Consider the following 131,469-nt stretch of genomic DNA (forward strand, 5'->3'; position numbering starts at 1 on the left):
AGTATGTATTGCCATGTAGATAGTGACTCATATCTCACATAAGCATATGTGACATATTCTAATTTGGATATTTCCTCTAATAAAATGGATCTATTGAGCCTTAAAATGTTTGTTACTAATTAATATTTATTTTTCTGTAAAATTTTACTACTGATTAATCTTTGTACAAATTAATATTCCACTACAGACATGAGGCAGAGCTCCACCTAGTTCACCTCACAGAAGATAACACTGGCATAGCAGTTATAGCAGCCCTCTACAATTTGGGTGATCCTGATCCTATAATCTCCAAGGTATAGTATAGTTATTGAATTCACATTCACATTTATCATGTAATGACACATACTATTATAAAGATTAATAGAATTAGAGTGTACTAATAATTTATTATTTTGAATGTTAATAGTAGTGTGTACTAATATGTATGTGTGGTTTGTGGATTGTAGATTGAAGACAATTTGAATGGTCTATACTTTCAGAACCGTGAAGGCATTAAAAATGGTAAAATTGCTCTTGGCACTTTTGATGTAGAGGAATTAAATAAAAGAATACATAGGTATTATAGATATGTTGGCTCTCTCACTACTCCTCCATGCACAGAAGGTGTCATTTGGAACATAATTGGAAAGGTACTAATTAACTTAATATAGTATATAGATCATCCACGGCTGCTGCACAATTCAGCGTGTAGAATCGTTAGAATTAGAGAAAACTAATTTCTCTTCTAAAATCAAACGACTCTACATATTACTGTATTGTGTTGCGGTCGTAAATGATCCAATTTTCTCCAATCTATGTGTGAAGAATATTTATGTTTTTTTATTTATTAATATCTTGACTGTTGTGCATGCAGGTGAGGACACTCTCCAAAGAACAACTTAAACTTCTAAAGGCACCATTGGGTTTAGAGTTCCAGCACAACGCAAGGCCACTTCAGCCATTGAATGGTCGCAAAATTGAGAAGTACTATTGCCACCACAACAAGAGGCAGGGGACTAAAACATCATCAACCAAATATCATTAACAAATTTTCTGATTATGTACTACTACCACCCCAAATAGTAATAGTAATAAATCTAGTATATATATTCCTAAGCTAATACTCTCTTCTGTCTCAATATTAAATTTCAAATTTTTAAATTTGGTTTCTCTCAAAGTATTTGTCATTTTATAATATCAATAAAATTATTAATTACTTTCTTTTTTGTTAATATATTATTATTTATCGTGGGAGTTATAATTAAGATGGTTTCGTGGCTGAGGTGGATGAGATAAAAATTGAAGTGATAAATTAAAGAGGTTGGTGGCTTAATTATCACCTACATAAAAAAACTAACAATACTAATTTAATAACTATTAAACATAAAAAACTAACAATACTAATTTAATAACTATTAATATTGTCTGTTTCAAAAAATAAATAAATTATTTATTATATTTTAACCAACGTAACTATTCCACTTAGGAGTGAACATGGGTTGGGCCAATGTGAGCATTTTTTTATGCTAAATCGACCCACAAAAACTTAGTTTTTTTTGTTTTCACCACTAGTTTAATCTGGTTCGATGATTAGTTCTGACATCAAGTGGTTTCAGTCTCCTCTCAATTGCAGTTGCGGAAATCAACCCACAAAAACAAAGTTGAGATAGATGATCGGGTAAATTCAGTTTAAAAATAAACAAAAATTGAAGTGCTATACTTTTTTTTTAATGAAAAAGAAGAGTTATCCTTGATACTGAGTAAACTCAGTTCCAACTTAAAGAAATCAATTTCACCCAATGAGAAGAGTAAAATTTATTTTTCTTTTGGCACCCTTTTAGTTTTCTCACGCGTCCTGCTAAATTTTCAAAATATTTTGTCCACTACTTAAGTAATGAATGGAACCTGCTACATAAGTAGCAGATAAAAATATTCAAATTCACTAACATTTTAAGATTGCACGCCTCTCAGAAAACCCCTACAAAATTTTAATTTTTTTTCCATTTATTACTTAAATAGCGAAATGGGTGAAATTGTGCGCTAACTAAGTCTCTCGCTCAAGAGCATGTAGATTCTCATCAAATCGGTAGCACATGCTATACTTCCTTACTGTATAGGAGCATTCCTTTTGCTGTCAACATTGGGGGGAAGAAATTGAGAGAAATGTTAAACTCATTTTATTGGGGATTAAAAAAGAATGGAGCCAAAAGTATTAATTGGATTAGATGGGATAAACTTACCGAAAGGAAAGAACATGACGGCCTAGCCATCAAAGATATCAAAGGATTCAATATTCCAATGCTAGTAAAACAAAGATGGAAGCTTCTAACCATTAAAAGAGTCCTCAAAGCTAAATACTTCCCCGCGAAGGGCTTCTTGGAGGCTAATCTAGGCCATAATCCAAGTTACAAACGAAGGAGCATTTGCAGCACTATATCATTGTTATCTCTCGGTTGTTGGCAGGAGCGAACAACCGATTATTTCATATTTTCCTTAGTTGCGATTGCGAACATGCTGTGAAATGTTGGCAGGAGGTTGACCTTTGAAATGAAATTCAACCAATTATTTCACAACTCACAAAGTGACTGATTGTGCGGTGTTTGAAGCATAGTCACATGGTTCGCAATTCGCTTCGGTACGTGGTACGCATTCGGGTACGCGGTACGCAACCCTCAAAGTATTTGGTACGTTAGGGATATACATAGTTGGTACTCTATTTGGGTTCGTGGTACGTTATGAATAAAAAATATTATTTAGTTAAAAACAACAAAATACATGATGAAAATATCATATTCTAACAAAAGTCACATTAAAGATTAAAGGAATTTGATTCCGTGAGTATTTCATTCATATCAGAATAGTTATATACAAATGAATCAACACCTTTCAAGGCTGTAAATCATGCTAGGAATATTTACTAGCCTAATATAAAATATATGCATTCATGTACAAAGATATTTCCATATTCTATCTATCAAATGTTTCCATATTCTATCACACCCCCGCAGTTGAAGCGGGAGGTTCACGTACGCTGAGACTGGTACGAAAATCATCAAAGAGAATGCGCGGAAGACCTTTAGTGAAAATGTCAGCAATTTGATAGCGAGAGGGAACATGAAGGACACGAACTTGGCCACGAGCAACTTTTTCTCGAACAAAGTGTATATCCATCTCAATATGTTTAGTGCGCTGATGTTGAACAGGATTGCCGGAGAGATATATAGCACTAACATTGTCGCAGTACACCAGTGTAGCTTTGCGTATCGGATAATGAAGCTCCAAAAGTAAATTACGGATCCAACATGACTCAGAAACAACATTGGCTACTCCTCTATACTCGGCTTCAGCACTGGATCGAGATAAGGTGGGTTGCCGTTTAGAGGACCAAGAAATCAAATTGTCTCCAAGAAAGACGCAATAGCCAGAAGTGGAGCGTCGAGTATCGGGACATCCACCCCAATCAGCATCAGTGTAAGAGATGAGACCACTTATGGAGGATGTGTACAAATGTAGACCAAGATGAAGTGTGCCTTGTACATAACGCACAACACGTTTAAGAGCATTCATATGTTCAGTTTTGGGATCATGCATGTGTAGACATATTTGTTGAACAGCATATGATATGTCAGGTCTCGTAAAGGTAAGATATTGCAATGCTCCTGCTAAACTGCGATAATGAGTGGGATCCTCATATGTAGAGCCTGAGGATGCACTAAGTTTCACATTCGTATCTACTGGTGTTGACACCGGTTTGCAAGAAGTCATGCCAGCTCTTTCTATGATTTCCTCAGCATATTTTCGCTGGCATAGAAATAAACCACCTGCATGTCTGGTCATTGAGATGCCTAAGAAATAACTGAGAGGCCCCAAATCTTTCATAGCAAACTCTGAAGCAAGAAGTGACATAATAGACTTACGAAGGTCATCAGAAGAGGTAGTAAGAATAATGTCATCAACATATAGTAGGATATATGCCATATGGTTACCGTTGTGATAAATGAACAATGAATGATCAGATTTACTATGGTGGAAACCAATGGTAGAGACAAAATCAGCAAAACGTTGATACCATGTGCGGGGAGCTTGCTTCAAACCGTAAAGAGACTTCTTCAAGAGGCATACATAATCTGGATGAGATGGATCCCTAAAACCCATGGGTTGATGCATATAAACAGTCTCATGTAGATTTCCATGGAGAAATGCATTTTGGACATCCAACTGATGAATGGGCCATGATTTTGATAAGGCGATGCTGAGAACAATGCGAATTGTTGCTGGTTTCACCACTGGACTGAAAGTTTCATCACAGTCGACTCCAGCCTTTTGAGACCTGCCATCACCAACAAGACGAGCCTTATACCGCTCAAAGGAACCATCAGATTTTTTTTTATGTTTAAAAATCCACATGCAACGAATAATATTAACATCACGGGGGCGTGGTACTAAATCCCACGTCTGATTTTTAATAAGAGCGTCGTATTCCTCTTGCATAGCAGATTTCCAATTCGGGTCGGACAAGGCTAGTTTTGGATTTGTAGGAAGAGGCGAGGGGATTGGTTGGGTAATTGTGGAAGCTAGATTGAACAGACGTTTTGGTTTTACAATGCCATGCATGCTTCTAGTTGTCATGGTACGTGCGGGTGTTTGTGTAGGTTGAGGTTGGTGTTGGTTGAGTGATGGTAAGTCTGGTGGATGGTGAGGGGGGGGGGGGGGGGGGGGGGGGGGGAAGCTGTATTTCGGGAGAGTTAGGTTGGAGTGGAGGAATTTGATTCCGTGAGTATTTCATTCATATCAGAATAGTTATATACAAATGAATCAACACCTTTCAAGGCTGTAAATCATACTAGGAATATTTACTAGCCTAATATAAAATATATGCATTCATGTACAAAGATATTTCCATATTCTATCTATCAAATGTTTCCATATTCTATCAAAGATTATACTTCAACGGTCATCGTGTTCACTCTCACATCTAGAGTTTTGCAAACACAAAATGGCATATTCACTATAAATATAATTAGTGTCGGAGTAGATTTCAATAAACAAGCATGGTGATTAACCTTATCTTACTTTATTAAAGTGATGAGCGCTTCCCTATGTGGGTGCAATAGTTAAATATTTTTTTATTGAGCTATTATTATGCTCAAATATAGAAATGGTCATTCCTTCTTTGGTTCACCCTGGTTCGCTGTTTTCTGCGAATTTCCCTACGAATTATGGTGAACCAATTCGCGCTTCATAGTGTATTGAGCGAATTACGTGACTATGGTTTGAAGCAGAGAAGTATCAAATGCAACATGGATTGTTCAGTGTTTGAAGCAGAGAACAAAATGGGTTAGAAATGATGCAGGAGGATTCATCATGGCACATACATCTTAGTCTCACAATCATGGCTCTGTGAAAGAAGGGGAAAGCACATGCTATATTTGTTTACTTTGCAACTAGCTCAAAGTTTGGGACTCCACAATGTAATATTTGAACCGGATAGCAAAGTTATAGTGGATGCTATAAATACTTTAAGGATCTATGTCAATGAGCTAGGCAATATAATTTCTCAAGTGTCACTCTTTGTTATCATCTCATCTCATGCTGATTATCAGCTTCATTTTGGTAGAAGGCAACTTAATAGGGTTGCTCATAAATTGCTAGATCATCGATATTAGAATCTAGCCCCCACTTTTATTACTATATTCCCTCTTTATTGCAACTTTTTTTTTTTGGTTACAACTTTATTGCAACTTTTATTGACGATGAAATGAAATAAGTTACTTTTGCCTAAGAAAAAAATCAAATAGCCTTTTGCTGTATTAAAAGAGTTATAGAATCTATAAAATTGTGGTGCAAAATTTGAAACATGACTAAATTAATTGATATAAGGGACTAAATTACTATTTTGTAAGTTTGATGGACTAAATTGACCGTATCTACAAATTTTAATGACTAAAATACATATTTACTCATTTATTTATCGTTGAATACACTTTCCCACATATTTAAAGACCAAAAAAACCAAAAACATAACTGTAGAATTGTGGCGACAAGATCCTCTGAACATATACCTCAGTTGATAAGAACATTGCAACGAATCCAAAATTACACACTTATTTACCTTAAAATATAAAATTATGCCCAATAAATTATTTGACCAAAAATTAAATTTTGGCCAACTATAGATTTTGAGGCGGTGCTCACTCTAATTCTCTTTTTCTAACGCTAAACTTTTATTGGATGAAATAAATATGGGTCGCACCATTTTGACATTGAGCTATACATAAAATCGTAAGAATTGCATTGCATCACATATATATTTCATTCAACAAAAGAATAAGTGTTAAAAAATGTTAGAGTAAATGTTCTCCGTACCGTTGATTAGAAATTGTTTAATCAACGCCACATGCTCACGACTTGATATTGATGACGTGACGTTGGTAATGTTCGAGGTCCAATTTCTTAGTTTCAAATATAAAGAGTCGTTCTACATGAATTATATAATTATTATTATTATTACGTACATAGATCAAAATGGAACTTGACTAGTATTTGATTTCAAACCCAAATTACTAAAAAGAACATAATTTTATTTTTGTTGAGAACTGTTTGGTAGACTTTAAACTTAGTTGATTAGAACTGTTCTATTGCATATAAACCCATATAAATTCTATTATCTCCAAAGTGTAATTAACAATTCAATGAAACAGAGTTTCTATCACTAATTATCCAGAGTATTTTAATGTAAACACCCCGTGCTTAATTCTCCCAATATATATATGGATAAGAGTTCAACTATTATACACGTAAGTATGTGTGAGTTTACATAGGATTGATTTTGAAAATTTTGTAAGTGTGTTCAAGCCAGCTGGCACGGCACCAATATTCCCTGATTCTCAAATTATCTACTAATTATAATTTTGATGCGTGTAAGTTCTAGACATACTATGATATTGCATAATACTGTATAGAAGTACGTACGAATACAACGCTAACCAATTGGGACGCCCAAATAGACACTAAACTTCACAGGTAGTAAAACGTCGTCATCAGAAGCCAATATGACTTTGAAAGCAACTATGCTGAATAAAGCTCATACTGAATACGGCTAATGGACTTTGCTTGTAAAGGTATGAAGCATGGACATAGATTTGAAGACTAGATAGATATGATCCGAATACGAAAACGTTGTATCAATTATGTTAGTTGGTGTTGAGAAGTCTCTGTACATCATATATGTAGACTGTAGTACATCTAAGACATTGAACTGTTGAATGCTAGAATATCTTCTAATCAACAATAATCACTCACAAGATGATCAATATAAACACGGCGATTGGTGAATCATATCAAAAATCCTCTAAATTTTCTGCTGTTAACAAAATTTCATGTAAAATTTTGTATTAAACTTGATACATGATGCATCAATACTTATTGGATGTGATAATCACAAAAAAAAAGTATTGAATGAGCCCTAATTATTTTAGTTAGCCCTTGGTATGATAAAAGTTTGATTCCGGGCCTCTGGTTCACCGGCACACAGTCATACTCCGATTATCACTTTAATCCACTCTAGATCAAGTACAATTAAATTCCTTGTAACAAAATTGTTGCAATAATCTAATTGGATCGTACAATTGCCATTAATAATAAGATGAAATTAAGGTGTATTATCACTTTTAATTTTTGCATTAAAAACTCCTTAATTAAGATAGCCCTCCAAATATTGAACCTTGACCCAAATGTTGAACTTTGAAACTCAAAAGTGCTAAAAAATTTACAGCTGCTCATTACAGCAAAAAGCACACGAATCATATTTACAAATTATTAAAACACCGTGGTCACTACTCACTACCTAAAACAGATAAGTTCAAAAACCAAAAGCAAATTGAAACACGGCTTCAAAGTTCAAAGCAACTAGAAAAAAAAGAGTACAGTGGTAAGGAACAGTTACAAACAGTTATTCTACGTGCCACGTCATCAACATTCTAACAACTATTCAAAACTTCGAGTCCAACGAACACACGCTAAGATTGGACCCCACACGTGGCAGCCACCAAATTCGTACGAACGAAAACAAATCTTAACTAATGAGAATGGTGGTTGATTTCAGTTTCACCTACTCTCCATGACTCGGGCCGCCTCCCAGACGCAAACCGGTTCATTGAACCCAGACCGAGCGGTCCACTGTAAACCGGTTCTTCAAACGAAACTTCGGTTCGGCTCACCGTACTTCCATCTCCTTCCCGCGCTTTTCTCCCCCGGCTCTTCTTCTTCGTTAATGAACTATCTCCCGCCGGTGCAAGATCCGATTTCTGACCCGATTTTTCTCTCCGGTGACTCCGGAAAATCGCGCAAACGCTTTCGATGAAACCGGTTTTCTTCTTCCTTTGATTACGTAAAGATTTCTGTCTAACGACGGAGCCGGAGGTTGTTGTAGAGGAAATCGATCTCTGACGAGTTCTCAACCGGCGGTTATGGTTATGTCCGCGTTTCGATCTAACTCTTCCTATACATGAAACCTTCGGCGACGAAGGTTCGAAAACGCTTGAATCAGATTTTCCTCCGATTGAAGCGCTTCGTTTTGGAAACAAAGACCTAGTGTTGTTCCCCGGCCGGTGATTACGTCGGCATCTAGCTTCAGCAAACGAAGCTTTCTGAGATTTCGGTAAGCCAATGATTGTAGCCTTTGATTTCTTCAAATTCTTGGAAAATCGCTGAGAATTTGAGGCTGAATTAGGGTTTAGGTTTGTGGAAATTGAACTTCCTTTCGTTGATTCGTTTCTTTCGTAAACAGCGTTTCTATCCCACCAGTCGTGTTCGGCGTCGTTGGAGAGCCAAAACGATTCCGGCGGCGAGTCGTCGGCGTCTTGTTCCGTTGGTTCGCATGCGACTTTCTGATCGGTGGAAGCGCCGGATAAAGCGGAAACAAGAGATTCAAAATCTAGCTGTGGCATATCTTGTTGTTGGAATGGAATGAACAGAGAGAGGGAATTGAAAAATAAAGTGTGTGTTGAAGTTTGAAGGTTTCGTTGAGTCTTCGTGCTCTTGGTGTGTGGTTTTGGTGTTGTATTTATATGAGGGAAGGAATGAATGAATATTCGGTTAATTACAAACCTATCTTTATTCTTCTAGAAAAAGAGAAAAAGTTTCTTTGTTATTTGTTGTTGTTCGTCAAAAGAAGACGAAAGCAATGTCAAAGCAAAACATATAATAATAACAATAATAGAGATGATCGATGAACGATCAGGTGTGACGTGGGCCGTTGGTTTGCAATTTCTATGTTTTTAAATCAGTTGGTTTTAAGGTTTTTTCTTAAGGTGAAGGAAGTTTAGTAATTAGGAGTTAGGTCAATAATTTGTTTGAGACTTTGATTAGTAAACAAAAAATAATAGTATCTTAACTAAGTTGAATATACCTAAATATCAGTTGAAGATTTTAATTTTATTTATTTTTTTGAATATTTGAATATTTATTTGTTAAAAATTATTGTTTATATTTATAAAAATATATCGTAAAAAGTTGCATTCTATAAATCAATGAACATTGAAGTTACAATAAAAAAAACTGGAAGGTATAATTTTATATTTTGAGAAATATAGAAATGAAGATTTTAGATTTATCATGAATGTTGGTAAAAGTCTTGCATTTGATATATGAGTATATATATAGAGAGCCAACACTTCCAATAAAGTGTCGTATCTTTAGAAAAAGATAATATGACAAGAATGATAATGATGAATAAATACAATCATCCGAGAAATCTTTAAGTCAATTATTTTTTTGTGCTCTTTGCATGTTGCTTGCTCAGGGGGTTGTTGGCACGTGGATCTGGTTCCATGTTGGCGGTTGATCCATTCGCTAAGCTTTGAACTTTTTTTTATCTTGGTGATGCTCTCACTCTTCATATTTTTTTGTAACATGGTTTCGCGCCCGTACGCGGGTTCGCTGGGTTGCGCTCGTGATGAGTATTGTATTGCTATATGATTGATTAGGTTTGTTTGATCACGATGTATTCGTTGTAATGAGTCAGGTTTAATGTCCCTTCAGTCTTTGTATCTCTTTATTTTATTTATTATATTTACCCTTTTGCTTAAAAAAAAATTAACATCATTAAAAAATATATTTGAGCAGTTAGAAGTATATTTAAATGTATTTTTGCATTTCTATTTGCTGCAAAAAATGTTGAAATCATTAGATAATGATGAATTAAAAAAATCTTGCACAATTTTTAAGACTCTGTCAGATTTCCAATTTATGGGGCCTCAAAATTTTAATTATATAGTACTAGCGGCCAAACGAAAAAAGAAAAAAAAAAGACATGTCATGTTATGGTGAGTTTGTTAATAAAAGATTTTTGCTGCAAAAAACAAAAGTCAGGAGTATTATTAGTATTATGAAAAATCCACACAAAAAATTAGACCTACAAATAGCATAAATAAAAGAAGAAAAAAGAAAAGTTGAAGTCTCATATACTTGATCCACCCTCTTGATCCACCCTCAGTTCACTTTTATTTTGTAATTGCTATTTTCTTCTTTACTAAACGAAAATTGGCGAATACAACCAACTATCATTAATAATCTCATCCTTAGACCAAATTGTTAATTTGTTCATTAGAATATACCTTTTTTTAAGGTTAGTTACAAAGGATGATTATTTTTTACTATGTTATTATAATGTTATTTATAGTGGATAATTTTTTTTATCAATGGCCTATTTTTAACATGGAGAAAATTTAGGTCAAGTACCATACATGGTTTTGGTCATGTTCTTCACTTAAAATTTGACACATCAACAATTTTTTTCATGTCAGTTTTTAACAAATTAACATTAAAAATTGAAAAAATTAACACTAAAAATGGAAACATAGGATGTATGGTAAACAATTGTTGATGTGTCAAATTTTATGTGGAGAACATAACCAAAAGGATGTATGGAAATTCTTAACCCAAGTTTTCTCCTTTCATATTCGAGCAGAGTCTCTAAATAGTCAAGAGACGGGTCCTGAAACTATGATGATGTGTCCACGTTTATTTGACTTTTTTTTGTTACCATGATATAGATACAAAGTTTCTATCACCGTTAGTGATGACTAATCTTTGTTGAAGAACTTGTGGGACACTTTTTTTTCTTCTTCATACGCATGAGCTTGAAATCGAATCCTAACCACTAATTAGTTAATAGACTTAAAGCCTTATCACTTAAACAAATTTATAGTTTATTATTAGACCTTTTTACTTATATGAATATTTAATGTGACCTAATAAAAACTATACTCTCATTGTCCCAAATATTTGGTCAATTTAGAGTTTTACACATTGAATTAGAAATAATAAATATTGATAAATCAGGTTATTTTTACTCTTACTTTATTAAGAAAGTCATTTAGCCCACGGACCACTTGCGAGCCCCATTTAAAGCCAGAGTTTTTTTCTCCTTTGTATGGACTTAACCCACCGAAATTGGCACCGGGGGGAATCGAACCTGTGACCTTGAGATGAGCATACTCCAAGGACCCAAACCAACATCATTAGACCAATCCCAAGTGGGTTAATTATTTAGTGGATGCTTTTGATTTTCTATAAGGATGTAAATGGTAAATATTCAACAATTATTCTTTGATTTCGTACAAATATCAAAATTTTAGAATAAAAGTAAAAAGGTAAGCCTAAAAAATTCACGACCAATGAATTATAATAGTATCTCATTTGCATGTGAGAAACGTACGTACATGGCATAATTAAAAGAAATAAATATCTATAAAATATTTAAACACCCAATCATATGAAGAGGAAGTAACCTGGCATTCTTAATTTCTTATAATTTATTTTTGTTTCTAGAAAGAAGTCGATAGGAGCAACCTAAATAAAAACAAAGAGAAGTTTCCTTTTAAAAAAGAACATGGTAACTTAGTTGCAATAGATAAGACCTTAATTTGCTAAGGTTGAAATATGAAAGGGACATGGTAAAGTGTATGCTAGTGCTACTTCTGGATGTGTAGAAGTCAAAGCACGCTTATATAGTACTACTACTAATTTATGCATATTATTATAGTACTCTTTAGTCTTTACTCAGTACTATCATTTTTTTGTAAAAGATTCTAAATTTCTATACTATACTCACCGTCTAACGCAAAGAAGGAAATAACTTAACAGGGGCACAATACGAGCCGCCAACACTATCCAGTCACGTGTCTTATCCTGAAGACTACTCGGTTGTTACGTTCACACGTTGAAGCTTCATCAACCTGCAGCTTTTTTAAATAGAAAATATTAAACAGTGTCTCGAGGATACTATTTAAGGAAATAAATATAGTAATATGATATCGAAATTTGTAGAGTAAACTCCTCGAAAGTTTAAAAAGCTTTATTTTCAACAAAGCTTTCTTTCTTTGGTTCTCTTAATCAGTGCACCAAGGACACCGATTAACATGACAGATAAATTAACATTTGAGAGGAAAGAAAATAAGAAAGAAAAGTGAGTGGAAATGAAAGTGGGATAATTATATGGTGAACACTCCGGTACACATATTATGTGGACATGTACCGAAATAATGCTTTTAGGAATTTTCTTTTTTTTGTCTCTCTTCTTTGCTCTTTAATCTTTTATTTTTAGGTTTTATCTTTCACCGACGAAATCATGTTTTTTAGGGTTTTTCTTGTCTCTCTTCTCTGTTCTTTAATCTTCTATTTTTAGGGTTTTTCAATATTTGGGGAAATTGGACTTTTCTCTCTTTTTGTTTTTATTTTTGATGATCACTTTTCTCTCTTCTTAGTTTCACTTGGTTTTGTAAAGGGAAGCTTTGTTGCATCACATGCTGTCACCGAAATCACATGTGTTTAACGTAGAACCACACTCGTGTTGCCGCTATAACCTGACTTCTCGTTGTGATCTGCTTCCTCTCACTCGCGTACATCCATCGTCACGCCGCTGCCGCCACCGACCTTGCGTGAGTATTCAAAATTACGTGTAGAATTAAGTGGGTTATGACTATGAGATAGCTTATCAAATTTGTAACGGTTGAATCAATGAATCTGTTTACTATTTTGTTGCAGAAAGTTATGATACGATGCAAATGTCATCTTTGATTCTTCTTTTATCTTTGTCATGCTTTTTAATGTTTTGGGACATCCTATAGTTTTTCATTGAATCACTGATCCCCTTTTCCGCTGCTTGATGGACTGTGAAATTCACATCTTTCACAATTTGAATGATACAAAAATAGGGTAGCAGATAAAAATTAATATGAAATGCAAAGAAGCAAATATTTATCTATAACAATATATAAAAAGGATAGGTGAGTTTGGGATGTACTTTTCAATATACCTATTTTACTCTTGACTTAGTTTCACAACTTCCATTAACTAATCAATTTAAAAAAATAAAAAATAAATTCAAATCATAAAAATGTGAATAAGTGGCAAATGAGTTGCCTATACATGAATGATTACCAACTTAATATTACATCTATACTATATAAAAAGATAATACAAATATTTTTGGTGTCGATTTCTCATAATACCAACAATATCCTTATTTTTTTAGCAATAAAAATCTTTTATTAACAAATTCATCATAACATAAAACATTTTTTTGGACATAAGTTAGACACAGGCAGGCGCGGAACGCGCCTGTCTGGCCCGCTAGTGTTAATAACGATGATTCTGGACGGTTTCAATTTTAATTATTTTTTTTATAAATTGACAGTTTCAACTTATTGTTGTCTTGAATGTTCCTAATAGATCCTTATGTCATAAACATGTTTAGAAGGCTAGTATTTTGAAGAAAATCAAATTGAAAGATGTTAATTTTTGTTTAGAAAGGTATAGTATTTTTGAAGAAAATCGAAGTTGAAAGATCTTTTAGTTTTTTGCTTACCGTGTGCGACGGCGGAATGAAGTTAAGGATGTTGTTTTAGGTTTAAGGTCTTTCAATTTCTATTTTTTATTTTAACAATATAAAATAAAAGATTACTATAAAATAATAACAAACAGGTTTATTTTATTTTTATGGCAACAAACACGGTTTATTTTAAAAAATAATGATTTGTCTTGTTGGCATGTATTATGGTTTGTTAATATATGATCAATGGGGCAACCCAAAAAAAAAAAAAAAATGATCAATGGTTTAAATCTGTCGGGTTAATTTTTATTTAACTTTTTTTTAAAGAATAAATTTTTAATCTTTACAAAATTACGACCTTTTAAGGGCATGTTTGAAATAACTTATTTTTGAAAGGACAATTAAGTCTCAATAAATCACTAGTACAAATATAACATATTACACAGCATGTTTACATCTGACGAGCATATGTCAGATGTAAAAGGCTATGTGGAGTAACCTTTTCATCTGGCTTCAATATCCACAGATGTAAAAAATAAATAGACAAGACTTTTTACATCTGACTTCAATGTACCAGAAGCATAACTAAACGCGGTGGCAATCTTGTAATTATGGTGAAAATTATCTAAAATATGTATGTATCTGGCCATATTTAGGCACAGATGTAAAATGTCAGGTTAAATACAAAAAAAAAAAAAAAATTTTTGGAACAAAGGTAAAGGTAGTGTATCTGTCTCTCTCCCAAAAGAACTAAACCCTCACCTTCACCTTCATCAATTCGCGTACGAGCACTCTTCACCTTCATCAATTCGCGTCCTCACCTTCAAATCGCAGCAACCCACAGCGCCGTCCTCACCTTCAATTCGTAGCAACCCAGCAACACCCACCCTCTTCATCTTCACGAACGAAGCAAAACCCGTCTCACCTTCACGAACGAACGAAGAAGCAAAACCGTCCTCACCTTCGATTCGCACCCAAAACGCATCAACCCAGCGCCGTCCTCACCTTCGCAAGAACCAGCGCCGTCCTCTCTCTCAACTCACCACCAGCGCCGTCCTCTCTCTCACGAACCCTAACTCCAAATCGATTCAGGTACTCTTCTTTCTATTTTAATCCTTTTTAAATATTTTCCTTTTCGTGATTTCTGTCGTGATTTTCCTTTTTAATACTGGTGTTAAGCTAAATCTAAGTGCTTATAAATTTCTATCGTGATTTTTGTCGCTTATCCGTAATCTCTCGCTCTCTCTCTGATTTGATGTTATTTAACGCTAATACTGGTGTTAATCTCTTTCTGGAAAATTAGCTTATTGCATTGTGATTACTTACTAATAATTAGTTTATGCTATTAGTTTGTGATTGAATTGATTCATGGTTTGTGGTTTGTTACTTGGTTTTAGCTCTTAGAATTGTTTCTACTGCAATTGATTTATGTTTTTTTCATCTGCAATTGATTCATTTAAGTGATTGGTTTCCCATCGGGTACGAAACCAATACTTTAGTTGGTGTTACGATGTTTTAACTTAATTTCACAACATAGGTATGGATCGTAGTTGGATGAAAGCTAGTAGATTAAGTGCCGAGTTTGAACGGGGAGTGATTGAATTTATTCGATTTGCTGAAATCAATCTTCCATCTCCCGAAAATAATGATGAAAAAAATCTTCCTCCTAAAGGCAAAGAACATTTTCGATGTCCATGTGTTCTTTGTGGAAATAAAAAACTAGAAATTCATAAGGATAAAATCATTAGTCATCTGATTTGCAATGGGATTTGTCAAAATTATACAAAATGGATATGGCACGGTGAAGTAGTAACAAACCGTAGTGTGTCCCAAAGCGAAAACATTAGTGTAGATATGGATGATCGTCTTGAAGACATGATGCGTGATATCGGAGAAGACTCGTTTAAGACGGCTCATGTGCATGATACGTTGTGCAGCGACAAGGATACACCTTTGTACCCGGGATGCACAAATTTTACACGTTTGTCAGCGGTGTTAAAGTTGTTTAACCTGAAGGCAAAGAATGGGTGGACTGACAAAAGTTTTAGCGAATTGCTTGAATTGTTGACACAGATGCTTCCTGAAGGTAACGTAATACCAAACCGGTGTTACGAGGCGAAGAAAGTATTATGTCCGATGGGATTGGAGTATGAAAGGATACATGCGTGCCCAAATGATTGCATATTATACAGAAAAGAGTTTGCAAACTCTGATCATTGTCCGAAGTGCATGGCGTCACGCTACAAAAAGAAAGATGGTGATTCTAGTGATGATGTGGTGACGAAAAAGGGTTCTCCCGTGAAAGTTGTATGGTACCTACCAATAATTCCAAGGTTCAAGAGATTGTTCGCTAATGCAAATGACGCAAAGAATCTTAGATGGCATGTAGAAGAGAGAAAATGTGATGGACAAATTCGCCATGTAGCTGATTCTTTGCAATGGAAGAAAATCGATTCTTTGTTTCCAAATTTTGGCAAGGAGTCGAGAAACCTTAGACTTGGACTTGCTACCGATGGAATGAATCCGTTTGGCAATCAAAGTACTAACCATAGTTCATGGCCTGTTCTGCTCATGATTTACAACCTATCTCCTTGGTTGTGCATGAAGCGTAAATATATTATGTTATCGATGATGATTTCGGGCCCAAGACAACCCGGAAATGACATAGATGTTTATCTAAGTCCCCTAATTGATGATTTAAGAGTGTTGTGGGAGCAAGGAGTTGATGTTTTTGATGCGTATTCTGGTGAACAATTCAATATGCGTGCCATGTTGTTTTGCACCATCAACGACTTTCCGGCATATGGCAATTTGTCTGGGTATAGCGTTAAAGGGCACTTAGCGTGTCCTATATGTGCAAAAGACACAAATTTCAAACAATTGAAAAAGGGAAAGAAAACTGTGTATCTTGGGCATCGGAGATTTCTAAACCGTTATCATCCATATCGTAGATTGCGGAAAGCTTTCAATGATCAGCCGGAGGATGGTGTTGCTCCTGAGCCCTTAACCGGAGAGCAAGTTTATAAACTACAACGAGATATTAATGTTGTCTTTGGAAAGGACGTTGGAAAGGGGAAAAAAAAGGGCAAAAAAAAGTCTGATGTGGAAGAAAAAAAGTCTGATGTGAAAATTTCATGGAAAAAGAGGTCGGTGTTCTTTGATCTTCCATATTGGTCCAGTCTTGATGTAAGACATTGTATTGATGTGATGCATGTGGAGAAAAATGTATGTGATAGTGTAATCGGAACACTTCTCAACATTGCAGGCAAGACAAAGGATGGTATAAATGCTCGTCTGGATATGGATTTGATGGGTATAAGAAAAGAGTTATTACCACAACAAATAAATAACAGGACATATTTGCCACCAGCATGTTACACTTTGTCTAAAAAAGAGAAAACAAGTTTTTGTGAGTGTTTAAAAAGTATCAAAGTGCCGCATGGTTACTCATCAAATGTCAATAAGCTTGTATCAATGAATGATCTCAAATTAATTGGCTTAAAGTCCCATGACTGTCATGTGTTGATGCAACAACTCCTACCCGTGGCTATTCGTGGGATATTGCCCGACAATGTTCGGAAAACTATAAGTAGGTTGTGCTTATTCTTCAATGCAATATGTTGTAAAGCCATTGATCCATTGAAGTTAGACGAGTTGGAAAACGAGGCTGCGGTTATCTTGTGTCAATTGGAGATGTATTTCCCTCCTTCATTTTTTGACATTATGGTTCACTTAATTGTTCATCTAGTACGAGAGATCAGATTGTGCGGACCCATTTATTTAAGGTGGATGTATCCAATAGAGCGATATATGAAGATAATAAAAGGGTATACAAAAAATCCGCACCGTCCGGAAGCATCGATCGTTGAGAGGTACATTGCAGAAGAAGCTATTGAGTTTTGTTCAAACTATTTGTCAGAAGTGGATGCTATAGGGGTTCCCAAGTCTCGTCACGATGGAAGATGTGAAGGTATGGGTATACAAGGTTTAAATGTCAAGAGCATGAGTGGTCAGATAATCCTTCAGGCACATTTGTATATATTGAATAACACGGCTGAGGTTGAACCTTACTTATCTGATCACAAAAGCATCGTGAAGAAAAAGTACCCAAGAATTAATGAAAAAGGGTTGTTAAAAGAACATAATAAGAGTTTTCCTGATTGGTTTAGAGAAAAGGTTGCTAATGATGGTAGTGTTTCTGATACAATAAAGTGGTTGTCTTATGAGCCTAAACGTAACATAATAACTTGGAGTGCATATGATATCAATAAAACTTGCTTTTATACAAAACTAAAGGATGATCATAGTACCATGCAAAATAGTGGGGTTATGGTTGTGGCCGAGTCCATGCATTTCTCTAGTTCCAAGGATAAAAACCCGGTTATGGCATCTACACCCTACTATGGGGTGATCGAAGAGATTTGGGAGGTTGATTATGTTTTGTTTAAAGTGCCTCTATTTAAATGCAAGTGGATTAATATTAACAGTGGTGTACGAATCGATGAATTAGGATTTACATTGGTTGATCTTTCTAACTCAGCTTATACCGACGAACCTTTCATCATGGCATCCCAAGCAAAACAAGTGTTTTATGTTAAAGATCCTTCGCCTAACAGCAGGTGGTCGGTGGTTTTACAAGGAAAAAATGTGCAAGGTAGTGATGAAAATCAAGATGTGATTCTTGATATTTCCGAAACTCTTCCTTTCTCAACAAATGTGCCTACCTTCGTTGAAGAAAATGTAGAGGATGATGTGCAAGCTATTCGTTCGGATCATCAAGAAGGGATATGGCAGGACTAGTACGTTTTTTATGGAGTTGTAATGTTGAATTATAATTATATTAATGCTATTATATTATGTATAATCTTGACTGGTTCATGCATTTCGTTAAAAATGGTTCTTACTATATAAAATCACTCTTTTATATTAATTCATTTAAGTTTATAATTTTTGTGCTTAATTTAATCCTAATTAATCAACGTTTTCATTTTGTGTAAGCAGATACATGGCTGATTCAACCGTCACCGCTTCTTCAAGCCAGAAACATGTAGGCAGAGGTGCTACTATGATGAGAAAACTTACCAAAGTTCATCAATCGGGTCAACGCCTAACCGTGAAATTTGATCCAGTAACTTGGAATGTTTCTGGTGCTCATGCAACAACGTTTAAGAGTTATTTGGCATATCTTGCTCGAAGTTGTTGTAGTATTTTGAAACATGAGTGGAAGGAAGTAGACGAAGAAGAAAAAACAAAATTGTGGACTGATCTTGAGGTATTTTAAAATTATCATTTATCTTTTAATCTATGTATCATGTGATATTATTTGTATTATGTGGAAAAAAAATACTAACACAAATTTTAATCTATATATGTAGAGTTATTTTGACATTCCGGTAATTAATAAAGATCGTGATAAAGATCCTTTGAGGAATGCATGGTTATCTTATGCGGGAGACCGATGGAGAGGTTTTAAGACACAACTCACGAGAGAATATGTTTCAAGGCCCAAAGAGGATCGCAAACCTCCATATGTGAGGTATACTTTTATTAAACCAGATGTATGGAAACAGTTTTTGGCGTCCCGTGATACCCCTGAATTTAAGGTTAGTAGTAGTGTTCTTAAATTTAGTAATTTTAAGATTGGTAGTAAGGTATTATGGTTTAGTAGTAATGTTCTTTGTTCTGGTGTTAGGAAAAAAGTCAAAAGGGTAAGGAAAAAGTGGCCAACAATTGCCACCCCCATAGATTATCACGTGGAGGGTATGATTTGCTTACGGAGACTATGATTGCTGAAAAGAAGTTGTTGGCAGAGAGCGTTGATCGTAGTCCATCTCCACCCACCCGTCATGAAAGCTGGAAGAGGGCGCGACAAACAAAAGATGGTTCGTACACATCAACGGCTACACAAGTTGTTGTCGATAAAATTGTAAGTAATAAACTTTTGTGTTACTGCTTACTGCATCACTGCATTTTGTGTTATGCTATCTTACTGCAAGCTATTACAGTTCATCCAATTCAGTTCACTGCATTATGCTATCTTACTGCAAGCTATTACAGTTCATCACTGCATTATGCTATCTTACATGCATCCAGTTCAGTGTTTGATATGCTATATGTTCTGCTTTTGTAAGCATTATGTTCAAAAAAGATACCTTGACTTTTGTAAGCATTATGTTCTGCTTTTGATATCAGGTTTTGCATTTAACAAGTAACATATAGTAATTTAATAAAAATGATAAGATTGGTTCCAGCTGCACAATATACTTAGTAATTTATCCCTTTACATTTATGCTTACTGCATTATGCTTACTTGCTTCCAACTGCATTATGTTTTACATTGGTTTGCTATTTTACTGCATTATGCTTACTGCTTCCAGCTGCACACATGTCACTGCATATAAATGATAAGATTGGTTCCAGCTGCACACTGCACATTGGTTTGCTATATACTGCATTATGCTTACTGCTTACTGCTTCCAGCTGCACACATGTCACTGCATACTGCTTACTGCATTATGCTTACTTTTTTTGTAGGACTCTCTAGTTGAAGAGACGAAAAAGGGCAACTTTGTTCCAATCGGACGTGATGATATTCTAACAAGTGCCCTTGGAACAGCTGAGCATGGTGGCCAAGTTCGTGGTGTTGGACGAGGTGCTACATTTAGCAATTATTTTGGAAGGGCTTCAAGGTCATCATCGAATACAAATGTCACTGAGCAGCTCTCACAACTAGAAGAAAAACTTAGAGCTGAATTTGAAGAGAAGATGGCTGAAGAGCGTCAATTGATGCAAAAGACAATGATGGAGACTCTTAAATCTGTCGGTTTCTCTCAAAACGCCTCCCCTACAAAGCAAGTGGTTGACGATTCTTCTCCAAAACATGTTGCAGGGAACTATGACAGTATGAAAGCTAGTTGTTCTGCTGCACCAACAAACATTAAAGAGGACTTAGATAATGGTGTAGACTCGGTTCAAAAATTGTTATGCATGATTGTCAAAAGGAAAAAATATTTGCCCATACAGCTGGAACATGATAAGATTGTCAAGAATTTTAAGATGTCGCCAAAGTATATGAAAGACTTGTTGGTGGGTGATAATTGGCTTGACTTATCAATTCTACAGCTTTGGTGCACGTAAGTACATTTTCGTTGATGCTATCTAATATGGTATATATATATATCTATACTAAAAAGTCTTTTTTTCTTTCTCTCTTGACTATTCAGGTATATGCAACGTGTTTCCATAGACACAAAAAAATCAGATTTGTTTGCATTTTTGGACCCGGTTCAATTGAGTTTTGCATCAAAGCCAGTTTCACTTCAAAAGGCGGGTAAACAATACATTCAAAATAATTTGCGTGATCTAAACAAAGTGTGCTACTTAGCACCACATCTTTTTGAGTAAGTTCTTATTTAATCCTTTAGTTTTTGATTTACTTCACTTGCTATTCATTCTTTCATCACCTCATTACAATGTTTTGATTCACCTCATTCTTTCACGTGTACAGCGGGCATTGGCAATTAATAATTATGTGTCCTACGGACAATGTTATAGTTTGTCTTTGTTCATTACACCGTAAGATACCTGAGGCAGCGAGGAATTTTTTTACAGAGTAAGTTATTATTTTAATTAGTTTGCCTTTGGTTTGCCTCTGTTCGTCCACTTACTGCCTATTAAAACTTTGTTGATTTTTAAATTTTTCTAGTGCTTTTAAAGTTCATCAATTGGCAACTTTTGGTAATAGAAAGAAGGCTACATGGATTTTTCCCAAAGTAAGTGTGGTGTAAATTTTAATATTTATTTACGTTCATAACACATGATTGATATTTATTTATGTATTAACTATATGTCGTTTATATGTAGACAAGGCGACAACCTAACGGTAATGACTGTGGATATTATGTAATGAAGAACATGCTTGACATTGTCACCGCTAGTATTACAAAGAATTGGATGGAGGTATTTTTTTTTCCTTGATTGGCAAATTGGATGCAGTTTCCTGCATTATGCATTAGAAATTCCTAGCTGTGTTTTGGATGCAGTTTCCTGCATTCTTGTTCTTTCCAATGTTATAGAAATTGGATGCAGTTTCCTAGCTGTGTGCATTCTGCATTAGAAATTCTTAGCTGTGTTTTGGATGCAGTTTCCTGCATTATTGTTCTTTCCTGCATTAGAAATTGGATGCAGTTTCCTAGCTGTGTGCATTCTGCATTAGAAATTCTTAGCTGTGTTTTGGATGCAGTTTCCTGCATTATTGTTCTTTCCTGCATTAGAAATTGGATGCAGTTTCCTAGCTGTGTGCATTCTGCATTAGAAATTCTTAGCTGTGTTTTGGATGCAGTTTCCTGCATTCTTGTTCTTTCCTGCATTAGAAATTGGATGCAGTTTCCTAGATGTGTGCATTCTGCATTAGATATGTTTGGCTGTGTTTTGGATGCAGTTTCCTGCATTCTTGTTCTTTCCTGCATTAGAAATTGGATGCAGTTTCCTAGCTGTGTAGGACTTCCTTCCACATCTTAGCTGTGTTTTGGATGCAGTTTTGTATTTGGAATTATAATGGCATCATTTTAATCCTAGCCTTCTCACTTCTCATATGCTTCATTCTTGATCATGTATATGTATTGTAGGTGTTCGATGATCCCACGTCATTAACCGAGGAGGAGATGTATGAATTGCGAAACAACTGGGCTACTTGTTTTCTTGACCTGTACAATCCCGAGGTAGATTATGTTGTTTCCGATGATGAGGTTTAGGAGCTAGCTAGTTACAATAGATTGACATTAACTAGGATGTTTTGAATTGTAATGACTTGTATTTTGCTTGAATGTTATAACATTTTGGATTGTTTTGGTATTTTGCTTGACTTGTAAGACTTGGTATTTTATTTGAATTGTAATGACTTTGGTACGTAATTGTATTTTGGTTGAATGTTGAATTTTAATGACTTGGTTGAATGTAATTGTATTTTGGTTGAATGTTGAATTGTAATGCTATTTTGGTTTTTTTTAATTACAAAATAGGATTTAAAAATATAAAAAAAAAAAAAAAACGCAGGATTTTGAAAAAAAAAAAAAATTAAATATAGTTACTATTTCACATCTGGTGACTTGGTCAGATGTAAAAGGTCCAATTTAATTAAAAAAAAAAAATTGGTCAGCTGAAACTTGAGAACAGAGGTAAAAGGGGACACTTTTACATCTGGCGAATGTCAGATGTAAAAAGCATAAACTTACTACTTCTCGTACGTCTACCTCTGACTTGGGCCAGATGTAAAAGGGGGTTTTGGCCAGATGTAAAAAGTGTTTTCTGTACTAGTGAATTCTACTGATTGTGATTTTTCAAAAAAATAATTCTACCAATGGTGAATAAGAAAATCAAATTTTATCTCAAATAATTCAATTCCACCTAATTGGAATGAGAATTCAAAATTTTGGCAATATAAAGGCTCGATATTAACTAGTTTGATTAACGGTTACTCAAAAAACCTAATTACCAGGAGCAAAAATATTAAGTCTCTACCAATTCTATCGATAAGAACCAAGGAACTAAATTGACCAAACTAAATTGGCGCGCCCGCTTAGTCTTCTTGAAATATCTTTGATGCATGGCTCGAAACTTGTTTTATTCACGTAATGTACATATTTTCGAAGCCTTCAATGACTTTTGAAATTATAAGTAAAATTTTACATATAACAACAACCAACTAGATTGAAAGGGACTAGCCGGCCCTATTTTCTTTTTCTCTGAGTTTCTTCTTCCTCTACTAGTTAGGGGTGATTTTAGGTCATATTTGGCCTAAAATCACCCCTCTTCACATTTTTTCTTGTTGTTTTCAATCTAAATAAGTGATTTTTCACATAGATTAAGTTTTTTAGTTGTTTTTCTTTTTTATTTGTGTGATATCGTCGTCTGAGTGCGGCGTTTGTGTTGATCGTCGTCTTGGTACGACGTTGTTGAATTCTCCGTCTTGTTACGGTGTTCGTTTAGTTCATATTGAAAGATCATCTTCTATCAATTGCAGATTCAATCAATTATTTGGGCATCAACGTTGCAAATCCGGAAGCATGGATATTTCGGTGACTTTAGTTTTATCATATTATTATTTGTAGGCATTTTGCCGTTGTATGCTATTAACACGGATGTTGTGAGTTTGTTCGCAGATTCATCCTTTTTGTTTTTAGCGATGTTGAATGTGTATTTGGATCTGATGTACTATATCAATTATTGGAATGAATGAATATCGTTATCTTTTTAGTAAAAAAAAACTAGATTGAAAGGGACTAAGGACCGAGAAACACTTAAGAATTCAAATTTCGACAATCAAGCATTTAAGAATTAGAAACACTTAAGAATTCAAACATTTAAGAATGAGAAAGATTTAAGAATTTAAATTTTGACAATTAAACATTTAATCCTTAACTAGTTAGATTAACTATAACTTAAGAAATATTTAGTTCATATGAAAAGACCGTTAAGTCTCAACTATGAATAAGGGAATGAATTCATCTCTGTCAATCTGTTCAACTTAAGAAGTTGAATTTGAACAATCCGAGGGTTCAATTTCATATCGTTGGACTAATTATTACTCAAGAAATCTAGTTATTATGAAAGAATTGTTAAGTCACAACCAACTAGAGTGAAAGAGACCAAGGAGATAAAATATTCTCAATTTTACTGTTCAACTTGACCAAATTGGAACGGAAACAGTTAAGAATTCAAATTTTGACAGTCAAACAATTAAGCCTCAACTAGTTAGATTAACTATGACTTAAGAAAGTCAATTCATATGAAATCATTGCTAAGTCTCAACTAATAATGTTGATTATGACATAAGAAATACAAATTTCTAGGTCAAACCCTTCAACTTGAAACATAGTTCATATGTAAACCTAGCTAATTATACTTACTTTCATTAAGAAATTCAAATTTTCTCAATCAAGTCATTCAATATTACCTAATTAGACCTACAATAACTCGTGAATTTAAATTTCAATAATCAAGCATGTCTAGAATAGAACAATATAAAAAGTTCATTCGCAAAACTTTAGCATTTTTCAAAATGACTATGAATTAAATATGACATTTTACATCAAAATATCAAGATAAAAGTAATGAATATTTTGACATAAAATTCAAATTTTGAGCTCCTTATTTTTGGACAACTTTTTATAATGCTCTATACATATTTGCAAAAGAATGATAATCAACTTAACATCACTAAAATTGCATGCATAAAAATTTAGTAGGGATGAAAATATGATATTTTTTTATGAAGCTGAAAATTAAATTTAATAATTTTGCAGAGACTAAAAAATTATATAATCCAATAAAATATTACGAATCACTAAAAATTAACCGTATTACAATAAAATAGATATACATTAAAAATTATAAGTTTTTTTTTGTACAAAAAAAAAGTAAATGTATGGTTAAACGATAAATAAATAATAAATTTTATAAACTAATAAATAAATAAAAAATTGAAAGATACATAAGGATACACATTTTAATGACCCATGAATTAAAATATTTGAAGGATACATAAGGATGCACATTTTAATCAAACGGTAAAAAAATTGAAGGAAACACATTTAATTTTGATAATTTATGAATAAAAATATTTGAATCTTGTGAAAGAAAAACTAGGTTCAAAGATTTGATGCATGTCTTGATTTATTGTGGAACATGATTGATGATTATATTTATGTGAAGGATATATTTACAAATATTAAAATATAGTGCTTAAAATAGAAAATTTAATATAGAAATAAAATCTGCATTAAATGTTTGCCACTTGTTAACCACCTCAGCGATGTACCGGTACATATCCACGTAATATGTGTACCGAAGAATTCACCTAATTGTATTGGTAATTTTTTTATTTTTTTTTAGCCAAAAGATATTATTTTTTAACATTGATGATAATTTTTTTTTTACTCGACATCAATGATAATTGATTATATTGAACTCGGTAAATCTTATCCTACTCAAAATTTTATTTTATTCTTATAATTAATCAATTTATATTTTTTAATTTACAAAGAAACATAATTTGATAGTTTTTGTTATTCATTTATATACATATAGTTGAATAAAATTTTAGCCTACAAGTTTAATGTCACTTACAGGTTTATAGCTTGAAACATGATATGTGTAAAACATGATTTGTTTAGTAATCTCAATATTTTTAATTATAACATATATGTTTAGTATCGCAGCTATGCACTCTATAAATTTTTTTTATTTGAACTATGAAAATTTTAAACCGAGGGTTGAAATGATAAGGTGTGGAAGGAGAAAAATATTCTCCACTTAGAGTTGATAAATTATGCAATTTAGAAAGAGGAACCACACCCCCTATTACTATTGAACACTGTCTCCTGATCACTATACAATATGGAATCGATCTAATCGTCTCGGTTTGATGTTCATAAAGACCAATATAACACCCTGATTTTCAAAATTCAAAACTAGACTCTTTTCTTTTACAACAATATTAACAACAAAGATTTTGAAATAAACCATTCACGATCGTCTTTAAATTAAAATAAAGTAAAGCTTTTCTGAAACATCAATCGGAATGCTTGCAATATCTCTTTATAAATTATTTTTTCAATAAAAAGTTTAAGAATATAACTCAAACAGGTCTGAAGAAACATAGTGTCAACCTTTATTCCAAAAATATATATAGAATTTACTACAATACAAATTCAAAAGGAAACAAATAAAGAAGAATAACGAAACTCTTAAGCAACATCCCCTAAGCTGATATTTGAACTCTAACTGAAGATGTCTTGGTAACAAAAACCCGCAGACAACATCAAGTCTACCCAATTATCAACGCTGAACTGGTTACCTTATGGATACAACTCCAAAGTTGCCGCAATACATGCGAAGCTCACAATCTAAAAGAACCTCGACACCCAACACCAGGTCATGGGTAACGCAAAGGGGCACCATCTAAATACAACATATAAATCAAGAACACGATATACAAGCGTAAATATCAAATGTACATATATCTTATCAATGTAGACTTTATATGTGTGACACCCGCTAACCAGATCGCCGCATACACGATTCCAGAAGTTACCTCTCCGCAGAGAGTCGTGCTTCTCTCTATGATATTGCATTATGGATACTTAGATCCGACTTTGGGTGTACTTCTCTCTTTGATACTGCACCGTGTAAAATTCTCTATATGATATTATATTACACTCGCTATGATACTTTATCATAGTTAACCCTAATGAGACAAGTACATCTCTCTATAATATTGTACTATGATCTCCATGTATGCATGATCATATAGTTTTTCGTTAAAACAAAAGTATGGGTGCACTTCTCTCTAAGATACTACACAATATTGTCGCTTCTCTCTATGATACTGTACCACGATCTCTATATACGCATATAATTGCACTTTAAATTAAGCAAATATTACATATAATTTCGCATATGTACAATAATTAAACATGTCAACACATATTCACAATCACATGTTAGACATAAACATGTATTTAACAAGGTTCTCCCGACCATACATTACAAGCATACATATACATGTAAGCACCTCACAGTTTCACATAAAAGAAAAATTACACATGCATACAAGTAATCAGCATTTCTGGTGCTATATGAGATAGTTAGAGAGTGCCCTTACCTTTGGCAAGCTTCCAACACAAAGAAATTTAAGCTAAACAACCATGATCTGTCTCTTTGGTTCATATATCTGATGTTCATTGTAAGAACGATATTTTATGAAACTCATGTATGGTATTTTCTCATATTTTAGTTCCTAATGTGTGCACCTTTGATTTTAAAAAATATCGTTTAAGTTTGGAACCAAATAAATGTATATGATATGAATTTATTCATAGAGTTATACAATTTGGTTTGAGATATAGTACATTGTTATGCATAGAAGATAATTCTCGATTATAGAGGACATACCACTATGATCCATGTGTTTTCTCTCATATTATTGTGAGTGATAAAATATATCGACAAAGTGAGAGAATGTGGTATTTTTCATATTTATTTATTTATTTAAAATATGTATTAATTACCTACTAAATGGACGTCGTAGTAATTTTCCATTAAGCAGAAAATGGTCTTTGTTCTTTTTCTCAATTCTAGTAAATGCCATTGAGGAAGTGGCGTTAAAAGGTAAAATCCTAAAATATGTTTTAAAGATAATAAACTTTGATGATTAAAGGAATAAATGACTTAAATCTTTTTGGTTATCCAAGAATCATGCAAGACATTGATGAAATAAGAGTTCAATCAAAGTTAGAAGGTTCACAACAAAGTTCAGAAGATTATTAACAAACTTCAAAAGGTTCGTACAAATTTCAAAAGATTCAACCCAAAAACTCATAAGAAGTTTGAACATCAGGACAGAATTCAGAAGGTTCAACAAAAAATTCAAGAATTGTTGAACATGCATCATACGGTTAAACCCAAATGAAGATGAACATCATAGTTCAACAAGAAAAAGGTGTACCTCAAACTATTCAACCCAAAAAATGATGAACCACAAAATATTTAACCTAGAAAAAATCACACTACTGCTGCAATACCTGTGCTACTAAGGACTAAAATTAAGAAAGAAAAAAAAAGTATTGGGGTTAGATCACATGATGGTCACATGCATTATGGTTAGAGACGGCAAAATTGCTTTTAAAGTCCTAAAATTAATTTTAACATGAATTTTTTAAAGTAAAATTGATTGTATGTAATATGTAAAAATTGTAGTATGAACTATTTACTACAATCACTTATTCAGTTAAAAAAATTGAAAAATTAGCCGATAGCCTTGAAAATAAATATAATCTTTGGAAATGATTAATTTTTTTTTTTACGCTAAAATTGTGTCAAAATATTAGAAGGGGCCGTCTACGGTACGCGAGGCAAATAGGTCTAGTACCGTGCGCAATGAAAAAACCGGAATATTTGTTTGACACATATTAATTAATAATTTTCACAGTTCCACTAGTTGAGGGTCGTCGTTGGTATTTCACATGTACATTGATTCGTCTTCTTCATTTGTTGTTTGTGAAAAGCAGTTTGTTGTGTTTGGGTTTCATCTACACATGTTCAAATCGAAGACGTACCAAAATCATGGAAGAGTGTCGAATATGGAATTTAAGTTAACATCTTCAAATGTTTTTGCGCCTCATCTGAAAGATAAATTATAGTGAATGATATTGAATTAGGTGAACATTGTTGCTTATGATTATATGATTGATTCAAGTCACTTTTTTTTTCTTTTTCAATTCACTCAAAGTCAATTTTTTCCACCAACCAAAATATATACTTATCACTTAAATTCAACTCACTTTTAACTAAAAGCAATTAATTTAAAGGTCGGTTAGTCTTTTTCTGGGCCTCCTGATTCATGATTGACAAAAAATAATGTACCAATTTCAAGTGAGGCTATTCGGAGATCTGAGTTGAGTCTCGATTTCATATATAATTTGATTTTGAATTATCAACTTATACTTTTTTCCGTGAATGAAAAAAAAAAAAAAAACCAATTATTTTAACCATGAAACCAAACATGTATTAAGTGTGTAACTAAGGCATAGCCACCTCGCACGTGCAAATGCCGTAACTCAACTTGATTCATTCATTTTCATTGATATATATACACGTGCTTTCTTCGCTTTCTCTTCTTGTTGACACACTTTTCATTTCACTTCCTCTCTCTACAACTTGAACAACAACGCAACTTCATCACAGCACAGAGTCAATTTCGATTAATGTCGGGGAGAAAGAGGAGGAAGTTGAAATTGTAAGTTACTTCTCTGTTTAATCTAATTGCCAATTTTCATCATCAATTCATAATTCACTTTTTATTTTCAGTTAATTAATTAATTAATTAAAGCTAATATGTGACAATTGGTTTGTTATGTTGGATCTCTATGTAGAATGATGGATTTTAGTTTTTTCATGTCTAATTATTCAATCTGAACTCTCAATTTCACAAAATTGAAGAAGTTTGTGGGTAGTTTATAAGATTGATTGCATTAGGGTTTATGGATCAAATTAGAGTTAGATGTTTTAGTAATTTGTTCAATACTGTGATGTGATGCATTTTTTTTTTTGTAAATTTAATCATCTATTAGTTATGTGTTTAATTTTATTCATCTGCATCTATTAGTTATGTGTTTAATTTTATTCATCTGCAACAATCCTGCTTAATTTTAAAGAGTTAAACTGCATTAATTAATGTGTGCTCTTTTTTTGTATTTACACTACTTGGGTGGTTGAAGAATTGGTGCCGGTGGAAGAATTAAACTGGATTAACTAATGTGTCCTCTTTTTTTGTACATTAATAAAGGAGTAAACCATTAATTTGGTCCTTCTACTGTCAATCTCTCTCCAGTTTGGTCCCTAAACTATAAAAATATATTAAGACTCGGTTTGGTAAAAAATAGCGGATAGCTGATAGCTATCTTATAGTGGATGAGCTTTAGCGAATAAGTTAGCTAAGTGAATTTGTAGTGTTTGGTAAAATTAGCGGTTGAACTAGCTTATAAGTATGAAATGACATAAAAAAGATATGTTTAATTAATATTTACTACTCCCTCCGTCCCAAAAAGAATGACCCATTTTGAATATATGCACTATTCATATATATTGTTTTGACCATATTTTTCTACTAATAAATAAAAATAAATATTAACATATAAGATGTTGTTAGATTCGTCTCGATGAGTATTTTCAAAATATAAATTTTTTATAATTTTTACTATTATACAATTAAAGATATTAGTCGCCAAAGTTATGCATTGGCATGCGTGTTTCGGTCAACTGGGTCATTCTTTTTGGGACGGAGGGAGTACCTCCGTCCCTAATTATAAGAACCTATTTGACCACTGCACGTATGCCAATGCACAATTTTGATCACAAATATTTTTAATTGTCTATTAGTAAAAATTATAAAAATTTAATATTTTGAAAATACTCATCAAAACAAATTGAACAAGATCTTACATGCTAATATTTACATATATATATTATTAAAAAAATACGGTCAAAACAAGGTAAATGAATAGTACATTTTTGTCAAACAGGGTGACAGGGTCTTATAATTAGGGACGGATGTAGTAACTTTTTTCATGTTTTTAATGGGTCTGATGGACTAAATTGATGAACTGTACGATTTTACGAAATGGATCGCGATTTTGACAACCTTGGGAATAATAATAGTTTATGGACTATTTAGTATATATCTATAGTTCAGGGACTAAATTGGAGAGAGATTGATAGTTCATAGACCAAATTGATGGTTTATTCTTAATGAAGACTTGATAAAGTCACAGAGATCTAATAATTTTTATCCTTGCTGTTGCATTTTAAGATAATTCAAGCGGATTTGTTTGGCAGAACTCTTACATGCATGTCTAATTGTTTAGGTTGAGTGATACAATTGCTAACAGCAGAAGAGGAGCAACAGAGGTGAAAAATGATAATTTGGAGCTGCAAACATGGTCTGATCTCCCCGCTGAACTCTTACAAATAATCATGTCTCAATTACCCCTAGACGACAATGTCCGTGCTTCTGTTGTTTGCAAGAGTTGGTATTCTGTTGCTAATGCTGTACGCGTGGTGAATCAATCACCATGGTTAATGTATTTTCCAAAATTTGGTCAGTGGTATGAGTTCTATGACCCTGTGCAGCGGAAGACATATTCTATTGAGTTTCCAGAGTTGAATGGATCTAGAGTTTGTTATACAAAAGATGGTTGGTTACTGCTATACCGGCCAAGAACTGACCGGGTGTTCTTCTTTAACCCCTTCACTCGGGAGACCATCAAAATGCCAAGATTTGAGATGACATACCAGATAGTTGCTTTTTCTTGTGCTCCAACATCACCTAACTGTGTTCTGTTCACTGTTAAGCATGTTAGTCCTACTGTTGTGGCCATTAGCACATGTCACCCTGGGGCAACCGAGTGGACCACTGTTAATTACCAAAACCGCTTGCCCTTTGTCAGTAGCATATGGAATAAACTTGTGTTTTGTAATGGACTCTTTTATTGCCTGAGTTTAACAGGTTGGCTAGGGGTGTTTGATCCATCTGAACGCACTTGGAGTGTTCTATCGGTACCTCCACCCAAATGCCCTGAGAATTTTTTCGCCAAAAATTGGTGGAAGGGGAAATTTATGACCGAGCAAGAGGGAGATGTAATAGTAATATATACTTGTTCTAGTGAAAACCCTATTATTTTCAAGTTAGACCAGGCATTAATGGAATGGGAAGAGCTAAAAACACTAGATGGAGCAACTCTTTTTGCTAGTTTCTTGTCTTCCCATTCAAGGATCGACCTCCCTGGAATGATGAGGAACAGTATCTACTTCTCTAAAGTTCGTTTTTATGGAAAGCGTTGCATATCATTCTCTCTTGATGACTATCGATACTATCCTCGTAAGCAGTGGCATGACTGGGGTGAACAAGACCCTTTCGAAAGCATATGGATTGAACCACCAAAGGACTTCTCCGGATTCACTTGAAGAATTTTTGTGAAACAGATGATTATTTCCAAATCAGTAATGTGTAGAGGTATTTGTTTTCACTTGGTTTTTAGCTTTGTTTTATAACTTCTGGTTATATGCTTTGATACTAATGCATAATAAGCTAGTTTGTGGTTTGCTTTGCTAAATTTTATGTATATTTGTAACAGTTCATCAACATCATTGATGTTTTATTATTTCATTTGACTATCAATGCTTACTACCTGCAATGTAATCTAGGATTCATCGTTCATTTGTTCTTATCTACATTAACTTATAGGTTTTGAATTTGATCCACTCACATTGTAAAAAAAATAAATTAGTACACTATCATCTAGTAATTATTTATTGACATCTCACTAAAATAGTTGGACTGTAATAATAGCTATCTAAAAAGTCAAACATGATTGAATTGAGAATATAAAAAACTGTGAATGTCAAAAAAAATTAAATTCAGCCATATGTTTCATTTACAATTCTAAAAAATGTTTACATTTGCAAAAATGTTTTGTAGCATCTCCCATTTCAGTTCTGGTCGTAACTCATAAATAATACTTTGCATTTACTGCACCTTTTTACATAAAAGCTCTTGTAAATGCTAATCAATATTTTTAAAGTGGGATGGATACTGTCAATGTTTAATTGAAAGTAGCCATGGTCATATCATTGGCTTTGGAAAACAGAAAAGGGATTGCAGTTCTGCAATACATAATGTTTTCTGTACATTTGTGCATTATACATACTAGTGTACTACATTGATTTAAGCAAGAGAGGTCACTTGTTTATTGGGATTTCTGGCTTGTGTGAACTTTATATGAATAATCACAATTACAATATTACTTCATGTGTGTTTGTGTTGAATTGTTTGTTAATATCTTATTTAGTTCATCTATTTTTATTTAACAATCAGCTTTTATAAAACTTCTGCCTACATTCCATATAATGCCTAATTTGTTTACAAACTTTACATAGTTTGTCAAGGTAGTAAGGCGTAAGTTTGCTCTGTAACTTTCTTAGTAGGGAGGGGAAGGAAAGAAGGAAGAATAACTATTAGGGTAAAATTTTATTAAGCCAAGAATATCTTATTATTGGTTTCCTTCATGTTGTAGAAAAGATGGTTGATCTCAATTTAGGTGGTTTGGACATGTGTGGAGAAGACATAGATTTTGTAGTAAGGAGACATAGAGAGTATATCAGATGGAGGGTGAAAAGCCAAGAAAAACTAAGAGAAACTATTAGGAAAGACCTGAAGGTTAATGGTTTTGTTGCAGATATGATTTATGATAGAATGTTATATTGGTATAGCCGTATAGCTTACTAGAGCTCAGGCTTTGGTTGTTGTTAAGAAACATGGCATCCATGGATAAAGTTGAGAGAAAGCTAGAAAAACTCTTTGAATTGATCAAAATAGAATATTACAAAGGAGAAAGATGAGTACAAATGACTAGAGCAAAGTCTATTCATAGGCTAACTGACTGACTAACTAACTAGTAACTATAAAAACTAATTTGATCTCAATTGCCTCCTGCAAGCTGGAAGGTGTTCACAACACTTCTAGTTCGGGGTGACTAATACAAAATACATCAAAATGGAAGAATATACTGTCAAGAATTATGGCTTGATACCTTTCTCATTGTTATTTCTTGTATATATAGAGGTTACAAGGTTATACAGGTAATTACACTAAATAATTACATTTAATGAGAACAAATCAATGTCTGATTTGTTTTCCTTATTCTAGGAACAAACTAATAAATATAATTAAGAGGACAAGTCAACTTCTTATTCACATCCCCCCTCAAATTGATGCGGTTGGTCAATGAACATCAATTTTGCTAACAAGAAACTGATGGCGTGGGCGTGGAACAACTTTAGTAAGAATATCTGCAACTTGAAACTGAGTACTGACATGAGGAAGTGCTATAAGTCGGTCATCATATGCATCACAGATTGAATGACAATCGATTTCGATATGTTTGGTGCGTTCATGAAAGACAGGATTTGCAACAATCTGGATGACACTTGTATTGTCGGCATAAAGTGACGTAGGCTCAGTTTGAGGAAGTCCAAGTTCAGCCAAAAGACCACGTAACCAAATAATTTCCGAGCAAGCAACAGACATGGCGCGATACTCAGATTCAGTAGAGGATTTAGAGACTCTTGCTTGCTTCTTACTTTTCCATGAGATCAACGAAGAACCAAGAAACATGCACCAACCAGTTACAGATCGACGAGTGTCAGGACACCCTGCCCAATCAACATCACTATAAGCACGCAATTTAGGAGCTATTCCGGTGGGGCAATAAGAGATAATATGGTCCCGCTGCTTGCAATAGTTACAAAACTTCTTACCACCGCAACTATGAGCATAATGTCCAAATTGGTTGCAAGAGAAGCATTGAATTTGTCGAACATCACGACCTTTACCTCTACTCTGAGCAGCATATGCAATCGTAACAGGCTAAAAAATGACAGCATCAAGAGACATGGCTCCTTGAGTAGCAAGACGTTGTTCCTCTCGGAGAAGTTCACCAACACATGTATTTAAAGAAGGAACAGGGTTCCTATTCAGCAAAACACCTCTAACAACCTCAAATTCTGGACGGAGCTTCATGAGAAATTGATCTCGCCTACTAGTATTGTAGACCTCTTGGACAACCGCAAGAGAACTCTCAGGGACCTTAGCATGGATTATTGCAGAGTGTTCTGTCCACAAATTCAGAAATCCAGAATAATACTCTTGAACAAATAAATTACCGTGTTTGTAATTGGCTATCTCTTGCTCCAACTGAAAACGTCTGACATCATTATCTTGGTCATAAATACGCTTCAAGTAATTCCACATTTCTTGAGCAGTAGAAAAAGCTCGCAAATTATTAATCATCTGAGGATCAATAGTACTAAGAATCCAAGTGATAATTTTTGTATCTTTGGTTTCCCATTCATTTAAATCAGTTGTCTCTAATGGTGTCAGAGACATCATCTAAGTGACTCCATAATCCCTCCACTTTAACATAATGCCTAAACTGAAATTCCCAAGCAGGATAATTTTTACCGGTAAAACGGACACAAGAAATTGCTTTTTCTGAAGCCATTATAGCGAAGCAAAGGGAACAAGACAGTAACAACGATGGGCAGTGAACAAAGGCTTGTGAATGGAAATTTGGACAAGTGAATAAAATAAAATGAAGTGGCTGGAAAGGTTGTTGACAAGTATCAAGTAAAAAACCAATACGCAAACTACAAGCAGTGACCTCCTTTATATATAATTTTTTTTTTAACCCCGTACAGCCAGAAAAAAAAAAACAAATATGATAAAAGGCAAGTACCAATTTGCAATACGACAATCAGATCAGGAACCGCGAACACTGTCACGATATGAACAACCAAGGAGCGGCAGCAATCAGAATCTGATTGCAAAAGAACGACCAGGAACCGAGAAGACCAAATCAAGAGACGGCGAGGAACCGCGGACAGCAAAAATCAGGGTTTCGAAAATGATGAAACCGACGGAAACAATTTCAAGAGCGAGACCTGGTGGGGTGTCACTGAACCAAACCAAGATGAGCAAAGATGTTACAGGTTTGATCGAACCTTATGATACATGTCAAGAATTATGGCTTGATACCTTTCTCATTGTTATTTCTTGTATATATAGAGGTTACAGGGTTATATAGGTAATTACACTAAATAATTACATTTAATGAGAACAAATCAATATCTAATTTGTTTTCCTTATCCTAGGAACAAACTAATAAATATAATTAAGAGGACAAGTCAACTTCTTATTCACATATACAACTAGAGATGCTGGTAATACATCGGCAGAGATCAAAGCCATAAGGCAAAACGCTTAAGACTATGTTTGGTTCATGAGAGAAGATGTGAAGAGAGAAATAGGTAAGAGAGAGTAAGAGAGAAAGAGGTGAGAAATATGTGAGAAATAAAGCAGATTTGTGGTATTGATTGATATAAGAGAGAGAGAGAGAAGAAATAGAAGAGAGAGAAGTGTTAATAATTTCAAAAGTACTAAAATGCCCTTAAATAGATACATTTCATCAAAATTACTATGCAACATCCTCCTAGCATTGTTTTATTAATTGGATTAATTTAAGCTATTATTTATTTAGATTATTTAAAATGTTTAAAATGTTACGAATAAAAAAATAATATTTAAAATGTTAGTATTAATTTTTGTTGTTGAAGGATAGTATTAAATTGATTAATTTAATTTTAAGTTTAATAAATCAACGCACATACACCGATTTAAGAAAAGATAAAACAAAACAAACACAATTTTTTGAAGAAACCAATTCTTACACTCCCACTGTTCAAACCAATTCATCCCCAATTTTTTTACAATTAATCCCTAATTATCCATATCACACTTCCCACCTCTCCACGTAGTCTTCTTCTTCTCCTCCCTCAACCCACTCGCTGATACATAACATGGCAATGGCAAGGCAGTCTCATTTGACCAAATCTGGCTCTTGCATGTGTCATTAACCATAGCTCCAACAGGTTTTATCCATCACAACGAGTGTTGATGGTGTTGTTGCTGCTTACGAAGAACAGAAGGGTAAAAAAGGAAAAGAATAAGATTAAGCTTTCTCTCATCTTTCTCTTCAGTTTTGTGAAGAAAAAGAAAGCACGTGGGACCCACATGAAATTGGCATCTCTTCCCTATTTCTTCCGTCTTCCAAATGGGAGAAGTGTGATCTGTCTTCCCTCTCTCTCTTGGATCTCTCTCTCGCCTTTGTTTCTCTTGTTCCAAACACACCCTAACTGTTACGGAAGCCATGACTCAAGGCTTAACCACTTATCAGAAGCAACAAAGTTTAACCGCCATAGGGCAGAAGCTAACATTAACAAAGGCAACAAAGGGCACAAAGTTTGACCACCATAGGACAAAAGCTAACATTAAGGCCAATTAAGGCAACACTTAACCATCAAAAGTACAAAACACTCAAGATAGAAGTACATAAAAAAATGAATGTGTGAAGGTCTGATAGCTACAAAGTTAAGCAACAATACTCAAGTTGTGCTAAAGGTGACTTAGGACATCAGAGGACCAACAATTCAACTACAAAACGACCAAGTAGCATGGTTGATGGCTAGAGTGAAGCAACAATACTAATGTTGTACTCAAGATGAAATAGCACATCAAAAACTAACTAGTCAATCGAAAATAAACCAAATGCAACCTGTACAAGACATGGCATAACAACAAAGAGTAGATCAAAGAACTCAAACTAGTCTTCAATCTTCACAATCAGAGGCAAAACCAGTAGGAAGCACAAAGGGTCTTCCAAGAGGACTAAACTCCAATACTTAGCCATATAGAAGCAAATTAGCCAATCATGTACTCCAAACTTGAAGTATTGCATTTGCTTATACGACATCACAATCAACAAAGATATTGGATAAACCTAATGGTGAAGTACTCGTACCGGTACGTACCGGTATCGGGTACACTTACCATACGTGTATGGTACGCACCGATCCGTACCCATTTCTATTTGGTTGATTCGGGATGGTGGATACATAAAAAATGTATCGGTGTGGAAAGATCTCTTAAAATATTTTGATTTTTTATTATATTTCAATTATCTACCTGTTTACACTGATTTTTGGTAAACAACCGCTAGTTTGAATTAATTACTTGAGAGATCAACTAGTAAATCTCGGGACAATTGTTCATGCATTTCGTTAAAGGAAATTTGGAAGTTTATCTTTAAAGACATCCTCACTTTATAAAAGGACAATATGTTTAATTTCTGAAACATATGTTAAATATAATTAAAGCAAGTTCACTCGAACGAGGGAACTAATGAAAAGCAGAATTTATAAATGCTTTAGAAAGTAAAGACTTATGAAAAGTAAATTTGCATTTAGAATGTAAAAGTTACAAAGAAAATGTAAAGGTTCACCGATTCATACATCTTTCTCGAGTAACTCGTTTCTCGCCTTAACATGGATACTTTGAGTGTTTGAGATTTTGTGTAAATGAATTGTGACCACTATTTCGACTATACATACTTCTATTTATAGAAAACTAAGTAACGTCTACCCTAACGTTAAACTCCTAAACTTCAGCCACGCGTCCTTTTGCATTTGAAATGAACCAAGGCCTTTGAACCGTTGTAACCGTCGAAATCGAATCACACTTGAATAATGAAAAATACTCTTAAGTCCATAATTCCTGACTACTTCGATTCATTGGCTTCCATCGAAACATTCTCTAGTCTCGAGCTATGAAGTTTCTCATTAGAATCCTCTTGTTCTTAAAGACATTACCCTTAACCTTCATTTGAACGATAAGAGAGAGAATCTCTCTTGTTTTTGAAGACATTAAAGACTAAGGCTACTTAAAGCCATTTTAACAGGTTTTTATAGCTATAAATGTCTTTGGAACTGAAGATTATAACATATTTTATCTTGAGCTAAAATATGGGATAACAAATTGCCCCCAAAAATGCCTATTTCGATTTGAATGACTCGAATGAAATAAGAGATTGGCATTTTTCAAAGTGCCTCTATTTCCAAACGCCATCCCTTTATTTCGATTTGATGATGTCATGGCATTTAAAAAGATAACCGTTCCTCTTCTTACAAAACTGTCACGTTCTGCGCCATTTCTGAGTAGTGGGACACTTTGTATCCTGAAGCAATCTGGGCTAAGTCATTTGCTTCCTGATTTTCTATTCGAGGAACATGTTCTATGTCAATCGAATCGAAACGTTTTATTAACGCATTTGCTATGACAAAATAACGAATCAAATGCTCTTTGATACACTTGTACTCTTTTGTCAATTGTTTCAAAACTAGTTCTGAATCACCTTTTATTTTAATGTCTTTTGCCCCCAGGTTCAACAATATTTCTAATCCTGCTATCAAAGCCTCATATTCAGCTTCATTGTTCGAACAAATACCATTAATCCTGTATTTGAACTTAGTAGGAATTTTTTGTGGGGAAATTATCAAAATACCTATTCCAGTACCATGTTGATGTTTAGACCCATCAAAATACAAAATCCATGGTTCTAGAGCAATGTAATTTTGAGGTGATTCGATTGCTGAATGATCAACAATAAAGTCAGCCACTATTTGGCCTTTAATTGCTTTCAAAGGCTTGTATGAAAGTGAATATTCAGAAAGAGCTAAGGCCCATCTCCCAATTCGACTATGTAAAATTGGTTTTAGCAACATATGTTTAATAACATCATAATGAGAATAAACATAAATATCAATAGGCTTTATATAATGCTTCAATTTCATACAAGAAAAGTACAAACAAAGACAAAGCTTTTCAATACTACTATATCTAGTTTCAACATCATTAAGGACTCTACTTAGATAATAAATGGCCTTTTCTTCGCCATTTTCGTCCTCTTGGGCTAACATACTACCTAATGTGGTATTAGATGCTGAAATATACAACTTCATAAACTTATTTCTAATAGGTGGCATTAGAGTTGGAGGATTAGACAAGTATCTTTTGATTGCATCGAATGCTTCTTGCTGATCCTGCCCCCAAGTAAAAACATCCTCTTTCTTGAGTCGAAGCAATGGTGAAAAAGCTTGAGCTTTACCACTTAGATTCGAAATGAATCTTCTCAGAAAGTTGATTTTTCCCAACAAGGATTGAAGTTGCTTCTTGTTTGTTGGAGGGTTAGTCTCCAAAATCGCTTTTGTCTTGTTTTGGTTTATCTCAATGCCTTTTTTATGCACCACAAACCCAAGGAAATCTCCTGCATGTACACAAAAAGCACACTTTAATGGATTCATTTTCAATCCATATTTTCTCATTCTTTCGAATGACTTTTTCAAGCAAACCAAATGATCATTTTGTGATGATGATTTAACAATAATATCATCAATATATACTTGCATAAAAGTATCTATAAAATCATGGAAAATTGAGTTCATTGCTCTTTGGTATGTGGCTCCAGCATTTTTCAATCCAAACGGCATTACGACCCATTCATAGGTACCCAAAGCCCCTGGGCATCGAAAAGTTGTTTTTGCCACATCTTCCTCAGCGATAAAAATTTGGTTATATCCAGAATACCCATCTAACATGCTAAGATATTCGAAACCTGCTGCTGAATCTATTAACATTTCTGCTACGGGCATCGAATATTCATCTTTAGGGGTAGCATTATTTAAGTCCCTAAAATCTATACATATTTTAAGAGAACCATTTTTCTTAATGACAGGAACTATATTTGCTAACCATTCGACATACCTGGCAGTCCGGATGAACTTGCTTCTCAACAGCCTTTCAATTTCCTCCTTGATCTTAGATAGGATTTCTGGTGCAAATCTTCTTGGTGATTGTTTAACTGGTTTCTTGTCTGGTCGAATGGGTAATCTATGTTCGACCAAATTTCTGTCTAAACCTGGCATTTCATTGTAATCCCAAGCAAAACAATCTTTGAACTCTTTAAGGAGTTCGACCAGTTTATCACGCAAGTCCTTTGGGATATTGGCACTTATGTACGTTGGCCTTTTGATAGAGCCATCTCCAATATCTATTTCCTCCAAAGGGTCTTGGGCCTGCATCTTTTGATTGGAACTGGAAGGATCCTTTTCAAATCCTAATGGTTCATCATAGATGCAGTCCAATTTTTGAGTTATTGGCAATAATTTGCCATTTTCACAGTTGTTGGCTTCGACAGCCATATTTTCTTGCAGCATTGTGGCTTCTAAAGCCATCTTTATCTTGTTTTCGGCCATATAAGCCGAAATCTTGGCCCAAGCATTGGGCTTAGTCATCATAGTATTCTTCAAGGTCCCACCCAGTTGGGCGGACTTTGCCTTCATCCACATGTGGACCTTCATCTATCTCCTCTCTCTCCCAAATGAATCCATGAGTTGGATCCAATTTGACAGAATGGTAGACATTATCAGCAGGGGCATAGGCATATCCCTGTTCAGTGCATGGCGATATGTTCGCCAATTTCTTATCAAATGAATGCTTGGTTATGTGGTGTGTTTCAGCCCTAAAATAACTTTGATCGGCTTCGATATTCTCTACCACACCATCATCTCTCCAAATACTCACTCTCTGATGGAGAGTCGAAGGCACTGCTCCAACACCATGTATCCACTCCCTTCCTAGAAGCAGATTATAATTGGCCTTCGATGCTACAACCAAAAACAAAGTTGGCCTAACAGTGCTGCCAACTGCCACATCGACTTGAATTGCCCCCAGCGAGAAACCAGTCTCACCTTCGTAATTCGAAAGAACGATGTTGTGAGGGTGCAAGTCAGTAGAAAATTTACCAATCTTGGTAATCATAAATTCTGGCATTAGGTTTACTGCTGCTCCTCCATCAATCAACACTTTGTTGACCCCCACATTATTTACTTTGGCCTGAATAAAGAGGGGTTTCAAATGATTCTTCATTCCCTCAGTTGGCCTCTCAAAATTGGCCATCTGTTCCTCTAAGCAGCCATTATTCATTACATAATAACACATTGGCTTGTGCAAAGCCAATTCAGACTCATCGAACTCATCCTCCCCTTCAGTCACTTCTGACCACACGTCATATTCAGCAGGGAGGATCGAAACTACGTTCACCAGCACATCAAACTCGGGATCTGAATCGAGGAGATCCTCATCTTCCATGTTTTCTCCTTCAAACTCATTCTCAACCTTTTGATCATCCTCTGGTTGAGTCAATCTTTCTTTCAGAGGCCTTCTAGTCACTTCGACAACCTGTTTTCCTTTGTTGTCTTCAGTCTTTTGAGCCTCTTGAAGGGAGAGCCTTTGTTGGCGCTGATGCCTACGCCATTGTGTGCGGGTCATGTGATTCTTTCCCTTGTAATTGTTTCTGTAAGCATACTTCTTCGAATCAACAGAATGACTCGAACTTCCCTTGTCAACAGAATTCCTGACAAAGTTTGATGCATGACCATGAACCCATTTGTTCATTGGTGAGTTGTTGGATGGCACAAAAGTATTTGGGTTGCCCAACCTTTGATGTATTGGTTTAGCATGCGCCATGTTCTGTCTTTTCATTGGCCTTGACTTTGGCCAATTCTCTTTGTTTCTTCTGAATGGTATAAACTTGTTGAGGCCCTCAGTAGCCTTCTTGTCGAATACAGCACTGCACCTTGGGCAAAGCATAACCTCAGACTTGTTAAGCTTACACCTTTGTAGAAAATCAATCAGTTCCTCTTCAGCCCCAGGATATACTACTTTCATTTTCTCATAGTACTCATTCTCTGGAATAGAAACTAATTGAGCGCCTCCTGATAAGTCCATGGCATCGATCATCAAGCATGCGACCGGTTCCACATAAGAGGCATCCGATATTTGTAGTGGATCTTCGTCAATTTTCATCTGTTGTCTGGGTTTCTCTCCAAACTTCAGCCTTCCATCTTTCAAAGCCTTTTGAACCAGATCCCTGAAAAGAACACATTGTGAGGTTTTATGACCCAAAAAATTATGAAATTTGCAAAAACCTCTTTTCTTTTGTTGTTCAAGGGGAGGCACTTTCAATCCCTTTGGAACAACAATTTGGCCATCAGTAACCAACAAATCAAATATTTCATCACATTTAGTTATATCAAACGAATAAGTTTTAGCGACAAATTTATCATTCTTGGGTTCGACAGGATTTTTTCCATTCGAAGGTTTTAGTAATTTGCAGACATAAGGGGGGCCAGGTTTTAATTCGGCCACATTAATTTCATTATCCTCTATGTCTCCATAGTTTATTACATATTCCTCATCATCATCATCTATAGTTTCGACATAAGCAATCTTTTCCCTTTTTTGAAACTTTGATGATCTGGCCTTCTCAGCCTTAAGGCGTTCGACCTGTCTTACCCTATCTGCTAATTGTGCCATGTCTCTTAGATGTTGTGTATCTAATTTCTTTCGAATTGAATAATCTAGGCCTCCAGCAGCCATTTCGACTAACTCGTGTTCAGGCACTTGAGTAAAATATCTGGCCTTAAGTAGCCTAAATCGATTCAAATAATCATCTATGGACTCTGGTGTCTTCCTCCTCACACTGGCCAATTCCTTCAAACTAATCTTAGACTGGCCCATATAAAACTGTTCATGGAAAGCCCTTTCCAGTTGAGTCCAATGCTGAATCGAACGGGGGGGAAGAGTTGTGAACCAAGTGAAAGCATTTTTTGTAAGGGAATTTGGGAAATATTTCAACCTTAAATTTTCATTATCTGCCAAATTTCCTGCTTCGGCAAAAAATTTTGCCACATGTTCCACTGTTGACTCAGTTGTGTCCCCAGCAAACTTTGTGAATTTGGGGATCTTCCATCCCCTTGGCAATTCAGTTTGTAATACGTATTCAGATAATGGGGAAATAAAGTTAGGCCTATGTAGGCCAACATTGAAACCGTTTTGAGTTAAAATAGTTTCGACTAAATTTGCCAAGTTATCTTGTTGCGCAAAATTATTTCTTTGCACATTTCTAATTACTTCGTCAGCATTCTGATTTCGATTAACCAAAATTACTTCAGGTTCTGGCACATGGTGCACTACTGGAGCCGGTGGTTCCTCTTGTACCACTTGTGGTACTTGATTGTTTGGAACTTCATTGTTCACATGAAACCCTTGGTTCTGAACCTGTGTTTGGTTTCGAATGGGCTGAAGGTTTTGGTTAGGCATTGTAGGAGTACCAAAGAAATCTGCAATCCGCCCCATCTGATGGGCTAGCAACTGATAATTATTATTTGTATTGTTGATTAAGGGGTTCAAAATAGTTCCCAGTTGCGAAGTCAGAGTATTAACCATTTCATGATTACTCTCGTCCATTTGCTGTCGAAAGGACATCATAGTTACATTGGTTAAATTTTGTAAGGCAATGTCTCTGGTCCTATTTCCCACAACAGAGGCCGCTGGGGAAGGCATGGTACTCCTGTCAGGATTTGGATTAGAATTATGTAAGTCTGCCATTAAAGAGTCTGGCATTCCTAATCCCGATTGGTTCAACAAAAACGATCGAATGGGGCTCCTTACATCTTCAGCACCAGGCTGATTGCCCCCTATACCATGTGATACTAACGAGGATATCGACCCAGATACAGTCGAACTCGTTGAGGGCATTGTTACCCCTATATTCCCAAAACTGACTGCAGGAACGCTCGAAGCAGATGTTCCAGAGCCTTGGGCCATGACAGTAGCGTTACTAATTGACGCTTGTGTTGGCTGTCCTTCAGGATTTAGGACATTGTTGTTATTGTTTTGATTGTTATTTGGTGGTCTAACCATTTTTGATCTAGATTTAACACTAGTTAAATTTGGTAAAGATTTACCACTTCTCAAATGCATACAAAATCAAAACACAAACTATAAACACTAACTGTCTTAGTATTTGTAAAAGGATTTTTAGAAAATAAACTTCTTTCAACAATGTAAATTGCACAAAACAACCCGTCCCACTGGGCGTGCCAATTTGTTTACACTGATTTTTGGTAAACAACCGCTAGTTTGAATTAATTACTTGAGAGATCAACTAGTAAATCTCGGGACAATTGTTCATGCATTTCGTTAAAGGAAATTTGGAAGTTTATCTTTAAAGACATCCTCACTTTATAAAAGGACAATATGTTTAATTTCTGAAACATATGTTAAATATAATTAAAGCAAGTTCACTCGAACGAGGGAACTAATGAAAAACAGAATTTATAAATGCTTTAGAAAGTAAAGACTTATGAAAAGTAAATTTGCATTTAGAATGTAAAAGTTACAAAGAAAATGTAAAGGTTCACCGATTCATACATCTTTCTCGAGTAACTCGTTTCTCGCCTTAACATGGATACTTTGAGTGTTTGAGATTTTGTGTAAATGAATTGTGACCACTATTTCGACTATACATACTTCTATTTATAGAAAACTAAGTAACGTCTACCCTAACGTTAAACTCCTAAACTTCAGCCACGCGTCCTTTTGCATTTGAAATGAACCAAGGCCTTTGAACCGTTGTAACCGTCGAAATCGAATCACACTTGAATAATGAAAAATACTCTTAAGTCCATAATTCCTGACTACTTCGATTCATTGGCTTCCATCGAAACATTCTCTAGTCTCGAGCTATGAAGTTTCTCATTAGAATCCTCTTGTTCTTAAAGACATTACCCTTAACCTTCATTTGAACGATAAGAGAGAGAATCTCTCTTGTTTTTGAAGACATTAAAGACTAAGGCTACTTAAAGCCATTTTAACAGGTTTTTATAGCTATAAATGTCTTTGGAACTGAAGATTATAACATATTTTATCTTGAGCTAAAATATGGGATAACACTACCTCATTTTTTATGAAAATACTAGTGACAGTGAACACAAAGTAAATCTCCAAAAAAGCATGATGATGATTAACATACTTGTACCTTAATTATTTTAAAATGCTGTAGTACTTGCACCGGTGCCGAGTACCGTACCTATGCATCATAGGATAAACCACCACATCAACAACACTTCAAAAATCAGAATGCTGTTTTACAAACAGTAAATGTGCCAAATCTCATCACAACAGAAGCAACAAAATTAGATGATATTTGGCTAGCAAAATTGAGAAATAGTGACTTATCTGATCATCAAAGAACTCAGAGAGGAATGGATTCACTGCAAACTTATCCAAGAATTGAAAACAATCTCAGCTTCAATTAAAACAAAACAGAGCAGAAACAATGATGATCAAGACGTTCCACATTCTGCTCCATATGTGTTTACCCAATTAAAATCTACATAGCAAAATAGGCAATAGATGCAACACTAATCTTTTCCTCATGATGGTTTCTCTCCCAACCCCCCTCAATTCTTTTCTACCCCCCAAAAATCCAAGTTTGCCCCTTGCGGTTTGAAACATTTTTGCCAAAAAACTTCGGTTCGCATTCACCGAAGCCAAATATTAGACCATTTCGGTAACTGCAAACCGAACATTAGCGTTTTCGGTACACAAAAAACGAACGTCAGCTTGTTCGGTATCTGTGAACCGAAATGTCCTAGATTTCGGTACGTTGGTCGCTGGAATTAGGCCATTTTCGGTAGAAATTTACCGAAATAATGGTTTCGGTACCTGCGAACCGAAATGTCCCAGATTTCGGTAAGTGGTTACCGAAATTTATCAGAATGTCAGCTTATTTCGGTTCGTATAAACCGCAGTACCCCCAGGGGCAAAAACGGAAATTCAGGGGGTAGAAAAGAATTGAGGGGGGTTGGGAGAGAAAACGTCTTTCCTCATAACCTCATATCTATCAAGATAATAGACATCAATGATGCTCCCAAACTTGTGAAAATGAAGCCAAGGAAACAGCAAAACAACTTCCAAATAGCAGAGCACCATCAGAGGAATAATGCAATCCGAAGGCAGAAAAGCAATAACCAACTACTCACAATAACAAAATTAGAGAATCACACTATGAAACCATCCAACGAAACAAGGCCTCCAAAACTTGAACCAAAGAGAATTTCAATCTCAATCTCAACGAAAGCTTCAAGAACCGAAAATTCACCATAAAACTTACAAATCAAACAGTCCAACCTTCAACAAAATCTGATGAGCTTGAAAGATAAACCTCAAGAATTATACACATATGGAATCTTCAGAATTTTCTTCAATGGCGGAAAAATGACGGAAATCGTCAACACCAAGCTCAAACCAATCAAAAGCTACATCCGAAGCGCGAGTATATAAATCTCGATTTGAATCTCAAACCAAATCAAGAATTGAAAATGCACCCTGAAATTATTTGGAATGTTGGAACATTGCAGAAATGAACCCTGAAATTATCAATCGAAACTGAGTATCATAGAATTGAACCGAAATCTAACAAAGAGTCGCAAGGCAAATAGAGAGCCTTTGCTGAATCAAGAAGTCGACAATGCAAATGAGCGGATCACAGAAGGAAATTGAACTTGGAATAGAATCAGATCGAAGAAGAAAATTGATGGATCGAAATTGAAACCCTAAAAAATTGGGGAGAATTGATGCAATTACAATTGCGATAAAACAGAATAAGATCGAAACAGAACTGGATTGAAGAAGTTGAATTGATCAAAAGCGGTGGAAAGATGGAATCAATTGATTTGATCAGAAAAGAAACATATTGGAAAAAAGTTTCTCAGAGGTTGGGGCAAGACTGCAATGAGTAGTTCGCTCCAGGACCCCACCCCCTCGAGAGCAGGATGCCAACTGAGATTGAGTTGGGAGCCAGCATATTTTGCCTTGCCCCTACATCTTAAAAATATGCTGGCGCCGAAAATGAACAAAATAAAGAAAATCAATGAAAAGGAAATTGTGAAAATAAAATTTCCTCGAGAAAATGGAAAGTAGCGGAAAAGTTCCTGGAGGATACCATATATGCTATGATACCACTTTAAGAAACATCGCATCCATGGATAAAGTAGAGAGAAAGCTAGAAAAACTTTGTGCTGATCAAAATAGAATATTACAAATGAGAAAGATCAGATAAATGACTAGAGCAAAATTTATTTGTAGGCTAACCTCTGAAGTATGGGTACTCCTAAAATGGTGAAGTTTTCGTACCGGGTACGCGTACGCCGTACGGTACTCGTTGGGTACTTACCAATTCAAATCCATTTTTTTGGTTGATTCGTGGTGGTGGATACGGCGAAAATGTGCTAGTGGTGGGAAAATAACATAAATAATTTTAATTATTTCTCTGGCTTTTGATGAAAATAGTAGAGGCGGTTGACAAATTTACTCAAAAAATAATTCTTTTCATATTATGTATTAATGTATCCGTACCTTAGATTTTTTTTAAAATACCGTATCCCGTACCGGTACCCGCACCCATATCGGGGTATCATACCCGTACCTAGGGTTAGAGGCTAACTAACTAGAGTAACGAGGGACTATAACAACTAATTATATCTCATTAGTTGTTACTGCTGCTAGATTTTCTTTTTTAGAGAGAAGAGAGGAGGGAGAGTACAACTTTCAGTGTTAAGAAAAAGAATAACAAAAACACTAGTAGGATGGACTTCTGAGGGCATTTTGACAGAAATTAACAATGGCAAGGGAGGATTAAGCCTTGAAGGCGTATATTAAATGTCATAGACTTCACCTAGCAAACTTTTGTAAATCAGGTCTGCTTCCTTACTTTGTCATGTAGCCATAGCTAACTTATAATTTAGAGTTTAACTGGCTACAAAACAACTATTAATTGCACCATTTTGAGATTTTACTCTTATTATTTTACTGAAGACATCTCTGATGTATGAAGAATAAAATGTGCACCAGCAATTCTTGACTACTCAGCATTGCTGGTAGTGCGGAACTTATTTAACAGTTTGTCTAAGATGGTTTTGTGTTTACTGTGCCAACTTTGTGATTGGATTCCATGTTTTTTTTACAGCTGAACTAGTTTGTTGTGCAACTTGTACCAATTTTTTAAATAGGGAGTTGAAAGTCAATGTATGAAACTCTATGTTGGAATGCAGCATTTTCAAACAGCTAGTTGTCTTAGTGCAGTAAAGCAATTCTTAATCCGGGCATGAAATTTTTTCCATACTGCAGTTTCAGAGTTCCTGGTTATCTCTTTGGGGTGTAGTAGTTCATTAGTAAAGCTCATTTCGAAGCATGCCAAAGGCAGCATCTTTACGGGCTATACATCGGAGGCTACTAATATATGAAGGAATCAGATCTGTTGGGGCATACTAAAGACTCAGTCCCTTGATTATCCTGTCTCTGCTGATCTAAAAATTTCAAGATTTTTCCCAGCATAGGGATGTAGTGCTTATATGCAAAACAATTGGAGTTCATGCATTGAGTACTGATTACTTACAGCTTTATTGATATTTATTTTGGACATGTGATTTATAGATTCATATAGATGGTTATTTAAATTTCATTTTCTGTTTGGTTGGATTCATCTGCTAATTCGATTTTACATAACAAAACTGATCCAAACTTAAAATGCAGAAGGATACAAGTACTTAATTATCTTCGTAGATTCGGTTCATCACCTCTTCATCACACACTGATACTAGGACATATCATAAACAACTCACTGGATTTAAAATCATTTGATTGAGAGCATAGTTAAACTCAATCACCCAGCTATTTAACCACTTCCATGACAACAATTGAAATATTGAATGACATCAAGCCATGTTTTTGTACAACTCCTTTGTTTACGAGTATTTTCTCGTTACACCCTCTCCCAAATCAACGTTTCTGGACCAAACCCATCTACAAACCTCATTTTTCTAAAAAAACTATTTTCTGAAACTTATCTTTGATTTACTCCTCTAATTTCCAATAATCTTCTAACAAGTTCGTTCTCCAACTAATATTCCAATTCCTACAATCATTCCCCCTGCACAAATCCATCAAATAGCTTCATTCTATCCTAACACCTTTTGACATCATTAAGTTGAGACCTTCAGCCACCAACAAAAATAACAAAAGGCGACAATGGATCGTCTTGCCTCAAACTCTTTCATATGACTTTCATTTACCAAAACTGACATGGATGCAGTACAAAGAAAGTTAGATATTCATCCTCACCATTTTTCATTGAAATCCATTTTCTCTATCACAAAATCAAGATATTTTCAATATATCTAGTCATATGTTTTTTCAAAAGCTACTTTTTTTTTTATTTTTAAAAAAGCTAAATTAGTCCACCCAAATTTGCACTAGAAATAATCGAATCTGAAACATTAAGGATGAGCACACTTCCAGGTCCCAAGTCAATACCTGCGATCAAGAGGGGGCTGAAACCACTTTGACTCCCGAACCAAATAAAAGTGAAAGCAAAAAAATAGAATGATTATACTATTATATACTCTCTCTAGCCCTTAATATAAAAAGTTTATTTTTTTAGATACATTGAAAAATTAATGTATCTTCATTTCAAAAAGAAAAATGAATGTATATAGTGTATAATATAATCTAGATACATTAATTTTTCAATGGATTTAAAAAATGAATTTCTTGTACGTATCAAGGACGGGAGGGAGTAGTACCGTATATGCTAATGCTACTAGTATTGATACCATGACACCCATACCATACATATATATACCCATTTCAAGAGTGCCAGCAATGTTTATTTTATGCTCAATCAATGTTTGAAACAACACCATTCTCATTCCCATTTCAATTTCCATTTCCTCGAAAAACATCATGCCAATCTCATATTCATATTCACTCTCAATTTCATCATCATCATCATCCATTCTACCAAAGCTAAACCCAAACCTCCGTCCAATCCAATTCCGAACCAAACAACAACATAACCGCCAATTCCCGAACCTAAAAATCCAAAACTCCTCCACCCGAACCAACAACACCACCACAATACATTTTCTAAAACCGTATCTAATTTCCCAGCAAAAACCAATCCTCTTCGGTTGGCTCTGTAGTGCTATCTCCGTTTACTCTCTCTCTAACATCCTCTCCAAATTCTCCGCCATCACCACCGCCACAACAACCGTCCACGTCACACATGGACTCGCTCTCGGCGGTTTGGTTCTTGTTCGATTGATTGCCACGTATGCACAGCATGCGCTTCTTTGGGAAGCTTCTCTCAACGCGGTTTATGATGTTCGCGTTCACGTTTTCGATCGTGTTCTGAATAGAGAACTTGCGTTTTTTGAAGCTAACGACGCCGTTTCCACTGGGGATATTGCTTATCGAATAACTGCTGAAGCTTCCGATCTTGCTGTTACCTTATACGCTCTTCTTAATGTGAGTTTTTTTTTTTACTATCACCATCAACTTTTTATGGTAGTAAAAAGGAACTTTTTGTACATCTTTTTTCTCATATTATTATTATTTTCATTTTCAATGTTATAAGCAAATTTTTTTCTTTTGACTTTAATTAAATAACTAATGTATTTATTTATACTAGTGACCAAAAAAGTGATTATGGTTCTGTTAGACAAAAAACAGTGGATAGCTATAAACTAACTTATATCAGATGAACTTATGAACTAAGGCTCTTTTTGGTAAAATTAAGCTAAAAGTTAGCTCATAGCTGAAAAGCTAGTAGAATGAAATTAAAGTGTTTGGTAAATTTTACTAAACACTTCTATAAAGACGGTAATACTCTGATTTATACTAGCAACCAAAAAATAGTGGATAATTGATAAGTTAGTTTATAGTGTATGAACTTATGAACTACAATTGATAACTTAGAGAGAATAAGTTAGCTTATTGAATTTGCACTGTTTGGCAAAATTAGGAATTGAACTAGCTTGTAAATGTGAAATGACATGAAAAAGATATAATTAATTAATATTTAATTTTTTTTAAAGTAAGATGATAGGGGTAAAATTGGAATAAAAAAAGACAAGCTATAAGTTTAAAGCTAATTGAATTAGCTTATCAAAATAAGCTATATGCTCGTAGACGAGTCTTTTTTATAAGCTCAAAATTTGACATTTCCAAAGCGTATATATCAAATATGTCAGTTATTAAAAGTAATTTTTGTTTAAATAGAATAATTATTTATAAATATTGGTGAAGTTAATCTCTAGGCATTAGAACTGTTTTTTTTACGGAAGGCAATATAATTTTATCATTAAGAAAGATTAATTTAATGAAACCAAAAAATACTAATATAATGATATTTGTAAATTTTAGGATTGTTTTTAATAAAAAAAAAAGGATTAAAATAAAATATATTTGCAATATTCTAAGAAATTAGTCCTTGAAATAGAGGATTGAATGAATCAATATTCAATCACAAAGCCATGAGGGAGAGTATGTGTTTAAAAATGAGAAATACAAGATTAAATGGTGGGGATTATAAACATAACCCCTTGATGTTTTTGCTTGTCCTTTTGAGAACATTAAACAATAATTCCATTTATGTTGCAGTTATTTGCATGAGGTTTTTACTTTTTAGTTCATTTGTATGGTCACTTTATATCTTTTATTTTTTATGAACTGCCCTTGTTTTTGACAGACTATAGTACCTAGTACTCTGCAACTGTCTGCAATGATAATGCATATGTTGGTTATAAGTCCTTCCCTTTCTTTGATTTCAGCCATGGTAAGTCAGTGGATTATGCTTTTTTCTTGCTGCTTGATTGTTCTTTCAACAATGGTAGATTTAATTTATGCTTTTGCAAATTGTAGGTTATTCCTTGTATGGTTCTAGTTGTTGCCTTTCTTGGTCAAGAACTTCGCAAGATATCTAAAAAGTCACATACTAGTGTTGCTGCTCTCTCAGCATATCTAAACGAGGTAAACATGAACATTTCGCACCCCTTCTTCATTGTACTTTCAGAACAAATCGTGAAACCTTGCATTGTTTGCACAATTTGTTATCTACCTTGTGTTCAATGTTATTTGCTATTTTTGCAAAAAATATAGATCTTGCCCGCAATTCTCTTCGTGAAAGCGAACAACGCAGAGTTGCTTGAGAGTGTCAGGTTTAAGAGACTGGCCCTGATAGACAATTCTGCAAAGTTGAACAAAAAAAGGATGAAAGCGGTTATTCCCCAGGTTATACAGGCTATTTATTTTGGAGTCCTTTCCATACTTTGCGCAGGTTCGGCGGTGATTTCAAGAGGTTCATTTGATCGCTCTAGCTTGGTTTCATTCGTGACTTCGTTGCTTTTCTTGATTGAGCCTATTCAGGTATTGTTATCATGGTTCAGCTTTTGAGGAGCTGTCTTTGGTTATCAATCTGAAAATGAGGAATCACGCAGGATGTAGGAAAAGCTTACAATGAGTGGAGGCAGGGAGAACCAGCTATTGAACGCTTGTTTGCTATGACCCAGTTCAAAAATAAGGTAAAATGAATGATTATTTTTGTTTGAAATTGTCGAAGTTTTGATAATAAGGAGAAATAAAACTAGGATGGTTGTTACGCATATACTATCCTGTTCTACTATTTTAAAATTTTCTCTCAAGCCAACTAATTGAACTACTATAATAGAATTTTTTTTTTCTCAATAATAGGTGGTTGAAAAACCAGATGCTGTTGATTTGGACCATGTTACAGGGGAGTTGAAATTCTGTAGTGTCTCCTTTAAGTATAATGATGGTCTGCCTCTTATCTTAAATGAATTGAATCTCCACGTTCGGCCTGGAGAGATAGTTGCTATTGTCGGTCCTTCTGGGGGAGGGAAAACAACACTTGCAAAACTGCTGCTTCGCCTTTATGATCCTATATCTGGTGAGTCATATATTTAACATAAAGATGAATACTTGATGTTATCAAATACATTTCTTATATCAGCTGGTTTTGCTTTTATACGTGCAGGGGCTATACTGATTGATAACCAAAACACCCAAAACATTAGTTTGCAGAGTTTAAGAAGACATGTTGGTGTAGTTTCTCAAGATATAGTAAGTGATTCAGCACTCAAGCCGCTGTATCCATCTTCTTCTGTATGCCGGATTTGCACTTCAGTTCATGATGCTAAGAAGAATTTAATAAATGTGCTTCTTTTGCCAGCTAGAATTTTTTGCACTATTTTTTACAAGCTTTTAACTGGTTTGATACTGGTTAAGATAAACTAGTTATATAAATTCAGTTTTAAACTGATTTTTGTCTAATCACTATTATTTTATGACCAGTGGTATTTACTTCAATCTCAAAATACTGATGTTATATGGACTGCAGACACTTTTTTCAGGTACGGTTGCTGAAAACATTGGTTATAGGGATCTGACAACAAAAATTGACATGGAGAGAGTGAAGCAGGTATCTCAAACTGCTTATGCCGACGAGTTTATCAGCAAACTTCCAGAAGGTTACAAAACCAATATTGGACCAAGGGGATCAACGTTAAGTGGAGGCCAGAGGCAAAGGTAAATTTTCAAATTCAAACATCATTATGTTCTACAAACCATAAATGAACAGATAATTTTGTTTTCTGTTTGGAAAGAGCATTTGGAAGGTATGATTAATGTAGAGAACAAATTTGATGCTTCGGACATTTATGAAATGAAATATCATTAAAATTTAATCTGATACCTTTATCAAAATTATAGGCTGGCTATTGCAAGGGCATTCTATCAAAATTCTTCAATATTAATTCTGGATGAGGCAACTTCTGCCTTAGATAGTAAATCTGAGTTATTAGTGAGACAAGCTGTAGAGCGTTTAATGGAAAATCGTACGGTATGGAACCTAGCCTTTTCTGTTCTTTTGCTTGTGACATCTAACATATTTTCCCTTTATAACCATTATGCCTGCTTACGATGACAGAAAATGATTGTGCATGCTGTTTATCTTATTTTCATTTTTCGGTGAAGTTTCTCTTATTTCTTTGATACAGTCATGTCCAAGTCTTTATCAAAGGGCCATAAATGTTAGGGTTGAAGACTGATTTTCCAGATCTCCTTCTGATTATTATTTTGCATCTCATTTTTTGCTTTCAGTTTTATTATTTTGCATCTCATTTTTTGCTTTCATGGGACCTTTATGTAATTCTTATATTTTTGCGCTCTATTGTTAATTTGTTTACCCTTTTCTTCCCTGTGAAGCTTCAAACATTTTTTCTATGTTCATAGGTGCTTGTAATCTCACATCGCTTGGAAACCGTTATGATGGCTAAACGAATATTCCTTTTAGATAATGGAAAGCTAGAAGAGCTGCCTCGGTCAACTATGTTGGATGGTCATATGGATTCATTGCTATCATCTGGGCGTATCGTTTGAATTATATTTTACGTAATTGGATTCATATTTACTGTGAAGGTGATAATACATATTCACATATAGTTTCAATACAGTGAGAAAATACCCACTTTACTATCTAAAGCTCACTTAAGAGGAGTCTTATCTCTTAGCTTCACTATCCTTATAATTTTGGAAAATCTGTTGTACATTATTCTGTAATCATGTATTAACTTAAGCAGAGTGTCATGTTCTTGTAATTTATGCCCCGTCTACTCTCCAATTGCTTATGCTGTCCTGAATTTCATGCCTAGCAGTTTGAAAGCTTCGTTGTCTTTGCTAAAATCAAGTGAGCATTTTCTCACTAGAGGTCCAAAGTTGTATTGACGTTTAAAGATATAAACAACTGTTTGGTTTAAAAGAAAAGATAAAAGATCACTTTAAAACTTTAAATTAAGTTAAAGGGCCCTTGAGTGGAACTGAACTCAGATCTTTTAAGAAAGATCTTAGAGTTCAAATTGTGTGGATGAAAAATATGGTTGGAAAAGAATACCTCACTAAAGGTGGTAAGCTAAGTTTTTTGACGGAGATTAGTCATTTATAAAATTGGTGGATATTTCACAATAATGAAATGGTTAAAAAAACTTGATGAAGTTTTTTGGAAAATGAATCTAACTTTTTTTCACAACCAAAGAGTATTGATTATCACTTCATAAATAGTATTGAGATATGAAGGTACATAGTGAAATTTGAAAAAGGTATATGATTATGATTATCATTTTATAAATATTTCTACTACATGATGTGCTGGGTACTTATTTGAGAACCAAAAATCCCAGAGAGTATGGGAACTAAGTCATACAAAAAGAAGTCTTGTATTAAGACAAATATAGAAGATAATTTCTATAAATTTTCTACTACTCTCGAGTGTTGAGGAATGTAGGATCATTTCTCTCTTAATTTTTTGGTTATGGCAAATGCTGCTCCTACCAGAGCCACAACTATGCCTGAAATTATAATTGCTGATTTTAGTTTTTCCAAACTTTCCTTCCTTTCAATGTCCTTTTTCTTTTGATTGGCTGCAGCTTCCTCCTTTAATAATTGCACCAGAAAAAAGAAGGTATATTAGATCTTCAAACATGTACCATAAAAACATGTACCATAAATAATTCCATCAAAAAATGAAAGAAAATCTATGAACATTGACATAGACACATGCATCGTACACGACACGTAATAATTTAAAAATGAAAATAATTGAATATAATGACATGTGTCGCCATCGTGTCAGTGTTCAGACACATGAAATGTGCTACATACATAGAAGAAAAATCTATTAAGCACGGACACATGCATGGTCACTGAAGATCGGTGAAAATGAATTAATTGATTGCAATTACATGTGTCGGTGTCAAACGTTGGACACACTTTCAATTTGAAGTTTTGGTGCTACATAGAATAAAAAACCAATGGAAATATGCAGGTACCTTCATTTCCTTGGTGGAAGCAACCTCAGAAGATATAGGATCAACTTCAACATGAGTATTTTTCCCAGGATTCAGTTCCCCAGCAAGATCTGCAGATGGAAACGTTTCGTCTGCCATTTTTTTTTTTTTTGTAGCTTTCTTGGTACACTTTAATCTTGATATTATGGAATAACGATGGGAGAAAAAAGAATAGAAATTAAGAAACAATAACTGAAAACATAATCAAGAAATCAAAGCCAAAAATGGTTGTTCGTTTTTCATTGACGCGTGGTAGTGGTCCGAATTCTGAGATTGTTATAGTCTTCTTGTTCTTAAACTAGCCGATATACTTGTTCAGACTTGCTCAACTTTCGGTAATAATATACATTAATTCTATCAAAAATTAAAATCAATACTATTAATAGGCCTTGTTAGTTGTTTCCACCTACAAAGCCCTAAATAGAATGTGTTTGTGCCGAATGTACTACTCACATTCTCCACACAATAAATAATACACACTTACTATGACGGAGTTTTGTCATTTTGAGCTAAAAGTAACCATACAAATAAAATTAGACATAGTTCAACTTTAAATATTTAGTATATGAGTCTTCTCTTTTATATGTTGTTCAACATCCATTTTTTTGTCTAATGTAAAACTTTTACTAGATTGATATATCAAAAATCTTGTCTTCAAGTGTGAGTTCATCTCATTCATCTACGTATGTTTCTCTTCAAACGAAAGTTTTTTCCGCCACATAGATTGTACCGTCATTGGTGCTCCATCAACATGACATATTGTGTGACCACCAATTGTCAAGAAGATTTTCGATACAAAGAGTTGTCAAACAATCAGTTTTGATACCATCGTTGAGTCATGAGAAAAACTTGAAGATCATCACATATGAGCTTTGATCAACCACAAAAGTAGAATTTGAACAAAACATCTTAACTCAAAACTTTAAGTACATGAAGCATCTCACTTATATATTCCTCAACATCCACTCTTCCATCCAATATGAGACACTACTGATAAGTGAAATTAAGTGAATAAGTGAAATGTCCGTGCCAATTGAGTTATGGTCACGGGGACAATATGTGATAAAATTTTAATGAGAAAAAAATGCAAAAAAGTTGATCAATATAGTTAAAATGTAACTATTGAGAAAATTTAAGAGAAAAATAAAATTGAAAGATATCTTTCTCTTTATTAAGAAAGAGAAAATTCTGAATGTTTTAATTTTTTATCTTGATTTCTTAAAAAATCAAAATTTTGGAACAAATATTAAAAGCAAAAATACCAAAAATTTGGGTAATTAAACTAAAAATATGCTTAAAAAAGTTAAAATAAACCCATGAACACTGAACTAAAAAATGACACTAGTGTAGGAAAGGTTAACTTCAACCGATGAACACTGAGCACCGCCGTCACTTTACAGTGTCACCGCCAGTTCCCGGCGAACAAAAACACAACCCAACAACAGCATGGAACTGTTATCTAAGAGAGCTATCAAAGCAAAAAAAATTCCAAGAAGCTCTAACCGTATACCGTAACATGCTCCGATCATCATTCTTCCCCAACACATTCACCTTCCCTGTTCTTCTCAAATCCTGCGCCCTCCTCTCTCTCCCCCTCACCGGTTCCCAGCTCCATTCCCATGTCATCAAAACCGGTTCACAACCCGACCCATATACCCAATCATCCCTCATTAATATGTACTCTAAATCCTCTCTCCCTCACTTTGCCCGCAAAGTGTTCGACGAAAGTCCTGTTAACCTTACAATCTCTTACAATGCTATGATTTCCGGTTATTCTTCAAATTCCATGATTTATGAAGCGGTTAACCTTTTTCGGAAAATGTGTTGTGAAAATCGGTTTTCGGTTAATTCTGTTACAATGATTGGTTTAGTTTCTGGTTTTATGGTTCCGGATCAGTTAAGGATCGGCGCGTGTTTACATGCTTGTGGTTTTAAGTTTGGTTTTGATTCGGATATGTCAGTTGGGAATAGTTTTTTGACAATGTATGTTAAATGTGGGGAAGTGGAATATGCGCGTCAATTGTTTGATGAAATGCCTGCGAAGGATTTGATTACGTGGAATGCTATGATTTCTGGTTATGCGCAAAACGGTCATGCTAGACGTGTTTTGGAGATTTATCGGGAGATGAAGAAGATAAATGGGGTGAATCCTGATCCTGTTACGCTTCTTGGTGTTTTGTGTTCTAGTGCGAACCTTGGTGCGCAAGGAATTGGTCGTGAGGTGGAAAGGGAAATTGATCGATTTGGATTTCGTTCGAATTCTTTTTTAATGAATGCTTTGATTAATATGTATGCTAGGTGTGGTAATTTGGTACGTGCTCGCGAGGTTTTTGATTGTATGGATGAGAGGAGCAAGAGTGTTGTGTCTTGGACTGCTATTATAGGTGGGTATGGGATTCATGGAGAAGGTGAGACTGCGGTGGATCTTTTTGATGTAATGGTTAGATCTGGCGTGAGGCCGGATAGAACGGTTTTTGTGAGTGTTCTTTCGGCTTGTAGTCATGCTGGATTGACTGAGAAAGGGTTGCAATATTTTGATGATATGCAGAGGAAGTATGGTTTGCAGCCTGGTCCTGAGCATTATTCTTGCTTGGTTGATCTTTTAGGTCGGGCTGGTAGGTTGAAGGAAGCAATGTATCTCATAGATTCAATGAAGGTCAAACCCGATGGTGCTGTTTGGGGAGCACTTCTTGGTGCTTGCAAGATTCATAGAAATGTAGAACTAGCAGAAGTGGCTTTTCGACATGTCATTGAGCTTGAACCTACAAATATAGGTTACTACGTTTTGTTGTCAAATGTGTACTCTGATGCTAAAAACTTAGAGGGGGTTTTGAAAGTTCGAGTCATGATGAGGGATCGAAAGCTTAGAAAGGATCCCGGGTGCAGCTACGTGGAATATAAAGGAAAAATGCACCTTTTTTACTCAGGGGATACAAGTCATCCCCAGAGTAAGGAAATATATAGAATGTTGGATGAATTGGAAACTCTTGTGAACGAGATTCATCAGTCAGACCACAAGTGTCAGGGCAAGAGCGAAGAACCGTTAGTCGGTGCTAGTGTGCATAGTGAAAAATTAGCAATTGCTTTTAGTCTATTGAACACTAGGCCTGGAACAGATATAACTATCATGAAAAACCTGAGAGTGTGTTTGGATTGTCATGTGTTTTTTAAGTTGGTTAGTAAAATTGTCAATCGCCAATTTATTGTTAGAGATGCCACTCGCTTTCACCGGTTCAAGAATGGGGTCTGTTCTTGCAAGGACTACTGGTAAGAAAAGAAAGAAAAAAAAACATTGCAGCACAAAACTACTTGAAACTGTGATGTGTTTTGATGGACAACAATGATGTACCACCCCACGCACCTAGTTGATTGTATCTGTTGGTGAGTGACGAGGATTGAAAGGAGATATGTTGAGAAATTTTTGAGAATATGCATAACATGGTCCTTTATAGGAAAATGTTTGAATGTTGAAAGGAAGAGTGCAATTGTAACACAGGATTTGTAATTTTTTGCTAATAAGAGAGAAGTGTGAATGACTCCCTCTATATATGGGTGGCATTCAACATTTGCTACCGTAGCATATAGTGCAACAATGCTGTGTCTGCAGAGAGTTGGTTATGATAATTGAGAAAAAACAGGGTTCAGTTTTCAGTAAATCGCTGTGTAAATTATACGGATGAGAACTCATTCTGATTTGTGTTCATTCATTCCTATCCACATCATTCGTTTGAAAGTATCTTCCAAGGGAAAGTGTGGCCAACCTTTCTTCCCTTACACTCCGACGAGTCCCCCCAGTCCCTTACCCAGCATCCTTAATTGTGCTGGTAGCCAACATCACCTCCAATTTTATCCACTCCACAATTAAATTAACCAGTCCAATTGATGTTGTAAAGAAAAAAATCATCAGGTGTTTTTCAGTGTATAGATGAGGTCTGAGGACATCAAGAGAAATGAGGGACAATTTGTCAATGCTGGTGAAAATTTTGCAGTAGAGCATATACCGATTTATTGCATGTATTCCACAGGCCTAAGAATGTTTAAAGGTAACTACGACATATCTCTTTTTAATTTCTCTTGTATCTATTCGTTAATCCATTGAGATCAGGATCATGGATGTGGTGTTAAATGTCATTTCTCCACAACTGAAATTTTTATAATTTTATGTCGAGAAAAAGAAATAAAGTACTTTGATTTCAAGATTCATGTATTTAAATTAAAGGTTCAGCTAACTAAATGTAGTGCATTCTTTATGTTTTATTATTATATTAATCTATGTTTTATTATTATGGAAAGAATTGTGGTCATAACTCATAAGTGTAACTCAGTTGGTAACCCAAAAACGATTCTACCAATAATTTAACTTGAATTGGTGACCTAGAAACGTAAATCTATAGTTTTTAAGCTACTAGAGACATGTAAAAGGGTCATAATTCAGCCCTTTTTTTTTTTACTCTATTGGTAACTCCAATGAATGAGTATTTTTCTTCGAATTGTAATCTCCACAACATCAACGAGTCATTCATTTCACCTAATTAAAAGGTTTTTTGTGCATGAAACATAGTCTTGATGAAACACTTTGCACACCAGTTATTGAACCGATGTTAAAGGTCACATTCTACATTTAGATCTCATAAGTATTTTTTGCAGCTTCTGCCTTGTATATGTTCGTTTGGAAGACCATAAATAAAAAAATAATAAAGTAAATTGCAGCTCATGACATTAGTAGAATGAACCAAATACTATGTTTATCAATAAAATAATTTATAAATAATAATAAAATACAAATAGATTTGAAAACTTTCAATCTTAAATTCATATTTGTGGTTCATATTATACCACAAATTTGTGCATATATATGCACTTATTTCATTTTAGAGAAAGACATTTAAGTTAAATAATTTAACATTGGAGTTCAAGCTGAAGGACAAAAGGTGATGGCATAGTCGGGTGTTGCAAAGCATGTAAAAGTGCTGCTCTTATCATCGTAAGCATAACTATAAGCACCGGGGCATTGATTCTTGAAAATGATAGAGTAGATTGTGGGTGGACATTTTTCTTCGGTATTGTACTCTCCACGACAACAATATTGATCTTGATTTAAAGCCAAGCAAGCGCTCTTACAAGCAATCGTACTTCCATCAGAACCTCTCACTTCAAGCTCAGCAGGACATACTACATTGATGTTTCCAGGACAGCTCGAGGTTTTGCAATCACCACTACCACCTTGTGGCGTTACGGACATGGGCACATTAAACCCATCCACATTGCTCACGTCATAGAAATCTTGTCCTCCGTTTGATGCTACCGTTATTTCTACAAGTGTTGCGGGTGGAATTGCGCCAGCACCATTGCACCCCACTTGTCCAGAGGCACAATCGGCGGTATCACAACTGAACCTTCCGAAGTTGGTGGAACATCCTGTTCGACCCCAAAACCGACCTGACCATGGAGATGGAAGGTCGATTGAAGTGGTTGCCCCAGGTCCCAATTCAAAACCTGTCGTTGATAGTTGAGGTTTTTGGTCTCCGGTTAAAGTTCCTGGCCATACCGTGTATTCACACCTGTTTGTGAATGTCACCTTAGCTCCTCCAACAGCTGCAAAGAAAACCAAAATAATTATTATAAGCAAAATGAATTTGTTAACACATGAAGATGTATTTTACAAAGCTAAATGAATATGGAAAAACATAGTTGAATAATATTTATATATACCATAGAAGAGGATTGCCAAGCTAAGGCATAGAGCAACAGGGGTAATCTTCATTTGGATATGATTTAGGTGATTCTTGTTTTGCAGGTTTGTGAATATATATTGATATTGATGAGAGTTTTTGGTTTTCAATTGTAGTTTGTTTTGCAAGTGATTGATGAAGTTGTTCTTAGCTTCTTGACATATATATAGGCTTTGAGGGTCAATAATGTTTGGAATAATACCTAAATATCTTTTTTGGAAGATTTTATATTTAAATATAGTTTTAGATTTATATTTGAAATAAAATAATATTAGGTTTTTTTATTTATATTTCTCTTTAGAATATTTAAGATTTGTTTAGAATTTATTATAGGATTAGTGTTTTTTTTATGTACGCTCTATATTTAGAGCCATAAACATGATGAATAAAACAAGAACTTTAGTTTTCTTCATATAAGTATATATTTAAGGAGAGTTTTCTCCCTAAAATTATATCCCACCAAATTCCGCAATACAAAAAACACAAAAAACCATATCAAATAATTATGTTTGGTCAATTAAAAATAAAATACTGAGCAGTGCTAATATGGTACTTATATGGAACAATTCTACATAACTTAGCCTCCATGGATTGGAAAAGTCTCAATCAAATCTTAATCACCACTCACCAGTACCTATCCACGGCGTCTATTTATTATTTTATATTTTGTCAAATATTTTGTCAAGTAATTTAGTGGCTAAACTCTCATATATATATATATATATTTTTTCATCACAAGTATCTAGTCTACTAGACCGCCTAAGTTGATTCAGAGGCAAATTCTGACATCAAGAGGTTGAGATTGAACAGTGATATTCCCTACCAATTCTAGTCACCTATGGTCCAATTAATGATTATTTTAAATTTACATATATTTTAAGCGCGGGGAAGTAAAAAAATCTCCAGCAGACAGTTGTTAGTTATCAACTGAACCACGCTGTAGCAGACAAGATCATATTGTTGAATTATTCTTAATAGATATTAGCAGAATTGTGGTATGATTTTGTCAAAAAAACAAAACAAGCATGGGTCCTTTATTTATAACATTATTCTTTTGCCCATTAAAAAAAATTATGTAATCCAATTTTAACAATTTAAATTGGATTATATACGTGATTTTTTTGAACAAGATTATATACGTGATTTTAAATTGGATTGTACACTTAACAATAGAAAAAAATGTGCACAATTTTAGGGTCCGTTTGGTGCACAGGATAAGAGACAAAATAAGATAATTGTATCATATCTTGCCGCAATCCAGTGTTTGGTGATACAGCAGGATATGATAAGTTAATCCTGAAGCTTATCATATCCTGTCTCTCTAGTTATAATTTTTATCCTGAATTTGAGTTGGGTTACCAGCAATAAGATAAGAAAAAAGAATTACTGATTTATTTTATAAAATATATTTTAAAATACATAAAATAAAATTAATAAAATAATTAATTTTTAAATATATATGTGATTTTTTCACAGGAGTTATTTTGTAATTTATATATTTTAAAATCAAAATTTTACTAAAATTACAATATTTTAAAGTAAAATAATTATTAAAAAATTGACAAATAGGGATATTAATTTAAATTTTATCAAAAATTAAATATAATTCTTCTGCAATAGTAGTTTTATTATTTACGTATGAGATATATCATATATTTATTTGGCTTATCTAACATGTATATATTATTGAGTTATTTATTTGATCATGATTTACATAAAAAATTAAACTTGATTATTTTCTCATGATTTTTATTTGAAATTATATAAAGTTATTTGATTACTTATTTATATTTTTTATTTATAAAATTTAAAGAATTACAAAATAATTTTAAAAAAATAACAATTGTTTTACAAGAGTAATTTTGTCATTTAAATATGTTATATATCTTATCATATTATTATCAGCAAGTATGAATTAAAAACAAAATATAATAGTTATCATGTTTGTTATCCTGTGTGAACCAAACACAGGATATGATAACTGAGTATAACGGTTATCCTGCCGTTATCCTATCATATCCTTATCTTGTTTTATATCCTGTCCTATCACTATGTTATCCTGTGCACCAAACGGGCCTTATAAGACAAATATGACTAAAAGGATTCAAGTATCAATACAAGAGTGGATGATATTAATTACAAATCATGATATAACAAATTTAGAGAATTGTTTGACTTGCAGCATGTTGTAATTGCCTTGAAATTAATGTTCAGAAAACAGGCTTCAAGTCTGCCTCCTGCGCTAGGCGCAAATGGAGTTGTGAAACCAGGTTGAGCTGCTGCCTCCTGCGTAAGGTGCAGGCCTGGCTACGCTAGGTGCAGCGCCCTGGTCTATATATATTGGGTGCTGATGAAGATGGTAAAGACGTTGACAATATTCTATACAAGAAGATGGTTGGTTGCTTAAGATATGCATTCAATTCAAGGCCTGATATTTGTCACAGTGAAGGAGTGGTTAGTAGGTTTATGCAAAGCCCCAAATTAGTTCATATGCAAGCTGTCAAGAGGATCATGAGGTATCTGCAAGGTACAATTGATCATGGTATTTTGTTTCCAAAGCAAAAGGAGCATGAAAGCAAGTTAACTGGTTTTTGTGATTCTGACTGGTGTGGTGACCAAGTAGAAAGGAGAAGCACTATGAGATACATTTGATGCTCCAATCTCATGAAGCTCAAAGAAACAATTTGTGGTTGCTTTGTCCACTTGTGAGGCATAATACATCTCGGCCTGCTATGCAACCTGTCAAGGAATTTGGTTGCAGTCACTACTATTGAAAAAGAAACTGAATAAGAATGTAGAATTTGAACTAATGATTGATAATAAGTCTGCAATAAGCCTTGCAAAGAATCCAGTGGCACATGGAAGAAGTAAGCACATTGAGACCATATTCCACTTTCTTAGAAACCAAGTAAGCAAGGGGAAGCTGAAGCTTACACACTGCAGGACAGAGATTCAAATAGCAGACATTCTCACTAAGCCACCCAAGTTTGAAACATTTGAATTAAAGGGTTTTTTTTTTTTTTTTGAAATATAATCCAAATGTTCTGCAAGATGATTTAACATCTGTGCAATTCAGATGTTCACAGTTAGTAACTGTCTATGACAGTTAGAGAAGTTAGTTTAGGAGAGTTAGTTACGGTTACAATAGTTGTGTTTTGTTAGTTAGTTGTTGCTTAGTGTGCAAGTAACAGAAATTTTGTATATAACTAACAATGTAACTGTCCTCTCATTAATGCAATTATAAACTTTCCCTTATCATCTCTTAATCTCTCAATTCATCTCTCACTTTTCTCTCTAAGAACTCTAACATTCATTTCATCTAGTTTAAAGGTCTTTTGTGCATGAAACATAGTCTTCTTTGATGAAACACTTTGTACACCAGTTATTCTACATTTAGATCTCATTCGTTTGAAAGACAATAAAAAATAATAAAGTAAATTGCAGCTCATGTTATAAGCAGAAGGACCAAAATAATATTTTTATCAATAAAATAATTTATAAATAATACAATATTAATTGAAAACATTTGATCTTAAATTCATATTTGTGGTTCATATTATACCACAAATTTGTGCACGTATATGCACTTATTTCATTTCGGAAAGACATAAATAATTTAACATGATGGACGGTGGAGTTCAAGCTGAAGGACAAAAGGTGATGGCATAGTCGGGTGTTGCAAAGCATGTAAAAGTGCTGCTCTTATCATCGTAAGCATAACTATAAGCACCGGGGCATTGATTCTTGAAAATGATAGAGTAGATTGTGGGTGGACATTTTTCTTCGGTATTGTACTCTCCACGACAACAATATTGATCTTGATTTAAAGCCAAGCAAGCGCTCTTACAAGCAATCGTACTTCCATCAGAACCTCTCACTTCAAGCTCAGCAGGACATACTACATTGATGTTTCCAGGACAGCTCGAGGTTTTGCAATCACCACTACCACCTTGTGGCGTTACGGACATGGGCACATTAAACCCATCCACATTGCTCACGTCATAGAAATCTTGTCCTCCGTTTGATGCTACCGTTATTTCTACAAGTGTTGCGGGTGGAATTGCGCCAGCACCATTGCACCCCACTTGTCCAGAGGCACAATCGGCGGTATCACAACTGAACCTTCCGAAGTTGGTGGAACATCCTGTTCGACCCCAAAACCGACCTGACCATGGAGATGGAAGGTCGATTGAAGTGGTTGCCCCAGGTCCCAATTCAAAACCTGTCGTTGATAGTTGAGGTTTTTGGTCTCCGGTTAAAGTTCCTGGCCATACCGTGTATTCACACCTGTTTGTGAATGTCACCTTAGCTCCTCCAACAGCTGCAAAGAAAACCAAAATAATTATTATAAGCAAAATGAATTTGTTAACACATGAAGATGTATTTTACAAAGCTAAATGAATATGGAAAAACATAGTTGAATAATATTTATATATACCATAGAAGAGGATTGCCAAGCTAAGGCATAGAGCAACAGGGGTAATCTTCATTTGGATATGATTTAGGTGATTCTTGTTTTGCAGGTTTGTGAATATATATTGATATTGATGAGAGTTTTTGGTTTTCAATTGTAGTTTGTTTTGCAAGTGATTGATGAAGTTGTTCTTAGCTTCTTGACATATATATAGGCTTCGAGGGTTGGGAATAATGCATAAATATTTTTTTTTGGAAGATTTTATATTTAAATATAGTTTTAGATTTATATTTGAAATAAAATAATATTAGGGTTTTTTATTTATATTTCTGTTTAGAATATTTAAGATTGGTTTAGAATTTATGATAGGATTAGTGTTTTTTTTATGTAGCGCCATAAGCATGATGAATAAAACAAGAACTTTAGTTTTCTTCATATAACCCTATATTTAAGGAGAGTTTTCTCCCTAAAATTATATCCCACCAAATTCCGCAATACCAAAAACACAAAAAACCATATCAAATAATTATGTTTGGTCAATTAAAAATAAAATATTGAGCAGTGTTAATACTTAATATGGTACTTATATGGAACAATTCTACATAACTTAGCCTCCATGGATTGGAAAAGTCTCAATCAAATCTTAATCACCACTCACTCACTACAAGAAAAACATCATTTATTGAGGGCCAAAAACCCTCTAAAACTAATAAAAACCGCCAAAAAGTCATTATTTATTGGCGGCCAGCTGACGGCCAAAAATGCCAATAAAACACTCGTTGGTAAATTTATTGACGGGCAAAACCGTCAGAAAATTACCTAACAATTGTATATGAATTTTATGGCGGCTAAGACCGCCACTATCTTTATTTATTCATTTAAGTGGTTTACTCGTGCAGTGTGCAGTGCGGGGTTCAAGGACTGATTGACTCATCACATGCTTGTTTTACTTTATTTTCATTCAGTCATTTTTTTTTTATTGTCATTTTTTTAATAAAAAAATGCAAATGAGATCCAGTTTAATTTCTCCTTCTTCGTCGGACTTTGAAGGGACTAATGAAGGTTGAATTTTTAATGCTTCAACCATCCTCTTCTTCAAACTCCATCTTGTCTTGTGTTTCCCAACCACCCAGAAAACTAAGTAAATTCATCTCTCACAGTATCAAAACGAAATTTAAAACAAACTCATCACTCAAATTCAATAAACTCACATACCTATCTCTCAAATTCAGTAAACTCAAATACTCTTCCATAGAAGGGACTAATGAAGGTTGAATTTTTAAGGATGAAAGTTTGAGTTTCAATTGGATCTCTGCATGTTGATGTGTCCCATGGAAAGGTTTCACCATTGTTGAGTCAATTGGATCTCTGCATCTCGAGCTTCTCGATCCAACACACAAGTTTTAATTTCTAGCTTCCAACTTCTCTTCATTATAGAAAAAAACAAGATTTGATGGAGATATGGTGTTGGTGCTTGATGGTGATTTACGCTAGAGAGAGAAAGGAGAGTTTGTGAGGGTTTTGTGAAAAATGAAAGTAAAAGTAAAGGGAGATTTGATGGAGATGTAGCAGTTGGGCAGTCAGTAAATACTTGCTTAAGAAAAAGAGTAAATGCTCACACGTTTTTGACGGTCAAGGCCGCTAGAAAATGTTACTTTCATTTAATTTAATGGCGGTTGTGGCCTTCACAAAATTTTAGACGGTATAGCCCGCCACTATGTTATAAGACAGTCCATAAAATATTAATTTTTTATGTTTTGAGGGTTTTTTTCTAGTTATTGGCGGCTTAGGCCGCCAGAAATTTATTGAGGGCTCAAACCGCCAATAAATGAAGATTGAATCCGTCAATAAAATGATGTTTTCTTGTAGTGACTAATACCTATCCGCCGTCTATTATTTTATTTTTTAAAAACTAATTTAGTAGCTAGACTCAAATTTTAAATGTCAAAAAATAAAAAATATGGAGTTCAAACTACATATCCTATAATGATATATCTCTAGTAACTATTAATTGAATTATACTTATAAGTTATAACACGGTATCTATTTTATCAATGTCCATGAATTGAAATAACTTTTTTATCGCTTAAAAAAAAAACCGTATTTATTTATTTAATTTCTTTTGCTTGATATTTAATAAATTTATTGAAAGTGGGTATTTTAATTTCAGTCTGAGGTGCAGAAAAAGCTGTAGCAGACAAGATCAAATTTGTTGAATTATTCTTAATAGATGTTAGCAGTATTGTGGTATGATTTTGTCAAAAAACAAAACCAGTATTGAGCCTGGATCCTTTTTTCTTTTTGCCTATTAAAAAACTTAGTTTAAGTAATTAGATTTAAATTGGATTATATATACTTGATTTTAAATTGGATTATACATTTAACAATAGAAAAAAATTGTACAATTTTATAAGATAAAAACATGACTAAAAATATTCAAGTATATTATCAATACAAGATTGAATGATATTAATTACAAATCATGATATAACAAGAGTGTTGTGTCTTGGACTGCAGTTATAGGTGGGTATGGGATTCAAGGAGAAGGTGAGACTGCGGTGGAGCTTTTTGATGTAATGGTTAGGTCTGGCGTGAGGCCTGATAGAACGGTTTTTGTGAGTGTTCTTTCGGCTTGTAGTCATGCTGGATTGACTGAGAAAGGGTTGCAATATTTTGATGATATGCAGAGAAAGTATGGTTTGCAGCCTGGTCCTGAGCATTATTCTTGCTTGGTTGATCTTTTGGATCGGGTTGGTAGGTTGAAGGAGGCAATGGATCTCATAGATTCAATGAAGGTCAAACCCGATGGTGCTGTTTGGGGAGCACTTCTTGGTGCTTGCAAGATTCATAGAAATGTAGAACTAGCAGAAGTGGCTTTTCAACATGTCATTGAGCTTGAACCTACAAATATAGGTTACTACGTTTTGTTGTCAAATGTGAACTCTGATGCTAAAAACTTAGAGGGGGTTTTAAAAGTTCGAGTCATGATGAGGGATCGAGAGCTTAGAAAGGATCCCGGGTGCAGCTACGTGGAATATAAAGGAAAAATGCACCTTTTTTACTCAGGTGATACAAGTCATCCCCAGAGTAAGGAAATATATAGAATGTTGGATAAATTGGAAACTCTTGTGAACGAGGTTCACCGGTCAGATCACAAGTGTCAGGGAAAGAGCGAAGAACCGTTAGTCAGTGCTAGTGTGCATAGTGAAAAATTAGCAATTGCTTTTGCTCTGTTGAACACTAGGCCTGGAACAGATATAATATAACTATCATGAAAAACTTGAGAGTGTGTGTGGATTGTCATGTGTTTTTTAAGTTGGTTAGTAAAATTGTCAATCGCCAATTTATTGTTAGAGATGCCACTCGCTTTCACCGTTTGAAGAATGGAGTCTGTTCTTGCAAGGACTACTGGTAAAAGAAAAAAAAACATTGCAGCACACAACTATTTGAAAGTGTGATGTATTTTGATGGACAACAATGATGTACCACCCCACGCACTCAGTTGATTGTATCTGTTGGTGAGTGAAGAGGATTGAAAGGAGATATGTTGAGAATTATTGAGAATATGCATAACATAGTCCTTTATAGGAATGTGTTTGAATGTCGAAAGGAAGAGTGCAATTGTTACACGGGATTTGCAATTTTCGTGTAAAAGGTATATGGGTGGCATTAAACATTTGCTATATAGTGCAACAATGCTGTGTATGCAGAGAGTTCGTTATGATAATCGAGAAAAACAGGGTTCAGTTTTCAGCTAATTGCTGTGTAAACTATACGGAAGAGAAATTCTGATTTGTGTTCATTATTCCTATCCACATTGAAAGTATCTTCCAAAGGAAAGGGCAGTCAACCTTTCTTCGCTTACACTCCGACGAGTCCCCCCACAGTCCCTTACCCAACATCCTTAATTGTGTTGGTAGCCAACATCACCTTCAACTTTATCCACGCCACAATTAAATTAACCAGTCCAATTGATGTTGTAAAGAAAAAATCATAAGGTGTTTTTCAGCTTATAGATGAGGACATCGAGAGTTGAGATGAGAAATCAGGGACAATTTGTCAATGCAGGTAAATTTTTTGCAGTAGAGCATATACCAATTTATTGCATGTATTCCATAGGCCTAAGAATGTTTAAAGTTAACTACGACATATCTCTAATCTCTTGTATCTATTCGTTAATCCATTGAGATCAGGATCATGGATGTGGTGTTAAATGTCATTTCTCCACAGCTGAAATTTTTATGTCGAGAAAAAGAAATAAAGTACTTTGATTTCAAGATTCATGTATTTAAATTAAGGTATGGACCACTTCATCAAGTGGTCCATGTGGACAGTCATGAATAAAATTATAACGAATACGAATTTTACAAAATTCACTGTTGGATTCAAAGTTTATATCATATAGATCATCCATGGAAAAATTTAGAAAAATTGAAAATTATTTGATATGTTATTGAGACACATCAAGATTAATGGTTTATTAAATAACGTAAATCTTGATGGGTCTCAATATCAAATGATTTTAAAAAAAATTTAAAAAATTTCTGAATGACTTATACGATATAAACTTTCAATCCAACAATGAATTTCGTAAAATTCATATTTCGTAAAATTTATGTTTTACTGTTATATAAAGAATTGTGGTCATAAGTGTATCAATTGGTAGCTACAAGGGACATGTGGAAGAGTCATAATTCAACCCCTTTTTTTTTACTCTTAGGGTCACTCCGATGAATGAGTATTTGTCTTCGAATTATAATCTCCACAACATCAATGAGTCATTCATTTCACCTAATTAAAAGGTCTGTTGTGCATGAAACTTAGTCTAGGCCCATGGTCTTGATGAAAACACTTTGCACACCAATTATTGAACGAGGGCTACTTTTGCCATCCTACTGGTTACTCGCACGCTCTATTTTTGCACATCCGCGACTTAAGAAGCGGATGTGTAAAAATAGAGCGTTTTGGAAAAAAAAGCAATCCGCTACCTAAGTCGCGGACAGTGTTTGAGTAACCAGTAGGGCGGCAAAAGTAACGCCCTTATTGATGTTAAAGGTCACATTCTACATTTAGATCTCATAAAAGTATTTTTTCTGTAGCTTCTGCCTTGTATATGTTCGTTTGGAAGACCATAAATAAATAAAAAAAAAAAAAGTAAATTGCAGCTCATGACATTAGTAGTTATTATTCTCAACAGATTGAACCAAATACTATGTTTATCAATAATAATTTATAAATAATAATAAAATACAAATAGATTTGAAAACTTTCAATCTTAAACTCATAAGTTAAATAATTTAACATTGGAGTTCAAGCTGAAGGACAAAAGGTGATGGCATAGTCGGGTGTTGCAAAGCATGTAAAAGTGCTGCTCTTATCATCGTAAGCATAACTATAAGCACCGGGGCATTGATTCTTGAAAATGATAGAGTAGATTGTGGGTGGACATTTTTCTTCGGTATTGTACTCTCCACGACAACAATATTGATCTTGATTTAAAGCCAAGCAAGCGCTCTTACAAGCAATCGTACTTCCATCAGAACCTCTCACTTCAAGCTCAGCAGGACATACTACATTGATGTTTCCAGGACAGCTCGAGGTTTTGCAATCACCACTACCACCTTGTGGCGTTACGGACATGGGCACATTGAACCCATCCACATTGCTCACGTCATAGAAATCTTGTCCTCCGTTTGATGCTACCGTTATTTCTACAAGTGTTGCGGGTGGAATTGCGCCAGCACCATTGCACCCCACTTGTCCAGAGGCACAATCGGCGGTATCACAACTGAACCTTCCGAAGTTGGTGGAACATCCTGTTCGACCCCAAAACCGACCTGACCATGGAGATGGAAGGTCGATTGAAGTGGTTGCCCCAGGTCCCAATTCAAAACCTGTCGTTGATAGTTGAGGTTTTTGGTCTCCGGTTAAAGTTCCTGGCCATACCGTGTATTCACACCTGTTTGTGAATATCACCTTAGCTCCTCCAACAGCTGCAAAGAAAACCAAAATAATTATTAAAAGCAAAATGAATTTGTTAACACATGAAGATGTATTTTACAAAGCTAAATGAATATGGAAAAACATAGTTGAATAATATTTATATATACCATAGAAGAGGATTGCCAAGCTAAGGCATAGAGCAACAGGGGTAATCTTCATTTGGATATGATTTAGGTGATTCTTGTTTTGCAGGTTTGTGAATATATATTGATATTGATGAGAGTTTTTGGTTTTCAATTGTAGTTTGTTTTGCAAGTGATTGATGAAGTTGTTCTTAGCTTCTTGACATATATATAGGCTTTGAGGGTCAATAATGTTTGGAATAATACCTAAATATCTTTTTTGGAAGATTTTATATTTAAATATAGTTTTAGATTTATATTTGAAATAAAATAATATTAGGTTTTTTTATTTATATTTCTCTTTAGAATATTTAAGATTTGTTTAGAATTTATTATAGGATTAGTGTTTTTTTTATGTAGCTCTATATTTAGAGCCATAAACACATGATGAATAAAACAAGAACTTTAGTTTTCTTCATATAACCCTATATTTAAGGAGAGTTTTCTCCCTAAAATTATATCCCACCAAATTCCGCAATACCAAAAACACAAAAAACCATATCAAATAATTATGTTTGGTCAATTAAAAATAAAATACTGAGCAGTGCTAATATGGTACTTATATGGAACAATTCTACATAACTTAGCCTCCTTGGAAAAGTCTCAATCAAATCTTAATCACCACTCACCAGTACCTATCCGCTGTCTATTATTTTATTTTTTAAAAACTAATTTAGTAGCCAGACTCAAATTTTAAATGTCGAAAAATAAAAAATACGGAGTTCAAACTACAGATCCTATAATGATATATCTCTAGTAACTATTAATTGAACTATACTTATAAGTTATAACACGGTATCTATTTTATCAATGTCCATGAATTGAAATAACTTTTTTATCGCTAAAAAAAAAACTTATTTATTTATTTAATTTCTTTTGCTTGATATTTAATAAATTTATTGAAAGTGGGTATTTTAATTTCAGTCTGAGGTGCAGAAAAAGCTGTAGCAGACAAGATCAAATTTGTTGAATTATTCTTAATAGATGTTAGCAGTATTGTGGCATGATTTTGTCAAAAAACAAAACCAGTATTGAGCCTGGATCCTTTTTAATTAGATTTAAATTGGATTATATACTTGATTTTAAATTGGATTATACATTTAACTATAGAAAAAAATTGTACAATTTTATAAGATAAAAACATGACTAAAAATATTCAAGTATATTATCAATAGAGCTGTGGCCGGCCCATTAGCCCTATCCTTTTACACGGGCCGGACTTCATAAAAAGGGGGCCGGGCCTTATCGGGCCGGACCTTATCGGGTTATGCTTTTTCATGGGCCGGCCCACAGGCTTTTGGGCCGGCCCCTTAAAAAATTAAAAAAATTATTTAAAAAAATTGTATAATTTTATGCATAAATTCGTATATAATTTTTTAATTATTTTTGTTGTTTTATTGTTATTATTTGTGTTTTGTTCCTATCTATAATCTGTTTTATTCCTATTTTTAAACATATCATTTTTTTTGTGCAATTACAACGAATGATATAAAACTTGGAATATGGTTATTTTAAGTCTATTATCTTTTTATTGTATTTATTTTATATTCTTTTATATTTTTGTTTTTTTTACTTAAATTACAATGGATGAATGAAAGATATAAAACTTGGATTTTTTTTGGTAGTAATAATAATAATATGACAAAAAACTTATTGGATTAGAATGAGATTATTTGTTAGAGATTTGTTTGTTTGTTTGTTTGATGAGGATAAAGAGGAAGATATTATTGTTTGGGAGATTATGTGAGAAAATATAGGGATACGAATTACCTTCTTGAAGATTTAGTTGAGAAATATAACATAAACTTAGTAGAATGTTTTTTTTTTCAAAAAAAAAAATTCTATGAAAATTAGTAGGCCGGCCCATCGGGCCGTGTAGGCTTTTGCTTATCGAGCCGGGCTAAACGGGTCGAGCCATGAAGTTAACGGGTCAGGCTGGGCCGGCCCCTTAATTTGATCGGGCCCCTCCATGCCGGACCGGGCCGGCCCTTTGACAGCTCTAATTATCAATACAAGAATTGAATGATATTAATTACAAATCATGATATAACAACTTTAGAGAATTGTTGGACTTGCAGCATTTTCAAGTTACAGAAAGGGTGATACAAATACAATACTTATTATGAATTTCTTTCATAATAGGAGGAACTTTAAGATAACATCAAATGCAGAAAAGCGTAATTTTTCCAACATCTTATTAACAAGATACCTAATCATACTGTAATCAAGATGCCTAAATTATTTAAATAACCTTGAAATTTTACAGAGATTCGTTATTTCCTGATAACATCTATTAAGCACAACAGCCGCTGAAGAGGCAAATGAAAAAAAAAACGAATATTATGCTCCAAAGTTTCGGTAGATATCACATATCAGCATCTCGGACAGTATCTCCCAGACTTCCAAGGCAACAAGATAAAATAGAGTTCTAAAATAAATTAAAACACTGATGATTCCGAAAATGTAAAGCTGTGTTGTTGGTGAAACTTCCATTTTATTATAGAATCACCAATTAACACACCAGCAGTTTACTCGATCCCCCAATTACTGCCACAGTATCAATTCCAGAAATACATTCATCTTCAACAAATGGAATTGTTTTACGTATGGTCAGATTTACTGGAATGCTTCCTTTGTCTGCAAACCACAAACATGAAGCATTGGCAGCTACTCAAACAATTCAAAACACTAGTTAAAATAATGCTATTCATACAATTGTCGGATCTATAAACGACTACAACGGCTGTTTCTGCATTTGTGTGACAGGAAATAGTATAACATGCGCCATGTGTGCAATCGTGAAAGTAATGTGCAACTACCATTACTGCAATTATAACAACAAAAGAAAACGAATTGCTACCTGCACTGGTGGTGTCCTTTTCTATGCAAACGGCAGCATAATGAGAACCAAGTAACTCTAGAAGCACAAAATTCCAATTGCTTGAGAGATTCTTATGATCGCTGGAAGGATCAACAGTAATTTCGACTTCCTGTCAGGAAAATAAATTGTTGAAGCATACAAAATCACTAATTCACATGTGAACATGTCAGTACTAATGCAATTTCTGCCCAAATATCAGCCAATATGTTTAAGGACGTGCCCGTATGATGATAGTAGTTGACTCCAGTAGTTAACCGACATATAATATCTAGTGTTTTAAAAACCGAACAGGAAAGTTCAACCAGTTGAACCTTGAACTGGCCTTTAAAACAGTTTCATCCGGTTCAAGCAGTTTTAGATGGTTAAACTATGTTCCAGAGGTCTTGCTGGTTGATTTCCGGTTCAGTTTTTAAAGCATTGATAATTGATAATATATCTAACAAACTTTGTAAGAAACATACCTTAGAAATCACATGAGGTAGAACATGAATGCCTCTTTTCATTTGGTCTCTTAATCGAACAGTGAAAGTATTAAAAGGTGATGCTGAGAAGCCCCTTCCTAGTGCTTTTACATATGCCTCCTATAAATAGGAAATGTCTTTGTAAGTGAAGCCGCAGAACAGCAAAAAATAGATTGAATTCCCAACCTACTTATGCTCCCTCATCACATTATAATTACAACTATCAGAAAACAGATAAGTATCTAAGCAAATTTATGCTTACTACACTAAATTTGATTGGTTGTACAAACACTTTCCACGAGAATACGGAACTCGTGCATAAAACAAAGAAATACTAAGCCAAGGGCTAACAAAGAAAAGAAAAATAATCTAGACAGCTTTTAAAAAGCATTTTGTTAATACACATTCTTACCAGTTGAGAAGAAGTTTAGATTATGATAGGATTCAATTTAGTAATCTAACAAAAATCAGTAGGGAAACAGTAGAAAATAGGGAAAACGGCTGTATATTATTTCTGGAAATCCAATTAGAGTTCAAATGTGATCTAATTGTGAAGTACAACAGAATAGTAAAAGCAATAACAATGGATGAAAGCATAAACTGAGTAATTCGAGCTACTCAGGGTCTCCACATGCATAGAAGCATCTAAAACTTAAGCATGACTGACTCCAATGATGAATCCATTATTAATAATACCAAAATCTGTCAGATCTGTTTTTCTCTCTCTGCCATCTGCACCATTGATGGTGTTTAAAAGTCATTTATCTCTTTGTCATCTATCCATCACACCCCTGACTCACTACAACATAATATTCTCCTACATTCCTTTTGTTTCCTCTTCTTTTGTAGACCCTACCAAAGCTATCAATTCCCCTCCCTTCAAAATTCTCCTTGTCCACAAGGAGAAATCCTGGATATTCTTTCCTTAGCTTATCAACTAATTCTCAAGAATTTTCAAAAGCTGGAAGACCTTTCCACTTCACTAATACCTCCATCTCTCCTGTGTCATTCCTTCTGGTGTCTAAGGTTTCCTCCGGTTCGAGTTCTAACTGCCAGGATTCATTCATACAGCTAGGTAAAGGTTGTGGTTCAATGTTGGGTGCTAATGCCTTCTTCAAAAAAACCACCTAAGCCACTGTTTAGGTTGTCTACCAGTCAAACATCTTAAATAGGTTTCCAAACATCGATTCACTACCTTAGTTTGGCCATCCGATTGAGGGTGATATGCACTGCTAAATTTCAACTTGGTTCCTGCTTGTCTAAAAACTTCAGTCCAGAATGAGCTAAGAAACACCCTGTCTCTATCGGACACTATGGAATTTGGAAACCCATGTAGCTTCACTATTTCCTTAATGAACACATTGGCTACTTCTTTAGCTGTATATGGATCACAAATAGGCAAAAAATGAGCATACTTAGTTAACCTATCCACAACCACCATTATAGTATCCACCCCTTGAGCTTTAGGTAACCCGCCTATGAAGTCCATAGAGATGTCAGTCCATACCTGTGTGGGAATTGGTAAAGGCTGTAATAATCCTCCAGGGCTGAGGGTTTGATATTTATTTCTCTGACACACTTCACACGCTTCAACATACTCCTTGATGCATTTCCTCATTCCCTCCCAATACACAACCCCCGATATCTTCTTGTATGTTCTCAAATACCCCGAGTGTCCTCCACTTGAGGTATCATGGAATTCATGTAAGAGCCAAGCAATTCTAGATGAATTCTTAGGAATGATTATTCTCCCTTCATGATATAACCTTCCTCCTTTCAATTGGTACCCTTGATTACTGAGAGGTTCCCCTATCATATCTTGTGCCACCTTCTTCAACTTATCATCATCTTGAATTTCACTCTCCAACCCTTCCCATGCTTCACATTGAATCATGGTCACAGCCTGATATTGCATCTGCCTTGACAGTGCATTAGCAACACTATTCTCCTTCCCAGGTTTATATTTCACTTCAAAGTCATAGCCCATCAGTTTTGCTAACCATTTCTGCTGATCTCCCCCCAACACCTTCTGCTCAGTCAAGAATTTCAAGCTTTTTTGGTCAGTGTGGACTTGAAAATGCTTGCCCAGCAAGTATGGTCTCCACTTTTGTACAGCAATAACAATTGCCATAAACTCCCTTTCATAAACTGATTGATTTTGAGCTCTCTCTGACAGTGTTTGGCTCATGTAAGCTACTGGTCTTCCTTCCTGCATCAAAACAACACCTATTCCCTTACCAGAGGCATCAGTTTCTACCACAAATTCCTTGTTAAAGTCAGGCATGATTAGAACTGGGAGAGTTGTCATAGCTTGCTTAAGGAGTTCAAATGCTTGTTGAGCTTCTGCATTTCATTGGAAACTGTCTTTTTTGAGCAATTGAGGTAGAGGCCACGCAATCTTACTATAGTTCTTCACAAACTTCCTATAATATCCAGTTAAACCCAAAAATCCCCTTAGACTTTTGATCTCTTTTGGGTAAGGCCACTTCAACATATCCTCAATCTTTTTAGGATCAACTGATACTCCTCTATCAAATATCAAGTGACCTAGATATTCAATTTCCTCTTTGCCAAATGAACACTTTTTCTTGTTAGCAAATAACTGATGGTTTTTCAAAACTTGTAAAATTTCTCTCAAGTGCTTCACATGCTCATTCTTATTAGCACTATATATTAGAATACCATCAAAGAAAACTAATACAAATTTTCTAAGGTATGGCCTCAAAACCTCATTCATCGATGCTTGAAAAGTTAATGGAGCATTGGTAAGGCCAAAAGGCATAACCAAGTACTCATAGGGCCCCTCATGGGTTCTAAAAGCTGTCTTATCTATATCACCCTCCCTCATCCTAATTTGGTGATAACCTGACTTAAGATCCAGCTTAGAAAATATTACAACACCACTCAACTCATCTAATAACTCATCAATGACTGGTATAGGGAATTTGTTAGGTACAAATACCTTGTTCAAAGCCCTGTAGTCAGTGCAGAATCTCCATCCTCCATCTTTCTTTTTCACCAATAAAATTGGACTTGAAAATGGACTTGTACTGTGTCTGGTAATGCCAGCTTGTAACATTTCCTTCACAATCTTCTCTATCTCATTGTTCTGGTAGTAAGGGTACCTATATGGCCTTAAGTTGAGAATGTTGGCATCTGGTTTGAGCACTATAGCGTGGTCATGCTCTCTGGTGGGTGGTAAACCAGATGGCATGTTAAAGACCTCAACAAATTCTTCCAAAACTCCCTTCCATTCATTTAAGTCCACAACTTCTGGTGCTACTTTCTCTTCATCAGTGATAGGTTGTATATAGAACCCTACTCCTTCATTAACAATAGCCTTCATCATAGCTTTCCAAGTTGCTTGACTGTTGCACATTGTCGGGTCACCTTGAACTATATATCTGGTTCCTTCCAACTCCCACTTCAGACAAAGGTTACCAAAATTAGCCTCTATGTTACCCAAGCTTGCAAGCCAGTCCATCCCTATTACCATCTCTGTCCCTCCCAACTTCATGATGAAAAAATGTTGTTGAAAATTAACCCCTTGTATCTGAAAGTTCAATTTTTCACACACTCCTTGATTCTTCACCGTCTCCCCATTACCTACTTCAATAACATAAGTGGGTGTATCCACTAATGTCAAATCCAACTCCTCCACCAAACTGGGTGAGATAAAATTGCTAGTAGCTCCATAATCTATCAAAGTCAGCACTTGTGTGTCACCAATTTGTACCCAAACTTTGAAAGATTTGTTGGAAGTAAAACCTTCTCTGCTTTGTAATGACAGTTGCAATATTTTCAACTCCGCAACAGCTACTGCTTCACTCCCTTCCTCGACTAGTACCTTATCTACTTCCTCTTCACCACTACTGCCTTCACACAATCTCAAGCTCATGTGTTTGAACTTGCATATGTGCTCCCTATTCCACTTGTCCCCACATTTGAAGCACAGTCCCTTCTTGCTTCTTTCTTCTAGCTCTGCAGGTTCCAATCTCTTCCCTCTATACTTATCATTGGTCCCTGCTCCTCCTTTCTCACTTTCCCTCTTTACTCCACTAACATCTCTTGGATCTTTGAATCTATGGGTACTGCCTCTGTCCTTCCAGCTAACCCCTCTCCTCATTATCACATCATTCCTCTCTTTAATAAGCAAGGCACGATCCATCAAGTTAGATAGATCTTGGCTCTCATACATTTTCAACTCTGCTGAATCTCCTCCTTCAATCCATTCAAAAAAATAGAGTCTAACATCACTCTATCTTCTTTACGTAATGGTACCACCAACTTTTCAAATTTATCTCTATACTCCATTACTGTACTCTTCTGTCTTAGGCTCAACAGAGGTCCCAATGGATTATGAAGCAATCCTGGCCGAAACCTCCTTAGTACTGCCATCTTAAATTCCTCAACGGTGTTTGTTCCTCCCACCATTGAAACCAGTTCAAAGACTTCTCTTCCATGGCTAGCACCACCGTGTCCACCTTATCCTGCATACGCACTTCATTTAGACGGAAGTAGCGTTCAACACGGACTAACCATCCATACACATCATCTTCCTTAAAGATCGGGAACTCCAACCTCCTCCTACCTCCGGCGTAACCCAATCGGTTCCCACCATCGTGTCTCCTTAGTTGTCGTCTTGGTCTCAACGACACCGTACTCTTTTCGCTCCGGTCCTCCTCCTCGTCCTCATGGTTACTTCTTCCTAACGGCCGTCCTTGACGACGGTGCTGATGAACCGGTTGCTCCTGAATGAGCTGACGGATCTGTTCAAGTGTTATTTGAGGTCGCGACTGTTGTTCTAAAACAATTTTACGAATCTCATCCACAGAATTCTCTATGTTACCCATTCTTTGTTCTACTTGGTCAATGCGATTCTCCATAATCCTTCTCGTAATTTTCATGCACTGTTTGAACGTAACCAAATTGATAGGATTCAATTTAGTAATCTAACAAAAATCAGTAGGGAAACAGTAGAAAATAGGGAAAACGACTGTATATTATTTCTGGAAATCCAATTAGAGTTCAAATGGGATCTAATTGTGAAGTACAACGGAATAGTAAAAGAAATAACAATATATGAAAGCATAAACTGAGTAATTCGAGCTACTCAGGGTCTCCACATGCATAGAAGCATCAAAAACTTAAGCATGACTGACTCCAATGATGAGTCCATTATTAATAATGCCAAAATCTGTCAGATCTGTTTTTCTCTCTCTGTCATCTGCACCATTAATGGTGTTTAAAAGTCATTTATCTCTCTGTCATCTATCCATCACACCCCTGACTCACTGCAACAACATATTCTCCTACATTCCTTTTGTTTCCTCTTCTTTTGTAGACCCTACCAAAGCTATCAGATTACATAAGGCAGAAGTAGGGTTGGGAATAGGCCAGACAGCCTACAGGCACCTTCGGCCTAGCCTGTGTAAGCCTGGCCTGGCCTGTTTATTAAAAATGTCAGGCTTAGGCTTTGAAAAAAGCCTGTTTACATAAATAGGTCAGGCTTGTGCTTCTAAAAAAGCCTACAAAGCCTGATAGGTCGGCCTGTTTATATTTAATTATTATTATTATTTATTTTTTTTTTGCCAAAAAAAATATATTATTATTTAATCATATTTGTTATTTTATTAACTTTTAATTATTGTGCTAATCATTTTATTAGCTTTTTCTTAATGTTGAAGAAATTATAAAAATTTAAATGTGAAATAGGCTTTTAAGGCCTGTTTAGCCTATTTAAAAAGACTATATAAAGACATTTATGTAACACAGATTTTTAAATAGGCTACAAGGCCAGACCAGACTTTAAAAAGGCTCAGGCCAAAATAAATAACATTTGATAGGCCGTTGATGACGTATCGTCACACTCTCTAATCCATGCCTATTTGAGTAACATTAGATGCATTTTAGTAGGTTTTAAGCAATAAATTCAAGAGAAATCTACTCGGAAGCATGATTACTTATTCTGCAAGAAAGCAGGAAAATATGCAGGAAAATACAAAGTTGAACTACGCTGGGGGCGTGATGGACCACACGCCGCGTAGAACCTGCACCAGAGAGGACCAATTCCTGCTACAATTACGCGCGGCGTGGGGACCTACCACGCGCGGCGTAATTACTGGACCAGTGAGGTGGTTTTTCAGGTTTATACTACGCGCCGCGTGAGAGGAGGACGACGCGCAGCATGATGGCCAAGTTGAACTACACCGGGGGCGTGAAGCCATCACGCGCGGCGTAAATGAGCTAAAGTTGAAGACCAGTAGCCTCAGATTTGATCACGCGCCGCGTGATACCGTTACACGCGCGGCGTAGTTGGGAGAATTGCAACCACGCACGGCGTGGTAGATCTGGCGCGCGGCGTGGTTGCGTTTATTATATATAGAAACTTCATTTTTCTGGTTCAGGGGTTGGATTTTCTGCTACTGTTCATCTGCATTCTGTGATTCGGAGCGATTATACCTTTTGGATCCTGGAACACACTGGATAGCTTCAAGCACCTCAACTGAATGGATTCTCAAGTCATGGCGTTGAAGCTCGGAGCGGATCGAAGCACTATGAGGAGCTGATCTTCTCATAGAGGTAGGATCTTGGATAGCTTAGAATGTAGTGAATCATCATGTAATCTGATATTTTGTGTAGAATTACTCTTATAATAGTATTCACTTAATGCAATGCTATGATTAATGCTTTATGATTCGTGATCAGTTTTATAATGAACTTAGATTTGAATCACGTATGAGAATATTGATTTAATTTCTGAACTGATTGCATTAAGCACTTGAGTGTTTCCGGTCGAGAGATTGAAACATAGAGTGTAGCGAACGATCAACGCGTTTTCAAATACTTCGTTGTCGGTAGCTTACATCCGAGAGATCGGAGGAGTATCGACAACGGATAGGGTGAATTTTGACAAGAGAATGCGATTCACCATATTGTTGATCTAGTTGTGAATACTTGAGTGATTATATATGATATGTTAGATTGCATGTGATTAGCTATAGACTAGGTGATTCCGATGATTCTACCTCACTTTTCTACCATTGAACTAGCACATTTTCTTACCGTCAAACTACTCAACTTAACCCCCAAATATGTTTGTTAATTTCATTATGTTTATAGACACGATTCTCCTTGTTTAATCGCGCAATCCATGTGGACCGATACTCTTTTTATTACTACGTGGCGGTATTCGTACACTTGCGAATTAAGTCATCAGCCGTAGGCCAGACTCAGGCCTGAAGATAAATCTTAGGCCAGGCTCAGGCCTGTCAAGGCCTGACCTGTCAAGGCCTGACCTGTTCCCAAACCCTAGGCAGAAGCTTTCAACTTGTTGGCGTTTCATTGCTTTCAAAAAATAATTAATGCTGAGGAAAATTAATGATATGAATCCAACCAACATAAATACTCAAATTTTCTCCGGATAATAGTTCAAAAGAGTCACATTTGTGCTTATAAAAAAATCCACGTTTGTTTGAAATCTAACTCCTAACTGAGTAGTAAAATTGATGCAATACAGTAGTGATATTCAATACCTTTCAAAAAAAAAAAAGTAGTGACATTCAACAAAAAGAAAGAATTGTGGTCATAAGTGTAACTCAGTTGGTAACTCAAAAACGATTCTACCAATAATTTAACTCGAATTGGTGACCTAGAAACGTAAAATCTATAAGCTACTAGAGGCATGTAAAAGGATCATAATTCAGCCCTTTTTTTTTTACTCTATTGGTAACTCCAATGAATGAGTATTTTTCTTCGAATCGTAATCTCCACAACATCAATGAGTCATTCATTTCACCTAATTAAAAGGTTTTTTGTGCATGAAACATAGTCTTGATGAAACACTTTGCACACCAGTTATTGAACCGATGTTAAAGGTCACATTCTACATTTAGATCTCATAAAAGTATTTTTTGCAGCTTCTGCCTTGTATATGTTCGTTTGGAAGACCATAAATAAAAAAATAATAAAGTAAATTGCAGCTCATGACATTAGTAGTTATTATTCTCAACAGAATGAACCAAATACTATGTTTATCAATAATAATTTATAAATAATAATAAAATACAAATAGATTTGAAAACTTTCAATCTTAAACTCATAAGTTAAATAATTTAACATTGGAGTTCAAGCTGAAGGACAAAAGGTGATGGCATAGTCGGGTGTTGCAAAGCATGTAAAAGTGCTGCTCTTATCATCGTAAGCATAACTATAAGCACCGGGGCATTGATTCTTGAAAATGATAGAGTAGATTGTGGGTGGACATTTTTCTTCGGTATTGTACTCTCCACGACAACAATATTGATCTTGATTTAAAGCCAAGCAAGCGCTCTTACAAGCAATCGTACTTCCATCAGAACCTCTCACTTCAAGCTCAGCAGGACATACTACATTGATGTTTCCAGGACAGCTCGAGGTTTTGCAATCACCACTACCACCTTGTGGCGTTACGGACATGGGCACATTAAACCCATCCACATTGCTCACGTCATAGAAATCTTGTCCTCCGTTTGATGCTACCGTTATTTCTACAAGTGTTGCGGGTGGAATTGCGCCAGCACCATTGCACCCCACTTGTCCAGAGGCACAATCGGCGGTATCACAACTGAACCTTCCGAAGTTGGTGGAACATCCTGTTCGACCCCAAAACCGACCTGACCATGGAGATGGAAGGTCGATTGAAGTGGTTGCCCCAGGTCCCAATTCAAAACCTGTCGTTGATAGTTGAGGTTTTTGGTCTCCGGTTAAAGTTCCTGGCCATACCGTGTATTCACACCTGTTTGTGAATGTCACCTTAGCTCCTCCAACAGCTGCAAAGAAAACCAAAATAATTATTATAAGCAAAATGAATTTGTTAACACATGAAGATGTATTTTACAAAGCTAAATGAATATGGAAAAACATAGTTGAATAATATTTATATATACCATAGAAGAGGATTGCCAAGCTAAGGCATAGAGCAACAGGGGTAATCTTCATTTGGATATGATTTAGGTGATTCTTGTTTTTGGAGGTTTGTGAATATATATTGATATTGATGAGAGTTTTTGGTTTTCAATTGTAGTTTGTTTTGCAAGTGATTGATGAAGTTGTTCTTAGCTTCTTGACATATATATAGGCTTTGAGGGTCAATAATGTTTGGAATAATACCTAAATATCTTTTTTGGAAAATTTTATATTTAAATATAGTTTTAGATTTATATTTGAAATAAAATAATATTAGGTTTTTTTATTTATATTTCTCTTTAGAATATTTAAGATTTGTTTAGAATTTATTATAGGATTAGTGTTTTTTTTATGTAGCTCTATATTTAGAGCCATAAACATGATGAATAAAACAAGAACTTTAGTTTTCTTCATATAACCCTATATTTAAGGAGAGTTTTCTCCCTAAAATTATATCCCACCAAATTCCGCAATACCAAAAACACAAAAAACCATATCAAATAATTATGTTTGGTCAATTAAAAATAAAATACTGAGCAGTGCTAATATGGTACTTATATGGAACAATTCGACATAACTTGGCCTCCATGGATTGGAAAAGTCTCAATCAAATCTTAATCACCACTCACCAGTACCTATCCACGGCGTCTATTTATTATTTTATATTTTGTTAAATATTTTGTCAAGTAATTTAGTGGCTAAACTCTCATATATATATGTATATATATATTTTTTTTCACCACAAGTATCTAGTCTACTAGACCGCCTAAGTTGATTCAGAGGCAAATTCTGACATCAAGAGATTGAGATTGAACAGTGATCTTCCCTACCCATTCTAGTCACCTATGGTCCAATTAATGATTATTTTAAATTTACATATATTTTAAGCGCGGGGAAGTAAAAAAATCTCCAGCAGACAGTTGTTAGTTATCAACTGAACCACGCTGTAGCAGACAAGATCATATTGTTGAATTATTCTTAATAGATATTAGCAGAATTGTGGTATGATTTTGTCAAAAAAACAAAACAAGCATGGGTCCTTTATTTATAACATTATTCTTTTGCCCATTAAAAAAAATTATGTAATCCAATGTGCACAATTTTAGGGTCCGTTTGGTGCACAGGATAAGAGACAAAATAAGATAATTGTATCATATCTTGCCGCAATCCAGTGTTTGGTGATACAGCAGGATATGATAAGTTAATCCTGAAGCTTATCATATCCTGTCTCTCTAGTTATAATTTTTATCCTGAATTTGAGTTGGGTTACCAGCAATAAGATAAGAAAAAAGAATTACTGATTTATTTTATAAAATATATTTTAAAATACATAAAATAAAATTAATAAAATAATTAATTTTTAAATATATATGTGATTTTTTCACAGGGGTTATTTTGTAATTTATATATTTTAAAAAATCAAAATTTTACTAAAATTACAATATTTTAAAGTAAAATGATTATTAAAAAATTGACAAATAGGGATATTAATTTAAATTTTATCAAAAATTAAATATAATTCTTTTGCAATAGTAGTTTTATTATTTACGTATGAGATATATCATATATTTATTTGGCTTATCTAACATGTATATATTATTGAGTTATTTATTTGATCATGATTCACATAAAAAAATTAAACTTGATTATTTTCTCATGATTTTTATTTGAAATTATATAAAGTTATTTGATTACTTATTTATATTTTTTATTTATAAAATTTAAAGAATTACAAAATAATTTTAAAAAAATAACAATTGTTTTACAAAAGTAATTTTGTCATTTAAATATGTTATATATCTTATCATATTATTATCAGCAAGTATGAATTAAAAACAAAATATAATAGTTATCATGTTTGTTATCCTGTGTGAACCAAACACAGGATATGATAACTGAGTATAACGGTTATCCTGCCGTTATCCTATCATATCCTTATCTTGTTTTATATCCTGTCCTATCACTATGTTATCATGTGCACCAAACGGGCCTTATAAGACAAATATGACTAAAAGGATTCAAGTATCAATACAAGAGTGGATGATATTAATTACAAATCATGATATAACAAATTTAGAGAATTGTTGGACTTGCAGCATGTAATTGCCTTGAAATTAATGTTCAGAAAACAGGCTTCAAGTCTGCCTTCTGCGCTAGGCGCAAACGGAGTTGCGAAACCAGGTTGAGCTGCTGCCTCCTGCGTAAGGTGCAGGCCTGGCTACGCGAGGTGCAGCGCCCTGGTCTATATATATTGAGTGCTGATGAAGATGGTAAAGATGTTGACAATATTCTATACAAGCAGATGGTTGGTTGCTTAAGATATGCATTCAATTCAAGGCCTGATATTTGTCACACTGTAGGAGTGGTTAGTAGGTTTATGCAAAGCCCCAAATTAGTTCATATGCAAGCTGTCAAGAGGATCATGAGGCATCTGCAAGGTACAATTGATCATGGTATTTTGTTTCCAAAGCCAAAGGAGCATGAAAGCAAGTTAACTGGTTTTTGTGATTCTGACCGGTGTGGTGACCAAGTAGAAAGGAGAAGCACTATGAGATACATTCATAGTGAAAAAATGGAGTTCGGTAGATATCACATACCAGCATCTCGGACAGTATCTCCCAGACTTCCCAGGCAACAAGAAAAAATGGAGTTCTAAAATAAATTAGAACACTGATGATTCCGAAAATGTAAAGCTGTGTTGTTGGTGAAACTTCCATTTTATTATAGAATCACCAATTAACACACCAGCAGTTTACTCGATCCCCCAATTACTGCCACAGTATCAATTCCAGAAATACATTCATCTTCAACAAATGGAATTGTTTTACGTATGGTCAGATTTACTGAAATGCTTCCTTTGTCTGCAAACCACAAACATGAAGCATTGGCAGCTACTCAAACAATTCAAAACACTAGTTAAAATAATGCTATTCATACAATTGTCGGATCTATAAACGACTACAACGGCTGTTTCTGCATTTGTGTGACAGGAATTAGTATAACATGCGCCATGTGTGCAATCGTGAAAGTAATGTGCAACTACCATTACTGCAATTATAACAACAAAAGAAAACGACTTGCTACCTGCACTGGTGGTGTCCTTTTCTATGCAAACGGCAGCATAATGAGAACCAAGTAACTCTAGAAGCACAAAATTCCAATTGCTTGAGAGATTCTTATGATCGACGGAAGGATCAACAGTAATTTCGACTTCCTGTCAGGAAAATAAATTGTTGAAGCATACAAAATCACTAATTCACATGTGAACATGTCAGTACTAATGCAATTTCTGCCCAAATATCAGCCAATATGTTTAACGACGTGCCCGTATGATGATAGTAGTTGACTCCAGTAGTTAACCGACATATAATATCTAGTGTTTTAAAAACCGAACAGGAAAGTTCAACCAGTTGAACCTTGAACTGGCCTTTAAAACAGTTTCATCCGGTTCAAGCGGTTTTAGACGGTTAAACTATGTTCCAGAGGTCTTGCTGGTTGATTTCCGGTTCAGTTTTTAAAGCATTGATAATTGATAATATATCTAACAAACTTTGTAAGAAACATACCTTAGAAATCACATGAGGTAGAACATGAATGCCTCTTTTCATTTGGTCTCTTAATCGAACAGTGAAAGTATTAAAAGGTGATGCTGAGAAGCCCCTTCCTAGTGCTTTTACATATGCCTCCTATAAATAGGAAATGTCTTTGTAAGTGAAGCCGCAGAACAGCAAAAAAATAGATTGAATTCCCAACCTACTTATGCTCCCTCATCACATTATAATTACAACTATCATAAAACAGATAAGTATCTAAGCAAATTTATGCTTACTACACTACATTTGATTGGTTGTACAAACACTTTCCACAAGAATACGGAACTCGTGCATAAAACAAAGAAATACTAAGCCTAGGGCTAACAAAGAAAAGAAAAACAATCTAGACAGCTTTTAAAAAGCATTTTGTTAATACACATTCTTACCAGTTGAGAAGAAGTTTAGATTACATAAGGCAGAAGCTTTCAACTTGTTGGCGTTTCATTGCTTTCAAAAAATAATTAATGCTGAGGAAAATTAATGATATGAATCTAACCAACATAAATACTCAAATTTTCTCCAGATAATAGTTCAAAGAGTCACATTTGTGCTTATAAAAAAATCCACGTTTGTTTGAAACCTAACTCCTAACTGAGTAGTAAAATTGATGCAATCCAGTAGTGATATTCAATACCTTTCAAAGAAAAAAGTAGTGACATTCAATAATGTGACAAACCTTGAGAGTCCATAATTTTAAAAACTCAGGATGCCGAAGCTCAGGATCTACAATGTGAGTCAGCATTTTTACTTCATGGGGAGAAAAGTATCGACATGCAAAGGCTAAAATGTCATTCTTTAACCTCCTCTGCTTCTCTTCCACATCAATACCAATCTACAATGAGAAAACAAAAGTATGTTCAAAGCCAACAGTCTTGAGCAGGAAAAATCACAATAAAGATAATAAGGGCCCTATGGATTTGGCTTATTTTTGAGCTTATGAAAATAAATAAACTTTTACGTTAATTCATAAGTTTTCACCAACAAATATCGTATTTTTATAAGTTGTTTTCTCATAAACTGACTTGAAAAGCTTATACTAATAGTTAAAAACTTACTATTTATTTGCATAAGTTGACCAAATAATAACATTTGTATAACAATATTAAATACACACCGGCGAACCCACAGTTACTCCACATGCTATCAAAGAAGAAGTGTGCGAGATATTAAAATGTAGTGGCGGTAGGCTCCAATCATCAGCATATTGCCAGTCTACCTATTCAAATATGCTACTCAAAACTTAGTATTTACAAGAAAACTCAATGAACAATATATGTCAATTAAGCGAGATAAAAGTTTAATCGTTCAAAAGTAACAGGTAATAAGTTAAAAATAGTAAAACACACCTCAGGTTTGCCATAATTGTTCTTCCTAAACTTCAAGGATTTTGGATCAATCTGACAATTTGTCTGGTCTAGCAGTAAAAAATATTGCTTAGATACACGACTTCTGTCGTGATATAAAAAGAATCAAAATCAAATGATGCAAGAACATGAACAGTATATAGATAACAGATGTTCTAGCAAACAAGTAGGCTATATGTCCACTCAAGGAGAACTTAGTAATAAGTAATCAAGAAATATTTAGCGAATTCAGAGAACCAAATCTGGCTAATTACTTGGTAGTGTGAAGTGTCAAACACTATATGAAACCACGCATTTTTGGTCCACTCAATACTGAAGTCAGCTAGGTGATTACTAGATAATATATAATATAGTAACAATAACATAAAAACAATATTATACAAATCAAAGGGAAACAAACAAAATAAAGAAACTATGTATCAGAACTTCAAAACTTACATCTTGCTAGTGTAGTGCGAACCAATGCACGAGCAAGGAGTGCACTTTTCTTCAGCTCCTCCCCACGCATACGAAGTACATTTTCTTTCTCACAAGGTGATAATATTTCAAAATATCTGTTCAATAGGTTTTTGCACTTTACCTCATTAGGCAAAACATACCAAAAATGTGCTTCACTGCATTGCAAAATACAATATATTCAGTTAGCACCTAATATATCATGTGACATTCAAAAAGATACATAACTGACATGATTTTAATTGAAAACTGAAATGGCATCCACAAGGCGAATAGCATATTTATTTTAATCAAAACCGAATTGTACATATGAATATGAACATGAAATTGTGGTATATAAAACATGGACACAGACACGAACACTGACACGTCGACACCGGTTATATTTTGAGAAATGACATAATTTAGTGTAATCATATGTGTCGGTGTCGTGTCGGTGACGCATGTCTGACACGGGACACGCCTAATCTGAGGAGTGTCGGTGCATCATAGCACACAGCATAACAAAATATTCAATATTAAAAAATGATCACATACTTTTGTGCCGGAAGCTGCACAGGAGACAAAGAGCATGCAGTAACAAGATTCCTTCCAAAGCAAGATACATTCATCATTATCCGTGGTTTATTGTAACGCATTGTACTCATGCATACTAGGACCAAATCATACCTATTATATTGTCTTCAAAATTAGTTCAACCTCGAAACAGGAACATCATAGGAAACACTGAAATACTACAAGGATGACATAATGTTTACACAAAACAAACAAAATAAGTGATTAATTCAAAAACAGTATTAAATTACATAAATGTGTTTCCCAATTTGCATCAATTTTAGGTTTCCAGAGGAACAGGCACAATTACAACAGTTTAATTTCAGAGTTCAGACCATCCAAGCATATTAATAAAAGAAAATTTAGATTTGAGGAGGATTTTTAAGGGTTTATATGAAAAGGTGTTCAAAGATATACCTGTGAGGGTTTCGTTTCGAATCAGAATGACAGAGCTATCTCAGTGTTTCATGAATATCAACTAATACAACACTGTCGATTTCGAATCTGATGCTCAAATACGGGACAAATTTTCCTCGCTTGTACTGGTGAATTTTTTATTTTCTCCTGATAAAATTAAAAACATTGGAGAAACCCCCAGTTCCTTTTTAAAAATCGCTTTTTAATTCTACATTTAGAATTTTTCATCACTAATATTTTTTTATCACTAATATTTTTTATTATAGATCGTAAAAATTTATGAAAATTTATTTTCAAAAATAATTTAATTGTTGTGCACTGTCGGTGTAAATTTTTTTTATATATGCATGTGTTGCCACATCATTTAATGAAAGTGACACATTATCTGTTTTTAAACATTATACATGATGTGTTGATATATTACTGAACACATGTGTAAAATAACTTTACGCACAAGTGTATATAAATTAAATTCTTTGCGAAGATGCACCCTCAAAATGCAATCATCTCATCTCCTCTAGGTATTTTAAGGGAAAAAAATGCTCGCTATGTACAACATGAACTCCTCCTAGATGTCAAGTTCTACCTAGCAAACTGTGTTTACATATATGTATGAACCTTCGAACATAAATAGTACACACATTCATCAACTTTTTTTCTTCACTCCAAACTCATCAAAAAGAGGTTATTTAGGATAACGTGGAGATGGTGGTAGAGGTAGAGTAGGAACAAAAGTCGCATGAGGTTGTTAAATTTGTTTGGATTTCAACCTTAAAAGTTAGCTCATATGGTAAGGTTTTCCTCACGTCCGAGAACCTAACTAATACGACGCTGTCGAGTTCGAATCTGATGCTCAAATATGGGACGAATTTTCCTGGCTCGTACTGGGGAATTTTTTATTTCCTATGGATAAAAACATTGGAGAAACCACGGTTCCTTTTTAAATGTCATTTTTTTATTATGGATCGTAAAAACTTATGAATTTTTTTTTTTGGCAAAATAGGGTATGATTGCACCCTCAAAATGCAGTCATCTCCTTTAGGAATTTTCAGAAAGAAAAAAAAAATCTCGCTATGTACAACATGAATTCCTTTCGGATGTCGAGTTCTATATAGCGAACTGTGTCTACATATATGCATGAACCTTCAGACATAAATAGTACACAGATTCACCAACTTTTTTTTTCACTCCAAACCCATCAAAAAGCGGTTATTTTTAGCAAAATCGTGTTTCCAAGTCACAATCCAAGCATCAAGGAGCTCCACACACACACACATTACACTGAGTTGAATGCAAATGTAATGTAACTCTAGAACCTTTATATTCGATTTGTAAAGTTTTTTGTTTCAATCACGTCAAACATGTTTCAATCGTACAGTTCGCACCATGTTTAGCGAACCAAGATTGAAAATTGTTATCTTTTAAAAAAAAATATTTAATTTTAGGAATTGTTATGGATGATTTAAAGGCAAGCAAAGAGGATAGACATAAGGTAGAACAAACATAATCTTGATGCAAAGCCGACAAACAAACCATCTAAGGTTGAGGCTCCTAATGTTAATTCATATCATACTGTTGAGAGGATCCCTTAGCCACTAGCAAGCTTTGTAATACTCAACTGATCTGTCAAGCTTGTTTTGATCTTGTATACTCAAAGAGACCCTATATCACGTTTTCTTGGTGGAAGAGGTACTAAGTCTTAAGTATTTGTCTTTTGCAAACCAGTAAGTTCCTCCACCATAGCTTTCTGCCAAAGTGTATAATAATAGCTTCTTTATAGCAAGAGGGTCGGACAAACTGTGAAGAGATGTTAGAAAAGAAGCAAAAGAAACAATAAATTGAATAAACAAATTAAATCAGGCAATTGAGTAGACTTAAGATCACATGAAAGATGTAGAGTATGAACAAAAGTCGCAGAGGTTGTTAAATTTGTTTGGATCTCAACTTTAAAAGTTAGCTCATATTTATAAACCTATCTGCCCAAGAACCTAAACAACGTAAAACTTAGACAAACTGAAACGGCACAATTGCATATTCAACATAATAACAGAAATTGAATGAATGTAATAGAATGTGTTAAACCCGCACAACATAGTGAATCAAAATTCAAATTTAAAACGTGTTAAATTCAAATTTATAAAAAAATATTGTTTTCTATTTTACCGAAAAATAGTGTTATCATTGGTGAATATGTATTTTTTAGTTTACTACTTTAAAATTTCAGCTCCTTTGCTTTCCATTGCTGCTTTGCACGTTCTGGCACTTTATGACTCGTGAGATATAACTAATGCCATGTTTTTATAATTTTGTGTGTTTCATATTAAGCTAAGATACTAAATTATTCAAAAATATTTGTACTCATTAACAATTAGATGAGATGACATGAAATTCTTCTATTTTAGTTAAGGTTTTGGGTTCGTTTCATGCTTTGGGTATGTAGCAACATTAAAACTCTTAAAAGGAGTTTGTTGCCTATTTGAATTTCATAAGACTCGAGAAATTAGTCTCTACAATTTCGCGTAGAAAATATCCGATTTACAACAAAAAAAAAATGTTCAAATATGAGCTGATTTGAGAGAGTTTATCGTCAAGTTCACAAATTTTAAAAGGTTATATTGTATTTACACACAGAAAATATTTAATTTACACTAACTAACAAATATTAATCTATATTTAAGCCACATCAAATCAACTCCATTGCCGCCCTGATTAAATTGGTTTTAGATCGTCACTGTTGGGTTAAAGGTTGGTTTTTTTTTTTTTGACGGAATTAAAGGTTGGTTTTTTAGATCCAAAATCATGACTCAAATAATACAATTTTTTAAAGTCATCCTCTAAAAATATACACATTGAAATTCTTGTCTCTTATTTGGACAACTCTATTTCTTATACTATTCTCAAAATTATTGTCACTAATTTAACGTTATAGAGAAAAATTCCTTGGTACTAATAATAAGACAATTGGAGAAGCCAAATTAAACTTGTGACAATATATAAATATGTAAGACATTTTTTAGTTTTCAAACAATAATGATCCTAAGTAGTGGACCACAAATAACCATAGTGTAGTTTGCAATAATGATTCCTATGTAGAAATTCATTTTGTTAAGTGAATAAATCAGAGTATCAGGTTTCGAACTTTGATCCATTCTACATATTTCATGCGATGTTTTTACCAACTGAAATTTGTTCATGGAAGCCAATTTTAATGAATGAAAACTTTTTTTTTACAAGATAATGAATGATGCCATATTGTTAAGTTTTTTATTAGCCCTAGTTTGCGCCATTCCATTGACACGTAAGCAATGGCTACCTAAAATTTAGAGCCAACAAATTTAGAGTTGTGACCCACCACACCAACTGTATTATCATACTGCTCTACCACTTCTAGTTCTAAGTTGTAGTAGTGTGCCACACATTGTTGGTGCCTTTTTTCTCTTAATTTTTAACAATAACAAATTATCTACTTTAGTCCCTTTTAACTATTATTAGGTCATTTTGTAAAAAAAAAAAAAAAAAACTATTATTAGGTCATGTTAAGTATTCTTCTGTGTATGAAAAGAATTTGTATGATTTGAAATAAAAGATTTGAAATAAAATGCAGTTATATATAAAGTGAGTTTATGTCATCGTTCAACAATGTTTGAGTTTATCAAAAAAGTTTCAGTCTCTTATAATATTTTTGATTGAGAGAAATGACAATATTTAACATGCGATAACGTTTTGAATAAGATTATTTCATGTGAAATGAATCTATGACAAACCCACAAAAAATAAGCTTATGCGATAATACGAATTCTTTTTTATTTTTTGAATTGTAAACATTTTTTTCAAAATTATTCAACATCTCTTAGCTCTCCAACCAAACTATCTACATGGCATAAAACCATTATGATGTATTCTTATTAATTGTCGGGCAGTTTATATGGTACATTCAAATAATTCAAATATACCAGTATATTAAGTCATTAAATTGATAAACTTACGATTATTTTTATGAATTAAAAAACTATGAGCCGATTATTGTATTTTAGAGATGATAATATCACAAGAAAAAAACATAATTTCATTGTTTATAAGCATTACACTAATTTTTAACATTTTTTCATTTTTAAAAAATTCAATATTGACTATTATGAGGAATAAAAATTCAAAAAAATATCAAATTTCATATTTTTGACAATTTCGATAAATAATATCTGGTTATCATAATTTATTAATGATAGAAAAAAAAATTATTTCTTTTAAAAAAATATTTATTTACCTATTAATTGAATGATTTAATGTACCAGTACATTCGAAAGTATCAAATGTACCATCGAATTTTTCCAATTGTGGATGTTAAATTAATTTAAAACACTGTTTTTTTCTTCCTCAAAGCATTCACCTGCCATGATTTTTTTAATAATTCAAACGTGGAAAGTGGACTTTTTCAAAAGGGTACACATCCCCTTTGTACTTTTATTTGTCCCTCACTTTCTTTCCTCTTACAAATATAGTCCTTAAAAGTCCTCCTTCAAACTTGCACACAATAGCCATTATAATTTCCTTTACATATATACCTCTCTTCTTCTATTTTCAACTGAATTATAATAATTCAGAATCAAAATGCTAGGGAAAAAAATGGTATCATTGAAGAAACTTGCCAAGAAGGTGAAAGCTAGTGGTGGAGCTGACCCTAACACTAACCATGAATGTTTACTTAAGGGGTACCAAGAAGAATTCTCCACAAACACAACTCCAACGGGTTATTTTGCACTTTATGTAGGGGAAGAACATCAGAGAAATGTAGTTCCAACAAGCTATCTTTCTCACCCTTTATTCAAGATGTTGTTAGAGAAATCATACAATGAATTTGGGTTTGAGCAAAGGAATGGCCTTGTAGTTCCATGTAGTGTTTCAACATTTCAAGAGGTTGTAAATGCTATTGAATGTAACAATGGAAAGTTTCACTTGGGCAAGATTTTTCATGATTTTGTTTCAAGTGTAGAAAAATAGATGTTGACCTTTTTTTGTTTTAGTATTGGTTAGTGTTAAAATGCATTGGAAGTATCATCTCTTTTGTGGGATTTGAATCTTCTACTGAATTGTGCAGCGATTCTCTCAACAACTTTTTTATTTATTTCTCAATTCTTCTCTTTCTTTTTCATTTCTATTTTTCTAAAAATAGATCTCCACCTATTGTAGTTCTCTATGGGTTGAGAGATGTAAACGGGTGGGGGTGGAGATAATCTAAGTCATTGTATACTCTCAAACTTCTCTTTCTTTTCATTACATTTTGCTTATGAGACTCCAATTTGTCTTGTGTATGACTAGGGTTCAAATAGTCTACCGTCAATGCACAGTGTAATGGACTATAGAACTATCGAATATGAATTTAGAAAAAACTTGTATTTAGATTTAACGGTTCTATAACCTATTGCACCGTACAACTGTTGTAGAGGATTCAGATATCTAAGTTAGGTTTAATTTTTGTTGAAGTTGTTGCTACAACCACTTTGTCAATTAGAATATAGTTTGACGTAAATAATTGATGTTGAACTTTTCCAATATTAGTCTACATTCTCAACTAATGTTTTTTTATATTTAATTTAATTTAATATTCCCCCCACCCCATAACATGCCCCCCTACTTTTACAAATGTCATCAAGTGCCGCAAAAGTGATCTCAGTAATCAGTGGCAACAATTGTGCACTTTCAATTAGTCATCTAGTGTCTGACTTTGAATATTGTACCTCATAAATTTGGCAAAAATGTGTACTTATAACAAGTACACATGTGATGTGTATGAGGTACCTTTTTCTAAGACGTTTCTCGTGCAAAGGAAGTAAATAGTAGAGTCCAATGGTTGAGCAAGTGATGTGTATGAGGTACTTTTTACACTATAATTGCATTATGTGTGCTTGGAGTGGAATGTTTGTGTATCTTTAGTGCGTGTTTAGAATCACCGTGAGTTGCACGAAATCATAGTGGCACTATTTCATAAAAGCTGAAAAAAGTTTCACAAACGAGTTTCTTAATCTCATAAGATATCAAAAGCAAGAATTAGTCACACCTTTCAAACAGGGATGGTTTCAGGGTAATTCTGAATTTCTAATTACTAAATGTATGGAAATATGCATCTGCTACTAACATGGAAAAGGACTTGTTCATGTTTCCTTATATAAGTAGTAATAATGACAAAGACCTTCTAGATTGGCCTGTTTGGTGGTTTACATCAGTACAATGGATTCTATACATTCACAATGGATTTTGCAAATTAAAAATAATTGCATAAGTGGCTTATTATTCAAAGAAAATTTGTTTTGAAATATAGACTTATCCCTCCAAAGTCCTACCTTCCAAAATCCAACTCCAAAACATACCCTAAGTGATAAGTATGCAAGTGTGTGTGAGAGCATTATAGTAACTTGAGTCAATCATAATTGTTGAAGTTTCAGCCTGAAATAAATCAATAAACCTCTCATTTCTTGAGACCATTTCAGAGCAGAGAAATAATCTGCATATCCGGAGAAGGTAATTACCACAAACTGAAAATGAAGAGGCAACAAAGCTTATGAATTGGTCAATGAAATTTTCACCACATGCTCATAGTTAAATTATTGATCAACTTATTGATTTTCACTGTTACAACCATCCACAAGTATTCTCTTCATATGATCAACTAGTCCTTGAATCTGCTCTCTTGAATGAAGGGGTGAAGGATATATACAAGCACAATCTAACTTTCCATTCCGTATGGCATCAAACATGGCTAAGGATGGGCCAACACCATGTGCGGAAGCGCAACCCAAATAGTCTTCCAATCCAAGTTCTTCATGCATTTCAGTTGACTCGTCAATGACAAGGTCTTCAAAAACAGAGACCAATGCAGTTCTAAGGGATGACGATGGTGTCAAACCAGGGTTATCAATGGCCTTGCACATGAGGAAGTTCAGGTCAGACATATCTGAGAAATGCTTGTTGTAATTTACAGCATTTTCAAAAGATGCATAGCTTCTCTTTGCCAACTCCCATAAGGATTCTCCGGACACATCATGAGTGTTTAAAATGGCAGAATGGTAAAATCCTGAACCAAACAACAGATGAATAAGCAAGAATGTCAAACTTTTGCCAAACAATTTAAAAGGTACTACCTCCATCAGTATGCTTGGCTCATGAATAATTGGAAAATTGCAATATTTGGAGGTACTCAAGTTCATTAATTTCGCTATTTAGTTTGAAAGCTGGGAACCTAATTGCACTGCTAAACAATCTGAACAAGTTTTTGACAACCAGTCATGCGTAAATGCCAAAGTACCGCCATATTGGATGCATGTGCGAAAACACATTACACTAAGAGTGCATACCAATTAAATCTATAAACCAAACAAAAAATGGAACAAAGAATACCAGAAACTATGGCATACCACAATGGCTGCTGGGAAGTACTGGATCGAGAAGTCGGCGACAATCCATGAGTGTTACTACAGCATATTTTTCGGTTTGATAATCAGGAAGGCGCTTAGAGATCCATGTCGCAAGCATTACAGCTGCTGCAAGTGCCGCACAAAGTTTAATTCCTCTTGATTTGCACCCCTACATAATCTTGCATGATTAACTTCATACATTCAATGGCCAGATAATATGCAAAAAGTGGGTACGCAGTAGAATGCCATATCGGTCAAATTTCAAAACAATTAGATTATTGGATGCATAACAAACAGATTTAGCATTTTGAAGAAGCTTTTATTAGGTGAGTTGGCTTATATTATTCAGTGCATAAATTGGCTGCTACTTTCTCCAAAACCAAATCTGAACTATCACTTTGCTAAGTTGATTCTAAATTAATTGATATTTTAGAAGAGTTTGGATCACACCACCAGGGTATGTGATGAAACACAAACTCTTTTTAGTTCTTATCAGACTTGACTTTTAAGAGTGACTTGTTCTCTGTATATATGTAATGTGCTAGGGGTGTTCAAAATAACTGTCGAACTGAACCGAATTGTCGAACCGAACTGAACCGAACCAAAATTAACTGAACCGATTTAGGAGTTCACTAACTGAACCTATATTTTAACCACAGTTCATTAACCGAAACTGAACTGCAAATAACTGAACCGCCATTAAAAACTGAACTGCAAGTTGAGAAAAGTTCAAAATCAAATTGGATTATGAATGGAGAATTCAAAATCAATTGATTTTAAGTTTTGATGATGAATCTTGTTGTTCTCTGTTCTCACCTCAAAATGGATTTGATTTTGAAAAAATAGATATGAAATCAATTGATTTTGAACAAATTAGAGAAATTCAATCCTAAAAAGAGAAAAGAAAAAACAAATTAAAACTGATTTTTATAAATTAGGCAAACCTCAAAACTTTTAAACGTGATTATGAATTGGATTTCAGAAACTTTCAAAGAGAAAAAGAACATTAAAGAAGATGACAAAGGTGGAGGACCGGAGGTGGTGTATCGGTGCTTACATAAAAAAACACACACAGTTCAGACTTTGAAAGTTAACAACGGTTCAGTTCAGTTCAAAATCAAGAACCGGTTAACTGAACCATTAATACGGTTCGGTTCGGTTTGACAGAAAAGGTTCAGTTTGGTTCTGTAGAACTGTTATTATGGTTCAGTTCAGTTTTCTGTCTGAACTGAACCATGAACAGTCCTAAATGTGCCACGCTAGGCAACATATGTGACAAGAAATTTAGTCCAGGCCATAGATGTCCCAAAAAACTGTTACAAGTCCTGACAATGGCTGAAGAAGAACATAAAGAACAGAAGGCCTATGAAGATGTGGCTGAATTCAAGTTCTGAGACCCTGGTGGACACTTATGTAATCTTCTGAGACCCTAGTGGACACTTATGTAATCTTCTTGAGGACAAGGTGATTCTTTTGGAGGGAGTTTATTTTATTTTTTTTGACGGTTTTGGGGGGAGTATTGTTAGGTCTAATATTAGTAAACATTATTAGGCGGGTATTATTTTATTAGGCAGAAATTATTATATTACTATGTATTAGGAAGTACTTATGTTTTTAGGCACTTATTGGATAAATAAGTTGCTGGATAAACAGCGAATCTGAAGGAAAAAGTCAGTAGGCAATTATTTGGGATTGGATATTTGTTGGGAGAGACTGAACGATCGAAATCTTGGAATGGAGAGACCAAGACTTTTAAATTCTTAGAAGGGCATTGTAATTAACCTATATTTTCGTATTCTTTTGGTCAGTTTACCATTCTGTTTCTATTATAATCCTATTCTACCATCAATAAAAGTCAGTTATTGCTATTAATTATAATTGTGGTACCAGTTTCTATCAGTTTGCTAATGAGGATTGCAATATTCAAGATTGATTTTTAACATTTGAAAAGATAGAATATGTAGTTATAAGCCAAGCTATACTAGTTCTATACTACATTTAATTGTTCTGTTGTATCAAAGGGTATAAGTGTGTGCAAATATAGAGTAATCCTTGGAATTGAGTAGAACCACATGAATAGCAAAACTCTCCTAAGGAGTTTTAAAGTTGTTGCTCTCTCCTCAAAAGTTGTTGCCCACTCTCTTCTCAAATAACTTGACCGACATTTAAATTTTTTAAGAGTAAATTAGTAATGTTCAATTCTCAGAAATATTTCTTTGTAATATGCATTTTATTTAAGGTCACTTTGGGCTTCTTGCAAAATGTTAATAGTTTTTTTTTTTTTTTGCTGCTATTATAAAATTCATTGTCTACAATGCCTTATATATGTACTCTGTTTCTTTATTCTTTATATGTACTCTGTTTCTTTACTCTTTATAGGATAGGAAAAGGATGAAGCTGAAATAAAGACTCCTTGAATAATTTTAGTAAACCACCGAATCGGTCCCTGACTCTAACATTGTAAGACACTTTCATATAGGTCCTTGACTTTATGAATATTATAAAAAGATCTCTGACTCTAATTTTACTCGTTAGTCCTTCAAAAAATATGTTAGGAACTAAATTAAGAATAAGTAGGGGAGTTATAAGGATGACTTGGTAGCAGAGGTGGATGAGTTAGGGAGTGGAGGGATAAGGATGCCAGGGGTTTCACTCCCACCACAACAAAAAACTAACAACACTAATTACTAACAAATAAGGATAAGTGGATAATATTAAGGACCAAATTGCTAGTAAGTTGGAAAATATAGACTTTAATTGATAGTAAGTGATTAAATATAAGGATAAATTTGACAATTTAATAGAGTCATGGACCATTTTAAAATGTTCATAAAGTCAAAGACCTATTTGTGGGTGATTTACTCCCTTAAATTTATAAGACCTATTATAGGGTGAATGTAGATAATCACTATAGACATCATCGAATAACTAAAACATAATGAAAATCAATGAACATTCATAACAAAATAAAAAAATGAATACAAAATTATCCCATCAGACGCGTCAAATTTTAACAAAAAGAAGTTGCATTGGAGAGATAGGTACATCTTGCACCCATATCTGTCCCCATATGCATATCCTCAATTACCCTTCCAGACAACGACCCCAATACATAATACAAACGTCTCTCCAATCACCTCTCACTATATGTTATTATTAATTCAAATAAAACAAAATTAGTGGACCTACCGGCTACCACATTTGTTTTTGTAATGAAACATAATCTTATCTTACTACTATAATAACAAATTTTAATCAAAATAAAAATTCTGTAATGATTCAAAAAATCAAATACTTTATTACAAACATAATAAAATATTATATTCACTAATAAAAAAAATATGATAAAATACTAGTAACATTTATCTCATGTTCGCAATATCTCAATAAGTCTAACTCTAACTCAACTGCAAAATGTCGACATTGTTTTTTTCAAACAAGAAATGTCGACATTGTTAGGCTAAATATTTGTGGTATATTGAGTTCGAACTCGAAATCTCTCATAGCTAAGTTTTATGCGGTGTTTACCATTTCATCTATACACAACAAAAAACTTAATAGTACACAATCTAAAAGAGAAAACACAAAATTGTAGCATAATTATTCTTATAATTTTTTTTTAAACTCGGTATTCAAGGACACTAATTTCACCGTCCACTAAGAGGCTAAATTGAAACTAGAGTGTTTGTTTCGTATGAACTGACCCAACACAGAAAGTTATTAGTGGAAAAATTAGTTAATAATATCCATGAAATCTTGAACCTATACTATGATAGTATATGATAAATTGACAACAACACACACAGTAATGATATTTGTACGTGGTTTAAAAAATAAGACACGGACACGGACACAATGATATCCATGAAATCTTGAACGTGACACTATGATAGTATACTATGAAGCACAGCACGGACACGGACACATACGGCGGACATGACACGGACACATACGTCGACACCGATAATAATTTAAGAAAATGACATAATTAAGTGTAATTATAAGAGTCGGGTGTCCCGTGGACGGGACACGGCTAATATGAGGAATGTCCGTGCTTCATAGATAGTATATGATAAATTGACAACGACACACAGAGTAATGATATTTGTATACGAGAAATGAAAATAGAAGTAAAAGTGATTACTCACATCTAGAAGCCGCTTGGTTTCATCAGCATTCAGTTGCAACCTCACAATCCTAGAGCTTCGAGGAGGATCAGCATTCACAAAACTCAAATTCGAAAACCTAAACGCATTAAGCGAGTAACCAAGCACGTCAAACCCACGCGCCCAAAACGGTTTATTCTTCTTCCCTTCAGGAATCAGATCCTCAATTGCAAGATTCACCTTCTCACCACCCTTAACTTCACCTCCACCACCATCTTCACCACCTCTTCCAGCAACAAGCCTCAACAATTCCTTCAACAACGCAACCGCCGCAGCACGGTCACAAACCGACGTATGCAACCGCAAAAACACCGCAAACCGTTTCTCATCAATCGTATACGTACTAGCATACATAACATCTACATCATTAGGATCTCGCCACGTGTCACGGTTCATCTCGTGTTCGAGTAAAGCATGGAAAGGATCGATTGAATCATGATCGTTAGCTTGTGTTTGGAGGATTTGGGAAGTTGATTGAAGATCGAAGGGTTGGATTTGAACGCGAGGATTTGGAGGAGTTACGAATTGGAAAGTGTTGGTGGTTGTGTCGAAATGGATCTTTGAACGGAGGATTGGATGGGAAATTTGGAGTTTGTGGAGGGCGTTTTGGAGATGAGGGATTTGTGGAGGTTTAGATAGAAGGAGACTTAGGACGGTGGAACCGGTGCCGCCGGGAACGGCTTTGCACCAGCCGTATTCGGTGCCGCCGACGGGTCGGGTTGGGAGTGATGGTTGATCTGGGTTTTCACTCCCGCGTTCTTGGGCCATGGTGTTGTTTTGTTAGAATTAGAATGAGATGAGAAGGGAGTGTGGAAATGTAACACAAGTACAAAGAAGCGAGGAAAGTGATAACATCATCTATTATTGCGTATTATTATTAGATTAGACTTGTCTATAATTGAGGACAAATTATTAGTTGGCATTTTCTTATGGGGTCATGCTAACCGGGGGCACCGGTTAAGAAAACCAAAAAAGGAAATTTTAAAATTGAAAATAACACTTTTTAGACTTTTGAGGCGTTGACTGCACAAACTTCAATATGATATTACTATATTTGGTTCCTTAAATAGTGCCCCGGGGGCACTCTTTAGCATTTTCCTTTCTTATGTATTGCTAAATGATGATAAATTGATGGCTATATATTTGTCTTTTATCTCTATTTTATTTTTATTTAAAAAGTTTTAAATCAGTTTAATTGGTCCATAATGTTGCAATTGAAAAAGAAAAAAAAAATCGAAGTCAACATAAGTTTGTCATTTTTTTAAAATCTTGAGCTAGTTTCGTCTAACTTTCTGTTAAATTTTGAGCTAATTTCGTCTAAAACTTTTTGTGGCATTCTCCCAAGTTGTCCACGTATGCAACTCTATTAGCCACACAAACGATTTAAATATAAATTTGACTAAAATGACTAATTCGAAATATTTTAAATGTAAAGGACAAAAAAAATTGAAACATAAAATAAATGTAAAGGATCAAACATGCAATTAAGTCATAATACTTGTATGTCATCGACATTTGAACCTATTATTTGGTCACATTCACATTTGAAGATTTGTCAACGAAGCCACAAATAATTTGCTTACCATGCTCCCTTCATCTTTAGAGATCAAGAATGTTGTTTTTCAATGAACAAAGATGGGGCTCCTGGTCCTGATGGGTTTGGAGCTTTTTTCTTTCAAACTTATTGGGATGTTATCAAAACTTATGTCTATGAAGCAGTTCTTGAATTTTTTCAACATAATTGGATCATGCCTAATAATTACAATGCTAACACAATTGTGTTGATTCCTAAAGATTCTAATGCAGACATCATTGCCCAATTTAGCCCAATTGCTTTGGCTAATTTTAAATTCAAGATCATTTTGAAGGTGTTAGTTAGCAGGCTAACATTATCTCTAAAGAGCAAAAAGGGGTTTATTAAAGGTAGTGAAATCAAATATTGTATTTGTTTGAGTTCAGAAGCTATTAACTTGTTGCACAAGAAATCCTATGGAGGCAAGCTATCAAGATTGATATAGCTAAGACTTTTGACACCCTTGACTGGAGTTTCTTGTTAAAAGTGCTTAATGCTTTCGGCTTTAGCCCTTTGTTCTAAAATTGGATTCATACCATATTACATGCTGCAAAGCTATCCATTTCCATAAATGGTAAGCATGAAGGCTTCTTTGATTGTTCTAGAGGAGTGAGACAAGGGAATCCATTTTCACCACTTCTTTTAGTCTTGCAGAGGAGGTGTTAAGTAGAGACCTTACTAAACTTGTGTTGTGGAGGAAGGTAAACTAAAACCTCTGAAGGGTTCAGCATAGGTACTTTAGCTTTCATCTATATATCTTGGAGTCCCAATCTTTAAAGGAAAGCCAAAAGCTATTTACTTCCAACCTCTTGTTGATAAGATAAAGACCAAACTTGCCTCATGGAAAGCTTCTTTACTCTCCTATATATGCTGGAAGAGGTCAGTTAATCAAAAGTGTATTTCAAAGCATGATGATTTACTCTATCTCTATCTATTCTTGGCCTGTTAGTTTAATTAAAGAGCTTGAAAGATCCAGATATAGGGCACTAATGAAAGAAAGAGCTTTGAAAATCCAACCGAGATGTGCAAAAGAATGGGGTAAATTATGGAAGATCCAAGCACGACCTAAATCCAAACACTTGCTATGGAGGATTTGTAAGGATTGTTTACCTTCCCAACTTAGATTAAGAAATTGTTTCGTCCAATGTCCAACTGAATGTCCGGTATTTACGGTAGAAACAATGGTGGATTGGCACATATTCTTTGATTGTGAAGGGAGCAAGGAAGCTTGGAATGTCATGGACTGGAACATGTTCTACAAAAATGGATGCAAAGTGAGCCAAAATATAAAGGAATGTATTTTTAATATATGCTGTCATGAGAGTATGCTAACAGCAGGTAAAGCTTCGATTTTGATTTGGCATATATGGCAGAACCGAAACAGCTTTGTATGGATACATAGCAAAATAAGTGCAAGACATGTGGGCATGAAGGCTATTCAAGCATGGGAAGAGTGGACCACAGTACAAGGCATATTTGATGAACAAAACCAAACAATTATGCAGCACAATAACCGAATTTTGCAGCAGCCAAGAGTGAACCCGATAGCAGCACATTGGACTCCACCTTGCCCCGGTTTCTTGAAGTGTAATGTCGATGCTAGTTTTAATGATGCAGCTAGATCCACGGGAAGAGGATGGGGATGGTGCTTATAAACATAAGGGATCAAATTGAAACTTAAAATAAATTTAAGGGACCAAATATGCAATTAAGTCAAATAATAAAGAGTTTCATGGACATGCTACATTAGTGTAAAATATTTTTACACGAATGTCCAATAGGAATCAATTATTCCTCCACATCATATCATTAGAGTGGGGTGTAGTAGAGTGATTTGGCTGAATACATAATTGACATTGAATGATAGTATAAAATAATTTTACATTTTCGATGCATGTCCCATTTTCTCAATAATAAACACATAATTATTTAGAATAAAACATTTTGGGGTTTAAAAATTAAAACATTTTATTATATAATATATTTCACATGTAATTAAATATGTCAATTTTATATTGATATTTAATAGTGTCTTTACTGTTTTTCTAGATGTGTCCTTTGATTTATTTTTATACATAAAATAGTACATTTATCAAAACATATCAAATATTTCCTCGGGTCTTTTTTATAAGAAACACTTCACCTATATAGATTCATTGAATCATTAATGTATATGATCTACCTTAAAGACTAGATACATTAATTATTTAATAAATCTAAAAAAATAAAATGTTTCTTATAAAAAAAATCAGAGAAAATATATTAATAAATTTAAACTTTTTATATATTTGTTTTCTTCTTTCCTGAACACCTATAAATATATGTTCTTGTTTTATCTATTATATTATTCTAACTTTCAAATAACATAAGTTATTCACTTTCATAAAACATTTGTTAAAGGCATAATGCCTCTATTAAATAAAAAATTTCGCATTCTATATGTTTTGATGTTGCTATCAATGGTCAATATTCTTGCAATGGCGAACTACCGTCATGTGAATATTGTTAACTCTTTGGAAGACAATTTAGACTTAACCATTCATTGCAAATCAAAAGATGATGATCTTGGAGTTCATCTTCTTCATCATGGTGATAGTTTTGGTTGGAAATTTCATAATGCCTTTTTTGGCGAAACACTATTCTTTTGTTCCTTTCAATGGAATAATGAATTTCATCACTTTGATATATACATAGCAGGTAGAGATACTTATAGATGTTTTATTTGTGATTGGTCTGTAGTAAAATCTGGACCTTGCCTCAATCTGCCAAAGCAGTCTATTTGCTATCCTTGGGATGAGTAATTAATTATTAATGTAATACCGTTTTTTATCTTAATAAATTATGTATTTGCGGTATTGAGAATCATATCTTTATCTTAATAAATTATGGAATATATTATTGAGCTATCTGTTAGTGGATCATCTAGAAGCAAGAGTGGATGATTGAACTCTTTAGATTATACCATTTCATTGTTATCAATTAGTTGGTTTATAGGGGCTATAGTTTTTAAAATATTAGCAATTATATGATATTGATGAATAAAATTTAGGGTAAATGGTCATTTATCCCCTGCAAAATAAGCAAATTTTCGTTTACCCCCCTATGCAGATTTTTTTTCTGTTTACCCCCTGCAAAAAATAGATTCCCTCATTTTGCCTCCTAGGTGTACAGCAGGACATGTGACTGTGCAAATCTGCTGACGTGGCTTGTACACGTGGAAAAAATCATTTATATTTATTTTTTATATTCCACATCAGATAATTTTTTTAAAAAAAAAAATCCTACAAAATAAAAAAACGAATTTTCTTTTTTTTTTTCCCCAAAATTTGTTTCCTACAAAATTTTAAAAAAAATTTCCTAAAAAAAAAAAAAATCTTTTGTCCTTTAAACAAATTTAAAACTATTTCCAACAAGTAAAAAATGTCCTCCCAAAATAAAAAAATAAATTTTCTTATTTTACTCCGAAATAAAGTTTATTTCCAAAATAAAAATTTTAAAGATTTATTTTCAAATTTTCTTGAATTAAAAAAAAACATAATCTTTATTTTTAAAAACAAAACTTTATTTTATTTTTAATCTCTTTGAATTAAAAAAAATAGAAAAAGAAATTTTATTTGTGTTTTTCTCTTGTACCAAAACCATTTGCCCTAGAACTAGAAAAATAGAAAGAAGCAGAAGACAATAACGAAGTAGAAGACGACGAAGAATACGATCACGACGGTGGAAGAAAATGATTCCGACGAAGATTCTGTTGTTTTTTTAATTCAAAAAGGTTTGGAAATAAATCTTTAAAATCTTTATTTTGGGAGCAAAATAAGAAAATTAGTTTTTTTATTTTTGGAAAAAAAAATTATTTGTAGGAAATTTTTTTAAAATTTTGCAGTAAAAAAATTTTATTTGTAGGATTTATTTTATTTTGGAAAAAAAAATAAATAAGAAAATTTGTTTTTTTTATTTTATAGGAAAAAAATTTAATTTTTTTTGTAGGATTTTTTTATTTTGAAAAAAAAATAAATAAGAATTTTTTTTAAAAATTTTGTAGGAAAAAAATTTTAAATTTTTTTTTTTTTGAAAAAAATATTATCTGACGTGGAATTTTAAAAATAAATATAAACGTTTTTTCCATGTGTACAAGTCACGTCAGCAAAATTGCACAGTCACTTGTCCTGCTGTACACACAGGGGGCAAAATGAGGGAATCAATTTTTTATAGGGGGGTAAACAGAAAAAAAATCTGCATAGGGGGGTAAACAAAAATTTGCTTATTTTGCAGGTGGGTAAATGATCATTTACCCTAAAATTTATATGGTATCTCTAAAAAAACACACGAGAGGCTGTATAAGTTTATGTAGAGTTTGACATTAATATATTCTATTGGCTGTTTTCCCGTGCAAAGAATGCATATTTTTTTGAATTGTGTAATATTAAATCAAATTTCACGGATAATGAAATCATACCAGTCCATCAAGTTGTTTATTGAAAACCAGATTTTTTACCTGTAACATTTTGACAGGATGTGTTTTCATAATATATAATTATCCATTTTATTTGATCACAAATTTATATAGCATTTGAAAATTAAAAATTATGTACAAAATTACTAAAATTTGGTGCTTCCTGTGCGTTAACACAGGTACTCAGACTAGGTAAAAATACCTACACCAAAAAAGAATGTTATTTTAATTTTTTTATCAATAAAAAAAAAGAATGTTATTGAAAGTCGGTACTTCCAAGTTCAACTATCAATGTTGTTTTTCCAGAAGTATGATTATGCATTATATTTTGGTTTTACATAGAAATAATGCATATCTTTTTGAATTGTGTAATATTAAGGCAAATTTCACGGATACTGAAATCTTAATTGTCTGACGAGTTCTATATTGATGAATATATATTTATTTACTATAATATTTTGACCATACGTATATTTACTGTACGAAATTACTACAAGACGGTGTTTCCTGTGCGTTAGCACGGGCACTGGAACTAGTATATAAAAAACACATAATAAAAATCATATTTTTTACTAAAAAAAATCATATTTATTTAAAAATTACTTATTTAAATAAAAGGAGAAAGAAAAAAAACATTATAGAGGGGTGATAGTGATACTGTGTAAAAAAATGGTCAAAAGCCAACCGATTCATTAAAGAGTCTCGGTTAGTCACCAAGTAGAGAGATAGATTATAAGGAACTCACCGAGGCTTAGAGTCTCAACTCACTTCCTTTATTGTTTTTTTTTTTTGACAGAATTGAGTGATCGGTTATAAAAGTTTAGATATTGATAATATGCTTGCAATTTTAGGAAGTTTGTCTTTTTCATTTATAGCAAACCGTACCATCTAGTAAAATATACTAGTACATGTTTAAGGGTGTTCTCGTTTTAAGAAAATGATAAGTTATATTGAAATTCATAGTAAAATATGATTAGACTATAATTCTATATAGGAACCACCGGATTTGTGTCCTCTAAATTCTAAAGTGAGCAATTCATCATAGAGAGTATAAAGTTGAAAATATCAACCATTAATTACCAACAAAATTAAAATAGAATCATAACAAATAATGAGTTTGTTAAAATAAAAACTTTTTTTTTGACAAATTAAAATAAAAATTTAGTTTTTTTTTACTTTACACTTTTATTTAGTTTAGTTGATGAAAATCTAAGAACAACCATCTATAGAGTTGCGCATCATTAACAATGAAAAATGAAATAAGACAGCAAAAAAAAAAAATAGATGTAAGTCATTCATATTCTTTCTTTTGTACTTCAATCTATTATCCTGAGAAAAAACTTTAGAAAAGACAACTACTAGTTCTGTGAGCTTAGTTCAGTTGACATGACAGAAACATCGCATTATATATATGCATGAGGTTGAAGATTCGAACACCAATCAAACCATTTATCCACTTTAAGAATGAAATTTTTAATCACTAAGTTATTTGACGAAGAAAAAAAAAACCAATATACACTTAAGTGGCTTTCCATCATCATATAGACCATTCCAAGCTTTACTTTATTAGTCAACCAATGTGTATCACATTCCTATCTAGAAAACATCCTCCGATCATCTAAAGCCAAAATATCAACCACAAACAAGACGTCTAAAAATTTGAATTATTATTACTACGCGTTTTTTCCACAAGCAACAGTACAAGAGCTTTATCATCAAATACGCGTTTTCCCACGGGCAACCGTACAAGAGCTTTTCTTCAAAATTTGACTCAGAGGACTCACTATTGGTAGAGAAATGACACGAGCAAACAGTTCAAAGAGGGTGTGGATCATGCGTTTTACATTCCAGACTTTCTAGTACTATAGGGTTGTGGATCTTCTTAAAAGGGTTTAAAGAGTCATGCATAGGCATAGCAATGTTATGTCTCATAAATCTCTAGATGTAATTTTTAAGAAGATATTTTTGTGATTTTGTCATTTAAAAGGGATTTGCGATTCAATTTATTGTCTGTTATTTACCTTTCATTCATATGTAATTATTATTATTAGCCAATGCAATTCAGAGAGAAAAACAAGGGATTGTAATCGACAACAAGAAAAGATTGTAGTGAAGTGCGACTAACAAAGATTTATAATAAAATAATCTGAACTGTTAATTTAAATCTAATGGTTATAATTTATTGTTCCTCATTTCTCATATATACTCCCCCAAATTATAAGGGAAAAAAACCCATTTTTTTTGTCCCAAATTATAAGAGAAAAAATCATTTTCAAGAATGTTTTTCCCTTGATCTCATAAAATTAAATGCAAATCGCATTTAATTTTCTCTCTCTCCCATTTTCTCAATAAATAACAACCAATAAAAATTGGTTTTACATCTTCCTATGCAACTTATTCCAAGAAAAACCCACAAAAACATATTTCAAATTATCATGTTTTATTTTTTCTTAATAAGTGTAATTTTTTTATTTTCCCTTATAATTTGGGACGGATGGAGTACATACATATATGTATACACACACAAAGTAGAATTACAAAAAAAAAAATTAGAATTTAAAAAACCGCGAGTAAACCATTTTTCCAAAGTTTTATTTGAAGAAGATAAATTAGCCCACCCAAATTTGCGCCAGAGATAATCGAACCTCAGACCTCAAGAGAAGCACACTCCCAGGTCTCAAGCCAATATCAATGCACAAATACAAGTGGATTCCATTTTTCCAATGTTAAAGCACGTGTCCTTGGAAAAATAAAATGATGGAGATGCCTATTTATTATGTTGTGTTTGTGGAGTCACCATTGTGCAATTTTGCTTCATTCACTTTCCTCAAAGATGTCTAGATACAAATGCTTTGTTTTTGTCATTGTTTTCCATTTGAGTCACCAATCATCATTTGGATGTTTGGAACAGGAGAGGCAAGCACTTGTTGAACTCAAAGGAAGTTTTAAGGATCCATCATTTAGACTTTCCTCTTGGGAAGGAAATGATTGTTGCAAATGGAAAGGTGTTAATTGCAGCAACATTACAGGACATGTTGTAATGCTTGATCTTAGCAATCCATATTCAAAACATAAGCTTGAATCTCAACATCTCCATCCTTCTCTTTCACAGTTCAAATATCTTAGTCATTTGGACCTTAGTGGAAACAATTTTAATTCAAGTCCAATACCAAAGTGGATCCATTCTATGAACCATTTACAATTCCTTGATCTCTCTGATTCCCATTTTAGTGGCATGATCCCAAACAATCTAGGAAACCTCACAAAATTGTCCTATCTTGATCTCAGCTACAATTCTTGGTTACACTCTGATGACATCTATTGGGTTTCAAAACTTTCATTGCTTCAATATCTTTCCATGAATGATGTTTTTCTTGGGAAGGTACACAATTTATTCATGGTTGTTAACATGCTTCCTTCTTTGTCAGAATTAGACTTGAGGAACTGCGGCATAATTACACAAATGCATAGTGATCATCAAATTGTTAGTTACACAAATTTTTCTAGCATTGAGTCTCTCTATCTTGCAGACAATAAACTTGATGGTTCAGATCTGAATGCTTTTAGAAACACGAGTACTTCAATTGAAGTTATTGACCTTTCTAACAACAGTCTCAGTTCAGTTCCATTTTGGTTTAGTAATTGTGTCAAACTTGAATATCTCATTCTTAGAAACAATGCTCTTAATGGCTCAATTCCACTCCCTCTTCAAAATTTGACTTCCTTGATAGAGCTTGATCTTTCCCAAAATAACATTGAATATGTTCCATTGTGGTTAGGAGGGTTACAGAGTCTTTCATATCTCAGTCTGGAAGGGAATCAAGTAAACCATATTGAGGATTCTCTCCCAACAATTCTAGGAAATATGTGTCATCTTAAGATACTACATTTGTCTGGAAACCGACTTCAAGGAAATGCACTCGTCGGTAATTTACAACCCGCAAGATGCATTGGATTTGATTTAATGGTACTGGATTTGAGCAACAACAATTTCAATGATCAGCTGCCAATATGGTTGGGACAACTTAAAAATATGGTAGTCCTCACACTTCGTTTGAGTTTTTTCCATGGTCCTATTCCAAATTTTTTGGGAAAATTGTCAAACTTAGAATATTTATCCCTTGCTAACAATCACTTGAATGGATCTATTCCAAACTCTCTAAGAAAACTTAGAAATCTAAGCTACTTGGACATTTCTAATAACCACTTGTTTGGGGGTCTTCCTTGTAGTATAACAGAACTTGTCAATCTAAAGTATCTGCTTCTGAACAATAATAATTTGAGTGGTGTTCTTCCTAATTGTATTGGACAATTTGTCAATCTTAACTCCTTGATTATTTCTTCTAATAATTTTTCTGGTATTATACCTAGGAGTATTGAACAATTAGTTAGTCTAGAACACCTTGATGTGTCAGAAAACTCTCTGAATGGTACAATCCCACAAAATCTTGGTCAACTTTCAAAATTGCACACCCTCTATCTTAGTAAAAACAATTTGCATGGGAAATTTTCCGAAATTTTCCATAAACTTATGAGCCTGCAAAGTTTAGACTTGTCTCTCAACCATTTAGAAGGTATGTTTTCAGAGATAAAGTTTCCTAAGTCACTAGCTTATGTGAACCTCACCAATAACCATATCACTGGATCACTTCCCCAAAACATTGCTCATACATTGCCTAATCTCACTCACTTGCTTCTTGGAAATAACCTCATAAATGATTTCATTCCAAATTCATTGTGCAAAATAAACTCTCTGTACCATATTGACCTTTCAGGCAACAATTTAGTTGGCAACATTCCTAATTGTTGGAGTTCAAGTCAAAGATTAAATGAGATAAACCTATCATCTAACAAACTATCAGGAGTTATTCCAAGCTCGTTTGGTCATCTTTCGACTTTGGTTTGGTTGCATTTGAACAATAATAGTCTTCAAGGGGAGTTTCCAAAATTTTGGGGGAATTTAAAGCAATTGTTAATCTTAGATATTGGAGATAATCAAATATCAGGGACTATACCTTCATCGATTGGAGACGATTTCTCCTTAATCCAAATTCTCAGGTTAAGACAAAACAAGTTCCAAGGGTACATTCCATCAAAACTTTGCAAACTTTCAACTTTGCAAATCTTGGACCTTTCCAACAACATGTTGATAGGTTCAATCCCTCCATGCATTGGAAATCTTACAGCAATGATTCAAGGAAGGAAACCATCGGTTACCTTAGCTCCTAGAGATGGGAAAGATGAGCCGAGGAATTTCGATTGGTTTAGCCAAGATATGTCGAGGTATTTTGAACGGTTTAGCCAAGATAAGTCAAGGAATTTTGATTGGTTAGATCAAGATGTCTCCCAGGTTATCAAAGGAAGAGAAGATCATTATACAAGAAATCTGAAATTGATGTCCAATATGGATTTATCATGCAACAATCTGAGTGGACCTATTCCCAAGGGGATAACTCGTTTAACTGCTTTGAGAGGCCTAAATCTATCACACAATCATTTGTCTGGTGAAATTCCTACAACCATAGGGAACATGAAGTCACTTGAATCATTGGACCTCTCTCATGATCAACTTTCAGGCGCAATTCCACCCAATATGTCTAGCTTAACTTTTCTAAGTGCACTAAACTTGTCCTACAACCACCTTTCAGGACAAATTCCACAAGGCAGGCAATTTTCAACATTTATTGATCCATATATTTATGTTGGCAACGACGTTCTTTGTGGTTCACCATTGTCTACTAATTGTGATCCAGATGAAAATGATAGAGATGAAAGTGGAGATGAAGATGAGAAACAAGACAAGGTTGAGAAATTGTGGTTTTACTTTGTGGTAGCACTTGGGTTTACTACTGGATTTTGGGCAGCGATTGGAGTTTTGTTCTTGAAGAAGGATTGGAGGCATGCTTGCTTTAGATGTGTTGATGAGTTAGTGCACAAGATAAGAAATGATTAAAAACTGAATTCATACTCTCTGTTTTTTGTGGCTTACTTGAGGGGTCATGTAATTTGATTGAAGATGATTAGTCACTTAATTTCTATGTGAAATCTAATTTTGTAATTTCCTTTGTTATGAAAATAAAATCTCCTAATAATTTATAAGGGTATTGGATATCGAATCCTAGACACTTTATTTATTTTAAAGGTGAAATTTTATAAACTAGTTAATAGACTAAAAAACAATGATCTCCTAGTTATATATACTCTATCCGTACCAAAATAAATTACTAAAATGAGATAAAAACTTGTTCCAAAATACTTGACCAACTCAATTTTCAATGCAATTTAGCAGATAATAATAAACTAAATTTATTATGCGATTAAACTTTGATAATATCATGAGAGAGTATCATCAATCCATGAATTTGCATTCCATTCCATGATCTGCATACAAACATAATCGCTTCACCAACCACCGTCTATTTCTCCTTCTTCCTCTTCCATCCTCCATTTCTCTACGGCAAAGTCAGTGATTTGGTGGTGATGAGAACCGGTGATGGCTGTGGTGGTGAACAGCATGACGGGGGTAATGGCGTGGTGGCGATGATGGACGGAGTGACGGCAGCGGATGACGGACGAGTTGTTGTTTTTGACGGAGATTTTAGACAAATTCTACCAGTAATACCCAAAGGTACAAAGCCAGAAGTTGTTCATGCTACTATTAATTCTTCGGTTCTTTGGAATTTTTGTGAAGTTTTAACATTGAGTAAAAACATGAGGCTTCTCGGTGGTGCTTCGAGTGCAGACGTTGAACAAAGAAGATTGTTTTCTGAATGGGTTTTGGTTGTTGGCGATGGAGAAATTGGAGATGACAACGACGATGATTTAGAACTTGACGTTCCATCAGATTTATTGATTCCAAATTTAGGTGATCCTCTTGCTTTCTATCGTTGAAAGCACCTATCCTCAACTTTTACACAACATGAACGATATAACGTATTTCCAACATAGAGCTATACTAGCTCCTAAAAATTCAATAGTCGACACAATAAATGATTATATGTTGGATTTAATTCCTGAGGAAGAAAAAACATATTTGAGTTATGATACTCCACGCAGACAAAATGTAGACGGTCAAACAGTAGATGATGTTCATACTCCCGAATTTTTGAACACGATTTCTACGTCGGGACTACCAAATCACAAGTTGAGACTTAAAGTTGGAGTTCCAGTTATGCTATTAAGGAATTTGAATAAAAAATTAGGATTATGCAATGAAACAAGACTTATTATTACGAGATCGGGAAAACGTGCTCTTGAAGGAAAAATTATTTCAGGAAGTAATATTGGTGATCAGATTTTCATACTTAGATTTTCTCTGACACCATCTAACGTGAGAATTCATTTTAAATTTCAACGGAGACAATTTCCTATAATGATTTCTTTTCGATGACTATTAATAAAAGTCAGGGAAAATCTTTAAAGCATGTTGGGATATATATTTCGTCGCTAGTGTTTTCACATGGTCAGTTGTATGTTGCAATTTCAAGAGTTAATTCTAGAAAAGGATTAAAAATATTGATCATCGATAACGACGGTGAAGATACAACTAAGACTTCGAATGTGGTCTATAAGGAAGTCTTCCGTAATATAACATAATTTTCTTTGTATGAATATTTATCCAAAATTATTGTTGAACTATCGTTTAATGTTACTCAACTTTTTTCATATACCTTACATTATTGGAATTATCATATCTTATTTAATCATTATATATCTTACAACTAATCAGATTCGTGCACCGCACGAGTCGATGTTCTAGTTTATAAGAGTATTGGATATCGAATCCTAAACACTTTATTTATTTTAAAGGTGAAATTTTATAAACTAGTTAATCGACTAAAAAACAATGATCTCCTAGTTATATATACTCTATCCGTACCAAAATAAATTACTAAAATGAGATAAAAACTTGTTCCAAAATACTTGACCAACTCAATTTTCAATGCAATTTAGCAGATAATAATAAACTAAATTTATTATGCGATTAAACTTTGATAATATCATGAGAGAGTATCATCAATCCATGAATTTGCATTCCATTCCATGATCTGCATACAAACATAATCGCTTCACCAACCACCGTCTATTTCTCCTTCTTCCTCTTCCATCCTCCATTTCTCTACGGCAAAGTCAGTGATTTGGTGGTGATGAGAACCGGTGATGGCTGTGGTGGTGAACAGCGTGACGGGGGTAATGGCGTGGTGGCGATGATGGACGGAGTGACGGCAGCGGATGACGGACGAGTGGTGGTTGCAGCGAAGAGATAGAAAGTGAAAGAAGAAGAAAGGAATTGGGTTTTTACTAAATTATCCTTAACTAAAGGGGTATATTTGAATTTTAAATTACTAAATTTTATCTTTTTTTATCATTAACTCAATATTATAAAATTCAGCACAGCTATTTGGTACCAAAAAAGTCAAAAAACGAAATGTGAGAAAGAATGTGCTGCACATGTGCTGTCTCCACATAAATCATGGTTTGGCAGAAATCAGAGTCGGTAATGGCTCATAAATTGCACTTCGTGTATTTCGTTGGTTTGACTTTTCGTATTAATTATCATTTTCCTATAAAATTTGCTATAGAATATATGTTACTTTGAGGTGTTGCATTTGATTGTGAGGAATTAGGATGTCAGCCTAGCTGAAATGTCTTCTTCTTCTACAATACCATGTAACTCAATTATTTTACTTTTTTTTTATTTGAAAAAAAAAACACATATTTTACATAAAGTAATATTTTAACTAAAAAAAACATTAGGATATAATAGTGGAAAAAATTTGTCCAAAAAAATGTGTAATAGTTTACCCAAAACGCCAAAGACCAATATCATATAGACTCGTTTTGCATATATTGCATACATATTCCTCGCATTTTTTAACCTATAAAAAACACACAAAAGAAAATTACAAAATTATAAATTGTTTATTCCTACAAAAGCTATAAAAACAAAAACTACATTAAGAACCATGAAATACAATCCAATGTAATAAATATTGATCCAATATATAAAGGGGGCCGGTGACGATAAATCAATGTCATGTGATTATTTCATTCCTTATATGCCTTAGCAGCATCAATAAGTGTACTCTTCATCTTACCAACAATGTCTTGCATTTGTTCCCTAGAATGTAATGGTGCTGGATACACACAAATACAATCCAAGCATCCATCTCTTATGGTATCAAAAATAGCAATAGATGGTCCCACACCATGAATAGAAGCACATCCCATGTAGTCCTCAACACCAATCTCTCTTTGCTTCTTCCCACTGTTGTCGATCACCGTGTCCTCGAACACTGACATGATCGACGTTCGTAAGGAAGAAGATGGTGTTAAACCTGGATTTTCTATGGCTTTGCACATAAGGAAGTTTAAGTCTTCCATATCTGAAAAATGTTTGTTATTTTTCTTTGAGGTTGCAAAAGCTCCGTATGTTTTTTTTGCTAGCTCCCATATAGTTTCTCCTCCTTTTATTTCGTGGGAATTGAGAATGGCAGAGTGGTAAAAACCTGAATATTGATAGAAAATATTTTGTTAGTTAGATACAAGGCCAAATTTAGTAAATATTCATGAGTTATATTATCTAATTAGATATTTATGCACTCAAAATTATATATTGCAAAGGTAATTTTTGTGGGTATGTAGTAGTGCCTTTGTGTGGATAAGACAAACTATCGTTTTTGCGCTCAATTGCAGAGACTAATTTTCTCAAAGTAACTGAGATTCATGTAAAGAATTGAACTCTCCCAATAAATATTACTCCGTACACACCGATCAGAGATCGAACTCATGACCAAATGGTTAAGGATCCAAATATTTATCATTTATGTCGCACCATCATGCATGTTAGTTGAATTCTGCATTTCAATGCAAAACAATAGACATTGCACAATTTAATGCACCAACATGTTAACGATTCCAATTGCAGATATCGAGAATTAGGCAGGAGAAGGTTTTGTCTTTTTCGAATTCAAACTCAATTCACTTCGGGCATCCACCGATTTTATTTTGCTTTGGTTGGTAGAAAGCATCCACTGATTTTCCATTGGGTGAAAAGTAAATTAATTGTAATTTCATATTCGATGAAATTTAGGTATCACTCTTCCATCCCATTCACCCATGAATTTGAATTATATTTTTATAATAAAAGAAATTAAATATCCAAAATTATCTTAAAATAGGGGATCAAAACTTCAAAAAATTGAAAATAGGGGACCAAAACTGCATTTAAGCTTTTTCTTTTTTAATAATTTGACAATATGATTTTCTTTTTAACAAAAAATTAGAAGAAAGTGGGAAACAATTTGTATAAGATTAAACTTAAATATAGAAATGAAGATATGAATGTAATTGAAGAGATTGTCCAAGATATTCTATAAAAATATAATTTTGATACGCGAGACAAATTCTGGAATGAATTACGAGTGTGTATTAATGTCTCGTGCCATTAATTTGTCATGCGCTCTTGTCTTTCGAAATCGAAGAAAATTCAAACTAGAATATAAATTCAAACAAATTAATATATATTTTTTTAATAAATATAAAATTAATTATTTTTAGTTAACAATTGCATCTTTTTTTTATGAAATTAGCTAGCAAATGCTTGTTCATCCTTTTTATTTACTAGTTTATTTCTTTTGCAATTTTTTTATATTGGTCATGTTAAACAGTACACTTGGTGTACTTGTTAAGCATATTCAAAACAGAAATAAAACATAAAGTTAATGTTGATAAAAACAATTTTTTACACTTTCAATACATTGAATGCACGAATTTCAAGATAAAATTTTCTTATTTATGTGCTTAATCAGTCAACCGGGTGCACTGTGTGCTATTTAACATTTTCCTTTTTATATAAATAACAAATGTTTGTAATGTCGCAATCCATGATTCAGTAGCAATCATGGTGATAAGGAAGTTCCTGCCCAGGGGCGGATCTATTCAGGTGTGAGGGGGTGCACCTGCACACCCTGGACCTTGGATATTTAGCCCAGTTATTCTGTTTATTGCAATTTTGCACCCCATGAAATTTTCAATTTGCACCACTTTTGCACCATTGGATTTGGCCCATGATTATCTCAGTCACGCGTCAATTAATGCTCACTTAATGCAGAATGATATGTGGATCTGACTTTTTATTGTTTTTAATTGTTATAAAAGCCAAAATGCATCCCCATAGAGGATCGAACTGATGCCCCTCGGGTAACACCGTAACAATGAAGTGCTTTTGTCATTCAACCAAAGTAATAGACTTATTATTTCGTTGCATATATTTTTATTATACCCATAACTTTCTATTATGTTGCTTAAATATATTATATATTTTTTTATTTTGTATCTAAATACTAACTATACTTATACTTATGATAAATAATTGTTTAATATTTATATTTTTCCTATTTAAATTTTCAAGTAATAATGACTAAAATTTACTTAAATTTTTTTTTGACTTAAAATTTACTTAAAATTTGATGTGGTTATTAAAATTAAAAAAATTTAATATATATTTTAAAATTTATTATTTATTTAATAATTATTAATATATATATATATATATATATATATATATATATATATATATATATATATATATATATATATATATATATATATATATATAAAAGTTTGCACCCACTGACTCGGGGTCCTGGATCCGCCACTGTTCCTGCCTACTACGAGTATGTGAGAATTAAGAATATAGTATAGTATATTTGACAAGACTTCCTTTCATTTTCATGCATTTGTAGAATAGATAATTCAAAAGGTGGTTTATTTATTTTTATACAAAAGTTTCTGTTTTAAACAATGCTCTAGACATTTTTTAACATTAATATATAGGTGAATTCTTCGGTACACATATTATGTGGATGTGTACCGGTACACCGCTGATGTGGTTAACATGTAATATAGTAATTAATGCAGATTTGTCAAAAAAAAATAAATAATGCAGATTTTGTTTCTTTATTAAGTTTTTTTATAGTAAACACTACTTTTTAATATTGGTAAATGTATCCTTCCACAATAAATCAAATCATGCATCATATCTTTCAACTTATATATGAATTTCAACAAATTCAAATATTTTAATATTATTTTAATATCTTATAAATAATATTATTTTAGTATTTTCTTAAAAATTAAAATATGATTTTAATAACTTTTTTAATTATTCAAACAAAAAAAACTATTAAAATTATTAATATGATTGATAACTACGATTTTAATATTTCAATATTATTACCTTTCAATTTTTTTTAATATTATTAATTTATAAAGATTAATATTCATTTACCACCTAATCATTAGTGCATATAATTATTAAAAAATATTTATTTTTTAGTATAAAAAACTTAAATTTTTTAATATGTTTATATATTTTATTGTTTATATATTTTATTGTAATATTGTTAATTTTTAGTGATTCGTTATATTTTACAGGGTTAAATAAGTTTGTTAACAATACAAAATTACTAAATTTAATTTTTCATCTTCATAAGAAAATGTCATGTTTTGATCCCCACAAAATGTTTATGCATGCAATTATGGTCATGTTGTAAAGTTGATGTATAGCGCATTATAAAAAATTTGTCCAAAAGTAAGGAGTACAAAATTTGATTTATAGGTCAAAATATTTGTTACTTTTATCTTGATATTTTGATTTAGAAAATTCATATTTAATTCGTCTCATATTAAAAAATACTAAAGTTTTGTAAATGAACTTTTGATATTGTTCTAGACATGCTTGATTGTCGAAATTTAAATTCATAAGTTATTGTTAGTCCAATTAAGTGATATTGAACGACTTGATTGAGAAAAATTGAATTCCTTAATAAACTATGTATAATTAATTAAGTTTGCATATGAAACTATGTTTCAAGTTGAAGGGTTTGATCTAAATTTTTTTATTTTTGTTGACACAATTGACATTATTAGTCGAGACTTAATAGTCATTTCATTTGAACTATGTTTTTTTAAGTCATAGTTAATCTAACTAGTCAAGGTTGAATTGTTTGATTTTAGAATTTGAATTCTTAGGTGTTTCTCATTCCCACTTGGTCAAGTTGAATAGTGAGATTGAGAATGTTTGATCTCCTTAGTTCCTTTCCGTCTAATTGGTTGTGACTTAACAATCATTTCATAATAACTAGGTTTCTAGTGTAATAATTCGTCCAACAATATGAGATTGAATTGTTAGCTAGAATGTTGAAATTCAACTTTTTAAGTGTTTATCATTTCAATTAGGTCAAGTTGAATAGATTAACTGAGATGAATTGATTCCCTATGTCACAATTGAGAAAATTAGTTGAGACTTAACACTCGTTTCATATGAATTACGTTTCTTTAGTCATAGTTAATCTAACTAGTTGATGTTGAACTGTTACATTGTCGACATGCAAATTCTTAAGAGTACTTTTACATTTCAATTTGGTCAATTTATTTTTTTAGTTCTTATCGGTAGAATTGGTAGCAACTTAATAATCTTTTTCTGATAACTATGTTTTTGTTTCACATGTAATCCAATTAGTTGACATCGAAATGTTATATTACTAAAAATTTAAATGTCATGTGTCTCGTTTCAATTAGGTGGTATTAAATTGTTTGAGAAAAAAAATTAAAATCAAACACGTAGAATACAACTGAAGTTGTCCTTTAAAGTCTCATAAGTTTTAGCAGATCAAACGCACCCTTAATCATAGTTGGTAGAATTACTCTTTTTTTTTTTTTTTTGAGAATCACACACTATATGAAAACCTCAATTTTCTAATAAAACTTGTTGAGGGCTTAAGTAAGAAAAGTCCTCAAACTTATTAGGGGGCTTCTATGGTACATATGAAAAAATTTAATCTACCGGTACATTAGATCAATTAATTAATAAATTAATAATTATTTATTAAATCAAAAAATTATTTGCCGATTATTGTATTTCAGAGATAATAATTTCATAAGAAAAGACACAATTTCAATGTTTTATAAGCAATACACAAACGTTTTTACATTTTTTCACAAAAAAAATCAATATTGACTATTATGAGTGATAATTTTTTTTATTTTTTTTATAATTTTGATAAATAGTATTTAGTTATTATAATATTTTAAATGATAAAAAATGATTTCTTTTGGAAAAATATTCATTTACCTAATAATTTAATGATTTAATATATCGGAAAAATATTCACTTACCTAATAGAGGTCTGGATAGGGTTCAATTTGAAAGCGACTCGCAGGTGTTGACTGAAACTATTCAAACGAGGCGTAGTGGTAATTCGGAATTTAGTTTAATTGTTGCTGATATTATCCAAATTATGTTATCGTGTATAAACTTTGAAGTGAAGTTTGCTAGGAGACAAGCAAATATGGTTGCTCATTCACTTGCTCGGGTGGCCAATTCTTGGGCTAGTTTCCGTAGATTTGAGATTATTCACTTATGTATTGAACATTTACTAGTTAATGAAAGACGTTAAGTTTGTTTGATTAAAAAATAAAAAAAATTGAAGGAATATTTATAGTAAAGGGTAATTTTGATAGAAACTCTCAAATATCTCAAATATTGCACAAAAAAAAAATATTTGAGAGTTTCTACAAAATATATATATATATATATATATATATATATATATATATATATATTCGAGAGAGTTTTCAAAAAAATAAAGTACCGTATATATAATATTTGAGAGAGTTTTTAAAAAATATATAACATTTGAGTTATTTGAGAGTTTCTACCAAAATTACCATTTATTACAAATATTCGCTCACCTCCACTTCCCTCCATCTACTTCGAACCAAACATACCCTAAAGGAAAATGTTACTTCACCCGATCCTATATATAAGAAAAAATTTATTTTTTTAGATTTATTGTAAAATTGATGTATTTAGATAACATTATAGTCTAGATACATCAACTTTACATTGAATTTAAAAAAAAATTTTTTCTTATATAAAGGATCGGAGGGGGTATCTAGTAAGGATTTTTTGATGCAAGAAAGAGAAGAATGATACCCACAACCTAAAACAAAAAAATCCAACCGCAAGAAATTGAAAAACCTCGAAATTGCATATATGAAATAAAAATATGAACTTTACGAAAAAATGAAAGAAATGCTTCAAAACGAGTGGTGCTATAAGTATAAAAAATAATAGAAGTTGACGAAAAGCAAAAAAACACACATATTAAAACCCTTTTGTCAATTTCACAAAAAAAAAAAAACCATTTTGAAATTTTTGTAAATTAAAAATCTCATCTCATCTAAAACATCTCATCTCTCTCTCTCTCTCTTTTTTTTTTTACAAAACATCTCTTTATTTTGACAAAAGACAATTTAGGAAATTTCTTTAATTTCCATTTTAAAATTTTTGTAAATTAAAATAGTAATTTAGGAAATTTCTATTTAAAGAAGTATTGAAATGACATGTTAAATTATTATTACATGTGGACCAATTAAAATTATACATCTTAACAGTGTACCGGTACACGTCCACATATGATGTGTACCGGAGTGCTCACCTAATATATATTGGTTTATCTTAAAATAATACTCCGTCTCTATCTGAATTTAATTATATAAGCAAAGTATGCATAGATTTGTCTCAAACTATATGGTAAAAAAAATATCACACTTATATAGAAAAATTAATATGTGATAATTTAGGGTATTTTTTGTATATTAATTCCATGAAATAAGTTGCATGGTAAGATATAAAATAAATATATTGGTTATGAAAAAATAAGAGAGAGGGAGTAAATTAAAAGTAGTTTTCACTTATAAGTATAAGTAAAAAGTTTGCTGGAAAAAGATAAATGTTTAGGTTTTTTTTTTTCCTTTCTTATAATTTGAGACAAAAAAATGAGTTGTTTTCACTTATGTTTTAGTACGGAAGGAACAGGTCAAATCTTTCATGATTCTTTCATACATGATTGAGTTTCGAAAACTTGTTGATAGATATCCTTCATCGGAACTGAATTTTTTCGGGATTATACTTTTGATATTGTGACAATGCAAGACTAGCTCTTGATTTCCAAGCACGAAGTTACAGAATTTGGAGATATAATCATTGTAAATCTATTTTCTCATTATTATAAAAACTCTAGTTTTGAGGTTGTGAAGAGAAGAACAAAATGAAGTATCCATAACCTTGCTAAGCTGATTATAGAGAAATGAAATTTTGAGCGCATAGCTAGTAAAAAAAGTACGAGTACTATAAATAAGAAATTAGAAACATAGATGTGCAAATTAACATAAAACTAACCGAAATTGTCAGAGAGACGAGATTGGAGAGTAGATCGACAATCAGTGAGTGTAACGATCCCATACTTCTTGGAACCACGTTTTGAGCTATGGCCGGCGATCATTCCCGCAGCACTCATTACCCCGCACACTTTTATTCCATTCCACGCGCACCCCTTTCAAGTAAAAATACATAAAAATGTTGATATTGTTAGACCGAACATCAATTTAAACTAAAAAATTTGCAATTATATATATGTTAATTTTAAGTGTTGTTTGTCACATCCTCTATAAAAAAATTAATTATGTTAATTAAGGTGCTTACAGCTAGAACCCCCTTGGTGTCATCTTGGTTAAGTTGCAACCTCACAACTTGTGAAAACCTGGTCGTTTTGCTATCATTAAATTTCAAATTCGTTAGCTTAAAGGAGTTAAGTGAGTAACCAAGCACGTTCAAACCACGCGCCAGCAAAGGCTTCTTTGTTTTCTCACGAGGTACAAGATCCTCAATAGCCAAACTAACTTTCTTATCATTTTGATCTTCACTAACGATTTCTTCTTTCTCTTCCATCAACTCAAGCAACTCTCTCAATAGCAACACCGCAGTTGTACGGTCACACGCAGCGACGTGGAGTCGCAGCGCAATAACCCAAACGTTATTCGGCAGAGCATAAATGCTGCCGAAAAACATTTCATTTGAGTTAAGTGCTGCATCGCGCCACACACTGTCGTTGTTGAGTTCTAGTTCTAGGATTTGTTGGAGAGGAGAGATCGTAACAGCGTCATTTGGTTTGTTTAGGTTTAATGAGAGATCATGAATTTTTAGTTGGAGGAAGGGTGTGGGAGAGGTGAGAAAGGAGAAGGTGGATGTGTGTTGGAGAAGAGTGGATTTGAGGATAGGATGGGAATTTTGGAGTTTGTGGAGGGCCTTTTGGAGACGGTTTATGTTTGGGAGTTTTGAAGTGCGTAGTGTGACGACGGCGATGCCGGTGCCGCCTTGAACGGCCTTGCACCAGCTGTATTCTGTGCCGCCAACAGTTCTACCTTTGGGTTCGGACATGATGGAATGTAGTTGGATATGTGTGCTTGATGGTGAAGTATTTATATTTCCTTCATGCATTGTTTGATTGAGCCAAATATTGAAAGCAAGCTTATAATGATCATTAATTATTAGGGTAACCTAAAAAATTGTCTCAATTACTCCATCTAGTCATGTTAACATGTGTTTTTAGAAAAGGATTTCAAAAATAAGGGTCTAGTGACAGGATATGATATAAAACAGGATAAGGATAGGATATGATAACAGCAAGATAACAGTTATACTAAGTTATCCTGTGTTTTGTGCACACAGGATAACAAACATGATAACTATTATATTTTGTTTTTAATAGCTCATAATAATATGATAAGATATATAACATATTTAAATGACAAAATTACTCTTGTAAAACAATTGTCATTTTTTTAAAATTATTTTTGTAATACTTTGAATTTTATAAATAAAAAATATAAATAAGTAATCAAATAACTTTATATAATTTCAAATAAAAATCATGAGAAAATAATCAAGTTTAATTTTTTATATGAATCATGATCAAATAAATAACTCAATAATATATACATGTTAGATAAGCCAAATAAATATATGATATATCTCATACGTAAATAATAAAACTACTAATGCAAAAGAATTATATTTAATTTTTTATAAAATTTAAATTAATATCCCTATTTGTCAATTTTTAATAATCATTTTACTTTAAAATATTGTAATTTTAGTAAAATTTCGATTTTTTAGAATATGTAAATTACAAAATTACCCCTGTGAGAAAATCACATATATATTTAAAAATTAATTATTTTATTATTTATATTTTATTAATTTTATTTTATGTATTTTAAAATATATTTTATAAAATAAATCAGTAATATTTTTTCTTCTTATCCTATCCTGCTGGTAACCCAGCTCAAATTCTGGATAAGAATTATAACTAGAGAGACAGGATAGGATAAACTTCAGGATTAACTTATCATATCCTGTTGTATCACCAAACACTAGATTACGGCAGGATATGATATAGTTATTTTATCCTGTCTCTTATCATGTGCACCAAACGGACCCTAATTTTTTTTGTCGAGTAGCTTAATCGGATTTCGAACCTCGATTCCCTGCATATATAATGAAATGTCCTATCAATTAAACTAAGCTCGCGAGACAAATATCTATTAATTACGAGTGTTAAAATTTAAACTTTTAAAAAGATGAATGCACACTTTATAAGAATTTTTTTTTTTTACATTTGATATGTTAACAATTAACATGTATTTGTATCTGGATACATGTTAACATTTCCATAATTTCATTTACAAGACTTGACTCAATTCTTTATTTAACGAATTTGATTTAGTTCTACTTGTCTCAAATTATGATTGTTTATTACAAACTTGTTACAACGATTAATCTCGTTTTATATATGTGTAGGTGAAAACTTGTTAACTACACTATAGCCGTATACTTATTAGGTCGGTTTCAAGTAATTGAAAGTCTTTTTTTTAAAAAAAAAAAAATAGTTTAGTCGCTAGAAATTCCACTCTTAAGATGGATAAGTGAGATGACAAGAGTTCGAACCACGATCTCCTACATATATAATATAATGTCGCTACCAACTGAGCTAAGGTCACAGGGACAATTAAAAAATCTTTAATTTAAATTGTAAATAACATTAAAAAATGATCAAAAACACTTTTTAAATAATAGTCATCTGGTTATTACAACAATACATCAATCGTTAGTTGGATTGGTGGTGATTGACGCTGAACTTGGTAGGAAGGACCACGATTCGATCCCCCGCAACTGCGATCGGGAGGGGGCTGGAACCATTTGATGTCAGAACTGACCATCGAATCAGATTAAACTGGTGGTGAAAACCTAAAAAAAAAAAAACTTATTACAACAATACTATTTCCTCATATATAAATGGAAAATACTAAATGTACTCTTAAAAATAATGTATCCAGTCTATATTATTGACCAGATAAATTACTTTTTCAATAAACCTAAAAAATGATTTTTTTTCTTATAATTATGTCCAGGAGTACTACTCAAACCTCCAAACTTTATCTCTGAGTAAATACAACCATCTATATCTGCCAACCATATTCATTGAAGCACTAAATTATTTTTATGTGTTTCTCATGTTTTCTTAATTATCCAAACGTACATGTAGTTTCACCGCTTTGCCTTAAAATAAAAAACGTTTGAGCTCTGTGAGATTCAAATAGATCGTAAATTTTAGTTTTAAAAAATAACACTGTTGCATGTGTAAGTTAGAGACGAACCCATAACCTTGGTAAAAAAAAATACACTCTTATATATACTGCCTTTATTATAACATAGTATTTCAATTTATATTTATAGAGTAAATATATTAATGTTTCAATAAAAATGAATATTTTTATATTAAAAATGAGAGGAAGAACTTAAAGACAAAAGATTATAATCCATGTGCATGCACTTTAGATTCATTTATTTGGACACCATGTAGTACTAGTAATAATTAATCATCCACACAGTGGACCTCCACGGACCACAATACCATATGATATACATTAAATTTCAGGCAGGTTTCCTTGCTTGTTAAGGTAACAAATTTGACCATCGAGCTGCTTATGTTGGTTGTATAGACTATAGTCAGGATCGGCTCCAATTAATTGGAATCCCGGATAGCATGTTAAAATGGTTTTTAATATAAAAAATGTAATTTTTTTATTATATTTTAATAATAATAATAATAATAATAATAATAATAATAATAATAATAATAATGTACCTTTTATCTATTTAAAAAAGTCTTATTTTTGAAGCTTTTTTTTCACCAAATTCATAAAGTTTTCCATATTGTATACTCTACATATATATATATATATATATATGAAGGTCCATGAGTAAATACAAGTTTTTTTTTTTAGGAGGTTGAATTGTGTTTACCATTTTTAACATTTTTTCTTTATTATTAAAGTTATGTTCTTTATCAAACCATTTAACTGTAATTTAACACAAATAAAGGAGATATTAAATCATAAAGAACTTAGGTAATGTAAAATAATAAAATATAAAAGGTATAAGGAAAAATACAACCTGATATTTTGATATTGGTTCGCTACCAATGTGGCCAGCTAATTTTGTCCACCCTTTTCTAGAGTGCTTTTGCCCTTTACCGTAGAAGGACTTAATTAATTATAATTCAGGATTATAATTACCGGAATAAGACCATATTCTAGATTTCTTACCTAAGACTAGATAGGAATTCCACATAGCGATCTCATAAGGACTTCCTGCCTCACCGAAGAGGACTTCTTGTATCTAAGATGCGTTGTTGCCATTAACGATAGGTTTACATGAGGTTTGAGTTTATATCAATGTGATACAAAATCTTGGAATTCAGATTTGGTGCTGTCAAATTAGCATACAGTAATACGTTGTTTTCATTTTAAAACCGTCCGATTTGATTTTAATGGCTGAGATCGATTTGATTAGAAAAACCCAGTTTTTAATCTAAGCTGTCCGATCTGAATTTAATGGACGAGATTAAAACTGCGTTAAACTGCGTGTTTTTTGGACTGTAGCAAATCCGGGTCCCAAAATCTTATCCTAGGATTCTAACTCTCAAAGAGAGGATACGATGAAAATCATATATCAAGTTAAGTTGTATCGATGTCAACTTAATTCATTTACATTATGTTCTAAATAACTCTCTAAGAGATTATATGTATAAAGTACATATATGGATCAAATATTCTAGGTTTTTTTCATTTCCTCGAAGGAATTCAGAATATTTTTTTAATCTAGAGGTTGAATGCTTATGATTATGAATATCTCATTGATACATTCATGTGTATTCATAGAATAACACATTCCTTTTGTCAGATCATTGCATAAAACTAAACATTGTATAGCTATCAATACCACTTTGTTAATGTACAGCAACAACGCTATATATCAACGACATGAACGATGAAAATAGAATATAATTATCAAAATTCAATATATATCGAGTTGTCTCACGAACTAAAGAATCGAATTATATATTGTTCAAGTTCAACTCATTTATTTAGTGAGCTGGATTTTCATCTCAAGTTCGACTCATTTGGTTTATGAACCAAGTTCAACAAATTATCGAGTTGGTTATGTTCATTGCTAGTCTTAATTGGGGGTGAAAGTGATAGAAGTCTATGTGTTGTAGAAAATTTCACATAGTAATAATTCTCTGTTTGTTGGTGACAAGAATTGTGTTTTTTCTCTGATTTTGGAGTTTTCACATTAAATCTTTTGTGGTGATTATGTTTATTTTTCTTCTTCAACTCTATTAGTTCAAACTGAATCTCGAACTATTTTCGAGTTGGTTATGTTCATTGCTAGTCTTAATTGGGGGTGAAAGTGATAGAAATCTATGTGTTGTAGAAAATTTCACATAGTAATAATTCTCTGTTTGTTGGTGACAAGAATTGTGTTTTTTTTTCTGATTTTGGAGTTTCCACATTAAATCTTTTGTTGTGATTATGTTTATTTTTCTTCTTCAACTCTATTATTTCTTAAGCGTGGTAGCAAGAGCTTTTTTTTTTTTTTTGAAGGAAGTGGTAGCAAGAGCTTTGGTTCAATGAGATATCATGATTTTTAATATACTTTGTGGTTGCAGTATTGTCCGATCTTCCATATTAGAAAAGAATGGTGATATTGGGAAGTTGCTGAAGAAGGGATGGTAATGTGAAATTGATGTTTATACAGGTTCTAACTAAGAAAATATTTATTGTAAAAAAAAAAAAGGACATACTTTGTGTTTAAGCGTGTCCGTTGTTACCCATCTCTCTTTCTTCCGAACCTATATGGTGTACAACTTACTGTCTACGTGCAGATGCTACATCTTATTCAAGTGCTATGAAGTTTGATATAGAGAAGTTTGATGAAAGAATCAACTTTGGCGTGTGGAAACTACAAGTCAAGGATGTGCTGATACAATCAAGATTACACAAGATGTGCTGAAAATGTGGAATGTCTATGTCTAGGCATGTAAAGAGAAATTTTTCAGGTGGAGCCGTATATGAAAAAGACTCTAAAGCAAGTGCTAACAATGTCTCCCTTGTTTTAGGAGATGATGGTGATCTTATTTATAAGATAAAGCGTCCTTATGGTATTAAGTATTTATGTTTTACCATGCAAAAGGACGAGTTATTGCTAGCAGATTCAGAATAACACACGAGCATTGGTTGACATT

At 33.6% G+C, this 131,469-nt stretch overlaps 18 protein-coding genes across 23 annotated transcripts in view; 9 read left to right on the plus strand and 9 right to left on the minus strand.

Moving 5' to 3' along the window:
• The window catches only part of LOC123903236 (alpha carbonic anhydrase 1, chloroplastic), a 2,571-nt gene extending 1,372 nt beyond the window's left edge, over positions 1-1,199 (plus strand). The window contains exons 4-6 of the mRNA XM_045953177.1: positions 188-293; positions 447-629; positions 854-1,199. Of these exons, the coding sequence (XP_045809133.1) occupies positions 188-293; positions 447-629; positions 854-1,024 (460 nt within the window). The 3' untranslated portion in view covers positions 1,025-1,199. The remainder of the gene's footprint in view (positions 1-187; positions 294-446; positions 630-853) is intronic.
• A 6,516-nt stretch (positions 1,200-7,715) lies between these two features.
• On the minus strand, positions 7,716-9,160 carry LOC123903237. The gene has a single exon (XM_045953178.1). The coding sequence runs from the start codon at positions 8,925-8,927 to the stop codon at positions 8,058-8,060; it is 870 nt and encodes a 289-aa protein (XP_045809134.1). The 5' UTR covers positions 8,928-9,160; the 3' UTR covers positions 7,716-8,057.
• Positions 9,161-15,688: 6,528 nt separating this feature from the next.
• LOC123895908 lies at positions 15,689-18,613 on the plus strand. The gene has a single exon (XM_045946377.1). The coding sequence runs from the start codon at positions 15,689-15,691 to the stop codon at positions 18,611-18,613; it is 2,925 nt and encodes a 974-aa protein (XP_045802333.1).
• Positions 18,614-20,907: 2,294 nt separating this feature from the next.
• On the plus strand, positions 20,908-22,725 carry LOC123903238. Its single transcript, XM_045953179.1, has 6 exons — positions 20,908-20,946; positions 21,037-21,213; positions 21,321-21,425; positions 21,519-21,585; positions 21,677-21,772; positions 22,441-22,725. The coding sequence occupies exons 2-6, from the start codon at positions 21,041-21,043 to the stop codon at positions 22,564-22,566; spliced, it is 567 nt and encodes a 188-aa protein (XP_045809135.1). The 5' UTR covers positions 20,908-20,946; positions 21,037-21,040; the 3' UTR covers positions 22,567-22,725.
• Positions 22,726-29,427: 6,702 nt separating this feature from the next.
• LOC123903239 (F-box/kelch-repeat protein At1g57790-like) lies at positions 29,428-49,209 on the plus strand. 5 transcript variants are annotated; one of them, XR_006807869.1, is made up of 4 exons: positions 29,458-29,609; positions 31,237-32,384; positions 34,077-35,917; positions 48,694-49,209. XR_006807869.1 is itself a non-coding variant. In XM_045953181.1 (3 exons), exons 1-2 carry the CDS (start codon positions 29,578-29,580, stop codon positions 32,333-32,335), a joined length of 1,131 nt encoding a protein of 376 aa, XP_045809137.1. In that variant the 5' UTR covers positions 29,458-29,577; the 3' UTR covers positions 32,336-32,384; positions 48,694-49,209. The 5 variants fall into 5 exon arrangements, 3 of the variants coding, with proteins under 3 accessions (XP_045809137.1, XP_045809139.1, XP_045809138.1); XR_006807868.1 differs by having other exon boundaries at positions 29,428-29,609; positions 31,237-35,917; XM_045953181.1 differs by lacking the exon at positions 34,077-35,917.
• Positions 49,210-50,349: 1,140 nt separating this feature from the next.
• On the plus strand, positions 50,350-55,203 carry LOC123903241 (ABC transporter B family member 29, chloroplastic). The gene is made up of 10 exons (XM_045953185.1): positions 50,350-51,032; positions 52,255-52,341; positions 52,428-52,535; positions 52,665-52,931; positions 53,003-53,086; positions 53,256-53,472; positions 53,560-53,645; positions 53,923-54,110; positions 54,294-54,423; positions 54,816-55,203. The coding sequence occupies exons 1-10, from the start codon at positions 50,469-50,471 to the stop codon at positions 54,960-54,962; spliced, it is 1,878 nt and encodes a 625-aa protein (XP_045809141.1). The 5' UTR covers positions 50,350-50,468; the 3' UTR covers positions 54,963-55,203.
• Positions 55,204-55,718: 515 nt separating this feature from the next.
• LOC123903244 lies at positions 55,719-56,707 on the minus strand. Its single transcript, XM_045953190.1, has 2 exons — positions 56,408-56,707; positions 55,719-56,012 (listed from the first exon to the last, which is right to left on the minus strand). Exons 1-2 carry the CDS (start codon positions 56,522-56,524, stop codon positions 55,866-55,868), a joined length of 264 nt encoding a protein of 87 aa, XP_045809146.1. The 5' UTR covers positions 56,525-56,707; the 3' UTR covers positions 55,719-55,865.
• A 1,029-nt stretch (positions 56,708-57,736) lies between these two features.
• Positions 57,737-60,081, plus strand: LOC123903240 (putative pentatricopeptide repeat-containing protein At3g11460, mitochondrial). Its single transcript, XM_045953184.1, has one exon. It carries the CDS (start codon positions 57,795-57,797, stop codon positions 59,694-59,696), a length of 1,902 nt encoding a protein of 633 aa, XP_045809140.1. The 5' UTR covers positions 57,737-57,794; the 3' UTR covers positions 59,697-60,081.
• Positions 60,082-61,314: 1,233 nt separating this feature from the next.
• Positions 61,315-62,274, minus strand: LOC123903242 (thaumatin-like protein 1b). Its single transcript, XM_045953186.1, has 2 exons — positions 62,138-62,274; positions 61,315-62,020 (listed from the first exon to the last, which is right to left on the minus strand). The coding sequence occupies exons 1-2, from the start codon at positions 62,187-62,189 to the stop codon at positions 61,338-61,340; spliced, it is 735 nt and encodes a 244-aa protein (XP_045809142.1). The 5' UTR covers positions 62,190-62,274; the 3' UTR covers positions 61,315-61,337.
• Positions 62,275-65,716: 3,442 nt separating this feature from the next.
• On the minus strand, positions 65,717-66,732 carry LOC123903243 (thaumatin-like protein 1b). Its single transcript, XM_045953189.1, has 2 exons — positions 66,596-66,732; positions 65,717-66,478 (listed from the first exon to the last, which is right to left on the minus strand). The coding sequence occupies exons 1-2, from the start codon at positions 66,645-66,647 to the stop codon at positions 65,796-65,798; spliced, it is 735 nt and encodes a 244-aa protein (XP_045809145.1). The 5' UTR covers positions 66,648-66,732; the 3' UTR covers positions 65,717-65,795.
• A 2,415-nt stretch (positions 66,733-69,147) lies between these two features.
• LOC123895915 (putative pentatricopeptide repeat-containing protein At3g11460, mitochondrial) lies at positions 69,148-69,837 on the plus strand. Its single transcript, XM_045946383.1, has one exon. The coding sequence runs from the start codon at positions 69,148-69,150 to the stop codon at positions 69,835-69,837; it is 690 nt and encodes a 229-aa protein (XP_045802339.1).
• Positions 69,838-71,880: 2,043 nt separating this feature from the next.
• Positions 71,881-72,818, minus strand: LOC123903245 (thaumatin-like protein 1b). Its single transcript, XM_045953191.1, has 2 exons — positions 72,682-72,818; positions 71,881-72,564 (listed from the first exon to the last, which is right to left on the minus strand). The coding sequence occupies exons 1-2, from the start codon at positions 72,731-72,733 to the stop codon at positions 71,882-71,884; spliced, it is 735 nt and encodes a 244-aa protein (XP_045809147.1). The 5' UTR covers positions 72,734-72,818; the 3' UTR covers position 71,881.
• Positions 72,819-84,164: 11,346 nt separating this feature from the next.
• On the minus strand, positions 84,165-85,040 carry LOC123903247 (thaumatin-like protein 1b). The gene is made up of 2 exons (XM_045953193.1): positions 84,966-85,040; positions 84,165-84,848 (listed from the first exon to the last, which is right to left on the minus strand). Exons 1-2 carry the CDS (start codon positions 85,015-85,017, stop codon positions 84,166-84,168), a joined length of 735 nt encoding a protein of 244 aa, XP_045809149.1. The 5' UTR covers positions 85,018-85,040; the 3' UTR covers position 84,165.
• A 1,902-nt stretch (positions 85,041-86,942) lies between these two features.
• LOC123903246 (4'-phosphopantetheinyl transferase HetI-like) lies at positions 86,943-91,548 on the minus strand. Of its 2 annotated transcripts, XR_006807870.1 has the most exons (10): positions 91,370-91,542; positions 90,935-91,066; positions 90,380-90,555; positions 89,924-89,991; positions 89,692-89,793; positions 89,254-89,409; positions 88,551-88,670; positions 88,069-88,198; positions 87,582-87,845; positions 86,943-87,415 (listed from the first exon to the last, which is right to left on the minus strand). XR_006807870.1 is itself a non-coding variant. In XM_045953192.1 (9 exons), the coding sequence occupies exons 2-9, from the start codon at positions 91,042-91,044 to the stop codon at positions 87,721-87,723; spliced, it is 987 nt and encodes a 328-aa protein (XP_045809148.1). In that variant the 5' UTR covers positions 91,045-91,066; positions 91,370-91,548; the 3' UTR covers positions 86,943-87,720. The 2 variants fall into 2 exon arrangements, 1 of the variants encoding a protein (XP_045809148.1); XM_045953192.1 differs by having other exon boundaries at positions 86,943-87,845; positions 91,370-91,548.
• Positions 91,549-95,992: 4,444 nt separating this feature from the next.
• LOC123895942 (auxin-induced protein X15-like) lies at positions 95,993-96,367 on the plus strand. The gene has a single exon (XM_045946409.1). The coding sequence runs from the start codon at positions 95,993-95,995 to the stop codon at positions 96,365-96,367; it is 375 nt and encodes a 124-aa protein (XP_045802365.1).
• Positions 96,368-97,498: 1,131 nt separating this feature from the next.
• Positions 97,499-103,873, minus strand: LOC123903248. The gene is made up of 3 exons (XM_045953194.1): positions 102,927-103,873; positions 98,779-98,947; positions 97,499-98,438 (listed from the first exon to the last, which is right to left on the minus strand). Exons 1-3 carry the CDS (start codon positions 103,710-103,712, stop codon positions 97,981-97,983), a joined length of 1,413 nt encoding a protein of 470 aa, XP_045809150.1. The 5' UTR covers positions 103,713-103,873; the 3' UTR covers positions 97,499-97,980.
• A 7,566-nt stretch (positions 103,874-111,439) lies between these two features.
• On the plus strand, positions 111,440-115,147 carry LOC123903249 (receptor-like protein EIX2). Its single transcript, XM_045953196.1, has one exon. It carries the CDS (start codon positions 111,747-111,749, stop codon positions 114,921-114,923), a length of 3,177 nt encoding a protein of 1,058 aa, XP_045809152.1. The 5' UTR covers positions 111,440-111,746; the 3' UTR covers positions 114,924-115,147.
• Positions 115,148-117,705: 2,558 nt separating this feature from the next.
• Positions 117,706-126,325, minus strand: LOC123903250. The gene is made up of 3 exons (XM_045953197.1): positions 125,523-126,325; positions 125,220-125,373; positions 117,706-118,479 (listed from the first exon to the last, which is right to left on the minus strand). The coding sequence occupies exons 1-3, from the start codon at positions 126,315-126,317 to the stop codon at positions 118,019-118,021; spliced, it is 1,410 nt and encodes a 469-aa protein (XP_045809153.1). The 5' UTR covers positions 126,318-126,325; the 3' UTR covers positions 117,706-118,018.
• Between the last annotated feature and the right edge of the window lie 5,144 nt (positions 126,326-131,469).

This window comes from Trifolium pratense, linkage group LG1, assembly GCF_020283565.1.
Source record: "Trifolium pratense cultivar HEN17-A07 linkage group LG1, ARS_RC_1.1, whole genome shotgun sequence".
Classification (NCBI taxonomy): domain Eukaryota; kingdom Viridiplantae; phylum Streptophyta; class Magnoliopsida; order Fabales; family Fabaceae; genus Trifolium; species Trifolium pratense.

Coding starts and splice junctions, on each gene's coding strand:
- LOC123903245 (XM_045953191.1), bottom strand. CDS start 72,733: ATGAAGATTACCCCTGTTGCTCTATGCCTTAGCTTGGCAATCCTCTTC. Junction 72,565..72,681: donor CTTGGCAATCCTCTTCTATG/GTATATATAAAT, acceptor TTTTCTTTGCAG/CTGTTGGAGGAGCTAAGGTG.
- LOC123903242 (XM_045953186.1), bottom strand. CDS start 62,189: ATGAAGATTACCCCTGTTGCTCTATGCCTTAGCTTGGCAATCCTCTTC. Junction 62,021..62,137: donor CTTGGCAATCCTCTTCTATG/GTATATATAAAT, acceptor TTTTCTTTGCAG/CTGTTGGAGGAGCTAAGGTG.
- LOC123903248 (XM_045953194.1), bottom strand. CDS start 103,712: ATGGCCCAAGAACGCGGGAGTGAAAACCCAGATCAACCATCACTCCCA. Junction 98,948..102,926: donor AAACCAAGCGGCTTCTAGAT/GTGAGTAATCAC, acceptor AAGATTATGTAG/GGGTGCAAATCAAGAGGAAT. Junction 98,439..98,778: donor ACTTCCCAGCAGCCATTGTG/GTATGCCATAGT, acceptor TGTTTGGTTCAG/GATTTTACCATTCTGCCATT.
- LOC123903241 (XM_045953185.1), top strand. CDS start 50,469: ATGCCAATCTCATATTCATATTCACTCTCAATTTCATCATCATCATCA. Junction 52,342..52,427: donor TTTCTTTGATTTCAGCCATG/GTAAGTCAGTGG, acceptor TGCAAATTGTAG/GTTATTCCTTGTATGGTTCT. Junction 53,473..53,559: donor CCTTTATGATCCTATATCTG/GTGAGTCATATA, acceptor TTATACGTGCAG/GGGCTATACTGATTGATAAC.
- LOC123903247 (XM_045953193.1), bottom strand. CDS start 85,017: ATGAAGATTACCCCTGTTGCTCTATGCCTTAGCTTGGCAATCCTCTTC. Junction 84,849..84,965: donor CTTGGCAATCCTCTTCTATG/GTATATATAAAT, acceptor TTTTCTTTGCAG/CTGTTGGAGGAGCTAAGGTG.
- LOC123903249 (XM_045953196.1), top strand. CDS start 111,747: ATGTTGTGTTTGTGGAGTCACCATTGTGCAATTTTGCTTCATTCACTT.
- LOC123903237 (XM_045953178.1), bottom strand. CDS start 8,927: ATGCCACAGCTAGATTTTGAATCTCTTGTTTCCGCTTTATCCGGCGCT.
- LOC123895915 (XM_045946383.1), top strand. CDS start 69,148: ATGGTTAGGTCTGGCGTGAGGCCTGATAGAACGGTTTTTGTGAGTGTT.
- LOC123903239 (XM_045953181.1), top strand. CDS start 29,578: ATGTCGGGGAGAAAGAGGAGGAAGTTGAAATT. Junction 29,610..31,236: donor AAGAGGAGGAAGTTGAAATT/GTAAGTTACTTC, acceptor CTAATTGTTTAG/GTTGAGTGATACAATTGCTA.
- LOC123903238 (XM_045953179.1), top strand. CDS start 21,041: ATGCAACGTGTTTCCATAGACACAAAAAAATCAGATTTGTTTGCATTT. Junction 21,214..21,320: donor TTAGCACCACATCTTTTTGA/GTAAGTTCTTAT, acceptor TCACGTGTACAG/CGGGCATTGGCAATTAATAA. Junction 21,426..21,518: donor GCGAGGAATTTTTTTACAGA/GTAAGTTATTAT, acceptor AAATTTTTCTAG/TGCTTTTAAAGTTCATCAAT.
- LOC123903240 (XM_045953184.1), top strand. CDS start 57,795: ATGAACACTGAGCACCGCCGTCACTTTACAGTGTCACCGCCAGTTCCC.
- LOC123903243 (XM_045953189.1), bottom strand. CDS start 66,647: ATGAAGATTACCCCTGTTGCTCTATGCCTTAGCTTGGCAATCCTCTTC. Junction 66,479..66,595: donor CTTGGCAATCCTCTTCTATG/GTATATATAAAT, acceptor TTTTCTTTGCAG/CTGTTGGAGGAGCTAAGGTG.
- LOC123903250 (XM_045953197.1), bottom strand. CDS start 126,317: ATGCATGAAGGAAATATAAATACTTCACCATCAAGCACACATATCCAA. Junction 125,374..125,522: donor ACACCAAGGGGGTTCTAGCT/GTAAGCACCTTA, acceptor TTTACTTGAAAG/GGGTGCGCGTGGAATGGAAT. Junction 118,480..125,219: donor TCGTCTCTCTGACAATTTCG/GTTAGTTTTATG, acceptor ATCAATATTCAG/GTTTTTACCACTCTGCCATT.
- LOC123895908 (XM_045946377.1), top strand. CDS start 15,689: ATGATGCGTGATATCGGAGAAGACTCGTTTAAGACGGCTCATGTGCAT.
- LOC123895942 (XM_045946409.1), top strand. CDS start 95,993: ATGGTATCATTGAAGAAACTTGCCAAGAAGGTGAAAGCTAGTGGTGGA.
- LOC123903246 (XM_045953192.1), bottom strand. CDS start 91,044: ATGAGTACAATGCGTTACAATAAACCACGGATAATGATGAATGTATCT. Junction 90,556..90,934: donor GTGCAGCTTCCGGCACAAAA/GTATGTGATCAT, acceptor TTTGCAATGCAG/TGAAGCACATTTTTGGTATG. Junction 88,199..88,550: donor TACCTCATGTGATTTCTAAG/GTATGTTTCTTA, acceptor TTTTCCTGACAG/GAAGTCGAAATTACTGTTGA.
- LOC123903244 (XM_045953190.1), bottom strand. CDS start 56,524: ATGGCAGACGAAACGTTTCCATCTGCAGATCTTGCTGGGGAACTGAAT. Junction 56,013..56,407: donor CTTCCACCAAGGAAATGAAG/GTACCTGCATAT, acceptor CAATTATTAAAG/GAGGAAGCTGCAGCCAATCA.